At 46.8% G+C, this 144,179-nt stretch overlaps 1 protein-coding gene across 2 annotated transcripts; it reads right to left on the bottom strand.

Annotated features, from left to right (window-relative positions):
- Nucleotides 1-55,511: 55,511 nt before the first annotated feature.
- On the bottom strand, nt 55,512-120,082 carry LOC135056156 (ketosamine-3-kinase-like). 2 transcript variants are annotated; one of them, XM_063960996.1, is made up of 7 exons: nt 119,706-119,795; nt 118,903-118,995; nt 117,686-117,837; nt 90,507-90,598; nt 66,207-66,289; nt 57,377-57,499; nt 55,512-56,313 (listed from the first exon to the last, which is right to left on the bottom strand). In XM_063960996.1, the coding sequence occupies exons 2-7, from the start codon at nt 118,903-118,905 to the stop codon at nt 55,975-55,977; spliced, it is 792 nt and encodes a 263-aa protein (XP_063817066.1). In that variant the 5' UTR covers nt 118,906-118,995; nt 119,706-119,795; the 3' UTR covers nt 55,512-55,974. The 2 variants fall into 2 exon arrangements, with proteins under 2 accessions (XP_063817066.1, XP_063817065.1); XM_063960995.1 differs by lacking the exon at nt 118,903-118,995 and having other exon boundaries at nt 119,706-120,082.
- Between the last annotated feature and the right edge of the window lie 24,097 nt (nt 120,083-144,179).

Genomic DNA, 144,179 nt, shown 5'->3' with positions numbered 1-144,179 from the left:
CTTGCATGTAGACTGGTGCTAGAGGTATCCGTGTTCTGTAGTGTCCTACTAGGCCCAGGAATGATCATCTGACTTGCTTGACACTAGTTGGCATCTTAGCTTGCAGTATGAATCTTTTCCTTCTCACTTTTGTTAGATGTCGGGTACCTTGGGTGTCCTAGGAAGATTACCTCTTGCTTGACTAGCTGCAATTTCTCCTTCTGAGGCTCTGCAGTCTTGTTCTTCCAGAAACTTCACTAAGGACACTGCCCCTTCTTGATACTTCTTTTAGTAGTGGTGGCAATCAGCAGTTCATTCACATCCTGTATTTAGCTGTGTGTTTTGTTGATAAATTACTTTGTGATATAGCCCCTCCCCAGGGTATCCTGGTCCAGTAGTATTACTTACTTTCTTCTACAACTGGTACTGCGGGAATGAGCCAATACTGAACTTCTGTTCTAACTTGCTTCTTAATGGCTTTTTGTTCTATCCTTTGATAAGTTGCTGGAAAGTTCAACTTCTGCTGGTGTGTACTATATTCTCCTCATTGGATAAGCTTCAGTACATTGTGCTCCAGCAAAGTCACTGGACATGTACTCCGAGGTCAAGAACTGGGCTGGTATTGGTGACTGTAGTTCTTGCATCTCCTGTCCTTTTAAGTATTTCTGATATCATCAGTTCTTGTGGTATCTCCCTCTGCTGTCTTCTGCGTGTGCTGGCTTCAGTATTCATTAGACACAAACGTATTTCTCCGGTGAGCAGGGTGACTGTAATCATACCTTCTGCTGTTTCCTCTGGAGACATTATGTTCACTGGGGAGTACCTGAAGAAGCTTGTACTTCACATTGGCAGAAGGAGCATCATTCATTTGTCTTCTGGAACTTTTTCTGTCTTGTTCCTTATTATTTGCTTTAAACCCCGGAGCTTCTGTTGATTTAAATCATGGCATTATCTCTGTAATCTTGCCATGTAGTACTGACCACTTGTCAGATGTCTTTCTTTGTCCTTCTTAAAGCAGACTTCCTTTAGTCTCCAAACTTTCATGCGACCTTCATATTGCTTCTCAACTTTTCTTTTTCCAATCACCTCTCTTAATGATTCATCCATTATTCTTCATACTTTGTCCTTTCTTTACTTGCATATTCTCTCCCACTGCTGCTGGCATGTCATCTTCTTAGTCCAAGTCCACCCAGGCTGGTGTTCAACATAATGGTGTTTATGCTGGGAGTTGTTGTTACTCTTTGTCTTACTTTTCCTGTGAGAGGTAGACTTGTATAGCAGCTTGTATGTCGGGTAACATCTTTGCTTTCTTGCAGGGGTAGGGCTTAACCTCCCAATCCAGTCGTTGCAATGGCCTGATCTGTAAGCAAACATGGAGGAATCTGGTAGTGCATAAAAACAGCTCTTGAAACCCTTGTGTCCCCTGTGGGTAAAGTCACTTTTGTCAAACTGCCAGTGGCAACTGAGTACACTGTTGCCGACACAGGAGTTGCACACCCTCATATTCTATCATCTTGTGTGTGCTGCCTATCATATGGCTGATAAGAAACCTGTTGCCGTGCTTTTAAAACCTGTTCTAAATTTACTTAACAGGGTCTATATATATATACATACACACACACACACATACATATCATACATCATACACGTATTTACTAAAAGAATGCAGAAGGATTCTATTCCCTCATATCTGGCAACTTGTTTACAATTCCCAACACATTTGACTGACACCATGGTATGTAATGTTCTCAATCAATATGTTTGGAGCTGCCATGTCTAATTCGTTTTTCCACCTGTATCAAAAACTGCATCACAAAACTTTTAGTATTTTAAATAATATTAAAGTACTGTAATAATGAGCACTATGCTTACTATCCTTCAGCTACCTGACAGCTGAGAATTATTCTCTAACCCAAAACTAAAATACACATTGCATACGTGAAAAAATGACTTTATGGAAAAATATATATAAATCTGCATAATTATGCATAGTCACCCATTAATATACTTTACAGTAGCATGTTCTATAAAACTTACTGCTTTCTAATTATCTTTAAAACATTATAAGACCTTAAGGAATAAAAATGACAATTGTTTTTCTAATGCAATTTTTCTTTACTTCTTATGATATATATACATTATATTATATTATCTTATCCATATTCCGTAGTCATAAATATTTGTACATCCGCATGTCATTAGTCACATAGAACTAACATGTGAATTGTTACCTTATTTCCCATCCCCAGTCTGTATATTTACAGAGCACATAGAACAACAGATTATACTTGATAATGTTACTATCTTACTACTACGATAAAACTTTGATATATCAATTATCTATTGTTCAGATTTTGTAATATTTTGGATTTACACAGTACTTTGGTCATATAGAATCAGCATTTGTGGTTTCCCTGAGGGATTTACAACACAGACGGGCTGTAACGGTTACTTTCTCTTTGCTATTGCAATCTAGACGATGTATTGCTATGCGAGTCTGGGACTGAGGGTCGACAGCACAAAGGTCGACACACCTTAGGTCGACGCCAATTGTCGACACACCTTAGGTCGACATGGACAAAAGGTCGACATGGACAAAAGGTCGACAGGAACAAGGTCGACATGGGAAAAGGTCGACATGAGTTTTTTATGTTTTTTTGGTGTCGTTTTCTTCGTAGAGTGACCGGGAACCCCAATTAGTGCACCGCGTCCCCTCGCATGGCTCGCTTCGCTCGCCATGCTTTGGGCATGGTGCCTTCGCTCCGCTACCGCTTCGCTTGGCACACTTTACCGTTCCAATCGTAGTCCACGTGGATCGTTAAGTATGAAAAGGTTAAAAAAAAGAAAAAAATCGTGAAAAACTCATGTCGACCTTTTTCCATGTCGACCTTGTTCCTGTCGACCCTTTGTCCATGTCGACATAAGGCGTGTCGACCAATTGGCGTCAACCTGTGTGTCAACCTTTGTGCTGTCGACCTGGAGTCCGGATACCTTGCTATGCATAACTTGGTCTGAGAACATTCACATCTCCAGGAACCTTGCTTATAGGGAGTAACCCTTAACTCTCCCTCATTACCGCTTCTAGCAGTACGTGCTGTGGGCAGTATGCCAGACTTATCAGGTCTGCATTTTTCAGACCTAGGGAATATTACAATTTTGACAATCTCTATTTGTACATTTCCATCCTGATACTTTTGTATAAACCAGGGAACAATTTGGATCCACTGTTCTTGTGGATGACATAATAATTCTGGAGGTTGGATACAACCAAACCATTAAGTATTTTAACATTTAACACTAAGGTACTTTTCCAAGTATCAATATCCAGGATCTAAAGGATCGTAGGATATGCAGCTATGTGCTCAATTTCCTGAACTAGCAAGGAAACTCAGCCACTCTCTACCGATATCACTTGGTTTTGGAATAAAGTGACACCCCATCAATATATAAACACTTTCTATTGAGTCCGTAGTGTTCCTCCACACTCCTGTTTCCGCACAGAACGAAATGGCTCTCAATATGAAAGCACCTTGCCCTTTCTTTTCTATAAATGCCACACACAAACATTCTGAGCATACGTCTTCTGTCGACATGTGTATACGCTTTTAACTACTTATTCATACAGGTGATGTATCAAACCTTATGCCCCTGAAACAGTTTGTCAAATTCTTAACAGTGTCAGTAAAACCTTGTTTATCGATCCAGTGTTTGTTGTTTGCTTCAAATCTCCCTCATTAGTAAACACTTTCCTTCCTCTAGGAAGTTTGCCCCTTACACAAATTGTGCTTATTTTTCCTTCCCTAGTACTGACAGGGGCTCATTGTGCGGTCCCTTCGCGTGATTGATCAATTCACTTTGTGAAATCCTTTCGGGACTGCACCTTGTACTGCGCAGTATCAAAAACAACAAAAGTCAGTATATACCTCAGCTTAAAAGATTTTATTCTTTCAAGCATCACACTTAATAAGTAATAAGTGTTTTCTAGGGAACTCTCAGTTTAGAAAACTTATTCTAAACATCACACTTAGTTCAATTAAGTGTTTTCTTAGGAAAATACCTCAGTTTAAGAGACTTGCCTGCTCTTAAACATCACACTTCCTATTTAAGTGTTTTATATATTCATCAGCAATGCAGGACCAAAATGAAGCAAACCACTTGGATCTTTAATCCTCTGACACAACAAACCCAAAATTATTTATCTAGTTTACAAAGACTTCTCAAATCACTGAGTCATATGCATAAGTTATCTTTGTCAATAATGGCTTTAACCTCTACTTCTAATAATGTTAAACTCTTTGAACAGACAAATAAATTCTGGTGACAAGTGATTAATAGATGGACAAGCGTAGACAATATACTGCAATATATCTGCTAGTGCACTTTTCTATGAAAAACGGATACCACTATTACCACATCTTGTATGTTAAATCTTGACTGCAGATTCCTTACATTAAAAGACACACACACTCTGGCTGTACTGGATTGCAAAGACTGAGTATGTTTTTAAATGCCTTAAGCTAAGTCTATGCCATCTGGTTAAACGTTGTTTATAGTCAGAAGGATTTCCTTCCCCAACTATAGCTCTGGAACCAAGGAGTATATAATTAACAGGTAATTAATTTATCAAGACAATACAGAAATTTATCACCAATACATTTTTCTATCACCACCTTATCAACATGACACCCCACAACTGTTGCAAAACCTGTTTTTTTTTTGGTTTTTTTTAAGAAGAATTTTATTGGGCGATCCACAGTAATACACATAAACGGTGTGTTTCATAAAGATAGCAAACATTTTAGTACTAAGATGTACACCACTAGGAAATAACAGTAATCAAGTGAGTAAATCTTTTTTTCTTTTTTTAAAGTGAGATAACAGAGATAGTACAAGAAAGGAGAGAGTCCTCTAGGTCCATGGTGTGGCCAACCAACCCAGGGGAGTGAGAGAACAGGAAGAATAGGGATCGGAAAAGGAAGAAATAAGATTGTAGGCAAAAGGGAAGATAGAAAGAGGAGGGGAGGTCCGAATGGCGGAATCCGGGCAGCCAACATAAAAATAAGGGTGGGCAGCTTAATCAGTTACCGAATGGGGAGGGGGCATTTTGAGAAGTGAGCCAGGGTGCCCAGATTTTATCGAACGCCCTGGCAGATTGTCTAATAAGACTGATCATATATTCCATCTTATAAACGTACCAAATGTAAGTGACAATGGATTGTAGGGACGGTGGGGAGGGCGATCTCCAGGCCTTCGCTATTTGACATGTCGTGGCAGTAGCCACATGACGTAATAACTTGTTTTGATGGGTAGTCAAAGCCGGAAGGTCCAGAGGCAGTAGAAAGTATTTAGGGTCCAGGGGGATTGGGGTGGAAAATAGGGAAGTCAGAAGTCGGACAACCTTCTTCCATAAAGGTATCAATTTCGGGCAGGTCCACCAGATATGCATATATGTTCCCTCAGAAGCACAGCCCCTCCAACAGGCGTCCGTAGCATCAGGGAACATCGCCTTCAATCGCGAAGGTACATAGTACCAACGGTACACCAGTTTATACACATTTTCCTTTATCCTGACACAGATAGAGCTAGAGGACGCATTACTCCAAATTTCATCCCATTCCTCCTCATCCAAAGTAACACCCAAGTCTCTCTCCCAGGCCAATTCTCTGTGATCTCTGGGGGTAGCAGAGCCCTGCAATAGCAAAGTATAGAGATCCGATATAAGGCCTTTCGTAGAAGAGCGTCGCCAACATATATTCTCTAGAGTAGTGAGAGGCCTAGAAGAGAGAGTGTTATGAACCCCGGAGTGAAAGTGTCTAAGTTGGAGGTAGCGGAAAAATTCACTATGAGGGAGAGAGTATTGTGTCTGAATCTGGGTAAACGCAGGAAAGGGTGTAGTAGAGGTAATGTCGTTAAGAAAGGCAACGTTTCCCTGTTTCCAGAGTGAGAAAGCGGATTTAACCATTCCAGGAGGAAAGGCAGGGTTGTGGAACAGAGGTATGAGGGGGGATGGGTTAGGGGCCAATTGATGTTTCCTCACAACAAAATCCCAAATATATAAAGAACGAGCCACCACTGGGTGAGATGAGGTGGCACGAGGGCGGGCGGTTCTGGGAAGCCACAAGAGGGAAGAGAGCGTGGAGAGTCCCAGCTCGCCGGCTTCAATAGCTATCCACACCTTGTCCGCCCCCGGGCCACGCCACTGAACACAGGATGCCACCTGGGCTGCGTGATAATAGTATTTGAAGTTGGGTATGCCTAAACCTCCGCCCGGGGAAGGCCGTTGTAGCAGCGAAAGTTTAATTCTAGGATGTTTATTGGCCCAGATAAAACGGGAAACTTGATATTGCAAGAATTTAAAAACGTAGGGGGGGATATAGATCGGGAGCGTTTGAAAAAGATAAATGAGTCTGGGAAGAACGTTCATCTTTACAGAGTTGGCACGTCCAATCCATGAAATAAAATAGGAGGACCATGTTTGGAGGTCAGAACGAATTCGGTCCAAAAGACGTGGGAAATTCGCCTGAAAGAGTTGATGATGTCTGTGGGTTAGATAAATACCTAGATATTTGAGTTTTCGATTATGCCAGGAGAATGGAAATGTTGATTCTAGTTGCGACCTAGACTCAGGGGTGATGTAAAAATCAAGAACTTCTGTTTTAGTAGCGTTAATCTTATAACCCGGGTATTGCGAGTATAGGTCAATCTCAGAGAGGAGAGGAGAAAGTGACGATGTCGGGTTTGAAAGAGAAACCAGTACATCATCGGCATAAAGTGCAATTTTGTGTTCCATGCGGCCAATTCGAATCCCTGTAATATTTGGATTGAGACGAACCCTGGCCGCTAAAGTCTCCATGACAAGGGCGAAAATCAAGGGCGAGAGCGGGCATCCCTGTCTGGTACCGTTAGATATCTGAAAGCATGAAGAAGTAACCCCATTGACAGAGACCTGCGCTGAGGAGTTGCGATACAGTGCAGAGACACCATCATAAAACTTACCAGAAAAGCCCATGCGTTGGAGAACCGAGAAGGCGAAGGGCCACGAAATGCGATCAAACGCCTTCTCCGCATCCAGGGCTAGCAACAGGGAAGAGGACTTTTGTTGGTGGATAGAATGGATAGTATCAATGGCCCTCCTGGTGTTATCAGAAGCCTGTCGGCCTGGAATAAATCCAACCTGATCGGGATGTACCAGTGCAGGGAGAAGGGGGGCCAGTCTCAGGGCTAGGATTTTTGCATAAATTTTCAGATCGACATTGAGCAATGAGATGGGCCTATAATTACCGCACTGAGTGGGGTCTCTGTCAGGCTTGGGGATCACGACTATATCAGCTTGAGTAGTCGCCGGAGCAAAGGACGCGCCCCCCAATATCTGATTAAAGAGGGCGGTAAGGTGAGGGGCTAGTGTTTTAGCGAAGTGTTTATAATATTGTGCCGTGAAACCGTCAGGACCAGGAGCGGCTGAGGACCGCATGGATTTCACAGCTGTCAACGTCTCCTCTACTGAGATATCTTGGTTTAGTGTGTGTCTAGTTGAGCCGTGGATATGCCCGGCAGAGGGGTTGAGGACAGGTAGGAACGTAACCCCTCCGGGTCGAGAGAAGGGGAATGCGTCGGAGTCGTCAAGTTATAAAGAGAGCTATAGTAATCCCTAAACTCATCAACCATTTGTTTCGGATTATAAGTAGGCCCACCCAGAGTTCGGGAATACAATTTGTCGATTGCGCCAGTCGCCTGTTTGTGTCGCAATTTATTCGCCAGCAGGGAATCTAATTTGTCCGCCTTGTCATAGAATTTCTGATTTAATTTCCGCAGAATGAGAGCCGCACGACGGGACAAAAGCGCATTCAGTTGGCCTTGTAACTAAGTGATCTGTGTAAGTAAAGCAGTACAGGAAGTTAGTGTATGTTGGGCGGTTAAGTTGGCTATTTGGGATTCTAACGAGTGTATCTCCTGCGTCGCTTTCTTGCGCAGCGAGGAGGTCCGCGCCATGAGGAGACCTCTCAAGGTGGCCTTATGAGCCTCCCAAATTATACCTGAAGAGACATCAGGCGTGGTATTCTCAGTAAAGTATTGTTCTATCGCCAGTTGTATTTCCGAGGAGAATGACGAGTTAAGCAGCAGGGATTCATCGAATCGCCATTTGCGAACAGTGTGTGCGGAATGATACAAATCCAGGAGAACATAAACACCAGAGTGGTCAGTCCAAGTGAAAGGGGTTATTCCTGCGTCAGTGATTCTAGAGGCAATGGATGACGAAATGTGTAACATATCAATCCGGGAGTAGTGTTGGTGCGGGGCCGAGTAGTGGGTATAGTCTCTGGCTCCCGAGTGGCAGAGGCGCCATGAGTCCCGCAGGTCGTGAAATTTAAGGGAGGCTGCAAGTGTGCCTGAAGCTCTAGAGGCAAGGGGGGGATCAGTCCTATCTAAACTGGGGTCAAGAATGGTGTTAAAATCCCCACCCAACACAATATGGCCCTGTGCAACCTTGCTAATGTGTCGGAAAAGAGAGTGGAAAAACTGAGGCTGATCCTGGTTAGGAGCATATACGGAAATAAGTGTCAAGACTTCAGAACGGAGGACACCAATAACCATCAGGTACCGACCGTTTGGATCTGCCACAGTTTTGCTGTGTGTAAAGGGAACGTGGCGATTAATTAAAATTGCAACCCCACGTTTCTTACAATCTGCTGAAGCAAAATAAGTCTGCGTAAATTGCCTACCGCGAAGTTGTGTATGGGAGCCCGCAAGGTGAGTCTCCTGAAGAAAGACTACATCAGCCTTCTCACGTCTACAGGCGCTTTTTGGGGGAATTGAGGCCATTTACATTAACGGATAGTATCTTTAGGGGCATAGCGGCTTGAGGAACAACATCTCATTGAGAGCCATAAAAAGAGGGGCACGAAAACAAAGACTTCCCAGGATCCAACAATCCATAAAGGAAGAGCAAGTAGAATGGCTACCCAGATTCCACCACAAGGACAAGAGGAGAAAAGGGATGAAAGAAAAGAAGGCCACAGAAGAAAGGTAAAAAATAGCCAGAAGAAAGGAGAAAAAGCCCGTCCGGGCAAAAACCCTGTAGCAATGGGGCCCGTAACAGGGCCGCCACACTAAAGAAAAACATAGTCAAAAAAGCAATCAAGGCAGGGAGCGTGGGAGTAGTGGCACAAACCACCATACCAGGCTGAGCGGCCTGACCGAGAACAGAATGGCCGAGGCCAAAAAACTATAACATACGAAGACAAAACCTGTGTCAGGAGAGGAAGGAAGGGGAGGGAGGGAGAAGGGGAGAAGAAGGAAAAAGGGAGAGGAGGGGGGGGGGAGAAGAACCGGGGAGGAAGGAGCGGGAAGGAGGGTATCAAGGAGAATAATATGGCAACTACATGTGATCTACATGGTAGGGTAGGCATCATAGGGTCAAACCACCAAAACAACCGGTCATCCTGTGAACATAAACCAGAAATCAAAACGTACACTAGCAGACATGACAGGTGAAACGTTCAAAGAACCTTCATATATAGTGCCTGCAATAAACTAGGAGGGTCCATGAAGCAGGGACCAGGTCAACCCGCTCCGTGGAGGGCCCCCAGTAAAAAAACAAAAAAAAACAAGCAAAACACCATGTAAACAGCAAATGTCAAATGTCATTGGATATAGAACCTTAAGGGCAAGACATCCCGCAACTTAAATATAAAAAAAAAAAAAAAACCCAAAGGAGGTCCAAAGACCCGGGGATGGTCAATCCAGTCCAGGGGAACCTCCAGCAAACGGAAACAGTGGCATAATGAAACCAGTAGTAGGAAAGAAGGCAGACAAACAAGGGGGAGCATCATCTTCACCTCTATGACGAGATACTCTCGTCCAGTCTGGTTGAGGCGGACGGGGTCGTTGTGATTTCGGTGAGGCAGACGGGTCGAGAGACGAGGACGACGAATCTGGGAGCAGATCAAGCTTACGAAGCAGTTCCTGCCCTTGAGCCAGGGTCTTAAATGTATAGTTGATGCCATTAAAAGAAAACTGCAACTGAAAGGGGAATCCCCATCGATATCGGATTTGGTGGTGGCGTAGAAGCTTAGTAATCGGTTGTAGGTCCCGTATTTTCTGGATGGTCGAGGGCGCCAGGTCCTGATAAATCTGCAGTTGCATGCCCCGGAAGGCTATATCAGAGGAATCCCGGACTGAGGCAATAATTTTCTCCTTCGAGCGGTAATAATGAAGACGGGCTATAATGTCCAGCGAGGGTTGTGATGTCGAAGGTTTGGCCCGCAGGGCCCTGTGTGCCCTGTCAAAGAGGCAATCCTCGTCAGAGAAGTCCGGGACTAAATGCTGAAAGAGGTCCTTCAAGAAGGAAGGCAACGTAGAGCTCTGAACCGATTCCGCCACATTACGTATGCGCAAGTTATTGCGACGGGATCGATTCTCTTGGTCCTCTTGGCGCTCCTTCAGGGTCTCAACCTCAGCATGGAGCCTTGAGAGTTCGTGGTCTAGACGCTGTTGCGAGCGACATAAGTCGTCGGTCTTCGTCTCCAAGGCATCCGTACGATTTCCAAGCGAGGCGATCTCCGTTTTGAAGTCCAAGACAGCTTTGGATAATTCCTGCTTAAAGGCTGCAGGAGGCCAGACATCACAGCTTGTATCTGAAGATCGATACCCGATTCTGAAGAGCGTGGCGACGAAGGAGACTCTGGGGAGGGCGCCATAGTCTGGGGACCCTTAGCCTTGTTCCCGAAGAAGTTTGCGGAGGCCTGGGGAGCCTTCTTGTTCCTTTGTGACATAATGGATGCCAGCCGAGGGGAGAACTATCTTGTTCAGTAAAGTTGCAATAGAGAGGGGAGAGGATAGGAATTGACACAGGTGGGTTATGAGGCGGTCAGGCCGACTATGGGGTGTTATTCATCTAGAGACCATCGCAGCCGCGAGGAACACCAGGGCCAGACTGTTTAGGCAAGAGCAGGAGTCTCATAGCCGTGAGCAACAGCGACCACAGGGGGGGGTCAGTATATCAAAAATGAGTCTGTAGAATCCAAACAGGGGCAGTATATCAGGGTACGCTGTGAAGAGATAGAAATATAACTGTCGTGCCCCCTAATAAAGGGTAGCGGCTGGTCGCGGACCCTCAGCAGGCGAGAGCGTAACAGCTCGCGGGTAGCGGAGGACCGTTTATGGACGGCAAATAGGAGGCGTGGGGGGAGAGAATGAGGTGTCCCATGCAGTAGATCCCCGAGCTTGGTCAGATCCCAGAACACTCAGGTTACAGCATCCAGTGGGTACTTGTGGGGGGGTACAGCAGGTCCATGAGTGCTGCAGGGCAGTTGCTGCGGGAGAAGCTCAGAGTCAGGAGTAAGGAGGGGGGACTATACCAGCAGGGGGGTAGCAATATGACTATTGGTGCAAGAACAGCACCACCCAAACACACCAGCCTGCTTTGGATGTTTGGATTAATTAGATAGACATAAGTATATGGGGGCCACGGAGCTTCAGCCCCTCCACAATAACATGCACCGGGTGAGAAAGGCAGATGGTTGGGATCGCTTACACCCCGCAATCTCCACAGGGGGCTCCAGCACTCCCACACCCCACAGAGACCAGTAGGTGCAGGGAGCAGTGCGTCTCCCCTGCAGCGCGTTACGAGCCACCCGCAGCCGCAGGCTGGCTTCTGCTTGTACGCGCCGCAAGGCCAACGGGGGGGGGGGGTGACTCACCGGCCGCCGCTTCTCCTGCCACACGATCCGGGTCTCAGCCGCCGGGCCGCAGAGGGAGCAGTCTCTGGTCCTCGTCTACTCACAGTGGCATCCGTGTCTCTCCCCGGCCTATCCGCCGAGCGGCCCGCACTGCCGCACTTCCGGTCGGAAGGAGAGCTCACTGCAGTCCCCGGCTTCAGGTGGAGGGAAAGGCCGCAACCCGCAGGTACCCTGAAAAGGGCTCCCCAGCTCCGCAACCTAAACCCTCCAATACCCAGCAATATCAAGAGGAATCAGCTGGGGATATAGGAAGCTAGGCACCGCTAGGCTGGGTATTAAAGCTGAGCTAGCAGGAGCACACTAAAATCCCTTCCACTCAGCTCATAGGCTAGGCCACGCCCCCCTGCTAAACCTGTCTTAGGTTCCTCACAACATAACGGAAATCACTATTTTGCAAATATACCTTTAAAATCACAATATTCTGACTCAATAGCAGGATTCCACCACAAAAATTCTGAACATTTGCAGTTATGACACGTTATCTAAAAGTAAAACCACAATTTTTTCCCCCTTTCAAAAGTGAAACTGAAACTTAGAACTTTAAAATAAAACAACATTTTTCCCTTGCAACAGTGAGGCTAAAACTTATAATCTTTATCAGCGCACACAGACAAATAATGAATGTTTATCAAACAGACAATTGGGTCCAAATAAACGAGTATTTGCTTACCTAATCAGATGAACAGACCAGATGAATGTATATACAAGTACTGACAAAGTAATCCGGTTGATATATACAATGATCAAACTTCAGATTACTTACCCGGGTATGACAGCTATTGCACACACATCCAACAGCCGCATCGTTATCTGATATTGATAAGCTCATCGATCCCGGACGAGCCCCCATGTAACTGTTGGAGATAAGCCTCCTCTTATCAATTTCCTTCAATTGTCTGTTGTTACCCTTTGTTTACCAATCGATTGGGAATCCCAGGAAGCCGACACCACACGTCAGTTATGTCCAGCAAAATGAGACTGCCTTCACTTTATTTAGCATGACATTATATAGAGAAAAAGCTACTTGCATGAACACTTGATACACGTCATATTTCAAAACAATAATGCATCTCTTCTCATAACTCCTCTCAGGCTGACATCCCCCTATGTGTCCTTCAGAGAAGTCTAAACACACAGAGACTGTCTAATAACATGTTTTCAAGAATTATAGCTACGACCTTGCTTCGCACAGAATGTACTAACTATGAAATGTCAGCATTATTATGATTAACTCAGCAAAGCATACTTCTACTTCACTACATCATGGCTGCTACTTAACAAAATGGCTGACATACTTAAGCTATCTATCATCTATCTAGCATCAATCTTCCTCACATGACTTGTGATGAAATGCGTCAGGACCCTGCCTTCCTGCACACCTTGATTCTGCTGATCATACAGGTAGCAAGCTGCTCACTGAGCTACCGATATCCCGGTTCTACACCTCGGCTCCTTTCATTGCCGCCGGCCACTTGTACCAGCACGCCGCTGACACCTTCACTCACTGCCTGATACAGCACGCTCCTCCGCTGCATGGTGACAGCACGTCTGCTTCTCCGCCGCAAAGACGAACACTGGGCACCGCAGGACCGCTTGACCGAGGACGCTCGGTACGGACCAGCCCTAGGAGAGGTATTCCATTGCGTGTAAAAATGACAGCATTCACCTGCCTTTGAGGCTGCTAATTACAGCACTTTACATCAGTCTCACATTGTTCGGCTGCTCATTGGAACTGTGGATATCTATTCTAAAACAGTAACTGGACTTTCTGTCTTACCTTAACAAAGGATACCACTCTTCAGCTTTTAGATCATTATGATCAAGGTGTTTTGCATTAATTATCTGTACAAATTATCCTTGGAATATTAATTCTAATTTTTAAAGTGTTACTATTGATGTTATTAATATATTAAATTACCTTTTTTTACACGTCAGCTCTCATTTTAATTGCTCTTACACATTGCGCAGCCGTTCTTCCTCCCAATACAATTGTTCCTTTACCAAACACACACACAGTTTTTTACGGTAGCGCAGGTGATAGAGCAATTTCATATCACAATTAATATTTATTTGAGGCGCTATTTAGCAGGTGGTAGTTGTTCTTTGTTCTTACGGTGAGCATCTTACCAGCTCACACCTCAGTATGCCGCAGGACGTAAATAGAACACCCGCCGATGGCATGAAGAAAATGCAGCAAAACGCTGACATAAAGCGTAACACAACCTGTGTGTGTAAACACAACCAATAACAGCATAACGCATGCCATGGCATGAACGTCATCAGCAACAGGCTGACTTAAACACAACACACCATGTGTGTAAACATACCCAATAACTGCAGATACAGTACGCACTGGGACGGGCACCCAGCATCCTCTACGGACTAAGAGAAAATAAGATTTTACTTACCGGTAAATCTATTTCTCGTAGTCCGTAGTGGATGCTGGGGACTCCGTAAGGACCATGGGGAATAGACGGGCTCCACAGGAGACATTGGGGGTCATTCAGAGTTGTTCGTGGTTATGTAAAATACATCAAGGTATCTTTGTTCTTCTAAACACGCAATCTAGATATTCACAGTATCAAATATCTCAGACGTAAACCTGGGTGTCGTACCCCAACTCACACAGCTATGGGAATATGGACTCCTATCAAGGTTTCTTTTCCCTCTTATTCCAAGGTCTGGTTCCTGATGTGCGCTTCTGTCTCAGGATCACCTCGTATGCAAGGGAAAATAACAACAAACAATGTGTAGTATCTTCTACACCTAGTTGGAATTTTTTATCTGTGATATTGTTCTCATATGGACACACACCCAAATCGATCCACACATGTATTAGGTCATTAATTGTGCACCATTGCATAAAGAACCCTCCACCGATCTTTAAAATCGATTTGCGTACCCCAACTCACACAGTAATCAGTGGGGTGACTTCTATAAAGGTATCTTTATGGTGTTTCAGAAAATCTTGTGGGCGTACCCCAACTCACAGGTAAGTAGACAACGTCTTTCCCATCAAGGTATCTTTACTGTAAAATTTTTTAAAGACTTTATGGAATTGTTCCACCATCATATTTAATGTTGTTGGGATTGCTTTATATGTTCCCTTGAGGAAATAAATTGTTAAACTTTTTTGGAGACTACAAGCCTCTTGGTTTCTACTGTCGAACCTGCTGTATGTGAGGACACAGTAAAGATACCTTGATGGGAAAGACGTTGTCTACTTACCTGTGAGTTGGGGTACGCCCACAAGATTTTCTGAAACACCATAAAGATACCTTTATAGAAGTCACCCCACTGATTACTGTGTGAGTTGGGGTACGCAAATCGATTTTAAAGATCGGTGGAGGGTTCTTTATGCAATGGTGCACAATTAATGACCTAATACATGTGTGGATCGATTTGGGTGTGTGTCCATATGAGAACAATATCACAGATAAAAAATTCCAACTAGGTGTAGAAGATACTACACATTGTTTGTTGTTATTTTCCCTTGCATACGAGGTGATCCTGAGACAGAAGCGCACATCAGGAACCAGACCTTGGAATAAGAGGGAAAAGAAACCTTGATAGGAGTCCATATTCCCATAGCTGTGTGAGTTGGGGTACGACACCCAGGTTTACGTCTGAGATATTTGATACTGTGAATATCTAGATTGCGTGTTTAGAAGAACAAAGATACCTTGATGTATTTTACATACCCACGAACAGCGTGAGTGGGGGTACGCTAAATATAAAAACCTTCACCCATCTTTGAATAGGAAAGTGACTCAATATTGTTAATATCTGTTTTCACTCTATGCGCTTAATGAAATTATCGATCCTATTCCAATTTTTTATCTTCTACTTACAATAATTTGGATTAGGGGTGATATCCATTTGGATTGATATTTTCTATAAGCAGCATTTCTCCAGCGCCAAAGTGTGTGACCTACAATAAAACAATTTTTCAAATTTAGTCATTCAGAGTTGTTCGCTCGTTATTTTTTTCTCGCAACGGAGCAATTAGTCGCTAATGCGCATGCGCAATGTCCGCAGTGCGACTGCGCCAAGTAAATTTGCTATGCAGTTAGGTATTTTACTCACGGCATTACGAGGCTTTTTCTTCGTTCTGGTGATCGGAGTGTTTTTGACAGGAAGTGGGTGTTTCTGGGCGGAAACTGGCCGTTTTATGGGTGTGTGCGAAAAAACGCTACCGTTTCTGGGAAAAACGCGGGAGTGGCTGGAGAAACGGAGGAGTGTCTGGGCGAACGCTGGGTGTGTTTGTGACGTCAAACCAGGAACGAAACTGACTGAACTGATCGCAGATGCCGAGTAAGTGTGGAGCTACTCAGAAACTGCTAAGAAGTGTCTATTCGCAATTCTGCTAATCTTTCGTTCGCAATTTTGATAAGCTAAGATTCACTCCCAGTAGGCGGCGGCTTAGCGTGTGCAAAGCTGCTAAAAGCAGCTTGCGAGCGAACAACTTGGAATTACCCCCATGGGCACTTTAAGAAAGAATTTAGATTCTGGTGTGCTCTGGCTCCTCCCTCTATGTCCCTCCTCCAGACATCAGTTAGAGAAACTGTGCCCGGAAGAGCTGACAGTACAAGGAAAGGATTTTGGGAATCCAGGGTAAGACTCATACCAGCCACACCAATCACACCGTATAACTTGTGATAACTTTACCCAGTTAACAGTATGAACAATCACAGAGCATCAGATAAACCCTGATGCAACTATAACATAACCCTTATTTAAGCAATAACTATATACAAGCATTGCAGAAGAAGTCCGCACTTGGGACGGGCGCCCAGCATCCACTACGGACTACGAGAAATAGATTTACTGGTAAGTAAAAATACGATTTTACTCACCGGTAAATCTATTTCTCGTAGTCCGTAGTGGATGCTGGGGACTCCGTAAGGACCATGGGGATTAGCGGCTCCGCAGGAGACTGGGCACAACTAAAGAAAGCTTTAGGACTACCTGGAGTGCACTGGCTCCTCCCACTAAGACCCTCCTCTAGACCTCAGTTAGGATACTGTGCCCGGAAGAGCTGACTCAAATAGGAAGGATTTTGAATCCTGGGTAAGACTCATACCAGCCACACCGTATAACTCGTGATACAATACCCAGTTAACAGTATGATAACAACTGAGCCTCTCAACAGATGGCTCAACAATAACCCTTTAGTTAGGCAATAACTATATACAAGTATTGCAGACAATCCGCACTTGGGATGGGCGCCCAGCATCCACTACGGACTACGAGAAATAGATTTACCGGTGAGTAAAATCTTATTTTCTCTAACGTCCTAAGTGGATGCTGGGGACTCCGTAAGGACCATGGGGATTATACCAAAGCTCCCAAACGGGCGGGAGAGTGCGGTTGACCCTGCAGCACCGAATGAGCAAACTCTAGGTCCTCCTCAGCCAGGGTATCAAACTTGTAGACTCTTGCAAGAGTGTTTGACCCCGATCAAGTAACAGCTCGGCAAATTTGTAAAGCCGAGACCCCTCGGGCAGCCGCCCAAGAAGAGCCCACTTTCCTCGTGGAATGGGCTTTTACAGATTTAGGGTGCGGCAGTCCAGCCGCAGAATGTGCAAGTTAAATCGTGCTACAGATCCAGCGAGCAATAGTCTGCTTAGAAGCAGGAGCACCCAGCTTGTTGGGTGCATACAGGATAAATAGCGAGTCAGTCTTTCTGACTCCAGCCGTCCTGGAAACATATATTTTTCAGGGCCCTGACTACGTCCAGAAAACTTGGAATCCTCCAAGTCCCAAGTAGCCGCAGGCACCACAATAGGTTGGTTCACATGAAAACTGATACCACCTTAGGAAGGAATTGGGAACGAGTCCTCAATTCCGCCTTATCCATATAAAATACAGATAAGGGCTTTTGCATGACAAAGCCGTCAATTCTGATACACGCCTGGCCGACGCCAAGGCCCACAGCATGACCACTTTCCACGTGAGGTATTGTAGCTCCACTGATTTAAGTGGCTCAACTCAATGCGACTTCAGGAAATCCAACACTACGTTGAGATCCCACGGTGCCACTGGAGGCACAAACGGGGGATGACTATGCAGCACTCCCTTAACAAAAGTCCGAACTTCAGGCAGTGAAGCCAGTTCTATTTTGGGAGAAAATCGATAGAGCCGAAATCTGGACCTTCATGGAACCCAATTTTAGGCCCATAGTCACCTCTGACTGTAGGAAGTGCAGAAATCGACCTAGCTGACATTTCTCCTTTGGGGCCTTCCTGGCCTCACAGCACGCAACATATTTCCACCATATGCGGTGATAATGGTTTGCGTTCACTTCTTTCCTAGCTTTAAATAGCGTAGGGATAACTTCCTCCGGAATGCCCTTTTCCTTCAGGATCCGGCGTTCAACCGCCATGCCGTCAAACGCAGCCGCGGTACGTCTTGGAACAGACAGGCCCCCTGCTGCAGCAGGTCCTGTCTGAGCGGCAGAGGCCATGGGTCCTCTGAGATCATTTCTTGGAGTTCTGGTTACCAAGCTCTTCTTGGCCAACCCGGAACAATGAGTATAGTTCTTACTCCTCTCCTTCTTATTATTCTCATTACCCTGGGTAAGAGAGGCAGAGAAGGGAACACATACACCGACTGGTACACCCACGGTGTTACCAGAGCGTCCACAGCTATCGCCTGAGGGTCCCTTGACCTGGCGCAATATCTTTGTAGCTTTTTGTTGAGGCGGGACGCCATCATGTCCACCTGTGGCCTTTCCCAATGGTGTACAATCATTTGGAAAACTTCTGGATGAAGTCCCCACTCTCCCGGGTGGAGGTCGTGTCTTCTGAGAAAATCTGCTTCTCAGTTGTCCACTCCGGGAATGAACACTGCTGACAGTGCTAACACATGATTTTCCGCCCATCGGAGAATCCTTGTGGCTTCTGCCATCGCCATCCTGCTTCTTGTGCCGCCCTGTCGGTTTACATGAGCGACCGCCGTGATGTTGTCTGACTGGATCAGCACCGGCCGGTGTTGAAGCAGGGGTCTAGCCTGACTTAGGGCATTGTAAATGGCCCTTAGTTCCAGAATATTTATGTGTAGGGAAGTCTCCTGACTTTTCCATAGCCTTGGAAGTTTCTTCCCTGTGTGACTGCCCCCCAGCCTTGAAGGCTGGCATCCGTGGTCACCAGGACCCAGTCCTGTATGCCGAATCTGCGGCCCCCTAGAAGATGAGCACTCTGCAGCCACCACAACAGCGACACCCTGGCCCTTGGAGACAGGGTTATCCGCCGATGCATCTGAAGATGCGACCCGGACCACTTGTCCAACAGATCCCACTGGAAAATCCTTGCATGGGACCTGGCGAATGGAATTTCTTCGTAAGAAGCTACCATCCTTCCCAGGGCTCGCGTGCATTGATGCACCGACACCTGTATACGTATTAGGAGGTCTCTGTCTAGAGACGACAACTCCTTGGACTTCTCCTCCGGGAGAAACCCTTTTTATCCTGTTCTGTGTCCAGAACCATACCCAGGAACAGTAGACGCGTCGTAGGAACCAGCTGCGACTTTGGAATATTCAGAATCCAGCCGTGCTGTTGTAGCACTTCCCGAGATAGTGCTACTCAGCCGAACAACTGCTCCCTGGACCTCGCCTTTATAAGGAGATCGTCCAAGTACGGGATAATTATTTCGGCCATTACCTTGGTAAATACCTCTGTGCCGGGGACCGACCAACGGCAACGTCTGGAATTGGTAATGACAATCCTGTACCACAATTTTGAGGTACTCCTGGTGAAGAGGGTAAATAGGGACATGCTGGTAAGCATCCTTGATGTCCAGTGATACCATGAAATTCTCCAGGCTTGCAATAATCGCCCTGAGCGATTCCATTTTGAACTTGAACCTTCGTATATAAGTGTTCAAGGCATTCAATTTTAGAATGGGTCTCACCGAACCGTCTGGTTTCGGTACCACAACATTTTGGAATAGTAACCCCGGCCTTGTTGAAGGAGGGGTACCTTGATTTCACCTGCTGGAAGTACAGCTTGTGAATTGCCGCCAGTACTACCTTTCTCCGAGGGCAGCAGGCAAGGCTGATGTGAGGTAGCGGCGAGGGGGAGTCGCTTCGAACTCCAGCCTGTATCCCTGTGATACTATTTGCAGAACCTAGGGATCCACCTGTGGGCAAGCCCACTGGTCCCTGAAGTTCCCGAGACGCGCCCCTACCGCACCTGTCTCCACCTGTGGAGCCCCAACGTCATGCGGTGGACTCAGAGGAAGCGGGGGAAGATTTTTGATCCTGGGAACTGGCTGCTGGTGCAGCTTTTTCCTTCTTCCCTTGTCTCTGTGCAGAAAGGAAGCGCCTTTGACCCGCTTGCTTTTCTGAAGCCGAAAGGACTGTACCTGAAAATACAGTGCTTTCTTAGGCTGTGAGGAAACCTGAGGTAAAAATTTTTCTTCCCAGCTGTTGCTGTGGATACGAGGTCCCAGAGACCATCCCCAAACAATTCCTCACCCTTATAAGGCAAAATCTCCATGTGCCTTTTATAGGCAGCATCACCTGTCCACTGCCAGGTTTCTAATACCCTCCTGGCAGAATGGACATTGCATTAATTCTGGATGCCAGCCGGCAAATATCCCTCTGTGCATCCTTTATATCTAAGACGACGTCTTTAATATGCTCTATGTTAGCAAACTATTATCCCTGTCTTAGAGTTTTAATATTATCTGACTGGGTATCAGACCACGCTGCAGCAGCACTATTTATGCTGAGGCAATTGCAGGTCTCAGTATATAACCTGAGTGTGTATTTACAGACTTCAGGATAGCCTCCTGCTTTTTATCAGCAGGCTCCTTCAAGGTGGCCGTATCCTAAGACGGCAGTGCCACCTTTTTTGACAAACGTGTGAGCGCCTTATCCACCCTAAGGGATATCTCCCAACGTGACCTATCCTCTGGCGGGAAAGGGTACGCCATCAGTAACTTTTTAGAAATTACCAGTTTCTTATCGGGGGAACCCACGCTACTTTACACACTTCATTCATTCATCTGATGGGGGAACAAAACACTGGCTGCTTTTTCTCCCCAAAAATAAAACCCCTTTTATGTGGTACTTGGGTTCATGTCAGAAATGCGTAACACATTTTTCATTGCCGAGATCATGTAACGGATGTTCCTAGTGGATTGTGTATATGTCTCAACCTCGTCGACACTGGAGTCAGACTCCGTGTCGACATCTGTGTCTGCCATCTGAGGTAACGGGCGCTTTTTTTGAGCCCCTGATGGCCTTTGAGACGCTTGGGCAGGCGCGGGCTGAGAAGCCGGCTGTCCCACCGCTGTTTTACGTCATCCAGCCTTCTATGTAAGGAGTTGACATTGTCGGTTAATACCTTCCACCTATCCATCCACTCTGGTGTCGGCCCCACAGGGGGCGACATCCCATTTATCGGCCTCTGCTCCACCTCCACGTAACCTTCCTCATCCCACATGTCGACACAGCCGTACCGACACACAGCACACACACAGGGAATGCTCTGACTGAGGACAGGACCCCATAAAGTCCTTTGGGGAGACAGAGAGAGACAGTATGCCAGCACACACCAGAGCGCTATATAATGCAGGGATTAACACTATAACTGAGTGATTTTTCCCCCAATAGCTGCTTGTATAAACAATATTGTGCCTAAATTTAGTGCCCCCCCTCTCTTTTTAACCCTTTGAGCCTGAAAACTACAGGGGAGAGCCTGGGGAGCTGTCTTCCAGCTGCACTGTGAAGAGAAAATGGCGCCAGTGTGCTGAGGGAGATAGCTCCGACCCTTTTTCGCAGACTTTTCTCCCGCTTTTTTATGGATTCTGGCAGGGGTATTTATCACATATATAGCCTCTGGGGCTATATATTGTGATATATTTGCCAGCCAAGGTGTTTTTATTGCTGCTAAGGGCGCCCCCCCCCCCAGCGCCCTGCACCCTCAGTGACCGGAGTGTGAAGTGTGTATGAGGAGCAATGGCGCACAGCTGCAGTGCTGTGCGCTACCTTGGTGAAGACTGATGTCTTCTGCCGCCGATTTTCCGGACTATTCTTGCTTCTGGCTCTGTAAGGGGGCCGGCGGCGCGGCTCCGGGACCGAACATCAATGGCCGGTTCCATGCGGTCGATCCCTCTGGAGCTAATGGTGTCCAGTAGCCTAAGAAGCCCAAGCTACCACCAGTTAGGTAGGTTCGCTTCTTCTCCCCTTAGTCCCTCGCTGCAGTGAGTCTGTTGCCAGCAGATCTCACTGTAAAATAAAAAACCTAAAATATACTTTCTTTCTAGGAGCTCAGGAGAGCCCCTAGTGTGCATCCAGCTCAGCCGGGCACAAGAATCTAACTGAGGTCTAGAGGAGGGTCTTAGTGGGAGGAGCCAGTGCACACCAGGTAGTCCTAAAGCTTTCTTTAGTTGTGCCCAGTCTCCTGCGGAGCCGCTAATCCCCATGGTCCTTACGGAGTCCCCAGCATCCACTTAGGACGTTAGAGAAATCTTATTTTCTCTAACGTCCTAGGGGATGCTGGGGACTCCGTAAGGACCATGGAGATTATACCAAAGCTCCCAAACGGGCGGGAGAGTGCGGATGACTCTGCAGCACCGAATGAGCAAACACAAGGTCCTCCTCAGCCAGGGTATCAAACTTGTAGAACTTTTCAAAGGTGTTTGAACCTGACCAAGTAGCCGCTCGGCAAAGCTGTAATGCCGAGACCCCTCGGGCAGCCTCCCCAGAAGAGCCCACTTTCCTTGTGGAATGGGCCTTAACTGATTTAGGCAGCGGCAACCCAGCCGCAGAATGAGCCTGCTGAATCGTGTTACAGATCCAGCGAGCAATAGTTTGCTTTGAAGCAGGCGCCCCAAGCTTGTTGGAAGCATACAGGATAAACACAGATTCTGTTTTCCTGACCTTAGCCGTTCTGACTACATAAACCTTCAAAGCCCTGACCACATCCAGTGACTCGGAATCCTCCAAGTCAGTAGTAGCCACAGGCACCACAAGAGGTTGGTTTATATGAAAGGATGAAACCACTTTCGGCAGAAATTGTGGGCGGGTCCGCAATTCTGCTCTATCCGCATGGAAAACCAGATAAGGGCTTCTATGTGACAAAGCCGCCAATTCTGACACACGCCTAGCCGAAGCCAAGGCTAATAGCATGACCACCTTCCACGTGAGATATTTTACTTCCACCATTCTGAGTGGTTCAAACCAGTGTGATTTCAGGAAACTCAACACCACGTTAAGATCCCCAAGGTGCCACTGGAGGCACAAAAGGGGGCTGAATATGCAGCACTCCCTTTACAAACGTCTGAACTTCAGGCAGAGAAGCCAGTTCTTTTTGAAAGAAAATGGATAAGGCCGAAATCTGAACCTTAATGGAACCCAATTGAAGGCCCAAAGTCACTCCCGACTGTAGGAAGTGAAGGAAACAGCCCAGCTGGAATTCCTCCGTAGGGGCATTCCTGGCCTCACACCAAGCCACATATTTTCGCCATATACGGTGATAATGTTGAGCCGTCACATCCTTCCTAGCCTCTATCAGCGTAGGAATGACCTCATCCGGAATGCCTTTTTCTGCTAGGATCCAGCATTCAACCGCCCTGCCGTCAAACGCAGCCGAGGTAAGTCTTGGAACAGACAGGGCCCCTGTTGCACAAGTCCTGTCTTAGAGGCAGAGGCTACGGGTCCTCTGTGAGCATTTCTTGCAGATCTGGATGCCAAGTCCTTCTTGGCCAATCCGGAACAATGAGTATTGTTCTCACTCCTCTTTTTCTTATGATTCTTAGCACCTTGGGTATGAGAGGAAGAGGAGGAAATACATAGACCGACTGGAACACCCACGGTGTCACCAGTCTGTCCACAGCTATCGTCTGAGGGTCCCTTGACATGGCGCAATATCTCTGCTGCTTTTTGTTGAGGCGGGATGCCATCATGTCCACCTGTGGCAGTTCCCACCGACTTGCAATCTGCGTGAAGACTTCTTGATGAAGTCCCCACTCTCCCGGGTGGAGGTCGTGCCTGCTGAGGAAGTCTTCTTCCCAGTTGTCCATTCCCGGAATGAACACTGCTGACAGTGTGCTTACGTGATTCTCTGCCCAGCGAAGAATTCTGGTGGCTTCTACCATCGCCACCCTGCTCCTTGTGCCGCCTTGGCGGTTTACATGAGCCACTGGGGGATGTTGTCTGACTGAATCAGAACCGGTTGGTCGCAAAGCCGGGACTCCGCTTGACTTAGGGCGTTGTATATGGCCCTTAGTTCCAGGATGTTTATGTGAAGGCAAGTCTCCTGACTTGACCACAGCCCTTGGAAATTTCTTCCCTGTGTGACTGCCCCCCCACCCTCGGAGGCTTGCATCCGTGGTCACCAGGACCCAGTCCTGAATGCCGAATCTGCGACCTTCGAGAAGGTGAGCACTCTGCAGCCACCACAGGAGAGACACCCTGGCCCTGGGGGATAGGGTGATTAACCGATGCATCTGAAGATGTGATCCGGACCACTTGTCCAGTAAGTCCCATTGGAAGGTCCTCGCATGGAACCTGCCGAAGGGAATGGCCTCGTATGATGCCACCATCCTTCCCAGGATTCGAGTGCAGTGATGCACTGACACCTGTTTTGGTTTTAATAGATTCCTGACCAGTGTCATGAGCTCCTGAGCTCTCTCTATCGGGAGATAAACCCTTTTCTGGTCTGTGTCTAGGATCATGCCTAGGAGAGGCAGATGAGCTGTAGGAACCAACTGCGACTTTGGAATATATAGAATCCAGCCGTGTTGCCGTTACACTTCCAGAGAAAGTGATACGCTGTTCAGCAACTGCTATCTTGATCTCGCTTTTATGAGGAGATCGTCCAAGTACGGGATAATAGTGACACCTTGCTTCCGCAGGAGCACCATCATTTCCGCCATAACCTTGATGAATATTCACGGGGCCGTGGAGAGACCAAACGGCAACGTCTGAAATTGGAAATGACAATCCCGTACCGCAATTCTGAGGTACGCCTGATGAGGTGGATAAATGGGGACATGAAGGTATGCATCCTTTATGTCCAGAGTCACCATAAAATCTCCCCCTTTCAGGCTTGCAATGACCGCTCTGAGCGATTCCATCTTGAACTTGATCCTTTTCAGGTATATGTTCAGGGATTTTAAATTCAATATGGGTCTGACCGAACCGTCCGGTTTCGGGACTACAACATGGTCGAATAATAACCCCCTCCTTGTTGAAGGAGGGGAACCTTGACCACCACCTGTTGGAAGATACAATTTGTGAATTGCAGTTAACACTGTTTCCCTCTCGTGGGGGGAAGCCGGCAGGGCCGTCGGTGAGGGGGCATCTCCTCAAAGTCCAGCTTGTATCCCTGAGACACAATATCTATTGCCCAGGGATCTAGCAGGTAGTGAACCCACTTGTGGCTGAACTTACGAAGGTGTGCCCCCACCGGGCCTAGCTCCGCCTGTGGAGCCCCAGCGACATGCGGTTGATTTTGTAGAGGCCAGGGAGGACTTCTGTTCCTGGGAACTAGCTGTGTTGTGCAGCTTCTTTCCTCTGCCCCTGCCTCTGGCAAGAAAGGACGCACCTCGGACTTTCTTGTTTCTTTGTTCGAAAGGCTGCATTTGATAATGTCGTGCTTTCCTATGCTGTGCAGGAATATAAGGCAAAATATCAGAATTACCAGCTATAGCTGTGGAGACCAGGTCCGAGAACCCTTCTCCACACAATCCTTAGCCTTCCATATGCCTCTTAAGTCGGCATCATCTGTCCATTGCATATTCTACAGGACACGTCAAGCAGAAATCGACATAGCTTTGACTCTAGGACCCAGTAGACTCATGTCTCTTTGGGCATGTTTTTTATATATATATATCTCTTAAGACAGCATCTTTTCTCTCTCTCTCTCTCTATATATATATATATATATATATATATATATATACATACATACTAGGGTCTCAATCCCTGCTGATAAGGTACCTGTCCACGCTGCCACAGCGCTATAAACCCATGCCGACACAATCGCCGGTCTGAGTAGTGTACCAGAATGTGCACGCTATCTGCAGGATCCCTGAGGATAGCTGTTACGTCAGGGCTACCTTTTGGGCAAACGTGACACCCTAGGGGAAGATTCCCATCGTATCCTGGCCCTAGTAGGGAAGGATACTCCCTGAGAATTCTTTGTGGGAAACTGCAGTCTCTTGTCTGGAGATTCCCGCTCTTTTTCATCATAAGAGGAGGGAAATTTACCTCAGCTTTCCTCCCCTTAAACATGTGTACCCTTGTGTCAGGGACAGATGAGTCATCAGTGATATGCAAATCATCTTTTATTACAATAATCATATATTGAATACTTCTCTGCCATTTTGGCTGTAACTTTGCATTATCGTAGTCGACACTGGAGTCAGACTCCGTGTCGATATCAGTGTCTATTATTTTGGATAGTGATCATTGAGAGACTCTGAAGGTCTCTGCGACATAGGGACAGACATGGGTAGATTCCCTGTCTGTTCTCTAATCTTTTGTGCAATAAATTCCCCTTAGCACTTAATTACACATATCCAAACAGGTGTCAGCGTTGTCGACGGAGACACCCTCTCACACACATATTTGCTCCATCTCCTCCTTAGGGGAGCCTTTTACCTCAGACATGTCGACACACACGTACCGACACACCACACACTCAGGGAATGCTCATCTGAAGACAATTCCCCCATAAGGCCCTTTGGAGAGACAGAGAGAGAGTATGCCAGCACACACCCCAGCGCTATTAACCCAGGAATAACACAGTAACTTAATGTTAACCCAGTAGCTGCTGTTTGTATTGATTTTTGCGCCTAATTATGTGCCCCCCCCTCTCTTTTTACCCTCTTCTATGTAACTGCAGGGGAGAGGCTGGGGAGCTTCCTCTCAGCGGTGCTGTGGAGAAAAAACATGGCGCTGGTGAGTGCTGAGGAAGAAGCCCCGTCCCCTCGACGGCGGGCTTCTGTCCCGCTTTCATGTACAATTTTGGCGGGGGCTCATACATATATACAGTGCCCAACTGTATATATGCAAACTTTTGCCAAAGAGGTCTCTAATTGCTGCCCAGGGCACCCCCCCCCCTGCGCCCTGCACCCTTACAGTGACCGGAGTATGTGGGTGTAGTGTGGGAGCAATGGCGCACAGCTGCAGTGCTGTGCGCTACCTCAGTGAAGACTGGAGTCTTCTGCCGCCGATTTCGAAGTCTTCTTGCTTCTTTCACCCGGCTTCTGTCTTCCGGCTCTGCGAGGGGGGCGGCAGCGCGGCTCCGGGATCGGACGACGAGGGTGAGATCCTGTGTACGATCCCTCTGGAGCTAATGGTGTCCAGTAGCCTAAAAAGTAGGACCTAGCTTCAGAGAGTAGGGCTGCTTCTCTCCCCTCAGTCCCACGATGCAGGGAGTCTGTTGCCAGCAGAGCTCCCTGAAAATAAAAAAACCTAACAAAATACTTTCTTATAGCAAGTTCAGGAGAGCTCACTAAACAGCACCCAGCTCGTCCGGGCACAGATTCAAACTGAGGTCTGGAGGAGGGATATAGAGGGAGGAGCCAGAGCACACCAGAATCTAAATTCTTTCTTAAAGTGCCCATGTCTCCTGCGGAGCCCGTCTATTCCCCATGGTCCTTACGGAGTCCCCAGCATCCACTAGGACGTTAGAGAAAAGGATTTACCAGTAGGTATTAAAATCCTATTTTCTCATATGTCCTAGAGGATGCCGGGGATGCTTCAAGAATAATGGGGTTTATACCAAAGCTCTAGAACGGGCGGGAGAGTGCGGACGACTCTGCAGCACCGAATGACCAAACAAGAGGTCCTCATCAGCCAGGGTATCAAACTTGTAAAACTTCGTAAAGGTGTTTGATCCCGGCCAAGTAGTAGCTTGGGCAAGCTGTAATGCCAAGACCCCTTCGCCAGCCGCCCAGGATGATCCCACCTTTCTAGTAGAATGGGCCTTCACCGATTTCAGTAACGGCAATCCTGCCGCAGAATGAGCCTGCTGAAACGTAGTACAGATCCAGCGCGCAGTAGTTTGCTTGGAAGGAGTAGCCCCAATCTTGTTGGGAGCCCATAGAACAAACAGAGCCTCTGATTTCCTAACATGAGCCATTCTGGCGACATAGATTTTTAAAGCTCTGACCACATCGAGAGACTTCGATTCCGCCAAGGTGTCAGTAGTCACTGGCACCACAATAGGCTGGTTTACGTGAAACCACTTTTGGCAGAAATTGCTGACGAGTTCTCAACTCCGCTCTATCAGCATGGAAGATTAAAATAGGGGCTTTTGTGAGACAAAGCCGCCAATACAGATACCCGCCTTACGGATGCTAAGGCAAACATCATGACTACCTTCCAAGTAAGAAATTTTAATAGAACCTTACGTAAAGGTTCAAACCAATGAGATTGCAGGAACTGCAACACCACATTAAGATCTCATGGAGCCACAGGGGGCACAAAGGGAGGTTGGATGTGCAACACGTCTTCAAGAAGGTCTGTATTCCTGGAAGGGAGGCCAATTCTTTCTGAAAGAAAATTGATAAGGCCGAAATATGTACTTTAATGGAGCCTAAGTTTAGGCCCGCATCCACACCTGCTTGTAAAATATGGAGCAACCGCCCCCGCGGAAAATCCTCCGTAGGAGCTTTCTTGGATTCACACCAAGACCCATATTTTCCCCAAATATGGTGGTAACGCTTTGCCGTTACTTCTTTTCTAGCCTGAAGAAGTGTGGGAATAACTTCACTGGGAATACCCATCCGGGCTAGGATTTGGCGTTCAACCGCCATCCCGTCAAACGCAGCTGCGGTAAGTCTTGATACACTCACGGCCCCTGTTGTAACAGGACCTCTCGAAGAGGAAGAGGCCAGGGATCTTCTATGAACAATTCCTGAAGATCTGGATACCAGGCCCTCCTTGGCCAGTTTGGAACAAGGAGTATCGCCTGAACCCTTGTTCCTCTTATGCTCTTTAACACCTTGGAACGAGTGGAAGTGGAGAAAATACCTAGACTGACTGAAACACCCACGGTGTCACCAGGGCGACCACCTCTATTACTTGAGGGTCCCTCAACCTGGAACAATATCTTTGAAGTTTCTTGTTGAGGCGAAACGTCACCATGTCTATTTGAGGAATTCCCCAACAACTTGACCCTTCTGCAAAGACCTCTTGATGAAGACCCCACTCTCCTGAATGGAGGGTGTCTGTTGAGGAAGTCTGTTTCCCAGTTGTCTACACCCGAAATGAAGATCGCTGACAGAGCGTTTACATTCCCTTTCCGCCCAGCAGAAAACTTTTGTGGCTTCTGCCATCTCCGCTCTGATCTCCGATCCGTCCTGGCGGTTTACGTACGCCACTGCTGTATGTTGTCCGACTGAGTTAAGACGGGCAAACCACGAACAAGATGTTCCAGAATGTTTATGTACCGACAAGCTTCCTGGCTTGACCATTTTCCCTGGAAATTCGTTCCCCCCTGAATGACTGCTCCCCAGTCCTGGAGACTTGCATCCATGGACACCAGGATCCCATCCTGGATCCCGAGCCTTCGGCCCTCTAGGAGGTAAGAACTGAGCAGCCACCACAGGAGAGAAATTCTGGTCCTGGAAGATAAGATTATTTGCCGGTGCATGTGCAGGTGAGACCCGGACCACATGTCCAATTGGTCCCGCTAAAAACTCTCTTGCATTTAACCTGCTCACTGAATGGCCTCGTAGGCCGCAACGCTTTTTCATCAATGGAACGTATTGATGGATTGACACTGTTGTAGATCTGACCCGACTCTGGATCTTCAAAGCTCTTTCCATTGGAAGAAACTAACTCTCAACAGTTCTGTATCTAACATCTTTTTCAACGCTGACAACCGCGTCGTTGGGATCAACCGTGATTCTGGTAAGTTCAGGAGCCAACCACTTTGTTGAAGCTCCGTCAGGGATAAAGCAACATTTTGCACCACTTGTTTCTTACCCTCCCCGTACGCTGGAGAGCTTCCCAGTACAGAGTAATAATGACTCTTTTACTATTGAAGAAAACCATCATACTCCAGTGAATTGGCACTGACAATCCTGAATAGCAAAACCCGGTAAGCCTAATGCGGAAGAACCGTATTTAGACCCTCTTTCTCCTTAACAGATTGGAGATCCCTGCCCAGAGAGATTTCATCTTGTAGTTCAACTTCTTAAGTAGAAATTGTTTGGAATTGTTCTGACCTAGCCTTCCGGCCTCAGAAGCACGGAAAAGCTTGAATCACAGCTTTTATCCTCTTTTTTTTTTTGTGTCCGGGACAACAGGACAATGACCTGATCCTGACCCAACTCTTGTATGGCGTTGCATACTACCTCCCCGTCCAGAGGAGAATTGGAAAGGTTTATTTGAAAATCAGTGAGGGGAATCGTCTGGAAACTCCAGTATGTCCCCCTTGGGACTCTATTCATTAAACTCACTGGTCCATGTCCGTTCCAGGACTGACTGAAGAGTATTAGACGTGGTCCCACCGCTGTGGGCTCCCGCAAGATAGACCCAGCGACATGCGGTGGATGTGGTAGAAAGAGAGGATGATTCCTGTTTCTGCGAACTTGAAAAGGCTGCTGACCTCTTATCTTTTCACCTTCCTCTACCTGCAAAGTAAGGGAAAACCGTATCCATTCGGTCGAAATGACTGCATTCTAGAAAAATGCGTCACCAACCGTTGTGAGGAAACATAGGTCAAGAAGGTAGACTTACCAGTGGTATCTGCCGAGATCAACTTACCAAAGCCATCCCCAAACCAGGTTTCACCTTCATAGGGAAGATACTCCAGTTCTTCTCGGAGTCAGCCTCTGCATTTCATTGGTGAATCCACAACGCCCTCCTAGTCGAGACCGCCATGGAAGTGGCACGCAAAAACAAGAGTCCAATATCCCTTGTAGTCGCATGGCAGTATGCTGCAATGATATAGACATAACTCAACTTAAGTTGCATACAACTATTCCCCCATGCGCATGTAATGCAAGCATAAACAACGTACATGCGGACACATAATTAGAGTATCACATATCTTCCTACATACGATCCTTTGTGACAGGGCCCCGTGCAGACCAGGGGGTGACTCTCACTTTCTATCCATTGAGAAGGACAAAACTTAACTCAGCATTCATTATAAATATCTTTATATACATACATACCTTCCAATGCACCTATACACACACATATATCTATCTATATCTATCTATCTATCTATCTATCTATATATATATATACATACACACACACATATACATACACATATATATTTTTCTTGTCAGGAACAGCAAGGTCCCTAGTGACGTTAATACGTTCTAGTGTGTATGAACAGGTACTAAATGCCAATTTTTGAGGATCTGATCAGGAAACATTATGGTCGACCTAAGAAAGATTTTCGAGTCGATCTCAGGTAGTAGTAACTGGGCAAAATAAATTTTTTGCGCCCCTGAGGGGTCTGAGAGAAATCTATTCTACGAATATGACTCCCTCCATAATATTATTATGTCTGTGATTGTGCCACAGACCTATATAATCATACTATACATACATATTACATATAGGTATAGATCTGATATGCATCATAATATCATGTCCATATCCACCCAGTCAGATATTGTTGGTGCCGACAGGGACACCCCCCACGTCTGTGTCTCCCATATAGTTTTCTCTTGGGAAAAATATACCTCTACTGACATGTTGACATATTCACATGTACACAGTACCATTAGGAGTCGACAGCACCGACATAGTCATTCCCTTTGTGGCAGAGCCCTCAGCCTCAAATATGCCGACATTACACTGGCTATAAGGGATAGACCCCAGTACATTCTGTCATGGAAACACAGAAGGAGTTTACCAGCTCATTTTCCCCAGCGCACATGATGTAGTGTTTTTATTTCACTTTATATTATACCAAACCACTGTTCCCCCCCCCACCCCTCGTTTTCCACTCTGATCCATGCAGCAGTGTTTAGGAAGGACCAGCGTCTCTGTGAGGAGAAAATGGCGCTGGATAGAGCTGTAAGGGCTAAGCCACGCCCCCTCATCGGCGCGCTTCAGTCCCGCTCTACACATTATACTGGCAGGGGTCCTATATTTAGTGCCTAGGCACTTTTAATACACATTTTTGCCAGTTTATAACTTCAGTGTTCATGCTGCCCAGGGCGCCCCCCCCTGCGCCCTGTCAGTGCCGCTGTGTGTGCGGGAGCATGGCGCGCAGCGCGACCGCTGCGGTACCTCAACACTGAAGTCTGATGCCGTCACTGAAGTCCTCTTTTCTTCTTTTACTCACCCGGCTTCTTTCTTCTGGCTCTGTGAGGGGGGTGACGGCGCGGCTCCGGGAACAAGCAGCTAGGCGTACCAAGTAATCGAACCCTCTGGAGCTAATGGTGTCCAGTAGCCTAAGAAGCAGAGCCCTTGAACTCAGAAGAAGTAGGTCTGCTTCTCTCCCCTCAGTCCCACGAAGCCAGCAGGTCTCCCTGAAAATAATAAACCTAACAAAGTCTTTTCAGAGAAACTCAGTAGAGCTCCCCTGTGTGTGACCAGTCTCGCTGGGCACAGAATCTAAACTGGAGTCTGGAGGAGGGGCATAGAGGGAGGAGCCAGTTCACACCCAAAGTCTTAAAGTGTGCCGATGTCTCCTGCGGATCCCGTCTATACCCCATGGTTCTTGAAGCATCCCCAGCATCCTCTAGGACGTATGAGAAAATAGGATTTTAATTACCTACCGGTAAATCCTTTTCTCGTAGTCCGTAGAGGATGCTGGGCGCCCGCCCAGTGCTCATTTTTCCTGCAGAATTACGTTTTATCTTTTTACACAGGTTCTCATGTGTTAAGATGTTCACAGCTGTTGCTGTTGTGTTATGCATGCACGTTAGCATGGGTTATGTTGAAAGTCATGTTAGGCGGCATGTTTTGTATGGTATGAATCTCGCCACTAGTTTTATGTAAATTCTTCTCTCGAAGTTGTCCGTCTCCTCGGGCACAGTTCCTATACTAAGGTCTGGAGGAGGGGCATAGAGGGAGGAGCCAGTTCACACTGTTGAAAAGTCTTACAGTGCCGAAGGCTCCTGCGGAACCGTCTATACCCCATGGTACTAAAATGGATCCCAGCATCCTCTACGGACTACGAGAAAAGGATTTACCGGTAGGTAATTAAAATTCTATTTTTATTTCCCCAGTGTGGGGCACCCCAAGAAGGAGTATTGTCTTTTAGTGACCAAAACGTTAGCTACACCTAGATCCTGGAGCACCACCAAGCTTTCTTATGATCAAAGTTGGTGCTAATTCTAATATAGCTGGGTAGAAACCAGGAGTAGGTGGAATGCTGCAGTCCTTTTAAGCAGCACCTTGAAATAAACTTGCGAGGTGGAGATTAACTGCATTAGCAGTATCTGGAAGAAAGCTGCAGTCTAAGTGGAACTGGAGGATACTAACAGAGTAGCAAAATCAAGAGGAGCTTTCGTCAACAGTTTGCAGAGTGAGACACAATGCTTCAGAGACCATGAAGGGTTTAAATAGGCTGTCCAATCATAGGCGAAATCTGACTGGTCAGTGATGCTCGTGTGATGAGAAATCCTGGATCTACATTTGCAAACCAAAGATGGAGAGAGAGCCAAGATGGCAGCGCTCATAGGTGAAACGCTGCCTAAGCTCTGCCCAGGCACAGTACAGTGAACTCTGCAGGACAGAACAGAGAAGCCAAACATCTTTAAAACCTTGTGAGGACAGCAGTCTGTCAGATCGTAATACCATACAGGGGACCTTAATCCCTTATGCACATCAAACTTCCTGCACATTTTTTATTTTTCTTTATTAAACCTTTAGGGATTTCATTGTAGGATTAGGTGTCTTCCAGAACAGCCAATCTCCAATGAGACACTTGGGAAAAGACTTTTATAGAGATTGCTACTTTCATTAGTATTCTCAACAAGTACGTATATAGCGCAGCATATACGATTGTGCTTTACAATTAGATCATAAATCATCATAACACACTGGTTATGTAACCTAGACCATATCTCCGCCAAAGGCACAATGTTCAAACTTAAAATATATTGTTTTAAAAGACAGTTAAAAAAGCTACTTATTTATAGTGCGTGTGTGTGTATTTATATATATATATATATATATATATATTTATTGACTGATCAGTAATTCTCTTACTTCCCGATATGTTAGGAAGCTGAAATTAACATAGGCATTCTTCAGGTGGGAAATAGAAAACCTACGTAATTAAAATTTTAATAAACCTCCCCTAAGGTGATGAAAAGGGGTTGACATAATGACGTCGTTACTGATGCGCGGCTTGCATTGTGTGAACGATAACGCCCAAACGGACAATTGGATAAAAATTTGGATTGCACCTCCAGTGTGTAGAATTTACTAAACTACATAAATAGTCCTGTCACTTTTTACCATATCTACTATGGATGCTCCTCGGGTAACGGCAAGAAAAATGGATTAATATTTACTGTACTTACATTAAGACGTCTCAAAAACTGTGAAAATCAGAAACTCCCGTGCGAAGAACGGGTAGAACACCTAGGGGTAAATTTACTAAGAATCGTATTTTCCCGTTTGAGGTCAAAGTTCAATCACGAATGACATCGAAAGTGTAAATATGCAACTTTTTGAATTGATTACGACTAATTTACTAAGCTGCCGTATTCTGCATTTTCGGTTTTTCCGATGTCGATGTCATTCGTTTTTTTAGGCAGTGTTTTACGTGAGTGACTTGTAAAACACTGCCGACTTTAATACAATGAATCTCGGCCGGATCTGAGAGATCCGTGCAGGGCTTCATTGTGCACCTTGTAAAAAAAAAAAAAAAAAAATGTTTAAACTTAAAAAAAAAAATTGCGTGGGGTCCCCCCTCCTAAGCCAAACCAGCCTCGGGCTCTTTGAGCCGGCCCTGGTTGCAAAAATATGTGAAAAAAAATTGACAGGGGTTCCCCCATATTTAAGCAACCAGCACCGGGCTCTGCGCCTGGTCCTGGTTCCAAAAATACGGGGGACAAAAAGCGTAGGGGTCCCCCGTATTTTTTAAACCAGCACCGGGCTCCACTAGCTGGACAGATAATGCCACAGCCGGGGGTCACTTTTATACAGTGCCTTGCGGCCGTGGCATCAAATATCCAACTACTCACCCCTGGCCGGGGTACCCTGGGGGAGTGGGGACCCCTTCAATCAAGGGGTCCCCCCCCCAGCCACCCAAGGGCCAGGGGTGAAGCCCGAGGCTGTCCCCCCCCATCCAATGGGCTGCGGATGGGGGGCTGATAGCCTTTGTTGAAAGTAATGAATATTGTTTTTAGTAGCAGTACTACAAGTCCCAGCAAGCCTCCCCCGCAAGCTGGTACTTGGAGAACCACAAGTACCAGCATGCGGCGGAAAACCGGGCCCGCTGGTACCTGTAGTACTACTACTAAAAAAATACCCCAATAAAGACATTACACACACACCTTGAAAGTATAACTTTAATGCATACATACACACCACCATATACACATACTTACCTTATGTTCACACGAGGGTCTGTCCTCTTCTCCAGTAGAATCCATGGTGTACCTGTTGAAAAAATCCTACTCACCAAATCCAGTGTAGAGGGCTCCTCGGGTAATCCATTTGTAATCCACGTACTTGTAAAAATAAAAAACCGGGACACCCGACCACGAACTGAAAGGGGCCCCATGTTTTCACATGGGACCCCTTTCCCCGAATGCCAGAAACCCCCTCTGACTGATGTCTAAGTGGGTTTCTCCAGCCAATCAGGGAGCGCCACGTTGTGGCACCCTCCTGATCGGCTGTGTGCTCCTGTACTGTATGACAGGCGGCACACGGCAGTGTTACAATGTAGCGCCTATGCGCTCCATTGTAACCAATGGTGGGAACTTTGAGGTCAGCGGTGAGGTCACTTTCGGTCAACCGCTGACCTCAAAGTTCCCACCATTGGTTACAATGGAGCGCATAGGCGCTACATTGTAACACTGCCGTGTGCCGCCTGTCATACAGTAAAGGAGCACACAGCCGATCAGGAGGGTGCCACAACGTGGCGCTCCCTGATTGGCTGAAGAAACCCACTTAGACATCAGTCAGAGGGGGTTTCTGGCATTCGGGGAAAGGGGTCCCATGTGAAAACATGGGGCCCCTTTCAGTTCGTGGTCGGGTGTCCCGTTTTTTTATTTTTACAAGTACGTGGATTACAAATGGATTACCCGAGGAGCCCTCTACACTGGATTTGGTGAGTAGGATTTTTTCAACAGGTACACCATGGATTCTACTGGAGAAGAGGACCGACCCTCGTGTGAACATAAGGTAAGTATGTGTATATGGTGGTGTGTATGTATGCATTAAAGTTATACTTTCAAGGTGTGTGTGTAATGTCTTTATTGGGGTATTTTTTTAGTAGTAGTACTACTACAGGTACCAGCGGGCCCGGTTTTCCGCCGCATGCTGGTACTTGTGGTTCTCCAAGTACCAGCTTGCGGGGGAGGCTTGCTGGGACTTGTAGTACTGCTACTAAAAACAATATTCATTACTTTCAACAAAGGCTATCAGCCCCCCATCCGCAGCCCATTGGATGGGGGGGGGGGGGGGGACGGACAGCCTCGGGCTTCACCCCTGGCCCTTGGGTGGCTGGGGGGGGGACCCCTTGATTGAAGGGGTCCCCACTCCCCCAGGGTACCCCGGCCAGGGGTGACTAGTTGGATATTTGATGCCACGGCCGCAAGGCACTGTATAAAAGTGACCCCCGGCTGTGGCATTATCTGTCCAGCTAGTGGAGCCCGGTGCTGGTTTCAAAAATACGGAGGACCCCTACGCTTTTTGTCCCCCGTATTTTTGGAACCAGGACCAGGCGCAGAGCCCGGTGCTGGTTGCTTAAATATGGGGGAACCCCTGTCAATTTTTTTCCCATATTTTTGCAACCAGGGCCGGCTCAAAGAGCCCAAGGCTGGTTTGGTTTAGGAGGGGGGACCCCACGCATTTTTTTTTGGAAAAATTATAACATTTCCCACCCCTTCCCACTGAAAAACATGCCTATACAAACACGGGATAAAAAAGCAGGTCTGTTTTTTTTTAGCACTTTTTCACGATTTGTATTTCATCACGGCAGTGTTTGGCTATTGTCGGCAGTGTTTGTGTTTTGCACTTTTTAGTAAATTCCCGATTTCTACCAAATTGCAGGCGTATTTGACCGATGGTGTATTGATTCGTGATTTTTTCCTTGGACTTCCAAAATATTACGAATGCCCTCATCACTGCCGTGATTTTTGCTTAGTAAATTACCGAGATGACACTTTGAAGAAAAAACGGCATCTCGGTCAAAATCGGGACCTTAGTAAATATACCCCCTAGTGTTTATATAAGATTAATTGGATGTTTTGAATAATGCAATAGCTGCTTGTATGGGTTCATTATATTCATTGCTCTGCTACTAATTTTCTGTATTCCATCATCATTGGAAAACTTATAGTCACTGACTAAACCAATCGATAGACAGTAACACCAAGATATTAAAAGGTGGAGGCAAAATAATAAAATAAAAACTTACATTTTATAACTAAATTCATGAAATACAATATTTTATTTTGAACCGAATAAAAAAAAAAAAAAAAAAAAAAGAGGAAAAAAAAAAAAAAAGGATGTTTATTTTATTAACAGTTTCTCATATAGCGCAGCAAATTCCGTTGTGATTTGTTTAAGATGTAAGACCAAGGAAAATCCATCCTATTTATGAAAAAGAGAACACCAACATTCCTGGAAATTAATATTTCAAAAGTCATACATAAACATGTAAACATTTTCTGAAGCTATGTAGGTATAGATTACAGAATCATAAAATTTACTTTGCTAATAATTCAGTTTTTATTAACAGACTAACCCGTGTCATAATCTAGTCCTGTAAAAGCATTTTCTCATTGGCAAAAGGTCTAGAAGAGCATAGTAGGTATGACCATGAATTAATTGGCTAGGGAACAGGAGCATGGTTATTTTTAATTAAACTATGAATGTTAGGAGATGCCTTAAAAACAAACAAAAAAATAGGATTTTAATTACCTACCGATAAATCCTTTTCTTGTAGTCCGTAGAGGATACTGGGGTCCACATTAGTACTATGGGCTATAGATGGGTCCACTAGGAGCCTTGGGTACTTTAAGAAATCAATAGTGTGCACTGGCTCCTCCCTCTATGCCCCTCCTACCAGACTCAGTCTAGAATCTGTGGCCAGAGGAGACGGACATATCCTGAGGAAGGCTGTAACAGAACAGTGGTGAGATTCGAACCAGCACACACAAACAAGAAGGAATGCCATGCTAACCAAACTGAACAGCAACAGCTGAACCAACAACATTACTTTAACTAAGTAACAGGACAGGAAACATGAAGCACTGGATGGGCACCCAGTATCCTCTACAGACTACGAGAAAAGGATTTACCGGTAGGTAATTAAAATCCTATTTTCTCTTACGTCCTAGAGGATACTGGGGTCCACATTAGTACCATGGGGGTGTACCAAAGCTCCAAAACTGGGTGGGAGAGTGCTGAGGTTCCTGCAGAACAGATTGACCAAACTGAAGGGCCTCCGAGGCCAAGGTGTCGAACTTGTAGAACTTTGCAAACGTGTTTGATCCAGACCAAGTAGCTGCTCGGCAGAGCTGTAAAGCCGAGACACCCCAGGCAGCCACCCAGGAAGAACCCACTGACCTAGTAGAGTGGGCCTGTACTTTAGGAACCGGCAATCCTGCTGATGAATAAGCATGCTGGATAGTAAGCCTGATCCAGCGAGCAATAGACTGCTTTGAAGCAGGACACCAAATTTTCTTGGGATCACAGAGAACAAACAGCGAGTCAGATTTTCTGGACGAGCTGTCCTCTTCACGTAGATCTTTAAAGCCCTCACAACATCCAGGGACTTTGAGGTAGCAGAGGTGTCAGTAAGCACCGGAACCACAATAGGTTGGTTGATATGAAATGCAGACACCACCTTAGGAAGAAATTGCTGACGAGTTCTGAGTTCAGCTCTATCCTCATGAAAAATCAAATATGGGCTTTTGTGAGACAACGCCCCTAGTTCGGGGACACGCCTTGAGAAGCCAAGGCCAACAGTGTAACAGTCTTCCACGTAAGAAACTTAACGTCAAGCTCCTGTAAAGGTTCAAACCAGTCAGACAGCAGAAACTGCAACACCACGTTAAGATCCCAAGGTGCCGTGGGAGGCAAAAAGGGCAGCTGGATGTGCATAACACCCTTCAAGAACGTCTGAACCTCAGGGAGGGAAGCCAATTCTTTCTGGAAGAAAATGGACAAGGCTGAAATCTGGACTTTTAAAGGAGCCCAAACGTAGGCCCACATCCACACCTGACTGTAGAAAAAGGAGAAAACATCCCAGTTGAAATTCCACTGCAGGAAATTTCCTGTTTTCACACCATGAGACATTTTTTCCATATACGGTGGTAATGTTTAGACGTTACCCCCTTCCTAGCTTGGATCAGGGTTGGAATAACTTTGTTCGGAATGCCTTTCCGGGCTAACATCTGACGCTCAACTTCCATGCCGTCAAACGTAGCCGTGGTAAGTCTTGATAGACGAACGGCCACTGTCGCAGAAGATCCTCTCGCAGAGGCAGATGCCACGGGTCCTTAAGGAGCAACTCCAGTAGATCCGCGTACCAGGCCCTTCTCGGCCAACCTGGAGCAATGAGAATTGCTTGAACCTTTTCCCTTTCTCTCTTGAAAATTCTTGGGATCAGTGGAAGAGGTGGGAACACGTAAACCATCTCATAGGCCGATGGAGTCACCAGAGCATCCACTGCCACTGCTTGTGGGTCCCTCGACCTGGAACAATAGCGCTTAAGCTTCTTGTTGAGACGAGAAGCCATCATGCCTATCTGTGGAATTCCCCACGGACTTGTTAAGGACTCGAACACCTGCGGGTGAAGGCCCCACTCTCCTGGGTGGTGGTCGTGTCTGCTGAGAAAGTCCGCTTCCCAGTTGTCTACTCCCGGAATAAAGATTGCCGACAGCGCCACCGCATTTCTTTCTGCCCTGAGGAGAATTTTTGTTACCTCTGACATTGCTGCTCTGTTCTTCGTTCCGCCCTGTCAGTTTATGTACGTTACTGCCGTTACATTGTCCGACTGAACCTGAATGGCTTGATCTTGAAGAGGATGCGATGCCTGTAGAAGGGCGTTGTATATGGCCCTTAGTTCCAGAATGTTGATCGGAAGAATGGCTTCCTGACTTGACCATTTTCCTTGGAACTGTTCCACTTGGGTGACTGCTCCCCAACCTCTGAAGCTTGCGTCCGTGGTTAGCAGAATCCAATTTTGAATCCCGAACTGTCGACCCTCGGTCAGGTGAGAAGTCTGGAGCCACCACAGAAGAGAAATACTGGCTTTTGGCGACAGATGTATCCTCTGGTGCATTTGAAGATGCGATCCGGACCATTTGTCCAACAGATCCAGCTGGAATGGCCTGGCATAAAACCTTTCTTACTGCAGAGCCTCATAAGAGGCTACCATCTTCCCCAGAAGGCGAATGCACAGATGCATTCGCGGGTTGGTTTTAGGACATCCTGCACCATGGACTGGATTACCAACGCCTTTTCCAACGGAAGGAACACCTTTTGTTTCTCCGTATCCAGGATCATTCCTAGAAATGGAAGCCTCCGTGTTGGTTCCAGGTGGGATTTTGGTAGGTTCAGAATCCACCCGTGATCCTGGAGAAGTCGGGTTGAGAGGGCAATGCTGTCCATCAACCTCTTCCTAGAAGGTGCTTTTAGCAGCAGATCATCCAGGTATGGAATTATGTTCACTCTCTGTTTGTGGAGGAGAAACATCATATCCGCCATTACCTTGGTGAATACCTTCGGTGCCGTGGAGAGGCCACATGGCAGGGCCTGAAACGGATTGTGACAGTTCTGCAGTGCAAACCTTAGATACGCCTGATGAGGTGCCCAAATCAGAATGTGAAGGTACAAATCCTTGATGTCCAGAGACACCAGGAATTCCCCTTCCTCCAGACCTGAGATCATCGCTCTCAGAGACTCCATCTTGAATTTGAACACCCTTAAATACGGGTTCAGAGATTTGAGGTTGAGAATGGGTCTCACCGAACTGTCCGGTTTCGGTACCACAAACAGGTTGGAGTAATAACCCTTGTTTTGTAGTTGAAGTGGAACTGGGACAATGACCAGCACCAGTTTTTGAATTGCAACCTGTAAAGTCACACTTGCTTCCGGAGAAGCTGGTAAGCCTGATTTGAAGAATCTGTGGTGGGAGTTCCTGAAACTCCTCTCTGTATCCCTGGGCAATAAGGCCTGTGACCCAGGGGTCTGGCAAGACATTGCCCAAACGTGACTGAAATAACGTAACCGTGCTCCCACCTGCTTGTCTTCCTGGCAGTGCGGTCCACCGTCATGCTGAAGGCTTTGAGGAAGCAGACCCCGAGATCTGTTCCTGAAAACCTGCAGCTGCTGATTTCCTGGTTTTACCTCTATTACCTTTGAAGGTAGAAGAGGAACCCTTGGACTTGCCTTTGTACTTTGCTGTCCGAAAGGACTGCAGAGTTGGAGCAGTGTAGGTTTTCCTAGCTGGGGGTGTAGCGGAAGGAAGGTACGTACGTACGTAGACTTACCCAGCGTAGCATTGGAAATTAGCTTATGCAGTTCAATCCTGAACAGGACATCTACTGTGAAAGGCAGATTTTCCACTCCTTTCCTGGAGTCCGCATCCGCAGTCCACTGGGGCAGCCACAATCCCCTGCGTGCTTACACTGCCGTGGCAGTGGTGCGTGCGTTGAGCAAACCAATTTCCTTTAAGGCCTTCACCATAAAATTAGCAGAATCTTGGATATGCTGCAGGAGTAAAAAAATGCCCCCCCCTGGGTAAGGTATCCAAACTGTCAATTAGGTTACCTGACCATTTTGCGATGGCTCTAGTGATCCATGCGCAAGCAATAATGGGCCTCAGGGCCACCCCCGCCGACATCTACAGTGAATTGAGAGTGTTCTCAATTTTGCGGTCAGCTGTGTCCTTTAAGGCTGCTGCCCCAGGCACCGGCAAGACAATCTTATGTGACAACCTAGATACCGATGCGTCGACAATCGGCGGGTTTACCCAATTCTTTCTATCATCCAGGGGAAAGGGAAAGGATGTAATAAACCTTTTAGGGATCTGAAATTTATTGTCAGGGTTAGCCCAAGTTTCTTCAAACAGGCATTCAATTCTTTTGATGCAGGAAAAGTAGCCGAGATATTTTTTTTTTTTACATTAAAAAAGGATTCCTCCTCCACCTCTGCCATCTTGTCAGGATTGTGCAGGACATTTCTGATAGCCTCTATCAGGGCCTGTATGCCCTGTGATAAAACAGCATCCCCCCCGCCCGCATCCACCTCACCCTCCTCTGGATCTGATGTATCGTCATCAGTGTCATCATGCATGAGCTGGGCCAGAGAACGCTTTTGTGGGCAAATGGCGGGGGTTTGAGACACTGGTATGGGAACTGAATCTCTATTTATCAGGTCATCCATAGACTGTCTTAAAATGTGTGTCTCTTTCTCATTATTGGATAATTTAGTTGAAATATTTGATATTTCAACTTAATTAACCATGGGGGTTCTGCCCCACTAGCCTGAGAATGAGCGCTATCCTGGGTACAGGGTAGTGAGTCTCCAGGGGAAGAAAGGCACTCAGCCGTGCAGGAAACACAGTCCCTGGACATGGTAATGTGAAGGGACACATACCCACACACAGAAGGGGAAAAACACAGTTTAACCCAGAGAGAGCCCCCAGGGAGACACAGAAATTGGAGCCAGTCACATACAGTGCCACTGTAGCCAAGAAATTATCAGCTGGGTTGCCACACTAAGTCCCTTAAGAGGGCTTAGTATTTAAACACTGCTCCCCCCTTCTAAGACCCCCTGGTACTGCTGAGGAGACTTGGAGTCTTTGTGGAGGAGCTGCGCTTCCCTGTGATTCCTGTCAGAGCATGCTGCAGAGGGAAAATGGTGCTGGTGAGCTGCTGGATCCGCTCTCAGTGAAGCCCCGCCCCCTTAATGGTGCTCGGCTTCCCACTTTTATTTATACTGGCCTGAGGTAATTTTCAGACTAACAGAGGGTTAAAACCCTTGTCAGCCACAGGTGCCAGTGTGGGTATCATTGGTGGCTCAGCGCGCCCCTCACAGTGGGACAGACGCAGCTGCATGCCCTTCTGAGACCCCTGGAGCGCAGCCTGTACTCAGTGCTACGCTCCTACCCTTCTGCCGCCATTCCCATCGGCGACCCGCTAACCGGGACGCCTAGCTGTACTCACCACTCTTCTCTCTTTTGGCTCTGTTAGGGGTGGTGGCGTGCTGCGGGAGGGTACGCTGCACCGTGGTGTGGCTTGCGAATAACGCCCTCAGGAGCCGAGTGTCCTGTCAGCAGAGAAGCAGGACCATTAACTCTCCAGGAAGTTGGGCCGTTCTCCCCCCTAAGTCCCATGAAGCAGGCAGGCTGGTGCAAGTAAGCCCTGCCTGAAAACAACAAAATAGAAAATAAATGCAGAAAACTCTTCAGGAGCTTCCCTAAGCGTGACCGGCTCCTCTGGGCACATTTTCTAAACTGAGTCTGATAGGAGGGGCATAGAGGGAGGAGCCAGTGCACACTATTGATTTCTTAAAGTGTCTAAGGCTCCTGGGGGACGTGGCTTGGCACGGTGTGGAGTAGGCAGTATAGTGCTGTAGCTCCCATTTAAAACTCATTTTCCCCATCCCTTGTACCCGGTGATTAGGCTGCCCCTGCAGCTGTATGTGCCCCCTGTGCATACCCCGAGACATGCTGGGCTGGTGTGCGCTGTTCTGCTGAAGGAGTTTAGCCGTGACAGTCGGGTGCGGCCTCTCCCCGCTCCGGTCACGTGGATCCGTGGCGGTATCTCACCGCTCGCTGTGTCCTGCTGGCTCTCTGCTGCGGCGGTGCCTGGGATCCTGCCTGTTTCCGGGACCGCTGCTGGACGCTGCTGACCGTGCACTCTGCCTTGGTGGAGCCCTGCACCCGATCCATCTGCGAGCATCTCGCCCTGTATTGCTCCTCTACCACCTGGAGGTACTGTGGTTGAGGAGGGGGGGGGGCATATTGTGATCTGCTGCTGGTGGCTTGGAGGCTCAGATATTCCATAATACCTGCCTACTGTGTCTGCAGGGAGCGCTGTTACACTGAGGTGAGGAACCCCTGTGTGCATCTCCTGGATTTCACTCCCTTTGACTTTCCCTGCACTACTGTGATTATTATACATACTGTCTCTGTCCTGCATACTTTGTTTGTTGCCTGGATATGCACATTGAGTACAACATGTTATATGCCATCTGCTAGCACTTTGGAGTGCTTGGTATAATATACTCGTGATATTCTTCCTGTTGGAGGTGCGGTCTTATATCTACAACTTTATACCTTCGGTGTTATCCTATACTGAGCTTCCCGCCGGTCCTGTGGTTCCTGCCGGTACTGTTATGGAGAAAACAGGCAATGCAGCTAGTGCTGCAGCACGTTTGGAAAGATTTGCTAGAAATAATAAGATTTTACTCACCGGTAAATCTATTTCTCGTAGTCCGTAGTGGATGCTGGGGACTCCGTAAGGACCATGGGGAATAGACGGGCTCCGCAGGAGACTGGGCACTCTAAAGAAAGATTTAGTACTACCTGGTGTGCACTGGCTCCTCCCTCTATGCCCCTCCTCCAGACCTCAGTTAAGGAAACTGTGCCCGGAAGAGCTGACATTACAAGGAAAGGATTTTGGAATCCAGGGTAAGACTCATACCAGCCACACCAATCACACCATATAAAACTCGTGATAACATACCCAGTTTACAGTATGAACAACAACAGAGCATCAAACAACAGATGCCAACATAACATAACCCCTTTATTAAGCAATAACTATATACACGTATTGCAGAAAGTCCGCACTTGGGACGTGCGCCCAGCATCCACTACGGACTACGAGAAATAGATTTACCGGTGAGTAAAATCTTATTTTCTCTAATGTCCTAGTGGATGCTGAGGACTCCGTAAGGACCATGGGGATTATACCAAAGCTCCCAAACGGGCGGGAGAGTGCGGATGACTCTGCAGCACCGAATGGGCAAACAGAAGGTCCTCCTCAGCCAGGGTATCAAACTTATAGAACTTTGCAAAGGTGTTTGAACCCGACCAAGTAGCTGCTCGGCAAAGTTGTAATGCCGAGACCCCTCGGGCAGCCGCCCAAGAAGAGCCCACTTTCCTTGTGGAATGGGCTTTCACTGATTTTGGATGCGGCAAACCAGCCGCAGAATGAGCCTGCTGAATCGTGTTACAGATCCAGCGAGCAATAGTCTGCTTTGAAGCAGGAGCACCCAGCTTGTTGGATGCATACAGGATAAACAGCGAGTCAGTTTTCCTGACTCCAGCCGTCCTGGCTACATAAATCTTCAAAGCCCTGACTACATCAAGCAACTTGGAGTCCTCCAAGTCACGAGTAGCCGCAGGCACCACAATAGGTTGGTTCAAATGAAAAGATGACACCACCTTCGGCAGAAATTGCGGACGAGTCCGTAATTCTGCCCTGTCCATATGGAAAACCAGATAGGGGCTTTTACATGACAAAGCCGCCAATTCTGACACACGCCTAGCCGAAGCTAAGGCCAATAGCATGACCACTTTCCACGTGAGATACTTTAGCTCCACGGTCTTAAGTGGCTCAAACCAGTGAGATTTCAGGAAACTCAACACCACGTTAAGATCCCAAGGTGCCACTGGTGGCACAAAAGGGGGCTGAATATGCAGCACTCCCTTTACAAACGTCTGAACTTCAGGAAGCGAAGCCAGTTCCTTTTGAAAGAAAACGGATAGGGCCGAAATCTGGACCTTTATGGACCCTAATTTTAAGCCCATAGTCACTCCTGACTGTAGGAAGTGCAGGAACCGGCCCAGCTGGAATTCCTCTGTAGGGGCCTTCCTGGCCTCACACCAAGCAACATATTTTCGCCATATACGGTGATAATGTTTTGCTGTCACGTCCTTCCTAGCCTTTATCAGCGTAGGGATAACTTCATCCGGAATGCCTTTCTCCGCTAGGATCCGGCGTTCAACCGCCATGCCGTCAAACGCAGCCGCGGTAAGTCTTGGAACAGACAGGGCCCCTGTTGCAACAGATCCTGTCTGAGAGGCAGAGGCCATGGGTCCTCTGTGAGCATTTCTTGCAGTTCCGGGTACCAAGTCCTTCTTGGCCAATCCGGAACAATGAGTATTGTTCTCACTCCTCTTTTTCTTACGATTCTCAGCACCTTGGGTATGAGAGGAAGAGGAGGAAACACATAGACCGACTGGAACACCCACGGTGTTACTAGTGCGTCCACAGCTATCGCCTGAGGGTCTCTTGACCTGGCGCAATACCTTTGTAACTTTTTGTTGAGGCGGGATGCCATCATGTCCACCTGTGGCAGTTCCCATCGATTTGTAATCTGTGTGAAGACTTCTTGATGAAGTCCCCACTCTCCCGGGTGGAGGTCTTGCCTGCTGAGGAAGTCTGCTTCCCAGTTGTCCACTCCCGGAATGAACACTGCTGACAGTGCTTGCACGCGATTCTCCGCCCAACGAAGAATCCTGGTGGCTTCCGCCATCGCTACCCTGCTTCTTGTGCCGCCCTGGCGGTTTACATGAGCCACTGCGGTGATGTTGTCTGACTGAATCAGCACCGGTTGGTTGCGAAGCAGAGGCTCCGCTTGACTCAGGGCGTTGTATATGGCCCTTAGTTCCAGGATATTGATGTGCAGACAAGCCTCCTGACTTGACCACAGCCCTTAGAAGTTTCTTCCCTGAGTGACTGCTCCCCATCTTCGGAGTCTTGCATCCGTGGTCACCAGGACCCAGTCCTGTATGCCGAACCTGCGGCCCTCGAGAAGGTGAGCACTCTGCAGCCACCACAGAAGAGACACCCTGGCCCTGGGGGATAGGGTGATCAGCCGATGCATCTGAAGATGCGATCCGGACCACTTGTCCAACAGATCCCACTGAAAGATCCTCGCATGGAACCTGCCGAAGGGAATGGCTTCGTATGACGCCACCATCTTTCCCAGGACTCGCGTGCAGTGATGCACCGACACCTGTTTTGGTTTTAAGAGTTCTCTGACCAGAGTCACGAGCTCCTGAGCCTTCTCCGCCGGGAGAAACACCTTTTTCTGGTCCGTGTCCAGAATCATGCCAAGGAAGGGCAGACGAGTCGTAGGGATCAGCTGCGACTTTGGAATATTCAAAATCCAGCCGTGCTGTTGCAACACTTCCTGAGAGTGTGCTACGCTGATCAGCAACTGCTCTGTGGACCTCGCCTTTATGAGGAGATCGTCCAAGTATGGGATAACTGTGACACCCTGCTTTCGAAGGAGCACCATCATTTCCGCCATTACCTTGGTAAATATTCTCGGTGCCGTGGAGAGACCAAACGGCAACGTCTGGAATTGGTAATGACAGTCCTGTACCACAAATCTGAGGTACTTCTGATGAGGTGGATAAATGGGGACATGCAGGTAAGCATCCTTTATGTCCAGACACACCATAAAATCCCCCTCTTCCAGGCTTGCAATGACCGCTCTGAGCGATTCCATCTTGAACTTGAACCTTTTCAGGTAAATGTTCAGGGATTTTAAATTCAATATGGGTCTGACCGAACCGTCCGGTTTCGGAACCACAAACATTCTGAATAGTAACCCCTTCCCTGTTGAGGGAGGGGAACCTGTATCACCACCTGCTGGAGATATAATTTGTGAATTGCCGCTAACACTACTTCCCTTTCTATGGGGGAAGCAGGCAGGGCTGATTTTAGGTAACGGTGAGGGGGCCTCACTTCGAATCTTGTATCCCTGAGACACAATCTGTATAGCCCAGGGATCCACCTGTGAGCGAACCCACTGGTGCTTGAATTTTCGGAGACGCGCCCCCACCGCTCCCGGCTCCACCTGTGGAGCCCAAGCATCATGCGGTGGATTTAGTGGAAGCCAGGAGGACTTCTGTTCCTGGGAACTAGCTGTATGGTGCAGCTTCTTTCCTCTACCCCTGCCCCTGGCAAGAAAGGACGCACCTCTGACTTTCTTGCCTTTTTGTGATCGAAAGGACTGCATTTGGTAATACGGTGCTTTCTTAGGCTGTGAGGGAATATATGGCAAAAAATTTGACTTCCCAGCTGTAGCTGTGGAAACTAGGTCCGAGAGACCGTCCCCAAACAATTCCTCACCCTTGTAGGGTAAAACCTCCATGTGCTTTTTAGAGTCGGCATCGCCTGTCCATTGCCGAGTCCACAGGACCCTTCTGGCAGAAATCGACATTGCATTTATTCTAGAGCCCAGTAGGCAAATGTCCCTCTGGGCATCCCTCATATATAGGACAGCGTCTTTTATATGCCCCAGAGTCAGTAAAATAGTATCCTTGTCCAAGGTATCCAGTTCCTCAGACAGAGTATCTGTCCATGCTGCTACAGCACTACACATCCAGGCCGACACAATTGCCGGCCGCAGTATGGTACCTGAATGTGTATAAACAGACTTCAGGATACCTTTCTGCTTCCTTTCCGCAGGATCCTTTAGGGAGGCCGTATCCTGTGACGGCAGGGCCACCTTCTTAGATAAGCGTGTCAGAGCTTTGTCTACCCTAGGGGAGGATTCCCAGCGCATCCTGTCCGTTGGCGGGAAGGGGTACGCCATAAGTAACCTTTTGAAAATCAGCACTTTCCTATCAGGAGAATCCCAAGCTTTTTCACATAACTCATTTAACTCATGTGAAGGGGGAAAAGTCACCTCTTGCTTTTTCTCCCCAAACATATAAACCCTCTTGTCAGGGACAGGGTTTACCTCTGATATGTGCAATACATCCTTCATAGCTACAATCATGTAGCGGATGGCTTTAGCCATTTTAGGCTGCAATTTTGCATCATCGCCATCGACACTGGAGTCAGAACCCGTGTCGATATCTGTGTCAACAATATGGGATAGTGGGCGCTTCTGAGACCCTGACGGCCTCTGCGCTGTAGGATCAGGCATGGGCTGAGACCCCGACTGTCCCAAGGCTTCAGCTTTATCCAACCTTTTATGCAAGGAGTTTACATTATCATTTAACACCTTCCACATATCCATCCAATCAGGTGTCGGCGCCGTCGGCGAGGACACCTCATTCATCTGCACCTGCTCTGCCTCCACATAGCCCTCCTCGTCAAACATGTCGACACAAGCGTACCGACACACCACACACACAGGGAATGCTCTATATGAGGACAGGACCCCCACAAGGCCTTTTGGAGACAGAGAGAGAGTATGCCAGCACACACCCCAGCGCTATATGACCCAGGAATCACACAGAAACTTAGTGTTTACCCAGTAGCTGCTGTATATATGATTATTGCGCTAACTTTATGTGCCCCCCCCTCTCTTTTTACCCTCTTTCTACCGTGAGTCTGCAGGGGAGAGCCTGGGGAGCTTCCTCTCAGCGGAGCTGTGGAGAGAAAATGGCGCTGGTGAGTGCTGAGGAAGAAGCCCCGCCCCCTCAGCGGCGGGCTTCTGTCCCGCGATTTGGTGTAAAAAATGGCGGGGGCTCATGCATGTATACAGTGCCCAGCTGTATATATGCTGCTTTTTTGCCAGGAGGTACTCAATTGCTGCCCAGGGCGCCCCCCCCTGCGCCCTGCACCCTACAGTGACCGGAGTGTGTGGGTTAGTGTGGGCGCAATGGCACACAGCTGCAGTGCTGTGCGCTACCTCATGTGAAGACAGGAGTCTTCTGCCGCCGATTTTGACGTCTTCTTCTTCTGGCTCTGCGAGGGGGACGGCGGCGCGGCTCCGGGAACGGACGACCAAGGTTAAGTTCCTCTGTTTGAACCCTCTGGAGCTAATGGTGTCCAGTAGCCTAAGAAGCGCAACCTAGCCGCAGTTAGTAGGTTTGCTTCTCTCCCCTCAGTCCCACGTAGCAGAGAGTCTGTTGCCAGCAGAAGCTCTCTGAAAATAAAAAAACCTAACTAAAATACTTTCTTAATAGCAAGCTCAGGAGAGCTCACTCAAATGCACCCAGCTCCTTCCGGGCACAGATTCTAACTGAGGTCTGGAGGAGGGGCATAGAGGGAGGAGCCAGTGCACACCAGTAGTACTAATTCTTTCTTAGAGTGCCCAGTCTCCTGCGGAGCCCATCTATTCCCCATGGTCCTTACGGAGTCCCCAGCATCCACTAGGACGTTAGAGAAAATCAATTGCTGGCACTCCCACCTGTTCAGGGGGCATTCCCTCCCTCTCTTCAGATCACTTCGGAGGAACCCTCTGTTGCTGATGTTATGCAATCTACTCAGCAGATCCTACAAGCTATCACTATTTCTGAGCACAGGGTGACTGACAAGATCGGTCAAGTTCAAGCTGATATTTCACTCATCCGCCATGACATGCAGAAACTCTGAACAACTGGGAGGAGTGGAACAATGTGTGTCTGATCTTGAGGATGTCACCACCCTGCTCAAAGACAGTGTCGCTGATTTATCCACCCAGATGGCGGCTGTCAAGACGAAGTTGTCAGATATGAAAGGTCGCTTAGGAAGAAATAACATACGATTCGTTGGCCTGTCTGAGAGGGCTGAGGGTTCACACCCCAAAAAATTTCTAGAAGACTGACTCCTAAACATCTTTAAAAAGGAAGACTTTAGTGCGCACTTTGCTGTGGAACGCACGCACAGTCTACCTTTTCAAGCTTCTCCTCCTGGTGCTCCAGCACGCACCATCATTGCTCGCATGCTTCACTATAAAGATCGAGATGCTGTTCTTCGCCTAGCGCGAGTACATAGTTCGCTGAAGTTCGAGAACCACTCTGTGGCAGTTTTTCCTGACTCTGCACTGGATGTACAAAGATCCAGATCCCAATTTCTACAGATAAAAAGGAAACTGAAAGATAGGCAAATCCAATACTCTGTCATAGGTCTGCAAACTCGGTCCTCATTACTCCACACAGTGCATGTTTTGCAGGTAACCCAGCAGTTGCACAGGTGTATTAATTACTCACATTTTAAAAGGTCCGCAGGTGGAGTTAATAATTTCACTTGTGATTCTGTGAGACCTGCAAAACAAGCACTGTGTGGGGTAATGAGGACAGAGTTTGCAGACCTATGCTGTATGTTGTTCCCAGCTTGGCTGCGTGTTGTGCACGAGGGTTCTACGCACTTCTTCAATTCTCCGAGAGAAGCTGAGGCGTGGTTGGAGCAGAGGCCCTGTGCTCCTCGTTAAAATCTGCAGATATCATTGTCCCCTGTTTTAACATTTAACCATTTTCTTACAGGTTTTTTTTCTTGTGTATATGCTTCTATGGTTAATTCTATGGGGGAATGTTTTTTTTCTTTTCTGAATCCCAATTGGAGGTTTGTTTGTATGCCTTCTCATTGGGGACCACCCCTTTTTTTTATGGGAGTCCTTCGTAAGATATAGCGTTTAGGAGTGTTTTGTTCCTAATAGTCCCTCTTTTTCTATTTTGGTGTTTAAGTGATGGGAGTTTTCTAGTTGGGATATAGGTATATCTCGGTTCCTAATGGATATACAGGGTGGGGGGCGGTTGGGTTTCTGTTTTGTTTTTTCATTGATTTTGATTTACTCTATGGTATAGTCATGTATTGTTTATACATTGTTCTTGAAGAGTACTTGTAATGTTTTATTGAGGAAGGTTTGGTGCCAATACTTGATGGATATTCGGTCTTCTCCAGTCGTGCGGCTGTTTGGACTCCGGTTCATGCACTATGATGTGCCTCTCCCTGTTACTGTGTTTCCTCCTCTGCTCCCTTCTCTTGTCTCTTTTTCTCCTGTTTCTCTTTTCAGTCTCCCCCAATGACGGCGATACCTGAGGAGCTCCACCTACTCGCCTGGAACGTACGGGGTCTCAATAACAAAATTAAGAGAGCGCTGGTATTATCGCAAGTAAAGTATAAAGCAGATATTGTTTGCTTCTCACTCATCTTACTGGTAGTAAGACGTTAGCCTTGAAAAAAACCCGTAGGTGGGGTGGTTATTCCATTCTACTTTCTCACAAAATGCCAAGGGAGTCTCAGTGTTAGTTAAGAAATCGGTAAACTTCCATTTAGAACATAGCCAAATAGATCAGTATGGCCGCTTTGTCTTTCTTAGGGCTTTTGTTAACTCTACTCTTTTTTGAATATTCTCGCGGTATATGTCCCCCCTCCCTATAATAATGAAGTTTTGAGACAGGCTGTGTCTTTTATTGCGTTGTCGCCTTCCACTCCCACTATTTGTATTGGGGACTATTATAATGTAATGGATCTAATTTTAGACAGATGGATAGAGAATCCCTGCGATGATCTCTCTTCTTCTTCCCCAACCCCTTTTTCTAAATTAGTGTCAGAGCTTGGACTGGTTGATGTTTGGAGAGGTAGGTTCCCCCAGGAAAGCCATTACTCTTGCTACTCGGCTACTTTCAACACTTTTTCACGCACAGACTTGGCTCTTTTAGCCCCGGATTTGGTCCCTAAGGTAGTTCAGGTTAGTTACTTGCCCAGGTGGATCTCTGATCACTCACTGTTTTGTTAATATTAGATAAATTGGTTCCTCAGGGTATTACGTTTTGGAAACTTAACTCATTCAGGTTGTCGTTAATGGGAGATGGGGCTAATATACTTGCTGAATGGCAAGATTTCCAAGACCACAATGCTTCTTACGCCACCCCCACTATTAAACATGATGCATTTAAAACTTCTATTCGTGGTTCCCTCAACAAAAGAGTGGCAGCTATTAAACAGTTCAGTAGGGCGGAGGAGTGCAGTCTTGAACAAACCTGTTGTCAACAGGAGGCTGAATATCTTCTGCTTAGATCACCCTCTGTACATGACCATCGGGATTTGGCGAGGAAGGAATGGGCACAGTTTTTATTAGATAATTTCAAGCGCAGGTTGATATTTTCCAAACACACAATGTACTCATTCATTGCAATACGTCAGTATATATATGGTAACTAATAATTGTCATTTAACTCCTTACTGGAATTGTTGCCTTTAATAACTATATGAAACGGAACTTTTATTAGTCTTCCCTGCTTTCATCATACCCCAGCACCTACACCTTTGGTTGGTCCAGGGTTAACAGATTCACAAAAACACTCGGCCCTGACAGCTCTCTTGGTGTGGCGTATGACGCACACCGTTTTCGACTGGCATGACCTTGATGAGTCACCCCTGTGTTTTAATGCTTCATATAAGGAATTTCTTCCTTTGTCTCAAGATAATTTATGGTTGAGGGTGGAAATTGCAACAGTTAATCAACTGTATGGTGCTGGTAGTTTTAAGTCCTTTGAACAGATAAACAGGATTAGGTTATCCCTAATTCTGCCTTTTTCCGCTACCTTTAGTTGCGCCATGTGTCGCAAGCACAGTTTGGTAAAGCATCTCTGGCCATTTCAATGTCTCCAATCAAAAAAATGCTTATTAACCTGCGCCCCAAAGGCCAAATCTCTACCGTATATGCTGCACTGAATGAGCGTGTCAATTTCCATTTATTTGACCCTTTGAAATCTAAGTGGGAACATAATTTAGGTGTGCTTTCTGATGAACAATGGACGCAAGTGCTGGGCTCCATTAAGTACACTACCACATGCATCAGATACCAGATTTATTTCTATATACTGCACAGAGTATATCGCACTCCAGTAATACTTTATAGGGCACACCTTCTTTCTGATACCTGTTGTCCAAAGTGTGGTGTGATGGAGGGCTGATTTCTGGAATCTCTTGTGGTCCTGTTCAAGGGTACTACCCTTTTGGAGCGCAGTTTGGGGTGATATTATTCTTACAGAACCATCCCTGCCTATGCTGGACCCTAAACTGTGCATATTTGGGTTAGATATAGAAGAGACACACTCATTGGTCCTATACCACTAGGGGGTGTAGAGTATCTTGATCCGAGGCACCAACAGGCTCAAAGCTTTGACTGTTCCCAGAATGCACAGCGCCGCCTCCTCTATAACCCCGCCTCGCAGCACAGGAGCTCAGTTTAGTTAACCAGCCCAATGCAGTAGCAGGAAAAGAGACTACAACGGTTAGTAGCCACATACACCACACTCTCACGACAAGAGAAGTGTCAGCGGCTAATGCCATATCAACCCAAAGAAGCTAAGTGCGTCAGGGTGGGCGCCTTGTGGAGAATGGGGATGTCCTAAAGCAGTTCCTTAGGGGAGGGGACGCACTGTAGCGGGCACAAGAACCCGGCGTCCAAAGGAAGCATCCTGGGAAGCGTCAGTATCCAAGGCATAGAACCTTATGAACGTGTTCACAGAGGACCACGTAGCCGCCTTGCACAATTGTCAAGGGTCGCACCACGTTGGGTCACCCAAGAAGGTCCAACAGACCGAGTAGAATGGGCCGTAATGTGAACAGGAGCTGACAGACCAGCCTTCACATAAGCATGCGCAATCACCATTCTAATCCACCTGGCCAGGGTCTGCTTGTGAGCAGGCCAGCCACGTTTGTGAAATCCAAACAAAACAAAGCGAGAATTAGACTTTCGAATAAAAGCACTATTGGTTTAACCACTATGGCTAAGGTACTAATAGCAAGGAAGTGGCTTTCACCTGAAACACCCAATATCTCTCACTGGAGAGCTTTAGTCAATGATGTCTCTGGGCACGAGAGGTTGATGTTTAGATCTAGAGGTGCGATGTCTCAATATTATGGTAAATGGGACAGATGGAATACATCGGTTTTTGGGGCAGGGTTCACGGGATAGAGCGTGAGCTGTGTGTGATTTGGTAATGGAGCCCAGTGTTCTGTCACACATTTTGCACTCTGTATTTTCACCAGACCGTGTTATTCACTTATGCTTTATATTTATATTTTCTATGTTATGCACCGTTTTCCTCTTGGACATAATTGTATTCTGCTTTCACACTCTATTTCCCTTGGTAATTGGCGCTACGTAATTACCTCGTTATTTCAATGCCAGAACTTTGATAATGTGTACGTTGCGATTGTACTAATGTGGACCCCAGTATCCTCTAGGACATAAGAGAAAAATACATATATGTGATAACCTCTGCAAGACATAAAAATCTGTAAAACATTGTGTGCTATTTTTGTGGACTATACAAGTATCAATTTCTATAAATTACTGAACTTACTGCTTGCCATTTCTATAAAATAAAGGTTGGTACACACTGATAGCTATATCTGCAGCTATATTTATAACCATATTGGGGGCAGTGTGTTGTGCATACACAGTGCCCGATCCGTCATGACTGACGTCACGAACGGGGCAGGCATTTACATGCGCCCGTCCAGTTGAGCCATCAATCACCGCCGGCTGCTGCAGGAAGTTTACGGGTGGTCAGCTGATTGCCCGTACACACATAATGATGCCGATCTGTAAACCTATTGATCATCGTGTGTGCTGCCAGGCCGACGCGATATGTCTGTGAACAACAGTGTTAACAGACATACCATTGGTACACACTGGCCGACGGGCCCGCGATTGATCGGCTGTTTAACAGAACAGCCGATATATCGGCCAGTGTGTACGCACCTTAAGTTAAGACTACAAAATGGCTACTGTGTGTATGACTGGAAGTTGTGTCTTCATGTAAAAGTGAATCACATTGAAACTGAACAAGGAGATAGTCGTCAGCTGAAAAATACCTAGATTTATGTGTATCGCCTATTCAACTGGATTCTACTATTACAGTGAAAATAATTGTAAAAAGCCTGAACTTCTAGGACCCTGTCTGAATTAGTACACAACATTGCAGCTACAATGCATGGGACTATTGAAAACATCAAGGGAAAAAAATAGTTTTAAAATGCGAATTTAATAAGAAGAACTCCTTGAAGGTGTCCTACAATTCAATTAATTACAATCCGTATAGTTAAATCAAACTTTGGAAACAGGATCACCTCATAAAATTAACTTCTTAAATGTACGCTTACAGCAAGTATTCTGTTGTCATGGAAACAGCATAGCTCTAACAATAACGTAGAGGGAAGAATACTTCCTTATTGGTTTACATTTCTTACAAGAACTAAAGGATGTGTAAATGTTTGACTGTTAAAGTTATTAATTAATATTACTTTTTCAACACTTGAAATATCATTTAACAAGGTATATGTTTTAGAGTCTGAGACACAAACTGAACTACACTAAAGTTAATGTCACTCACCAGGAATCACTGTGGGAATCAGCAACTCTAATGGATTAAATTATTTCTAATTAAGCTCTGGACCCAATGTCTCCTGCCAGACACCCGCACAATCTACTACTTCAGTAGGCCTCTCATGATGCTCAGCGATGACCCTCTATAGCCACTTCCAAAATGGTTCCAGTGGTTCAGATAGTGAAACAGCTGGTAGAACTTCAGCCGTTTGTCAAAGCCAGAAACTTTTGGCAACTTTGCATGGTAAGCAGAGTAAAAGGATGATCCGAAACCTCCAAACATACCGGCAATTGCCAGCTCAAAGTCGGAGTGGCCGTAGAAACATGCAGGATCGAATATCACAGGTCCAGTGTCCAGCTCAGCCACATTCCCTCCCCACAGATCTCCATGGAGAAGTGAAGGTACGATTTCAAGTCCAGCAAACAGCTGAGGGATCTTCAACTGGAGGCATAAAAGCAGAAGTATTAGCAGAAATCCAATAGATGTTATACAATTATTGGAAAGGCTACATTTCACATTACAGGAATGTGAGCCTAAACACATCACAACCAATAGATTCATCTTTTACTTGCATTTTTGCTCTTATTTTCTAAGCGTATATATTAATGTTTGTACTTCCGTTAATAAAGAATTGGGTCTATTTTATGAACAGAAGCAATTTGGAGAGGACAGATGAAGCACACACATATTTGATAGCCTAGGCACGTTCTGCTTTTACTACTTTAGCTAGCTTTAAAAATAGGTCTTTATTTTCCTTTTACTTTGCTACCTGGCAGATTAGTGGAGGAGGAACTTGTTACTTGGGCTTATGGGGGAATTTAATAGCAGACGAAGGGGGCGAGGTATCTCTCCTCGCACCCCTCACCGCCTGTCTGAATTTGCACAAAAGTGCTTGCTACTGGGGCGAGCAGTTTTGAAAAAAGGGGACAGTGCTGTGCATACGACAACGTCAGCGGCTGGAACGGTCAGTGGCACATCGGCACACTATCCTGAATATAGGAGCGCTGAGCCCAGTCATTTTGCACACTTCACTACATTAATAGCGGTAACTGCAGTACATAACATGCGCAGTTACTGGTAAACCCCTTAATTCCCGATCATACATCTACCCCTCTGTGCACAAAAGAACAAAATAAATTTATGTTCCGTAAAATACCACACAGCTATATCCATTGTTAGTGAATAAAATACTCCAGAGGGAACTATAATTCAACAGTGGACTATTCTGGGTGATCACATGATATTACCTAGGCTATGTCAAATCTCTAGGACATAAAAGAAGATCTCATTTATCAATTCTGAGATGACCTCAGAAAATGGTCTAATTAGCATATTAATATGATGGGAGGAACCACCTGCAGCTGGTCACACTTCATTTACGCTACAGAAGCAATACTATATATATATAGCTGAATTTGATGAGTTTTCATATTACATGTGGAAGTGTAAAGTTGATAATAAGATGGACACCTCCACACCTATACAGTGTCTACAAATCACCTACTTGTAACTGTGCCCAAAGCTCCATGGCTTCTCTGTCCCCAGAGGATTTCTCAAGCAAGTTCATTTGGTGCTGGATACGCTGGCGGGTGTAGAAAATGACCCAGTCGTCCTGCCAATCATTCACCTAATAAAGAGACATTTGCAGTGGTCAGAACAGCTCTCTAATACAGATTCAGTATGATTCACCGACGGGCGGGATGCCGACTGTCCATATCCCGACAGCTGCAGCCCGCCCACGAGAATGCCGGTAGCGGGGCAAGCTCAAAGAGTCCCCTTGCAGGCTAGCTGCTCTCGCCACAGGATCTATTCCCACTCTATGGGTGTTATGGACACCCACGAGTGGGACTAGTCCTGTTTTGCCGGGATTCCCGCTGGCGGCATGCGTCGGTATCCTGACTGCCGGGATCTCGATAGCCGGCAATTGAACGTATCCCCTCTAATACATATAATACATCTGTACTTATAAATCTGTAATGAAATATATGATGCAGGTAGCGGCACATGGCTTGCCCACAAGATAAGTCTGTGGGGTTAGATTATAGCACGTAGTTTTGTCACATCATTTTTAGGGCCATATGCAATTGCGGTCGAATTGCAGCAAATGTCGAAAAACGGGGCATTTTTGACACAAAAAAATGATTCGACAATGCAATACAGTATTTTTCGACAAAAAAACGGCCGTTTCAGATTCGACTTTTTGCAATTCGACAATTTTATTTACAGGTAACTCGTGGATTCTACTGGTGAAGAGGACCTACTGCTTCGTGTCAACATAGGTAAGTATGTGTGTGTCGGTGTGCATGTATGTAATAAAGTTTTACTATCACGGTGTGTGTGTACTGTTTTTATTTGGGTATTTTTTTTTGCAGTAGAACTACAGGTACCAGCGGGCCCGTTTCCCCCCCGCATGCTGATACTTGTGGTTCTCCAAGTACCAGCTTGCGGGTGAGGCTTGCTGGGACTTGTAGTTCTGCTACAAAAAACGCGTTTTATGGTAAGAACTTACCTTTGTTAAAACTCTTTCTGCGAGGTACACTGGGCTACACAAGGAATGGACAATGGTGTAGAGTAGGATCTTGATCCGAGGCACCAACAAGCTCAAAGCTTTGACCTTCTTCCCAGAATGCATAGCGCCGCCTCCTATATCACCCCGCCTCCCTGCACAGGATCTCAGTTTTTAGTTAACCAGTCCAATGCAGTAGCAGGAAAAGAGACGACAACGGTTAGTAGCCACAACACCGCATTCTCACGACAGGAGGCGTGTCAGCGGCTAATGCCATACCAACCCAAAGAAGCTAAGTGCGTCAGGGTGGGCGCCTTGTGGAGCCAAGTGTACCTCGCAGAAAGAGTTTTAACAAAGGTAAGTTCTTACCATAAAACTCGTTTTCTGCTGTGGGGTACACTGGGCTCCACAAGGAATGAACAATGGGGATGTCCTAAAGCAGTTCCTTATGGGAGGGGACGCACTGTAGCGGGCACAAGAACCTGGCATACTAAGGAAGCATCCTGGGAAGCGGCAGTATCTAAGGTATAGAACCTTATGAACGTGTTCACAGAGGACCACGTAGCCGCCTTGCACAATAGTTCAAGGGTCGCACCACGTTGGGCCGCCCAAGAAGGTCCAACAGACCGAGTAGAATGGGCCTTAATGTGATCAGGAGCAGAGACCAGTCTTCACATAAGCATGTGCAATCACCATTCTAATCCATCTGGCCAGAGTTTGCTTGTGAGCAGGCCAGCCACGTTTGTGAAACCCAAACACAACAAAAAGAGAATCAGATTTCCTAATAGGAGCAGTTCTTTTCACATAGATACGGAGAGCCCGTACCACATCCAAAGACCGCTCTTTGGAAAACAGATCAGGAGAAACAAGTGCCGGAACTTCAATCTCCTGATTAAGGTGGAACGAAGAAACCACCTTAGGTAGATAGCCGGGACGAGTCCTAAGAACCGCCCGGTCACGGTGAAATATCAGATATTGGGAACTACAGTACAAGGAACCCAAATCCGACACTCTTCTAGCTGAAGCAATAGCCAGCAGAAACACCACCTTAAGGGAAAGCCACTTAAGGTCAGCTGAACCAAGAGGTTCAAACGGAGACTCTTGTAACGCCTCCAAAACCACCGACAAGTCCCAAGGAGCCACAGGCGGGACATAGGGAGGTTGGATACGTAACACGCCCTGAGTAAAGGTATGCACATCAGGTAAGGTCACAACTTGGCTATACTAAACTTGGAAGCGTCATAATCGTTAGATGCGCACCAAACAAAGTAAGAATGCCAGACCCTATAGTAAATCCGAGCCGAAGCCGGTTTCCGGGCCCGCAACATAGTTTGAATGACCGCCTCAGAAAACCCTTTAGCCCTTAAGACAGAAGCTTCAAGAGCCACGCCGTCAAAGACAGCCGGGCTAGGTCCTGGTAGACACAGGGGCCCTGAACGAGGAGGTCTGGGTGTTGTGGAAGTAGAATTGGACGCTCTGACGATAGGCCTTGCAGGTCTGAGAACCAGTGCCGTCTGGGCCACGCTGGAGCTATGAGAAGCAGAATTCCTTTTTCTTGCTTGTACTTCCGAATTACCCTGGGCAGGAGTGACACCGGAGGGAACACGTACGGCAGCCGAAACCTCCACGGTACCGCCAGCACATCCACGAATGCTGCTTGAGGATCCCTTGTCCTTGCTCCGAAGACCGGAACCTTGTGATTGTGTCGAGACGCCATCAGATCTACGTCTGGAAGGCCCCACCTTTCCACTAGGAGTTGAAACACTTCTGGATGGAGGCCCCACTCGCCAGCATGCACGTCCTGACGACTGAGAAAGTCCGCTTCCCAATTCAGGACTCCCGGAATGAATATTGCCGACATGGCCGGTAGATGGCGTTCTGCCCACTGTAGAATCCGTGAGACTTCCTTCATTGCTAGGCGGCTTCAAGTGCTGCCTTGATGATTTATGTAAGCCACTGTGGTGGCGTTGTCCGACTGTACTTGAACAGGACGGTTCTGAATTAAATGCTGGGCGAGGTTCAAGGCATTGAAGACCGCCTGCAACTCCAGAATATTGATCGGGAGGAGGGACTCCTCCTTGGTCCACCGCCCCTGAAGGGAGTGTTGCTCCAGCACCGAGCCCCAACCTCTTCTGGCATCTGTCGTCAACAGGACCCAGTCGGATATCCAGAACGGACGGCCCCTGCACAGTTGTTGGTCCCGGAGCCACCAGAGCAGTGACAGATGGACCTCCGGAGTCAATGAGATCATTTGAGACCTGATCCAGTGAGGCAGGCCGTCCCATTTGGCTAGAATCAGCCTCTGGAGAGGGCGAGAGTGAAATTAAGCGTACTCCACAAAGTCGAATGCTGACACTATGAGGCCCAGCACCTGCATCGCCGAATGTATCGACACTTGCGGACGAGATAGGAAGCAATGAATCCTGTCCTGAAGTTTCAGGACTTTCTCCTGAGACAGGAACTCAGCTGGTTGTGAGTGTCCAATAGTGCTCCCAGATGCACCATGCTCTGAGCAGGGATCAGGGATGTCTTCCTCCAGTTGATGAGCCACCCGTGGGCTTGTAGAAACCGGACCGTCACATCTAGATGACGCAGGACAAGTTATGGGGATTTTGCCAGGATTAACAAGTCGTCCAAATACGGCAGTATCCTGACCCCTTGACGGAGGAGTACCACCGTCATCACCGCCATGACTTTTGTAAAGACTCGCGAAGCCGTTGTTAAACCAAAAGGTAACGCCCGAAACTGGTAATGGCAGTTGCCAATCGCAAATCTAAGGTATTGCTGATGAGACACTGCTATAGGAATATGCAGGTAAGCATCCTGTATATCCAGGGAGACCATGAAGTCCCCAGGTTCCAAGGCCAGAACTATAGAGCGAAGGGTTTCCATCCAGAACTTGGAAACCTTCACAAACCTGTTCAATACCTTGAGGTTGAGAATGGGCCGGGAGGACCCATTCGGTTTCGGGACTAGAAACAGCGGAGAATAGTAACCCCGGCCCCTCTGCGCAAGAGGCACCTGTACTACGACTCCTGTATCCAGGAGGGTCTGTACCACCGAATGTAGAGTGTTTGCCTTTGTCTTGTCCAACGGGACATCTGTCTGGCAAAATCGATGAGGGGGTCGGTTTTTGAAGGCTATGGCGTAACCGTACCCAGGCATCTGAAGTGGTCTTCAACCATTCCTGGGTATACCCTAGAAGCCGGCCCCCCACCCTGGGATCCCCCAGAGGGAGGCCCGCCCTGTCATGCGGCAGGCTTATCTGTCTTGGAAGCTGGCTGACGGGCCGCCCAGGCTCTTTTGGGCTTAGGCTCACCAGGTTTGGAAGTGCGGGCCTGCTTGTTGTACGCCTGACCTTTTGCTTTACCTGAAGGACGAAAGGAAGTACCTTTAGCCTTCGACACAGAAGGAGCAGTACTTGGTAGACAGGCAGTTTTGGCAGTAGCCAAGTCAGCCACAATCTTATTTAAATCCTCCCGAAACAGATTATCTCCCTTAAAAGGGAGTACCTCCAGGGTTTTTCTAGAGTCCAGATCCACAGACCAGGATCTCAGCCACAATATCCGGCGAGCCAGGACTGACGTAGTGGAGGCCTTGGCTGCCACGATGCAGGCATCAGAAGCCGCCTCTTTAATATAAGGATAAGCTGTGACAATATAAGACAAGCATTGTCTAGCATGGTCAGAGGAGATTTCAGCATCTAACTCCAAGGCCCATGCTTCAATGGCCTCTGCAGCCCAAGTAGCTGCAATAGTGGGCCTTTGTGCAGCACCCGTGAGGGTGTAAATCGCTTTCAGACAACCCTCCACACGTTTATCCGTAGGCTCTTTTAGAGACGCAACGGTGGTGACCGGTAGAGCTGAGGAAACCACCATCCTAGCCACATGTGAGTCCACTGGAGGAGGCGTTTCCCAATTCTTAGACAGCTCTGGCGCGAGGGGATAGCGAGCCAGCATTTTCTTTTGAGGCACAAACTTCATACCCGAGTTTTCCCAGGGTTCCTGACGTATATCAATTAGGTGGTCAGAGTGAGGTAAAACTTGTTTAATCACCTTCTGATGCTTGAACCTATCTGGAGGAGGAACGGATGGCTCGGGATCATCCGTAATCTGTAAAATTAACTTAATAGCCTCCAAAAGATCAGGAACATCCACATGTGAATCACCCTCCCCATCAGCCGTATCGGAGTCAGAACCTGTGGGGTCAGTGTAAGTGCCGTCTTCATCCGACGAGGTGTCAGTGACAGCAGTGGATTGTGAGGAGACAAGCGCTCGCTTAGAGGACCCCTTGGACGTAGGCGAGTGCCGGTCAGACTTTTTAGCAGTCAGGGACGGGTTCAACTTCTTTATTTGGGTGTTAGTTTATGAACTAGCGTATGCAGAAGCGTGGAAAAAGCGCCCCACGGCGGGTCATTATTTGCCCCCGTTGCCACCGTCCCACTGGGGGGCAAGGAGCCCCCAGAACCAGAGCCCAAAGCTGCTATATTCTCCTCATAGGTATCTGCGGCTTCAGCAACACCGACAGTGTGTTCAGCCCCAGAACAGTTACCCTCAGAAGCAGACATGATATAACTTGCAGTATTCAGGTAACACAGTACAATTTGTCAGCAGCACAATACCTGTAGCCCAAACCCCTGCGCAGTGTAGTCAGCACCAGCAGAGATAAAGGAGAGATATGGTGACTAAATCACAGAGAAAAATACGTAATACAGTATATCTTTGTGAAAATCCTATATTAGATAAAACCTGACGCACCAAGCCCCCTCAGGTTATAGAATATAGGTATAGCAGGTTGAGTGAAAGACACGAAATGGACACCACTCAGCTATCAAATGCACACACAAATAGTCACAGTCTGTACAATGCAGAGGTTATTACTAACAATAATACTGCAATGGACTAGCTTACACAGCTATATAACAATAGATATAACAGTACACAGTAAGAACTGGATGTATATCACAGGGTAATTGTACTAGGAAACCCTGACTAAGTGCACTCTTTCTTAACGAACACTGACTAAAAAAGGCAGGTAGAATACTTAAGTGTCTTGTAAAGTCACAGCACTGACAACCAGGCGGCTTTACATAGGAGGATTTGCCCAAGCATTCCCAGGAACAGTGAGCTGAGGGATAATGGCGCCGCAGACACTGCCAGGGATTGAGGGAGAGACAGATATGCAGCTCCAGGGCGGGAACATTTGCAGAAAATGGCGCGCTAGGGGAGGGGCTTCAGGTCCAAGCTCTATCCCCCTGCTGGCAAAACCACCGGGTACTGCGGGCTCTAATAAAACGGTTTATAGAGAAAACCTGACCTGTCCCATGCCCTGGTGATCTAGTGGTATCGCCTGTACTGCCACAGTGTCCACCACGAGCGCGCGCGACCCGCCTCCCACTGACCGCGCCGGATCGCGATAAAGACCGGGTTCCGCAAGCGGGACCCACTTACCACCTCCCGGAGCGCAGCCATGCGATCCCTGAGAGCCCCCGTCGTGTGTGCCTGACAAGAAGAAAACCGGAGCCTCCTGCTGTAGTTACCCGGCAACCAGGGCTCGGGAGTGTACAGCGCCGCTGGGGAGAGCCGGAGCTGCAGCCGTGAATGTCCACTGACATGTAACACTGCTGCTGCCCTTGAAGTCTTCACTTTTTTCCTCAGAAAAAAAGCTCTTCTTAGGGCTGCCTGGAGCAGCCCCTCTGTTAAGTGCCTGCTACTGCAGCACCAACTACAAAACGGAGATCCTGTGCAGGGGGGCTGGGTGATATAGGAGGCGGCGCTATGCATTCTGGGAAGAAGGTCAAAGCTTTGAGCCTGTTGGTGCCTCGGATCAAGATCCTACTCTACACCATTGTCCATTCCTTGTGGAGCCCAGTGTACCCCACAGCAGAAAACAATATTTTTTATTTTGTCACTTGGCTATCAGCCTCCCATCCGCCGCCCTTGGATTGGGGGACGGACAGCCTCGGGCTTCACCCCTGGCCCTTGGGTGGCTGGAGGGGGGACCCCTTGATTTAAGGGGTCCCCACTCCCCCACGGTACCCCGGCCAGGGGTGACTAGTTGGGAATTTAATGCCACGGCCGCAGGGACCGGTATAAAAGTGTCCCCCGGCTGTGGCATTATCTCTCCAGCTAGTGGAGCCCGGTGCTGGTGTGAAAAATACGGGGGACCCCTACGTCTTTTGTCCCCCGTATTTTTTGCACCAGGACCGGACGCAGAGCCTGGTGCTGGTTGTTAAAATACGGGGGATCCCCTGTCATTCCCCCCCCCCCGTATTTTTACAACCAGGACCGGCTCAAAGAGCCCGAGGCTGGTTATGCTTAGGAGGGGGGACCCCACGCATTTTTTTTCTTGATTTTTTAAACAATTTTGTGCCGTCCATGAAGTCGAATCCAGGGCGCACACTATTGTCAATTGGTCCGTTTTTCGACAGCGGGACTGTCGAATCCGTTTTTTATTGAATATGTCGAATTCGGGTCCCGGCGGGAGGGTGTCTGACTGTCGAATTGTGTCTAATTTAAAAACGGTCGAATTCCAGCCGGAATTCAACCGCAATTGCATATACCCCTTAGACTCTTTTTTTGTTATTTTACATATTCAATTAACAAAAAACTTCCCTCTCCAATGTGTGAAACGCACATTTATTATGTAAAGCCTTATTCTGTACAGTTTAAGAAAAGTAGTTCTATGGATCAAAAGTAAGAAAGCCACAGATAAAAGCCATACACTGTACACTGTGGTTGTATTTAACACTCCAGCTGCTAGACAAAAATGGACAAATTGTTGCACCAGTTCTATCAAATAGAAAATTCCACCTGAAACTAGAGATAATGGGGCCCACACACGGTGTTATTTGTGCTAGGTGCGAATTGAGCCTATACAATCTGTGCTATGCGATTTGGACTAAGGGGGTAATTCAGAGTTTATCGTAGCAGCAAATTTGTTAGCAGTTGGGCAAAACCATGTGCACTGCAGGTAGAGAGATAGATTTGGGTGGGTTATTTGGTTTCTGTGCAGGGTAAATACTGGCTGCTTTATTTTTACACTGCAATTTAGATTTTAGTTTGAAAACACCCCACCCAAATCTAACTCTCTCTGCACGTTATATCTGCCCCCCCCTCTTAATCCTCACCCCCCCCCCCCCCCCTGCAGTTCACATGGTTTTGCCCACCTGCTAACATATTTGCTGCTGTGATCAACTCTGAATTAGGCCCATAGTGAGGTATGCTATTTGAACTACATCCGATTATGAATAACTACAATGTACTATTTGTGCTGTAGTACAAAAATACCTGCCTGCACATACTATTTTGCCTTGAGATATGGACTAGACGGGAGCGCGTATCGCAAAGGACAATACACACGGTGCTATATGAACTAGATGCAATGCTATTTGAACTAAAAAGATCAACTAGCATGCGAGAATTGCACCGTGTGTGGGCACCATGACATTTTGGACATAATTCTTAAAAAAAACAAAAAAAACAAAACAAAAAGAGGGGTTCCCATTCTGTACTTGTATTATGCTTCCCACAGCATTAACTAAACACATTTTCTACTTTTTTTTTGTCCTACATATTTTATTTAATCAGAGGGAGTTTTATGTAAAATTCCATAGTTATACCCCCGTCCTGTGTTTTCTGCATCGAATGTTTGTGTATTCAGGAACCAGTTTAATGTCATTTCTATTTATATTGCTGTCAGCTAGATGAGAAATTATAGCCCAGAGAGGAGCTTTTAAATTCATAACCATAATTATCGTGATGCAGCCAGTTTGTCGCCATGTACACTGTGCAAAATATGGTATCTCAAACGTGACTAGTGATCTTACCAGGGGCAGATATCCGCAGCAGGTCACAGTATGGAAGCCAAACTTGTCTATGTATTGAACATCAGACTGTCCAGGTCCTTTGCCTTAAACAATACAAACCAAATAATCAAATGTAGGCTATAAGATCCTGGGAAAATACAAAAATACTTTCATGTGGCTGGGTGGTAAAAAAAAAAAAAAAAAAGTGGAAAAGTCAGTCTGAAATTAGAAGAGTGAAGAACAGTGCTCAGGTGTTCAGTGCCCTCCTGCAAACTATAAATGTTCGTCCTCCTACAAATATGTCCTCGACAGGTCTCGTTACAATGTTTCATATTTTGAAATGTAACGTGCACTATGTTGTAAAATAAGTTATAAGGAGCACAGCAGTGTGTGCAAAGCTAGGGGGTAAGCGTACAGCAGTATGTGCAGGGTGAGGGGGTAAGGGTACAGCAGTGTGTGCAGGGTGAGGGGGTAAGGGTACAGCAGTGTGTGCAGGGTGAGGGGGTAAGGGTACAGCAGTGTGTGCAGGGTGAGGGGGTAAGGGTACAGCAGTATGTGCAGGGTGAGGGGGTAAAGGTACAGCAGTGTGTGCAAAGCTAGGGGGTAAGCGTACAGCAGTATGTGCAGGGTGAGGGGGTAAGGGTACAGCAGTGTGTGCAGGGTGAGGGGGTAAGGGTACAGCAGTATGTGCAGGGTGAGGGGGTAAGGGTACAGCAGTATGTGCAGGGTGAGGGGGTAAGGGTACAGCAGTATGTGCAGGGTGAGGGGGTAAGGGTACAGCAGTGTGTGCAAAGCTAGGGGGTAAGGGTACAGCAGTGTGTGCAGGGCGAGGGGGTAAGGGTACAGCAGTGTGCAGGGTGAGGGGGTAAGGGTACAGCAGTGTGTGCAGGGTGAGGGGGTAAGGGTACAGCAGTATGTGCAGGGTGAGGGGGTAAGGGCACAGCAGTGTGTGCAGGGTGAGGGGGTAAGGGTACAGCAGTATGTGCAGGGTGAGGGGGTAAGGGTACAGCAGTATGTGCAGGGTGAGGGGGTAAGGGTACAGCAGTGTGTGCAAAGCTAGGGGGTAAGCATACAGCAGTATGTGCAGGGTGAGGGGGTAAGGGTACAGCAGTGTGTGCAGGACTAGGGGGTAAGGGCACAGCAGTGTGTGCAGGACTAGGGGGTAAGGGTACAGCAGTGTGTGCAGGACTAGGGGGTAAGGGTACAGCAGTGTGTGCAGGACTAGGGGGTAAGGGTACAGCAGTGTGTGCAGGACTAGGGGGTAAGGGTAAAGCAGTGTGTGCAAGGTTAGGGGGTAAGGGTAAAGCAGTGTGTGCAAGGTTAGGGAGTAAGGGAAAAGCAGTGTGTGCAGGGTTAGGGGGCAAGGGTACATCAGTGTGTGCAGGACTAGGAGGCAAGGATACAGCAGTGTGTGCAGGACTAGGGAGCAAGGATACAGTAGTGTGTGCAGGATTAGGTGACAAACACATAGTTTTGGGTGCAGGGTTAGGGGGTGAGGGTACAGTATTGGTGGCAGGGTAAGGGGATAAGAGTGGAGTGTTGGCTATATTGTTGGGGGATAAGGACACACTATTGGGTGCAGGGTTAGAGGGATAAGGTCATAGTATGGTGGTTAGGGAGGTAAGCATACAGCAGTGGGTTCAGGGTTAGGGGGTAAGGGTACAGTACAGAGTACAGGATTTGGGGTAAGGACAAAGTAGTAGGTAGAGGGTTAGTGGGGTAAGGACACACACATATTTAAAGTAGTGATAGAGGGGATTGTGCTGAAACAAACAGTGGTGTGTTATGTGTGGGGGTGGGTATAACAGACACCCGCCCCTTGTGCACTGAATCCCCCACGCCTCGATAACCTGTAGCCCCTATAATGTGCCCCCCACTCTACCATTGCAGATCTTCAGTCTTGTCAGGCAGTACGGGAGGGAGGTGCTTGGAGAGTCCCTCAGCCTCTGAGCCCATATCCAGCAAATACAGGGCACACTCCAACCGTGTGTCCATGTCTCCCAGCAGCCTGTATGTGAGGATTTGCAGGATATGGCGGAGCAGCCGGCTTCCTGCTGTACAGTCACACAGCAACGCCCACCCCCAACATTTCCCTTTAAAATCACAAAGGAGGAACGGGGAAATGTCTCCTCCCCAGGAGAGGCACACAGACATTGACTGTGAATTATCTCATAGTGTATGGCCACGATTTCTGATGGTTTCAGCTTGTCATATAAAATATATGTCAGTCTGACAGACCTTTTATCTCAGTGTATGCTCAGTATAAGCTGAAATGAAAAGATTGATTTACTATTTTGGTTTTTTTTTTTTTTAAGTCCATAAAAAAACATACCTCCCAAAATGAAAGCCAAAGTAAGTCTAAAATTACAACCGCATACTGTAACTCATCTTCACATAATTCAACCCCCCCTCCCCACGATCCAAACATGTCTACACTCGAAGACCATGAAATCCTGACTATTCCACTAATTTCGGGACAGTAGTGAAGTATGATACGACAGGTGTAGCGTACCATCTCTTTTGTTACATATTATGGATTGTACTCGAGACACTGGGCTGTGAAGTTAATCACATATGAAATACTTTTAAACACATGCAAAGTTGCAGAAGACTCAGAACGGAACTTGGCGTGAGATAAAGCGCTGCATTGTGGCACTTCGTATACAGTTCAAACTGTTTGCACTATTTGAGCCCAGAACCTGGGGTGCAGAGAGGGGGTGTTTTCCATGACTAACGCCACATGTGTATGAGGACATATCTGTAAACTAAATCTTAGGGGGTTACTTACGAAATATCGTTTTTCAAATGGATGAAAAACGATCTAAATCGATGTTGGGTTACCGGGGATGAAACACACACTAACATCTAAAAATTAATATAAAAAATCATGTTAGTAAACGTGATTTAGCCCTGGAGACCCAACATTGATTGAGATTGTTTTTCATTGATTTGTAATTGATGAAAATTAAACCTTATGCTGGCCATACATCAGGACGATATCTTTCCAACCAGCCAACTAGTTGGCTGGTTGGAAAGATAATCTGGCAGTGTGTGGGAGCAAACGATTATCAGACGTTTTCTCCCACACGCTGATAAACGGCCAGAAACGGTTGGTCCAACTAGTTGGGAAAATCAAACCTGTTTGATTTTCCCAACTAATCGTTCAGGTGTAGGGGAAACTTTCCCCCCAACTGAACGATAAGTAGGCGGACACTGCCTGCTAGTGTCCGCCTACTTTTGTCTTTCGGACTGCAGGTGACCCTCTCTGCTTCATCCCCCTCCGGCTACTTCGTCCTCACCGCCCGCATCTTTCCTGCACGGGCCGCAGGGACCGGCCACTGCACAGCCGCCAGCCCCACCGCACCGTCCATCTCTCTCCACACCGGCTGCCAGCCTGAATCCCCCTTAGGCCACCAGCTTCTGTCCCACGACGGGACCACGTCACCGCCGTCTCAACCATCCCGCCGCTGCCTTCAGTGCCGCCAGGCTCTATCCCCCTCCGGCCACCTCACCGCCCAGCATCTTTCCTGCACAGCCACCAGCCTCCCTCCACGCACCGGCCGCCAGCCTCCCGCACAGTTCATTTATCCCCCTCCGGTCACCAGCCTCTGTCCTGCGCCTAGATCTCCTCACCGCCACCTCGTCCATCCCGCCGCTGCCTTCAGTTGCAGGGACCGGCTCCAGCTATAGGCACAGGGCACCTCAGCGCAGCCAGACTCCATCAGGAACCAGTCACCCCTTCCTCTCTGCCACCTGCCTCCATCCTCCACCGGCCGCAGAGAGGGCACAGCCTCCATCCTCCTGTGATATACACACACACACACACACTGATACACACACATATATACACTGACACACACACATACACTGTGACACACACATATATACTGTCACATACATATACACTGTGATATACACACATATACTGACACACACACATATATATGACCCACATGTACACTGTGATACAAACATACACTGTGATAGACACACATATATACACTGTGATAGATACATATATACACACACGGTGATAGACACACACTGTGACATGCACGCACACTGGCATGCACGCACACACACACTGTGACATGCACGCACACACTGTGACACGCACGCACACACACACACACACTGACATGCACGCACACTGTGACAAGCACACACACTGTGACACGCACACACTGACACGCACGTGCACACACATACTGTGACACGCACACACACACTGACGCACGCAAACACACTGACGCACGTAAACACATTGTGACACGCACACACACTGTGACACGCACGCACACACACATTGTGACATGCACGCACACTGTGACAAGCACACGCACACTGACACGCACACACTGACACGCACGTGCACACACATACTGTGACACGCACGCACACACACTGTGACACGCACGCAAACACACTGTGACACGCACAAACACTGTGACATGCACGCACACGGTGACAAGCACACACACACTGAGACGCACGCACATACTGACAGGCACATGCACACACATACTGTGACACGCACGCGCACACACTGTGACACGCACACACACTGTGACACGCACGTAAAAATACACACTGACTCACGCACACACACACACACACACACATGCACACTGTGATGCACACACACTGTGACACAAACATGTTTACACACTGACACGCATACACACTGACACACATATATACACTGACACACATATATATATACACACACTGACACACATATGTACACTGATATACACACATATATATACACACTGACACATATGTACACTGATACACATATTTACAGTGTGATAGACACACATATATACACTGTGATAGACACACATATATACACTGTGATAGACATGTACTGTATAGACACTGTGACACACTCATACACTGTGATATACACACACATACTGACATATACATATATACACACTGACACACACACACACACACACACACACACACACACTGAGACACACCTATATACACTGACACACACATATACTGTCACACATATACACTGATACACACATATGTAATCTGTGATACACACATATACACTTTGATACACATGTATGTACACTGTGACACACTCATATACACTGGTATACACACATACTGTCACACCCACATACACTGACACACACACACACACACACACACACACACTGTGACACACAAGTATATACACTGTGACACACACACATACTGTCACACACACACACATATATATATATATATATATATATATATACACACTGTGACACACACACATATTGTCACACACATTTGTAAGGCTGTAATTGTGTGCGTGTAGAGGGGGCATGAAAATATATTTAACCAAAATACAGATACCTAGTAGCGTGAATGGATGTTTCAGATATGTGGATTAAGTGGATGTGAAATTAATCAATAAATTGGTTCAGTTGCGACGGACCCCAGAGACTTTTCTGCACAGGTTTCAATTAATAGGGAAAGCTAAAACAAATCTAAAGGGCCGTGCTAGAGAGCCAATAATTATATTCAGAAATGCTGGTGGTTCCAAATTAATACACATTTATTTTACGCACAATAAGACATTAAGGGCAGCATTCAATTCTTTTCACCCCCTTCCACACCCGTTCTGTTGCTGCTGATGGGCGTGGTATAATAATTTCAGTAGCGAGGGCACCCAATCCATTACGCAGCTAAACCTGATTACTATGGGTGCGATATGCTCAATAACGGGGATCACTTTAGAAAGGAGATTAGGCGTGATATATCATTTGAATACCGCCCTAAAAGTACTCATTACGGGAGAGCAAATAAGACCAATTGTAGATACATGTAACAATATGAAAAGTAGCAATAAAATATATAGTAGCTGATTCTGCTACATATGTTGCAACTCAGTCTGTGCATGTATCCTTTTTCCTCATTCAAATGCAGTCCAGATAAGCAGCTGAAGGAATATAAATTATTATCTAATATTTAGCAGAGCTGTTTAACCGCTGAAGTCCATATAAGCCACTATAATTATTGGGATATATGTATGTATGTGTATATAGAGATATATATATCACAAACGATAGGCGGCACTCTAGGACTTTACAAAAATCAAGAACAGACGTGACCCTGTTCTGACAGCTTAACGACGGTTACATTAAACCGAAACGTTAAGCTGTCAGAACAGGGTCACGTATGTTCTTGATTTTTGAAAAGTCCTAGAGTGCCGCCTATCGTTAGTGATATGTTTGCTTTTTGAAGCTCAGGAGGGCACCAGGCAAGCTGTACATTTTACTACATTGGGAGTGCCGAATATCTACATCTGGTATATATATATATATATATATATGTATTTTTTTGCCTTGGCAGCCCAACCATGCTGGTATCCATAGTTCACTATAAAAATAAGTAAATTTAATAAATGTATGGTGGTGAAAAAAAAGCCCAGTTTCACTGAAATAAAGACACTTCTGCATGTTTTGAAATGAAAAAAACAAAATAAAACTGAAGAACTGTAGGCAGGCACTGTCCGCCTACTTCGGTGACATCACAAGTTGGACAGAAGTTGGAAAGTTGGTTGGTCTGATGAAAAGTTGGTTAGATGTGTGGAGCACTGGTAAAAAGTTGGTTAGATGTGTGGGGCACTGTTTTAGTTGAACAGACAAGTTGGATGGTTGGAAGTTGCTTTTTGAAGCTCAGGAGGGCACCAGGCAAGCTGTACATTTTACTACATTGGGAGTGCCGAATATCTACATCTGGTATATATATATATATATATATATATATATATATATATGTATTTTTTTGCCTTGGCAGCCCAACCATGCTGGTATCCATAGTTCACTATAAAAATAAGTAAATTTAATAAATGTATGGTGGTGAAAAAAAAGCCCAGTTTCACTGAAATAAAGACACTTCTGCATGTTTTGAAATGAAAAAAACAAAATAAAACTGAAGAACTGTAGGCAGGCACTGTCCGCCTACTTCGGTGACATCACAAGTTGGACAGAAGTTGGAAAGTTGGTTGGTCTGATGAAAAGTTGGTTAGATGTGTGGAGCACTGGTAAAAAGTTGGTTAGATGTGTGGGGCACTGTTTTAGTTGAACAGACAAGTTGGATGGTTGGAAGTTTGGAGTGTTGGAGAAAAGTTGGTCTGATGTATGGGCTAGCATTAGTAATTAAACCCTTAGAGAGGAATAAAAAAAATAAGATTTTAAACCTACCGGTAAATCTTTTTCTCGTAGTCCGTAGAGGATGCTGGGGACTCCGTAAGGACCATGGGATAGACGGGCTCCGCAGGAGACATGGGCACTTTAAGAAAGGCTTTAGTTCTGGGTGTGCACTGGCTCCTCCCTCTATGCCCCTCCTCCAGACCTCAGTTAGAGAAACTGTGCCCAGAGGAGACGGACAGTACCAGGAAAGGATTTTGTTAATCCAGGGCAAGATCCATACCAGCCACACCAATCACACCGTATAACTTGTGATAAACTACCCAGTTAACAGTATGAAAACAACATATCATCAGTTCATGACCGATGCAACTATAACATAACCCTTATTGAAGCAATAACTATATACAAGTATTGCAGAAGTAGTCCGCACTTGGGACGGGCGCCCAGCATCCTCTACGGACTACGAGAAAAAGATTTACCGGTAGGTTTAAAATCTTATTTTCTCTAACGTCCTAGAGGATGCTGGGGACTCCGTAAGGACCATGGGGATTATACCAAAGCTCCCAAACGAGCAGGAGAGTGCGGATGACTCTGCAGCACTGATTGAGCAAACATGAGGTCCTCCTCAGCCAGGGTATCAAACTTATAGAACTTTGCAAAGGTGTTTGAACCCAACCAAGTAGCAGCTCGACACAGCTGTAGTGCCGAGACCCCTCGGGCAGCCGCCCAAGAAGGGCCCACTTTCCTGGTGGAATGGGCCTTGACCGATTTCGGTAACGGCAATCCAGCCGTAGAATGCGCTTGCTGAATCGTGTTACAAATCCAGCGAGTAATAGTCTGCTTTGAAGCAGGGCCACCAATCTTGTTGGTTGCATACAGGACAAACAGCGCTTCAGTTTTCCTGACTCTAGCCGTCCTGGCCACGTAAATTTTCAAAGCCCTGACCACATCAAGTAACTCGGAATCCTCCAAGTTACGCGTAGCCACAGGCACCACAATAGGTTGGTTCACATGAAAGGATGAGACCACCTTAGGTAGGAATTGAGGACGGGTCCGCAACTCCGCTCTATCCATATGGAAAACCAGATATGGGCTTTTATGTGATAAAGCCGCCAATTCCGAAACTCGCCTAGCCGAAGCCAAGGCTAACAACATGACCACCTTCCACGTGAGATATTTCAACTCCACCATTTTAAGTGGTTCAAACCAGTGTGATTTTAGAAAACTTAACACCACGTTAAGGTCCCAAGGTGCCACCGGAGGCACAAAAGGAGGCTGAATATGCAGCACTCCTTTTACAAAAGTCTGAACTTCTGGAAGAGAAGCCAATTCTTTTTGAAAGAAAATAGATAAGGCCGAAATCTGGACCTTAATAGAGCCTAATTTTAGGCCCAAATTCACTCCAGTTTGTAGGGAGTGAAGGAAATGGCCCAGATGAAATTCTTCCGTAAGAGCATTCCTGGCCTCACACCAAGAAACATATTTTCGCCATATACGGTGATAATGTTTTGACGTTACATCCTTCCTAGCCTTTATCAGCGTAGGGATGACCTCAACCAGAATGCCTTTCTCTGCTAGGATCCGGCGTTCAACCGCCATGCCGTCAAACGCAGCCGCGGTAAGTCTTGGAACAGACATGGCCCCTGCTGCAACAGGTCCTGTCTTAGAGGAAGAGGCCACGGATCTTCTGTGAGCATTTCCTGCAGATCCGGATACCAGGTCCTCCGTGGCCAATCTGGAACAAAGAGGATTGTTCTCACTCCTCTTTGTCTTATTATCCTCAACACCTTGGGTATGAGAGGAAGAGGAGGAAATACAGAGACCGACCGGAACACCCACGGTGTCACTAGGGCGTCTACAGCTACTGCCTGAGAATCTCTTGACCTTGCGCAATACCTCTGTAGCTTTTTGTTGAGGCGGGACGCCATCATGTCTATCTGTGGCAGTTCCCACCGACTTGTAATCTGTGCGAAGACTTCCTGATGAAGTCCCCACTCTCCCGGATGTAAGTCGTGTCTGCTGAGGAAGTCTGCATCCCAGTTGTCCACTCCCGGAATGAACACTGCTGACAGTGCGCTTACGTGATTCTCCGCCCAGCGAAGAATTCTGGTGGCTTCTGCCATCGCTACTCTGCTCCTTGTGCCGCCTTGGCGGTTTACATGAGCCACTGCGGTGACGTTGTCTGACTGGATCAGAACCGGTTGGTCGCGAAGTAAGGTCTCCGCTTGACGTAGGGCGTTGTATATGGCCCTTAGTTCCAGGATGTTGAAGTGAAGACAAGTCTCTTGACTTGACCAAAGACCTTGGAAATCTCTTCCCTGTGTGACTGCTCCCCAACCTCGGAGGCTTTCGTCTGTGGTCACCAGGATCCAGCCCTGAATGCCGAATCTGCGGCCCTCTAGAAGGTGAGCTCTCTGCAGCCACCACAGGAGTGATACCCTGGCCCTGGGGGACAGGGTGATCAACCGATGCATCTGTAAATGTGACCCGGACCACTTGTCCAGTAGGTCCCATTGTAAAGTCCTCGCATGGAACCTGCCGAAGGGAATGGCCTCGTATGATGCCACCATCTTTCCCAGGACTCGAGTGCAGTGATGCACTGACACCTGTTTTGGTTTCAATAGGTTCCTGACAAGAGTCATGAGTTCCTGGGCCTTTTCTATCGGGAGACAAACCCCTCTTCTGGTCCGTGTCCAGAATCATGCCCAAGAAAGACAGACGAGTCGTAGGAACCAACTGCGACTTCGGGATATTGAGAATCCAGCCGTGTTGCTGTAACACTTTCAGTGAAAGTGATACGCTGTTCAGCAACTGCTCTCTTGATCTCGCTTTTATGAGGAGATCGTCCAAGTACGGGATAATTGTGACACCTTGCTTGCGCAGGAGCACCATCATTTCCGCCATTACCTTGGTGAAAATTCTCGGGCCGTGGAGAGACCAAACGGCAACGTCTGAAATTGGTAATGACAGTCCTGTACCGCAAATCTGAGGTACGCCTGATGAGGCGGATAAATGGGGACATGAAGGTATGTATCCTTTATGTCCAGGGACACCATAAAATCCCCCCCTTCCAGGCTTGCGATGACCGCTCTTAGCGATTTCATCTTGAACTTGAACCTTTTCAAGTATAGGTTCAGGGATTTCAAATTTAATATGGGTCTGACCGAACCGTCCGGTTTCGGGACAACAAACATGGTCGAGTAATATCCCTTTCCTTGTTGGAGGAGGGGAACCTTGACCACCACCTGTTGAAGATACAATTTTTGTATTGCATATATCACTATCTCCCTTTCCTGGGGAGAAGTTGGTAGGGCCGATTTGAAAAATCGGCGAGGAGGCACTTCTTCGAATTCCAGCTTGTAACCCTGAGAAACAATTTCTATTGCCCAGGGATCCACCTGGGAGTGAACCCAGATGTGGCTGAAACTCCGAAGACGTGCCCCCACTGGGCCGGACTCCGCCAGTGGAGCCCCAGCGTCATGCTGTAGATTTTGTAGAGGCCGGGGAGGACTTCTGTTCCTGGGAACTAGCTGTGTTGTGCAGCTTTTTTCCTCTGCCCCTACCTCTGGCAAGAAAGGACGCACCTCGCACTTTCTTGTTTCTTTGTGACCGAAAGGACTGCATTTGATAATGCGGAGCTTTCTTATGCTGTGGGGGAACATAAGGTAAAAAATTTGATTTTCCAGCTGTAGCTGTGGAGACTAGGTCCGAGAGACTTTCCCCAAACAATTCCTCACCCCTGTAAGGTAAAACCTCCATATGCCTTTTTGAGTCGGCATCACCTGTCCATTGCCGTGTCCATAGGACTCTTCTGGCAGAAATCGACATAGCGTTTATTCTAGAACCCAGTAGACTAATGTCTCTTTGAGCATCTCTCATATATAGGACAGCATCTCTTATATGCCCCAAGGGTCAATAAAATAGTATGCTTATCTAGGGTATCCATCCCCTCAGATAAGGTATCCGTCCATGCCGCTGCAGCACTACACACCCAGGCCGACGCAATTGCCGGTCTGAGTAAGGTACCTGAATGTGTATAAATGGACTTCAGGGTAATCTCCTGTTTGCGGTCAGCAGAATCTTTGAGGGTAGCCGTATCCTGGGACGGGAGGGCTACCTTCTTGGATAAGCGTGTTAATGCTTTGTCCACCCTAGGGGAGGATTCCCATCGTAACCTATCCGTTGACGGGAAAGGATACGCCATAAGAATCCTTTTGGAAATCTGCAGTCTTTTATCTGGAGATTCCCAAGCTTTTTCACATAACTCGTTCAGCTCGTGTGAGGGGGGAAAGGTTACCTCAGGCTTCTTACCCTTGTACATATGTACCCTCTTGTCAGGGACAGGGGGTTCCTCTGTGAAGTGCAAAACATCTTTTATTGCCATAATCATATATTGAATGGATTTTGCCAATTTTGGCTGTAACTTTGCATCATCGTAATCGACACTGGAGTCAGAATCCATGTCGGTATCTGTGTCAACAATCTGGGATAGTGGGCGCTTTTATGAGACCCTGACGGTCCCTGCAACATAGGATCAGGCATGGGTTGAGACCATGACTGTCCCAAAGCTTCAGCCTTGTCTAATCTTTTGTGCAATGAGTTTACACTAGCATTTAAAACATTCCACATATCCATCCAGTCAGGTGTCGGCGGAGTCACCACATTCATTTGCTCCCGCTCCTCTCTAACATAGCCTTCTTCCTCAGACATGTCGACACACGCGTACCGACACACCACACACACAAGGAATGCTCTTTCTGAAGACAGTTCCCCACAAGGCCCTTTGGAGAGACAGAGAGAGAGTATGCCAGCACACACCCCAGCGCTATATAACCCAGGAACAACACAGTAACTTAATGTTTACCCAGTAGCGCTGCTGTATGTAATTTGCGCCGAATTATGTGCCCCCCCTCTCTTTTCAACCCTCTTGTCTACCGTGGTATAAGCAGGGGATAGTCCGGGGAGCTTCCTCTCAGCAGTGCTGTGGAGAAAAAATGGCGCTGGTGAGTGCTGAGGGAGAAGCCCCGCCCCCTCGGCGGCGGGCTTCTGTCCCGCTTAAACTGTAAAATTGGCGGGGGCTCATACATATATACAGTGCCCAGCTGTATATATGTTATATTTTTGCCAAAAAGAGGTTTATATTGCTGCCCAGGGAGCCCCCCCCCCTGCACCCTTACAGTGACCGGAGTATGTGAGGTGTATGGGAGCAATGGCGCACAGCTGCGGTGCTGTGCATTACCTCAGTGAAGGACATGAAGTCTTCTGCCGCTTCTGAAGTCTTCTTTTCTTCTCATACTCACCCGGTTTCTATCTTCCGGCTCTGCGAGGGGGACGGCGGCGCAGCTCTGGGACGGGCGGCGAGGGTGAGATCCTGCGTACCAATCCCTCTGGAGCTAATGGTGTCCAGTAGCCTAAGAAGTAGGACCTTGCAACTCAGAGAGTAGGGCTGCTTCTCTCCCCTTAGTCCCTCGATGCAGGGAGTCTGTTGCCAGCAGTGCTCCCTGAAAATAAAAAACCTAACAAAATACTTTCTGTCAGAAAGCTCAGGAGAGCTCCTGAAAAGCACCCAGTCTCCACTGGGCACAGTATCAAACTGAGGTCTGGAGGAGGGGCATAGAGGGAGGAGCCAGTGCACACCCAGAACTAAAGTCTTTCTTAAAGTGCCCATGTCTCCTGCGGAGCCCGTCTATCCCATGGTCCTTACGGAGTCCCCAGCATCCTCTAGGACGTTAGAGAAAATAAGATTTTACTCACCGGTAAATCTATTTCTCGTAGTCCGTAGTGGATACTGGGACTCCGTAAGGACCATGGGGAATAGCGGCTCCGCAGGAGACTGGGCACAACTAAAAGAAAGCTTTTGGTCTAACTGGTGTGCACTGGCTCCTCCCCCTATGACCCTCCTCCAGACCTCAGTTAGGATACTGTGCCCGGAAGAGCTGACACAATAAGGAAGGATTTTGAATCCCGGGTAAGACTCATACCAGCCACACCAATCACACCGTATAACTCGTGATACAATACCCAGTTAACAGTATGAACAATAACTGAGCCTCTCAACAGATGGCTCAACAATAACCCTTTAGTTAAACAATAACTATATACAAGTATTGCAGACAATCCGCACGTGGGATGGGCGCCCAGCATCCACTACGGACTACGAGAAATAGATTTACCGGTGAGTAAAATCTTATTTTCTCTGACGTCCTAAGTGGATGCTGGGACTCCGTAAGGACCATGGGGATTATACCAAAGCTCCCAAACGGGCGGGAGAGTGCGGATGACTCTGCAGCACCGAATGGGCAAACTCTAGGTCCTCCTCAGCCAGGGTGTCAAACTTGTAGAATTTAGCAAATGTGTTTGACCCCGACCAAGTAGCTGCTCGGCAAAGCTGTAAAGCCGAGCCCCCTCGGGCAGCCGCCCAAGAAGAGCCCACCTTCCTCGTGGAATGGGCTTTCAATGATTTAGGATGCGGCAGTCCAGCCGCAGAATGTGCAAGCTGAATCGTACTACAGATCCAGCGAGCAATAGTCTGCTTTGAAGCAGGTGCACCCAACTTGTTGGGCGCATGCAGGATAAATAGTGAGACAGTCTTTCTGACTCCAGCTGTCATGGAAACATAAATTTTCAGGGCCCTGACTACGTCCAACAACTTGGAAGCCTCCAAGTCTTTAGTAGCCGCAGGCACCACGATAGGTTGGTTCAAATGAAAGGCTGATACCACCTTAGGGAGAAACTGGGGACGAGTCCTCAATTCTGCCCTATCCATATGAAAAATCAGATAAGGGCTTTTACATGACAAAGCCGCCAATTCTGATACACGCCTGGCCGAAGCCAAGGCCAACAACATGACCACTTTCCACGTGAGATATTTCAATTCCACGGTTTTAAGTGGCTCAAACCAATGTGACTTTAGGAAATCCAACACCACGTTGAGATCCAAGGTGCCACTGGAGGCACAAAAGGGGGCTAAATATGCAGCACTCCCTTAACAAAAGTCTGAACTTCAGGCAGTGAAGCCAGTTCTCTCTGGAAGAAAATCGATAGAGCCGAAATCTGGACCTTAATGGAACCCAATTTTAGGCCCATAGTCACCCCTGACTGTAGGAAGTGCAGGAAACGGCCCAGCTGAAATTCCTCCGTTGGGGCCTTCCTGGCCTCACACCACTCAACATATTTTCGCCAAATGCGGTGATAATGGTTCGCGGTCACTTCTTTCCTAGCTTTAATCAGCGTAGGAATGACTTCCTCCGGAATGCCCTTTTCCGTCAGGATCCGGTGTTCAATCGCCATGCCGTCAAACGCAGCCGCGGTAAGTCTTGGAACAGACAGGGCCTCTGCTGCAGCAGGTCCCGTCTGAGCGGCAGAGGCCATGGGTCCTCTGAGATAATTTCTTGAAGTTCCGGGTACCAAGATCTTCTTGGCCAATCCGGAACAATGAGTATAGTTCTTACTCCTCTTCTCCTTATTATCCTCAGTACCTTTGGTATGAGAGGAAGAGGAGGGAACACATAAACCGACCGGTACACCCACGGTGCCACTAGAGCGTCCACAGCTATCGCCTGAGGGTCTCTTGACCTGGCGCAATATCTTTCTAGCTTTTTGTTTAGGCGGGATGCCATCATGTCCACCTGTGGCCTTTCCCAACGGTTTACAATCAGTTGGAAGACTTCTGGATGAAGTCCCCACTCTCCCGGGTGGAGGTCGTGCCTGCTGAGGAAGTCTGCTTCCCAGTTGTCCACTCCCGGAATGAACACTGCTGACAGTGCTAACACGTGATTTTCCGCCCATCGGAGAATCCTTGTGGCTTCTGCCATCGCCGTCCTGCTTCTTGTGCCGCCCTGTCGGTTTACATGGGCGACTGCCGTGATGTTGTCTGACTGGATCAGTACCGGCTGGTTTTGAAGCAGGGGTTTTGCCTGACTTAGGGCATTGAAAATGGCCCTCAGTTCCAGAATATTTATGTGTAGGGAAGTCTCCTGACTTGACCATAGTTTCTTCCCTGTGTGACTGCCCCCCAGCCTCGAAGGCTGGCATCCGTGGTCACCAGGACCCAGTCCTGTATGCCGAATCTGCGGCCCTCTTGAAGATGAGCACTTTGCAGCCACCACAGCAGAGACACCCTGGTCCTTGGAGACAGGGTTATCAGCCGATGCATCTGAAGATGCGATCCGGACCACTTGTCCAACAGGTCCCACTGAAAGGTTCTTGCATGGAACCTGCCGAATGGAATTGCTTCGTAGGAAGCAACCATTTTTCCCAGGACTCGCGTGCAGTGATGCACCGACACCCGTTTTGGTTTTAGGAGACCTCTGACTAGAGATGACAGCTCCTTGGCCTTCTCCTCCCGGAGAAACACTTTTTTCTGTTCTGTGTCCAGAACCATCCCCAGGAACAGTAGACGTGTCGTAGGGACCAGCTGTGACTTTGGAATATTTAGAATCCAGCCGTGCTGTTGTAGCACCTCCCGAGATAGTGCTACCCCGACCAACAACTGCTCCCTGGACCTCGCCTTCATCAGGAGATCGTCCAAGTACGGGATAATTAAAACTCCCTTTTTTCGCAGGAGTATCATCATTTCGGCCATTACCTTGGTAAATACCCTCGGAGCCGTGGATAGACCGAACGGCAACGTCTGGAATTGGTAATGACAATCCTGTACCACAAATCTGAGGCACTCCTGGTGAGGATGGTAAATGGGGACATGCAGGTAAGCATCCTTGATGTCCAGTGATACCATGTAATCCCCCTCGTCCAGGCTTGCAATAACCGCTCTGAGCGATTCCATCTTGAACTTGAATTTTTTTATATATGTGTTCAAGGATTTCAAATTTAAAATGGGTCTCACCGAACCGTCCGGTTTCGGTACCACAAACATTGTGGAATAGTAACCCCGTCCTTGTTGAAGTAGGGGCACCTTGACTATCACCTGCTGGGAATACAGCTTGTGAATTGCCTCTAGCACTGCCTCCCTGCCTGAGGGAGTTGTTGGCAAGGCAGATTTGAGGAAACGGCGGGGGGGAGACATCTCGAATTCCAGCTTGTACCCCTGAGATACTACTTGAAGGATCCAGGGATCCACCCGTGAGCGAGCCCACTGATTGCTGAAGTATTTGAGACGGGCCCCCACCGTACCTGGCTCCGCCTGTGGAGCCCCAGCGTAATGCGGTGGACTTGGAGGAAGCGGGGGAGGACTTTTGCTCCTGGGAACTGGCTGTATGCTGCAGCTTTTTCCCTCTACCTCTGCCTCTGGGCAGAAAGGACGCGCCTTTAACCCGCTTGCCCTTATGGGGCCGAAAGGACTGTACCTGATAATACGGTGCTTTCTTTGGCTGTGAGGGAACATGGGGTAAAAATGCTGACTTCCCAGCTGTTGCTGTGGAAACGAGGTCCGAGAGACCATCCCCGAACAATTCCTCACCCTTATAAGGCAAAACTTCCATGTGCCTTTTAGAATCTGCATCACCTGTCCACTGCCGAGTCCATAACCCTCTCCTGGCAGAAATGGACATTGCACTTATTTTAGATGCCAGCCGGCAAATATCCCTCTGTGCATCTCTCATGTATAAGACTGCGTCTTTAATATGCTCTACGGTTAGCAATATAGTGTCCCTGTCTAGGGTATCAATATTTTCCGACAGGGAATCTGACCACGCAGCTGCAGCACTGCACATCCATGCTGAAGCAATAGCTGGTCTCAGTATAATACCTGTGTGTGTATATACAGACTTCAGGATAGCCTCCTGCTTTCTATCAGCAGGCTCCTTTAGGGCGGCCGTATCCGGAGACGGTAGTGCCACCTTCTTTGACAAGCGTGTGAGCGCTTTATCCACCCTAGGGGATGTTTCCCAACGTGACCTATCCTCTGGCGGGAAAGGGTACGTCATTAGTAACCTTTTAGAAATTACCAGTTTCTTATCGGGGGAAGCCCACGCTTCTTCACACACTTCATTTAATTCCTCAGATGGAGGAAAAACTACTGGTAGTTTTTTCTCTCCAAACATAATACCCTTTTTTGTGGTACCTGGGGTAACATCAGAAATGTGCAACACATTTTTCATAGCCTCAATCATGTAACGTGTGGCCCTATTGGAAGTTACATTAGTCTCATCGTCGTCGACACTGGAGTCAGTATCCGTGTCGACATCTGTGTCTGCCATCTGAGGTAGCGGGCGTTTTAGAGCCCCTGATGGCTTTTGAGACGCCTGGGCAGGCACAGGCTGAGAAGCCGGCTGTCCCATATTTGGTATGTCGTCAAACCTTTTATGTAAGGAGTCGACACTGTCACGTAATTCCTTCCACATAACCATCCACTCAGGTGTCGGCCCCGCAGGGGGTGACATCACATTTATAGGCATCTGCTCCGCCTCCACATAAGCCTCCTCATCAAACATGTCGACACAGCCGTACCGACACACCGCACACACACAGGGAATGCTCTGACAGAGGACAGGACCCCACAAAGCCCTTTGGGGAGACAGAGAGAGAGTATGCCAGCACACACCAGAGCGCTATATAACACAGGGATTAACACTATAACTGAGTGATTTTCCCTTATAGCTGCTTATATATATACTGCTGCGCCTAAATTTAGTGCCCCCCCTCTCTTTTTTACCCTTTTGTAGCTTGAAACTGCAGGGGAGAGCCAGGGAGCGATCCTTCCAGCGGAGCTGTGAGGGAAAAATGGCGCCAGTGTGCTGAGGGAGATAGCCCCGCCCCTTTTTCGGCGGACTTTCTCCCGCTTTTTTTTTTATTCTGGCAGGGGTATTTTTCACATATATAGCCTCTGGGACTATATATTGTGATTTTTTGCCAGCCAAGGTATTAAATATTGCTGCTCAGGGCGCCCCCCCCCAGCGCCCTGCACCCATCAGTGACCGGAGTGTGAGGTGTGCATGAGGAGCAATGGCGCACAGCTGCAGTGCTGTGCGCTACCTTGTTGAAGACTGAAGTCTTCTGCCGCCGATTTTCCGGACCATCTTCATGCTTCTGGCTCTGTAAGGGGGGACGGTGGAGCGGCTTCGGGACCGGACGATCGAGGTCGGGCCCTGTGTTCGATCCCTCTGGAGCTAATAGTGTCCAGTAGCCTAAGAAGCCCAAGCTAGCTGCAAGCAGGTAGGTTCGCTTCTTCTCCCCTTAGTCCCTCGTAGCAGTGAGTCTGTTGCCAGCAGATCTCACTGAAAATAAAAAACCTAAAATATACTTTCTTTTCTAGGAGCTCAGGAGAGCCCCTAGTGTGCATCCAGCTCAGCCGGGCACAAGATTCTAACTGAGGTCTGGAGGAGGGTCATAGGGGGAGGAGCCAGTGCACACCAGTTAGACCAAAAGCTTTCTTTTAGTTGTGCCCAGTCTCCTGCGGAGCCGCTATTCCCCATGGTCCTTACGGAGTCCCAGCATCCACTTAGGACGTCAGAGAAAATAAGATTTTACTCACCGGTAAATCTATTTCTCGTAGTCCGTACTGGATGCTGGGGACTCCGTAAGGACCATGGGGAATAGACGGGCTCCGCAGGAGACTGGGCACTCTAAAGAAAGATTTAGTACTACTGGTGTGCACTGGCTCCTCCCTCTATGCCCCTCCTCCAGACCTCAGTTAAGGAAACTGTGCCCGGAAGAGCTGACATTATTAGGAAAGGATTTTGGAATCCAGGGTAAGACTCATACCAGCCACACCAATCACACCGTACAACTCGTGATAAACTTACCCAGTTAACAGTATGAACAACAACTGAGCATCAACCAATGGATGCCAACATAACATAACCCTTTATGAAGCAATAACTATATACACGTATTGCAGAAAGTCCGCACTTGGGACGGGCGCCCAGCATCCACTACGGACTACGAGAAATAGATTTACCGGTGAGTAAAATCTTATTTTCTCTAACGTCCTAGTGGATGCTGGGACTCCGTAAGGACCATGGGGATTATACCAAAGCTCCCAAACGGGCGGGAGAGTGCGGATGACTCTGCAGCACCGAATGGGCAAACACAAGGTCCTCCTCAGCCAGGGTATCAAACTTGTAGAATTTTGCAAACGTGTTTGAACCCGACCAAGTAGCAGCTCGGCAAAGCTGTAATGCCGAGACCCCTCGGGCAGCCGCCCAAGAAGAACCCACCTTCCTTGTGGAGTGGGCTTTCACTGATTTTGGATGCGGCAATCCTGCCGCAGAATGAGCCTGCTGAATCGTGTTACAGATCCAGCGCGCAATAGTTTGCTTCGAAGCAGGAGCACCCAGCTTATTGGATGCATACAGGATAAACAGCGAGTCAGCCGTTCTGTTAACATAAATCTTCAAAGCCCTGACCACGTCCAGCAACTTGGAATCCTCCAAGTCACGAGTAGCCGCAGGCACCACAATAGGTTGGTTTAAATGAAACGAAGACACAACCTTTGGAAGAAATTGCGGACGAGTCTGCAATTCTGCCCTGTCCATATGGAAAACCAGATAGGGGCTTTTACATGACAAAGCCGCCAATTCTGACACTCGCCTAGCCGAAGCCAAGGCCAACAGCATGACCACTTTCCACGTGAGATACTTTAGCTCCACGGTCTTAAGTGGCTCAAACCAGTGGGATTTCAGGAAACCCAACACCACGTTGAGATCCCAAGGTGCCACTGGTGGCACAAAAGGGGGCTGAATATGCAGCACTCCCTTAACAAAAGTCTGAACCTCAGGCAGTGAAGCCAGTTCCTTCTGAAAGAAAATAGATAGGGCCGAAATCTGGACCTTTATGGATCCTAATTTTAGGCCCATAGTCACTCCCGACTGTAGAAAGTGCAGGAATCGACCCAGCTGGAATTCCTCTGTAGGGGCCCTCCTGGCCTCATACCAAGCAACATATTTTCGCCATATACGGTGATAATGCTTTGCCGTCACGTCTTTCCTAGCCTTTATCAGCGTAGGAATAACTTCATCCGGAATGCCCTTTTCCGCTAGGATCCGGCGTTCAACCGCCATGCCGTCAAACGCAGCCGCGGTAAGTCTTGGAACAGACAGGGTCCTTGTTGTAATAGGTCCTGTCTAAGAGGCAGAGGCCATGGATCCTCTGTGAGCATTTCTTGCAATTCCGGGTACCAAGTCCTTCTTGGCCAATCCGGAGCGATGAATATCGTTCTCACTCTTCTTTTTCTTACAATTCTCAGCACCTTTGGTATGAGAGGAAGAGGAGGAAACACATAGACCGACTGGAACACCCACGGTGTTACTAGTGCGTCCACAGCTATCGCCTGAGGGTCCCTTGACCTGGCGCAATACCTGTTTAGCTTTTTGTTGAGGCGTGACGCCATCATGTCCACCTGTGGGAGTTCCCATCGATTTGCCAGCAGCGTGAAGACTTCTTGATGAAGTCCCCACTCTCCCGGGTGGAGGTCGTGTCTGCTGAGGAAGTCTGCTTCCCAGTTGTCGACCCCCGGAATGAACACTGCTGACAGTGCTTGCACGTGATTCTCCGCCCACCGAAGAATCCTGGTGGCTTCTGCCATCGCCACCCTGCTTCTTGTGCCGCCCTGTCGGTTGACATGGGCCACTGCAGTGATGTTGTCTGACTGAATCAGCACTGGTTGGTCTCGAAGCAGAGGCTCCGCTTGGCTTAGGGCGTTGTATATGGCCCTTAGTTCTAGGATATTTATGTGCAGACAAGTCTCCTGACTTGACCACAACCCTTGGAAGTTTCTTCCCTGAGTGACTGCTCCCCATCCGCGGAGGCTTGCATCCGTGGTCACCAGGACCCAGTCCTGTATGCCGAACCTGCGGCCCTCGTGGAGGTGAGCACTCTGCAGCCACCACAGAAGAGACACCCTGGCCCTGGGGGACAGGGTGATCAGCCGATGCATCTGAAGATGCGATCCGGACCACTTGTCCAACAGATCCCACTGAAAGATCCTGGCATGGAACCTGCCGAAGGGAATGGCTTCGTATGACGCCACCATCTTTCCCAGGACTCGTGTGCAGTGATGCACCGACACCTGTTTTGGTTTCAGGAGGCCCCTGACTAAAGTCACAAGCTCCTGAGCCTTCTCCTCCGGGAGAAATACCTTCCTCTGGTCTGTATCCAGAATCATGCCCAGGAAGGGTAGACGCGTCGTAGGGATCAGCTGCGACTTTGGAATATTCAGAATCCAGCCGTGCTGCCGCAACACTTCCTGAGAGTGTACTACGCTGATCAGTAACTGCTCCTTGGACCTCGCCTTTATGAGGAGATGGTCCAAGTATGGGATAATTGTAACTCCTTGCTTCCGAAGGAGCACCATCATCTCCGCCATCACCTTGGTAAATATTATCGGTGCCGTGGACAGGCCAAACGGCAGCGTCTGGAATTGGTAATGACAGTCCTGTACCACAAACCTGAGGTACTCTTGATGAGGCGGATAAATGGGGACATGCAAGTAAGCATCCTTGATGTCCAGCGACACCATGAAATCCCCCTCTTCCAGGCTTGCAATGACCGCTCTGAGCGATTCCATTTTGAACTTGAATTTCTTCAGATAAATGTTTAGGGATTTTAAATTCAAAATGGGCCTGACCGAACCGTCCGGTTTCGGTACCACAAACATAGTGGAATAGTAACCCCTTCCCTGTTGACTGAGGGGAACCTTTACCACCACTTGCTGGAGATATAGTTTGTGAATGGCCGCCAATACTACCTCCCTTTCCATGGGGGAAACTGGCAATGCCGATTTTAGGAAACGGTGAGGGGGCGTCACCTCGAATTCCAGCTTGTATCCCTGAGACACAATTTGTATAGCCCAAGGATCCACCCGTGAGAAAACCCACTGGTGGCTGAAATTTCGGAGACGCGCCCCTACCGCACCTGGCTCCGCCTGTGGAGCCCCAGCGTCATGCGGTGGATTTAGTGGAAGCCGGGGAGGACTTTGGTTCCTGGGAACTAGCTGTATGGTGTAGCTTTTTCCCTCTACCCCTGCCTCTGGCAAGAAAGGATGCACCTCTGACTCTCTTGCTTTTTTGTGAACGAAAGGACTGCATTTGGTAATACGGTGCTTTCTTCGGTTGAGAAGGAATATATGGCAAGAAATTTGACTTCCCAGCTGTAGCTGTGGAAACTAGGTCCGAGAGACCGTCCCCAAATAATTTCTCACCCTTATAAGGCAAAACCTCCATTTTTTGTTTTTTCGAGTCGGCATCCCCTGTCCATAAGACCCTTCTGGCAGAAATGGACATTGCGTTTATTCTAGAGCCCAGCAGGCAAATGTCCCTCTGGGCATCCCGCATATATAGGACAGCGTCTTTGATATGCCCCAGGGTCAGTAGAACAGTGTCCCTGTCCAGAGTAACTATCTCCTCCGAGAGATTATCAGTCCAAGCTGCTACCGCACTACACATCCAGGCCGAAGCAATTGCTGGCCTCAGTAGAGTACCAGAATTTGTATATACAGACTTCAGGATAGCTTCCTGCTTTCTATCCGCAGGATCCTTCAGGGCGGCCGTATCCTGAGACGGCAGAGCCACCCTCTTAGATAAGCGTGTCAACGCCTTGTCTACCCTAGGGGAGGATTCCCAGCGTAACCTATCCGTTGGCGGGAAAGGATACGCCATCAGTAATCTCTAGGAAATTACTACTTTCCTATCAGGGGAATCCCACGCTTTTTCACATAATTCATTTAATTCATGTGAAGGGGGAAAAGTCACTTCTTGCTTTTTCTCCCCATACATATAAACCCTCTTGTCAGGGACAGGGTTTTCCTCTGATATGTGCAATACATCCTTCATTGCTATAATCATGTAGCGGATGGCTTTAGTCATTTTAGGCTGCAACTTTGCATCATCGTCATCGACACTGGAGTCAGACTCCGTGTCGGCATCTGTGTCCACCATCTGGGACAGTGGGCGCTTATGAGACCCTGACGGCCTCTGAGCTGTGGGATCCGACATGGGTTGAGACCCTGACTACATCAGCTTTATCCAACCTTTTATGCAAGGAGCTTACATTATCATTTAACACCTTCCACATATCCATCCAATCAGGTGTCGGCACCGTCGGCTGCGACACCACATTCATCTGCACTTGTTCTGCCTCCACGTATCCTTCCTCATCAAACATGTCGACACTGACGTACCGACACACCGCACACACACAGGGAATGCTCTGACTGAGGACAGGACCCCACAAAGGCTTTTGGGGAGACAGAGAGAGAGTATGCCAGCACACACCCCAGCGCTATATAACCCAGGGATTACACAGTACCTTAGTGTTTACCCAGTAGCTGCTGTTTTATATAAAATGCGCCTAAATTTATGTGCCCCCCCTCTCTTTTTCACCCTTTTTCTACCTTGATACTGCAGGGGAGAGCCTGGGGAGCCTCTTTCCAGCGGAGCTGTGGAGAGAAAATGGCGCTGGTGTGCTGAGGAAGAAGGCCCCGCCCCCTCAGCAGCGGGCTTCTGTCCCGCTTCTATGTGTAAAAAATGGCGGGGGCTCGCACATATATACAGTGCCTGGCTGTATATATGTGTTATTTTGCCAAAGGTACTCTAATTGCTGCCCAGGGCGCCCCCCCCCTGCGCCCTGCACCCTACAGTGACCGGAGTGTGTGGGTGTGCTGTGGGAGCAATGGCGCACAGCTGCAGTGCTGTGCGCTACCTTAAGTGAAGACAGGAGTCTTCTGCCGCCGATTTCGATGTCTTCTTGCTTCTGCCGGCTTCTGTTCTTCTGGCTCTGCGAGGGGGACGGCGGCGCGGCTCCGGAAACGGACGATCAAGGTTAGGTACCTGTGTTCGATCCCTCTGGAGCTAATGGTGTCCAGTAGCCTAAGAAGCGCAACCTAGCCGCAGTTAGTAGGTTTGCTTCTCTCCCCTCAGTCCCTCGTAGCAGAGAGTCTGTTGCCAGCTCTCTGAAAATAAAAAACCTAACTAAAATACTTTCTTCTTAGCAAGCTCAGGAGAGCCCACTAAAAGCACCCAGCTCTGGCCGGGCATAGATTCTAACTGAGGTCTGGAGGAGGGGCATAGAGGGAGGAGCCAGTGCACACCAGTAGTACTAAATCTTTCTTTAGAGTGCCCAGTCTCCTGCGGAGCCCGTCTATTCCCCATGGTCCTTACGGAGTCCCCAGCATCCACTAGGACGTTAGAGAAAAAAAGAATACTCTGCCACAGAAAGATCTCTCGTTACTTTTGGGAATGTGATCCCAATCTGTAATTACCCACAATTCCGCTTTCCTTGTTCATCTTCTCCTGTAGCCTCTGGTTATGGAGATGAAGATCTGCCAGCTGCTCTCCAAGCTTTGCAGAGCATCTGAAAAATAACAACTTATTAAACTCCAGCAACAATAAACACACAGCTGCCTTTTTTTAATTAAAAAGATTAATGTGGCTCTTCTAAAAACCCATATACTTTCAATCCTCAAGGGAGTGGGGGGTAATGGCGTGACTGGACACTAGAATATGTATGTAGCACAAAAGTAACGGACATAAATGATGGAGATAAATTAAAAGTATATGAATGTGGACGGTGTCCCAACTTAGCTATGGTCCATTCAATTAGCAGATTGCAGATGAGAAAGGACATTAAAAGGGACCACTGTTCCATTTGAGGATGGCAGAGACTATTCTTATATATAGGGACTGAAACACAGAAAGGGCTACATTCTGCTTCATTCAACACTAGTTGGAGAGAACAAATTAGTCCATGGGCCAAAACCAGATTTTTTACTAATCGGTACCAGTAAAGGGGGCAAAACTTTGTTGTATTTCTTTTGTAGAACTATGATAGTAGAGTTGTTTTTTAGTATGATAACTAGTGATGTGCACCGGAAATTTTTCGGGTTTTGTGTTTTGGATTTGGTTCCGCGGCCGTGTTTTGGATTCGGACGCGTTTTGGCAAAACCTCCCTGAAATTTTTTTGTCGGATTCGGGTGTGTTTTGGATTTGGGTGTTTTTTTAAAAACCCTCAAAAACAGCTTAAATCATAGAATTTGGGGGTCATTTTGATCCCATAGTATTATTAACCTCAATAACCATAATTTCCACTCATTTTCAGTCTATTATGAACACCTCACAATATTATTTTTAGTCCTAAAATTTGCACCGAGGTCGCTGGATGACTAAGCTAAGCGACCCAAGTGGCCGTCACAAACACCTGGCCCATCTAGGAGTTGCACTGCAGTGTCAGACAGGATGGCAGATTTAAAAAATAGTCCCCAAACAGCACATGATGCAAAGAAGAAAAAAAATAAGAATTTACTCACCGGTAATTCTATTTCTCGTAGTCCGTAGTGGATGCTGGGAACTCCGTAAGGACCATGGGGAATAGCGGGCTCCGAAGGAGGCTGGGCACTCTAGAAAGATCTTAGACTACCTGGTGTGCACTGGCTCCTCCCACTATGACCCTCCTCCAAGCCTCAGTTAGGTACTGTGCCCGGACGAGCGTACACAATAAGGAAGGATTTTGAATCCCGGGTAAGACTCATACCAGCCACACCAATCACACCGTACAACTCGTGATATGAAACACAGTTAACAGTATGAAACAATAGAGCTTCTCAACAGATGGCTCAACAATAACCCGATTTAGTTAACAATAACTATGTACAAGTATTGCAGATAAACCGCACTTGGGATGGGCGCCCAGCATCCACTACGGACTACGAGAAATAGAATTACCGGTGAGTAAATTCTTATTTTCTCTAACGTCCTAGTGGATGCTGGGAACTCCGTAAGGACCATGGGGATTATACCAAAGCTCCCAAACGGGCGGGAGAGTGCGGATGACTCTGCAGCACTGAATGAGAGAACTCCAGGTCCTCCTCAGCCAGGGTATCAAATTTGTAGAATTTTGCAAACGTGTTTGCCCCTGACCAAGTAGCTGCTCGGCAAAGTTGTAAAGCCGAGACCCCTCGGGCAGCCGCCCAAGATGAGCCCACCTTCCTTGTGGAATGGGCATTGACAGATTTTGGCTGTGGCAGGCCTGCCACAGTATGTGCAAGCTGAATTGTACTACAAATCCAACGAGCAATAGTCTGCTTAGAAGCAGGAGCACCCAGCTTGTTAGGTGCATATAGGATAAACAGCGAGTCAGATTTTCTGACTCTAGCCGTTCTGGAAACATATATTTTCAGTGCCCTGACAACGTCTAGCAACTTGGAGTCCTCCAAGTCCCTAGTAGCCTAGGCACCACAATAGGCTGGTTCAGGTGAAACGCTGACACCACCTTTGGGAGAAACTGGGGACGAGTCCTCAATTCTGCCCTATCCATATGGAAAATCAAATAAGGGCTTTTACAAGACAAAGCCGCCAACTTTGATACTCGCCTGGCAGAAGCCAAGGCCAATAACATAACCACCTTCCACGTGAGATATTTCAGATCCACGGTTTTTAGTGGTTCAAACCAATGTGATTTTAAGAAACTCAACACCACGTTGAGATCCCAAGGTGCCACAGGAGGCACAAACGGGGGCTGACTCTGCAGCACTCCTTTTATAAATGTCTGAACTTCAGGTACTGAAGCTAGTTCTTTTTGAAAGAAAATCGACAGAGCCGAGATCTGTACCTTAATGGAACCCAATTTAAGGCCCATAGTCACTCCTGCTTGCAGGAAATGCAGAAATCGACCTAGTTGAAATTCCTCTGTTGGGGCCCTTTCGGCCTCACACCATGCAACATATTTTCGCCATATGCGGTGATAATGAGTTGCTGTAACCTCTTTCCTGGCTTTAGTAAGCGTAGGAATGACTTCCTCCGGAATGCCCTTTTCCTTCAGGATCCGGCGTTCAACCGCCATGCCGACAAACGCAGCCGCGGTAAGTCTTGGAACAGACAGGGCCCCTGCTGCCGCAGGTCCTGTCTGAGTGGCAGAGGCCATGGGTCCTCTGATATAAATTCTTGAAGTTCTGGGTACCAAGCTCTTCTTGGCCATCCACGAGTATCGTTCTTACTCCTCGCCTTCTTATTATTCTCAGTACCTTTGGTATGAGAGGCAGAGGGGAGAACACATAACCCGACTGGTACACCCACGGTGTTACCAGAGCGTCCATAGCTATCGCCTGAGGGTCCCTTGACCCGGTGCAATATCTTTTATAGCTTTTTGTTGAGGCGGGACGCCATCATGTCCACCTGTGGCCTTTCCCAATGGTGTACAATCCTATTGGAAGACTTCTGGAGGAAATCCCCATTCTCCCGGGTGGAGGTCGTGTCTGTTGAGAAGATCTGCTTCCCAGTTGTCCACTCCGGGAATGAACACTGCTGACAGTGCTAACACATGATTTTCCGCCTATCGGAGAATCCTTGTGGCTTCTGCCATCGCCATCCTGCTTCTTGTGCCGCCCTGTTGGTTTACATGGGCGACTGCCGTGATGTTGTCTGATTGGATCAGTACCGGCTGGTTTTGAAGCAGAGGCCTTGCCGGCCTCAGGGCATTGTAAATGGCCCTCAGGTCCAGAATATTTATGTGTAGGGAAATAACCTGACTTGACCAAAGTCCCTGGAAATTTCTTCCCTGTGTGACTGCCTCCCAGCCTCAAAGGCTGGAATCCATGGTCACTAGGACCTAGTCCTGTATGCCGAAACTGCGGCCCTCTTGAAGATGGGCACTCTGCAGCCATCACAGTAGAGATACCCTGGTCCTTGGAGACAGGGTTATCAGCCTATGCATCGGAAAATGCGATCCGGACCACTTGTCCAACAGGTCCCTCTGAAAAGTTCTTGTATGGAACCTGCCTAATGGGATTGCTTCGTAGGAAGCTACCATTTTTCCCAGGACTCGCGTGCAATGATGCACTGCTACCTATTTTGGCTTCAGGAGGTCTCTGACTAGAGAGGACTACTCCTTGGCTTTCTCCTCCGGGAGAAACACTATTTCTGATTTATGTCCAGAACCATCCCCAGGAACAGTAGACGTGTCATAGGAACCAGCTGTGACTTTGGACTGTTTAGAATCCAACCATGCTGTTGTAGCACTTTCCAAAATAGTGCTACCCCGACTACCAACTGCTCCTTGGACCTCGCCCTTATAACGAGATTGTCCAAGTACGGGATAATTACAACTCCCTTTTTTTGAAGGAGTATCAACATCTCGGCCATTACCTTGATAAAACACCCTCGGTGCCATGTACAGTCCAAACGGCAGTGTCTGGACTTGGTAATGGTAATCCTGTACCACAAATCTGAGGTACTCCTGGCGAGGATGGTAAATGGGGACATGCAGGTAAGCATCCTTGATGTCCCAGGATACCATGTAATCCCCCTCGTCCAGGCTTGGAATAACCGCCCTGAGCGATTCCATCTTGAACTTGAATTTTTGTGTTCAAGGATTTTAAATATAAAATGGGTCACACCGAACCATGCAGTTTCGGTACCCCAACCCGTGTGGAATAGTAACCCCGTCCTTGTTGAAGTAGGGGCACCTTGAGTATTACCTGCTGGGAATACCGCTTATTAATTGCCTCTAGCACAGCCTCCCTGCCTGAGGGAGTTGTCAGCAAGGCATATTTTAGGAAACGGCTGGGGGGAGACATCTCGAATTCCAGCTTGTACCCCTGAAATACTACTTGAAAGAAACAGGGATCCACCTGTGAGCGAGCCCACTAATTGCTGAAATTTTTTAGACGGCCCCCCACCGTACCTAGCTACACCTGTGGAGCACCCGCGTCATGGTGTGGCCTCACAGGAGGCGGGGGAAGAATCTTGATTCTGGGAACAGGCTGACTGGTGCAGCTTTTTTCCCCTTGTCTCTGTACAGAAAGGAAGCGCCATTTGACCCGCTTGCTTTTCTGAAGCCGAAAGGACTGTACCTTTGTCTGTGAGGAAACCTGAGGTAAAATTATTTCTTCCCAGCAGTTGCTGTGGATACGAGGTCCCAGAGACCATCCCCAAATAATTCCTCACCCTTATAAGGCTCTCTATGCGCTTTTTAAGTCAGCATCACCTGTCCAGTGACAGGTCTCTAATACCCTCCTGACAGAATGGACATTACATTTATTTTGGATGCCAGCCGGCAAAATATCCCTCTGTGCATCCCCCATATATAAGACGACGTCTTTAATATGTTTTTATGTTTGCCAACTAGTATCCCTGTTTGACAGGGTCACCGACCACGCTGCAGCAGCACTATCTGCAGGTCTCAGTCTAGTACCTGAGTGTGTAAATACAGACTTCAGGATAGCCTCCTGTTTTTTTATCAACAGGCACCTATTAAAGTGGCCGTATCCTAAGACGGCAGTGCCACCTTTTTTGACAAACGTGTGAGCGCCTTATCCACCCTAGGGGATATCTCCCAGCGTAACTTATCCACCTGGCGGGAAAGGGTACGCCATCAGTAACTTTTTATAAATTACCAGTTTCTTAACGGGGGAACCCACGCTTTCACACACTTCATTTATTCATCTGATGGGGGAACAAAACACTGCCTGTTTTTTCTCCCCAAACCTAAAACCCATTTTTAGAGGTGCTTGGGTTAAAGTCAGAAATGTATAACACATTTTTTATTGCCGGATCACGTCATGGATGTTCCTAGTGGATTGTGTATATGTCTCCACCTTGTCGACACTGGAGTCAGACTCCGTGTCGACATCTGTGTCTGCCATCTGAGAGAGCGGGCGTTTTTGAGCCCCTGATGGCCTTTGAGACGCCTGGGCAGGCGCGGGTTGCGAAGCCGGCTGTCCCACAGCTGTTACGTCATCCACCCTTTTATGTAAGGAGTTGACACTGTCGGTTAATACCTTTCACCTATCCATCCACTCTGGTGTCGGCCCCACAGGGGGCGACATCACATATATCGGCCTCTGTTCTGTCACCATATAAGCCTCCTCATTCAACATGTCGACACAGCCGTACCGACACACCGCAGACACACAGGGAATGCTCTAAACGAGGACAGGACCCACAAAAGCCCTTTGGGGGGACAGAGTAAGAGTATGCCAGCACACACCAGAGCGCTATATATATATACAGGGACTAACTGAGTTATGTCCCTAATAGCTGCTTTTTATATAATATACTGTATACAGTGCCAATTTTAATGCCCCCCCTCTCTTTTCCCTCTTACTGTACTGTAGAATTGCAGGGAAGAGCCAGGGAGCTTCCTTCCAGCCGAGCTGTGAGGGAAAAATGGCGCCAGTGTGCTGAGGAGATAGGCTCCGCCCCTTTTTCGCGGCCTATTCTCCCGTTTTTTATGCAATTCTGGCAGGGGTATTTACCTCATATATAGCCCCTGGGGCCATATATTGAGGTATTTTAGCCAGCCAAGGTGTTTTTATTGCTGCCTCAGGGCGCCCCCCCCAGCGCCCTGCACCCTCAGTGACCGGAGTGTGAAGTGTGTGAGAGGAGCAATGGCGCACAGCTGCAGTGCTGTGCGCTACCTTGGTGAAGACAGAGTCTTCATGCCGCCGATTTTCCGGACCATCTTCTTGCTTCTGGCTCTGTAAGGGGGACGGCGGTGCGGCTCCGGGACCGAACATCAAGGCTGGGCCTGCGGTCGATCCCTCTGGAGCTAATGGTGTCCAGTAGCCTAAGAAGCCCAATCCGGCTGCAAGCAGGCGAGTTCGCTTCTTCTCCCCTTAGTCCCTCGCTGCAGTGAGCCTGTTGCCAGCAGGTCTCACTGAAAATAACAAATTCTAAGACTATAACTTTCTAAGAGCTCAGGAGAGCCCCTAGTGTGCATCCAACCTCGGCCGGGCACGAAATCTAACTGAGGCTTGGAGGAGGGTCATAGTGGGAGGAGCCAGTGCACACCAGGTAGTCTAAGATCTTTCTAGAGTGCCCAGCCTCCTTCGGAGCCCGCTATTCCCCATGGTCCTTACGGAGTTCCCAGCATCCACTAGGACGTTAGAGAAAGAGGTGCACCAAGGTCGTGGGATGGCTAAGCTAAGCGACCAAAGTGGCCGACACAAACACCTGGCCCATCTAGGAGTGGCACTGCAGTGTCAGACAGGATGGCAGATTTAAAAAATAGTCCCCAAACAGCACATGATGCAAAGAAAAAAAAGAGGCGCAATGAGGTCGCTGGATGATTAAGTTAAGCGACCCAAGTGGCCGACACAAACACCTGGCCCATCTAGGAGTGGCACTGCAGTGTCAGACAGAATGGCACTTCCAAAAATAGTCCCCAAAAAGCACATGATGCAAAGAAAAATGAAAGAAAAAGAGGTGCAGGCATCGCAACCGACACAATTGGACTCTCCTTGGGGATTTGTGATTTAGAAGAACGCAGTTCTTTGCTGTGCTTTTGCCATCTTAACTCTTTTAAGTTTTCTAGCAGGAGGATGAGTGCTTCCATCCTTATGTGAAGCTGAACCACTAGCCTTGAACATAGGCCAGGCCCTCAGCCGTTCCTTGCCACTCCGTGTCCAAATGGCACATTGGCAAGTTTACGCTTCTCCTCAGACGATTTTGATTTATATTTTTGGGTCATTTTACGGAGCTTTATTTTTTTGTATTTTACATGCTCTCTACTATGACATAGGGCATCGGCCTTGGCAGACGACGTTGATGGCATTTCATTGTCTCGGCCATGACTAGTGGCAGCAGCTTCAGCACGAGGTGGAAGTGGATCTTGATCTTTCCCTATTTTACCCTCCACATTTTTGTTCTCCATTTTTTAATGTGTGGAATTATATGCCAGTAATATATCAATAGCAATGGCCTACTACTATATATACTGCGCACAACTGAAATGCACCACAGGTATGGATGGATAGTATACTTGACGACACAGAGGTAGGTAGAGCAGTGGCCTACTGTACCGTACTGCTATATAGTATATACTGATGGTCAGCAAACTGTGCAAAACTGAAATGCACCACAGGTATGGATGGATAGTATACTTGACGACACAGAGGTAGGTAGAGCAGTGGCCTACTGTACCGTACTGCCATATAGTATATACTGGTGGTCAGCAAACTGTGCAAAACTGAAATGCACCACAGGTATGGATGGATAGTATACTTGACGACACAGAGGTAGGTAGAGCAGTGGCCTACTGTACCGTACTGCTATATATTATATACTGGTGGTCAGCAAACTGTGCAAAACTGAAATGCACCACAGGTATGGATGGATAGTATACTTGACGACACAGAGGTAGGTAGAGCAGTGGACTACTGTACCGTACTGCTATATATATATATATAGTTATACTGGTGGTCAGCAAACTGTGCAAAACTGAAATGCACCACAGGTATGGATGGATAGTATACTTGACGACACAGAGGTAGGTAGAGCAGTGGACTACTGTACCGTACTGCTATATATATATATATATATATATATATATATATATATATATATATATATATATATATAGTTATACTGGTGGTCAGCAAAATTCTGCACTGTCCTCCTACTATATACTACAATGCAGCACAGATATGGAGCGTTTTTCAGGCAGAGAACGTATAATACTGGTGGTCACTGGTCACCAAAACTCTGCACTGTCCTCCTACTATATAATACTGCTGGTCCCCAGTCCCCACAATAAAGCAATTAGCACACTGAGCACAGATATGTGCCGCACAGTGAGAACAGTCAGATATGGAGCGTTTTTCAGGCAGAGAACGTAGATATTTGCACTTGCAGCACACTGAGCACAGATATTTGCAGCACACTGAGCACAGATATTTGCAGCACAATTTGCAGCCCACTGAACATAGAAACTGAGAGGACGCCAGCCACGTCCTCTAACGATCATCTCCAATGCACGAGTGAAAAATGGCGGCGACGCGCGGCTCCTTATATAGTATACGAATCTCGCGAGAATCCGACCGCGGGATGATGACGTTCGGGCGCGCTCGGGTTAACCGAGCAAGGCAGGAGGATCCGAGTCTGCCTCGGACCCGTGTAAAATGGGTGAAGTTCGGGGGGGGGGGGGGGGGGTAGTTTCTGTTATAACAAAAGAACCACTTTGATGCAATTTTTTTATAGTTTGCATTGTATTTAAATTATTAATCAAAATATGTATGCGTAAAGTTGTAACCCAAACAATTTAAGAGATATGAATAATAATTATTACTGAATAAAATTTAAGTATCTCGAAGTGAAATGTCTATAGAGTCAAAAAATAAGATTTTAAACCTACCGGTAGATCTTTTTCTCCTAGTCCGTAGAGGATGCTGGGGACTCCGTAAGGACCATGGGGTATAGACTGGCTCCGCAGGAGACATGGGCACTATAAAGACTTTAGATGGGTGTGCACTGGCTCCTCCCTCTATGCCCCTCCTCCAGACCTCAGTTAGAGAACTGTGCCCAGAGGAGACGGACAGTACGAGGAAAGGATTTTTGTTAATCTAAGGGCAAGATACATACCAGCCCACACCATCCACACCGTACAACTTGGAACATACGAACCAGTTAACTGTATGAAACAAAACAGCATCAGCCCGAGACTGATCAAAACTGTAACATAACCCTTATGTAAGCAATAACTATATACAAGTCTTGCAGAATTTAGTCTGCACTGGGACGGGCGCCCAGCATCCTCTACGGACTAGTAGAAAAAGATTTACCGGTAGGTTTAAAATATTTTCCTAGAGGATGCTGGGGACTCCGTAAGGACCATGGGGATTATACCAAAGCTCCAGACCGGGCGGGAGAGTGCGGCTGACTCTGCAGCACCGATTGAGCAAACATGAGGTCCTCCTCAGCCAAGGTATCAAACTTGTAGAATTTAGCAAAAGAGTTTGAACCCGACCAAGTAGCCGCTTGGCAAAGTTGCAATGCAGAGACACCTCGGGCAGCCGCCCAAGAAGAGCCCACCTTCCTAGTGGAATGGGCCTTTACCGAATTTGGTAACGGCAATCCAGCCGTAGAATGAGCCTACTGAATCGTGTTACAGATCCAGCGAGCAATAGTCTGTTTAGAAGCAGGAGCGCCAAGCTTGTTGGCTGCATACAGGACAAACAGTGCCTCTGTTTTCCTAACCCGAGCCGTCCTGGCTACATACATTTTTAAGGCCCTGACTACATCAAGGGACTTGGAATCCTCCAAGTCACCCGTAGCCACCGGCACCACGATAGGTTGGTTCATATGAAAAGATGAAACCACCTTAGGCAAAAATTGAGGACGAGTCCTTAATTCTGCTCTATCCACATGGAAAATCAGATAGGGGCTCTTGTGAGACAAAGCCGCCAATTCGGACACCCGCCGTGCAGATGCCAAGGCCAACAACATGACCACCTTCCAAGTGAGAAATTTTAAATCCACCGTTTGAAGAGGCTCAAACCAGTGAGATTTTTGGAACTGTAACACCACGTTAAGGTCCCATGGTGCCACTGGGGGCACAAAAGGAGGCTGGATGTGCAGCACTCCCTTTACAAAAGTCTGGACCTCTTGGACAGAACCCAATTCCTTCTGAAAGAAAATTGATAGGGCCGAAATCTGTACCTTAATGGAGCCTAACTTTAGGACCATATCCACTCCTGTCTGTAGAAAGTGGAGAAAACGGCCCAGATGGAAATCTTCAGTAGGAGCATTCTTGGCTTCACACCAAGATACATACTTCCTCCAGATGCGGTGATAATGTTTCGCCGTCACCTCCTTCCTAGCCTTAATCAGAGTAGGGATGACTTCCCCTGGAATACCTTTCCCCGCTAGGATTTGGTGTTCAGTCACCATGCCGTCAAACGTAACCGCAATAAATCTTGGAACACGCAGGGCCCCTGCTGCAATAGGTCTTCCCTGAGAGGAAGAGGCCACGGATCTTCTGTGAGCATTTCCTGAAGATCTGAATACCAGGCCCTTCGAGGCCAATCCGGAACAATGAGTACTGTCTGCACTCTTTTTCGTCTTATGATTCTCAGTATTTTTGAGATGAGTGGAAGAGGAGTGAACACATAGACCGACTGAAACACCCATGGTGTCACTAGGGCGTCCACCGCTACTGCCTGAGGGTCCCTTGACCTGGCACAATACCTCTGAAGCTTCTTGTTGAGGGGTGATGCCATCATGTCTATTTGTGGAAGTCCCCACTGACTTGTTATCTCTGCAAAAACTTCTTGATGAAGTCCCCACTCTCCTGGATGGAGATCGTGTCTGCTGAGGAAGTCTGCTTCCCAGTTGTCCACTCCCGGAATGAAGACTGCTGACAGAGCGCTTGCGTGATTTTCCGCCCAGCGAAGAATACTGGTGGCTTCCGCCATTGCCACTCTGCTCCTTGTCCCGCCTTGGCGATTTACATGAGCCACAACTGTGACGTTGTCTGATTGAATCAGAACCGGTAGGTCGCGAAGAAGATTCTTCGCTTGTCGTAGGCCGTTTTATATGGCCCTCAATTCCAGTACGTTGATGTGTAGACAAGCCTCCTGGCTTGACCATAGTCCCTGAAAATGTCTTCCTTGTGTGAATGCTCCCCATCCTCGTAGGCTCGCGTCCGTGGTCACCATAACCCAGAACCCAATCTTGAATGCCGAACCTGCGACCTTCGAGAAGGTGAGCAGCCACAGGAGAGACACCCTGGCCCTGGGGGACAGGCTTATTTTCTGATATATTTGTAGATGGGACCCCGACCACTTGTCCAGAAGGTCCCACTGAAACGTCCTCGCATGGAACCTGCCGAAGGGGATGGCCTCGTAGGTCGCCACCATTTTTCCAAGTACTCGAGTGCATTGATGGACTGACACTTTTTTCGGTTTTAACAGGTCTCTGACCATGTTCTGGAGTTCCTGGGCTTTTTCCATCGGGAGAAAAACCCTCTTTTGTTCCGTGTCCAGAATCATGCCTAAGAAAGGATAGCCGAGTCGTTAGAATCAACTGTGACTTTGGCAGATTTAGAATCCAGCCATGCTGCTGCAGCACTCTCAGGGAGAGCGACACGCTTTTCTGCAATTGATCTCTCGATCTCGCTTTTATCAGGAGATCGTCCAAGTACGGGATAATTGTGACTCACTGCCTGCGCAGGAGCACCATCATTCCGCCATTACCTTGGTGAAAATCCTCGGGGCCGTGGAAAGCCCAAACGGCAACGTCTGAAACTGGTAATGACAGTCCTGTACAGCGAATCTCAGGTATGCCTGATGAGGGGGATATATGGGGACATGAAGGTATGCATCCTTTATGTCTAGTGACACCATAAAATCCCCCCCTTCCAGGCTGGAGATAACTGCCCGGAGCGATTCCATCTTGAATTTGAACTTTTTCAAGTACAGGGTTAGGGATTTTAGATTTAGAATGGGTCTGACCGAGCCATCCGGTTTCGGGACCACAAACAGGGTTGAATAGTACCCCTTCCCCTGTTGCACTAGGGGAACCTTGACAATCACTTGTTGTTGACACAGTTTTTGAATTGCAGCTAAAACTATCTCCATTTCTGGGGGAGAAGCTGGTAAAGACGATTTGAAAATTCGTCGAGGAGGCACGTCTTCGAATTCCAGCTTGTAGCCTTGGGATACAATTTCCATCGGCCAAGGATCCACGTCTGACTGAACCCAGACGTGGCTGAAGAGTCGAAGACGTGCCCCCACCGGCGCGGACTCCTTCAGAGGAGCCCCAGCGTCATGCGGTGGATTTAGTAGAAGCCGGGGAGGACTTCTGCTCCTGGGAACTAGCCGTAGCAGGCATTCTTTTCCCTCTACCCTTACCTCTGGCGAGGAAGGAAGAGCCCCGACCTCTTCTGGACTTATGCGACCGAAAGGACTGCATCTGATATTGTGGTGTTTTCTTTTGCTGTGGGGGAACATAAGGTAAAAAAGTAGATTTACCCGCGGTAGCTGTGGAAACCAGGTCCGCGAGACCTTCCCCAAATAAAACCTCACCCTTGTAAGGCAAAACTTCCATATGTCTCTTTGAGTCGGCATCACCCGTCCATTGGCGGGTCCACAGGGCTCGCCTAGCAGAAATCGCCATGGCGTTGGCTCTCGAACCTAACAGCCCAACGTCTCTCGAAGCGTCTCTCATATATAAGACTGCGTCTTTAATGTGACCTAAGGTCAATAAAATGCTATCCCTATCTAGGGTATCAATGTCAGATGACAAGGTATCTGCCCAAGCTGCTACAGCGCTACAAACCCAAGCCGACGCTATTGCCGGTCTGAGCAAGGCACCCGTATGTGCATAAATTGATTTTAAGGTAGTTTCCTGTCTGCGATCAGCAGGATCCTTGAGGGCTGCCGTGTCTGGAGACGGTAACGCCACCTTTTTGGACAAGCGCGTTAAAGCCTTGTCCACCCTGGGCGAGGATTCTCACCGTAACCTGTCCTGTGCAGGGAAAGGATACGCCATAAGAATTCTCTTGGGAATCTGCAGTTTCTTGTCTGGAGTTTCCCAAGCCTTTTCAAATAACGCGTTCAGCTCATGGGATGGGGGAAAAGGTTACCTCAGGTTTCTTTTCCTTAAACATGCATACCCTCGTGTCAGGGAACGAGGGGTCATCTGTGATATGCAAAACATCTTTTATTGCAATAATCATATAATGAATACTTTTGGCCCGTGGATGTAACCTTGCATCATCGTAGTCGACACTGGAGTCAGAATTAGTGTCGGTATCAGTGTCTGCTACTTGGGACAGGGGACGTTTCTGAGACCCTGGAGGGCCCTGTGATACAGCCAAAGCCATGGATTGACTCCCTGTCTTTTCTCTGGACTCTGCTTTGTCCATTCTCTTATGTAATAAAGACACATTTGCATTTAAAACATTCCACATATCCAGCCAATCAGGTGTCAGCATTGCCGACGGAGACACCACAATCATCTGCTCCACCTCCTCCTTAGAAGAGCCTTCCGCATCAGACATGCGACACACACGTACCGACACCCCCACACACTCAGGGAGATATATATATATATATATATATATATATATATATATATATATATATATATATATATATATATATACACACATATACACACACACAAACACACACAAACACACACACACATATATACAGTCCCCCAATAAGGCCCTTTGGAGTGAGAGAGAGTATGCCAGCACACACCCAGCGCCACCGGACACTGGAATAAAATCCCAGTCAGTTCAGCGCTTTTATAAATATACTCACTGTGCCAATTAAATTTGCCCCCCCCCCCCTTTTTTTTGCCGTGTATACTAGTGTTCAGCAGGGGAGAGTCCGGGGAGCAAGCTTCTCTGCAGCGTGCTGTGGAGAAAATGGCGCTGGTTAGTGCTGAGGAATCAAGCTCTGCCCCCTTACCGGCAGGCTTCGATCCCAGTCAAATCTTTATACTGGCGGGGGTTTTTGCAATATACTGCCTCCGCAGTATATATCTATGCCAGTGTCCCCAGAGGGTTAATAGTTGCTGCCCAGGGCGCCCCCCCCCTGCGCCCTGCACCCATACAGTGCCACGTGTGTGTGTGTGTGTGTGTGTGTGTGTGTGTGTGTGTGTGTGTTGGGAGCAATGGCGCTGCGCGTTGCCTCATAGAAGATCAGAAGTCTTCTATCTTCTCATACTCACCCGGCTTCTATCTTCCGGCTCTGTGAGGAGGACGGCGGCGCGGCTCCGGGACGAATGGCGAGGGTGAGACCTGCGTTCCAACCCTCTGGAGCTAATGGTGTCCAGTAGCCTAAGAAGCAGAGCCTATCATTTAAGTAGGTCTGCTTCTCTCCCCTCAGTCCCACGATGCAGGGAGCCTGTTGCCAGCTCAGTAGAGCTCCCCTGCAGTGCACCCAGTCTCCTCTGGGCACAGGATCTAACTGAGGTCTGGAGGAAGGGCATAGAGGGAGGAGCCAGTGCACACCCATCTAAAGTCTTTAGAGTGCCCATGTCTCCTGCGGAGCCCGTCTATACCCCATGGTCCTTACGGAGTCCCCAGCATCCTCTAGGACGTAAGAGAAATCTTAATTTTCCTCCTCTACAGCCTCATCATCATCCTCAGAGTCTCCCAGCTCTACTTCTCTCTCAACATGCTTTGATTTTTTGTTGCTACAGTTGTTCAGTGTGCACATCTCAGTACAGGCCAGGCTGTTACTTAGGCATGTACAACCTGGTAAGGTACAAGAGCGAGAACATGAACAAAACAGTAAGTTCAATACTGATTCGGGAGCTGGTGATATGCGCATCCACTCAATTGTAAGATTTCCATCGCCATCTGTTGTCCATCCATAAAGTGTTGGATTAGGAATTGATGGTTGGCCTTCAAGACATCGTCTCCATATAGCTGCCTGGTAGTTTGCCTGAAGAGTGTGCATAAAGAGACAGTCTTTACAAGGAGGCAGCTGACTTGACTCTAACTCCCCGCGTTTGGTACAAAATAGTTGTTCAGTCAATGAATTGCGCTACCATGTTTTGATAGAAGGCGAATACATGTGGCATGTAAACTGCTGTATGCTGTCAAAGATTTCGTCAGTAATTTCCCACTCTTTGCCAAGTTCACTGAAGATCTGCTGGATGGTCTTGTCCTTTTTGAGCTGATTCAATGCCTTAATCTTTCCTCGACCTGCAAATGCACTCACAGTGTCACATCCGGTGAAAGCATGCAATCCAACAAGCGAATCACAGACATTGCTTCCCAATAAGTTGGCCATTTGATTAATGTCCACGAACCGAGTTCTATTCTGCGTTCCGCACTTGATATACATTGAACAGTGAATGTTGCGTGCACATCCAAGGCACAGTACAAGTACATCAGTATCTTCAGCTGATATAACTATTGCCCCTGTTTCGGCTGCATGCAATGCAAGTATCAACATCCTAGTATCTGCCTCCTCTTGTGTAGACTTTAATTCAGTAACTTCTTCCCAGTCATCTTTTGTGATTTTGTAGCACATTTCAACGCACGTTACATAGAATATTTTGTCTTGTAGTTTGCTCATATTCTTTCGCAACTTCCACTGTTCAACCAAGAACTGAATAAGAGCGGACTTGTTTGAGGAGTTGCACCAAAATTTTCTCCATTGCTGAATATGGTGCGCTGGTGCAATGTTTTTGAATTGCTTGATCCACGATTGCATCTTTCTGCATCTTTAATTGAAGCGTCATGGTACACGTCAAAAACAACATCAATTCGTGGACTCTTTGCACCCTCATGTAATATACGGAAAAGAATGGAATCGGAAAGCTCTGCGAAAGTCTTTTCACTGCCCATCATTTTCTGTACTAAGCATATTCCGTCAATTATGCAGGCGGAGTTGGAAGGGATGTCTTCTGCTGGGGAAACATTATTTTCCAGCTCTCGTGCAAGTGCAGCCTTGTTTGTCTTCCTTAACGACCCATCACCATTAGCGAGTGACCAAGGCAGAGGTCCTAGCGGGTGAGACAGAACGTCTCTCATGTCAAGCTGTCGACTTTGGGCAATCAGAACCATGTGACCAAATTATAGATGAGCGGGTTCGGTTCCTCGGGATCCGAACCCCCCCGAACTTCACCCATTTTACACGGTTCTGAGGCAGCCTCGGATCTTCCCGCCTTGCTCGGTTAACCAGAACACGCCCGAACGTCATCATCCCGCTGTCGTATTCTCGCGAGATTCGTATTCTATATAAGGAGCTGCGCGTCACCGCCATTTTCAATCGTGCTTTGGAGATTGAACGGAGAGGACGTGGCAGCGTTCTCTCCCTGAAAAGCTCCGTAATCTGTGCTCAGTGTGCTGAAAATATCTACGTTCTCTGCCTGAAAACGCTCCATATCTGTGCTCAGTGTGCTGCAAATATCTGATCAGTGTGCTGCATTGTGGGAACTGGGGAACACCAGTATATAATATATATACTTTTCTATAGCTTCTATACTGCTTGTCAGGACACATGGTCACAGTTACACCGCTCTGTACTGATATATACAATAATATATATACTTGTCTATAGTCTCTATACTGCTTGTCAGGACACATGGTCACAGTTACACTGCACTGTACTGATATATACAGCAATATATATACTTTTCTATAGCTTCTATACTGCTTGTCAGGACACATGGTCACAGATACACCGCTCTGTACTGATATATACAATAATATATATACTTTTCTATAGCTTCTATACTGCTTGTCAGGACACATGTGTCACAGTTACACCGCTCTGTACTGATATATACAATAATATATATACTTTTCTATAGCTTCTATACTGCTTTTCAGGACACACGGTCACAGTTACACCGCTCTGTACTGAATTATATACAATAATTTTAAATAATTTTCTATAGCTTCTATACTGCTTGTCAGGACACACATGTGTCACAGTTACACCGCTCTGTACTGAATTATATACAATCATTTTAAATAATTTTCTATAGCTTCTATACTGCTTGTCAGGACACACATGTGTCACAGTTACACTGCTCTGTACTGATATATATACAATAATATATATACTTTTCTATAGCTTCTAGTATTACAGTGCAGCATTTTGGTGACCAACAGTATACATATATAGTACAGTACAGTAGGCTATTGATATATTACTGGCATATAATTCCACACATTAAAAAATGGAGAACAAAAATGTGGAGGGTAAAATAGAGAAAGATCAAGGTCCACTTCCACCTCGTGCTGAAGCTGCTGCCACTAGTCATGGCAGAGACGATGAAATGCCATCAACGTCGTCTGCCAAGGCCGATGCCCAATGTCATAGTAGAGAGCATATAAAATCCAAAAAACAAAAGTTCAGTAAAATGACCCAAAAATCAAAATTAAAAGCGTCTGATGAGAAGCGTAAACTTGCCAATATGCCATTTACGACATGGAGTGGCAAGGAACAGCTGAGGCCCTGTCCTATGTTCATGCCTAGTGGTTCAGCTTCACATGAGGATGGAAGCACTCATCCTCCCGCTAGAAAAATGAAAAGACTTAAGCTGGCAAAAGCACACCAAAGAACTGTACGTTCTTCTAAATCACAAATCCGCAAGGAGAGTCCAATTGTGTCGGTTGTGATGCCTGACCTTCCAAACACTGGACGGGAAGAGGTGGCGCCTTCCACCATTTGCACGCCCCCTGCAAGTGCTGGAAGGAGCACCCGCAGTCCAGTTCCTGATAGTCAAATTGAAGATGTCACTGTTGAAGTACACCAGGATGAGGATATGGGTGTTGCTGGCGCTGAGGAGGAAATTGACAAGGAGGATTCCGATGGTGAGGTGGTTTGTTTAAGTCAGGCACCCAGGGAGACACCTGTTGTCCGTGGGATGAATATGACCATTGACATGCCTGGTCAAATTACAAAAAAAAAAAATCACCTCTTCGGTGTGGAATTATTTCAACAGAAATGCGGACAACAGGTGTCAAGCCGTGTGTTGCCTTTGTCAAGCTGTAATAAGTAGGGGTAAGGACTTTAACCACCTAGGAACATCCTCCCTTATACGTCACCTGGAGCACATTCATCAGAAGTCATTGACAAGTTCAAAAACTTTGGGTGACAGCGGAAGCAGTCCACTGACAACTAAATCCCTTCCTCTTGTACCCAAGCTCCTGCAAACCACACCACCAACTCCCTCAGTGTCAGTTTCCTCCTTACACAGGAACGCCAATAGTCCTGCAGGCCATGTCACTGGCAAGTCTGACGAGTCCTCTCCTAACTGGGATTCCTCCGATGGATCCTTGAGTGTAACGCCTACTGCTGCTGGCGCTGCTGTTGTTGCTGCTGGGAGTCGACTGTCATCCCAGAGGGGAGGTCGGAAGACCACTTGTACTACTTCCAGTAAGCAATTGACTGTCCAACAGTCCTTTGCGAGGAAGATGAAATATCACAGCAGTCATCCTGCTGCAAAGCGGATAACTCAGGCCTTGGCAGCTGCGGTGGTGTTAAACGTGTGTCCGGTATCCACCGTTAATTCACAGGGAATTAGAGAATTGATTGAGGTACTGTGTCCCGGTACCAAATACCATCTAGGTTTCTTTTCTCTAGGCAGTCGATACCGAGAATGTACACAGAAGTCAGAAAAAGAGTCACCAGTGTCCTAAAAAATGCAGTTGTACCCAATGTCCACTTAACCACGGACATGTGGACAAGTGGAGCAGGGCAGACTCAGGACTATATGACTGTGACAGCCCACTGGGTAGATGTATTGCCTCCCGCAGCAAGAACAGCGGCGGCGGCACCAGTAGCAGCATCTCGCAAACGCCAACTCGTTCCTAGGCAGGCTACGCTTTGTATCACCGATTTCCATAAGAGGCACACAGCTGACAACCTCTTACGGAAACTGAGGAACATCATCGCAGAATGGCTTACCCCAATTGGACTCTCCTGGGGATTTGTGACATCGGACAACGCCACCAATATTGTGCGTGCATTACATATGGGCAAATTCCAGCACGTACCATGTTTTGCACATACATTGAATTTGGTGGTGCAGAATTTTTTTAAAAACGACAGGGGCTTGCAAGAGATGCTGTCGGTGACCCGAAGAATTGCGGGCCACTTTGGGCATTCAGCCACCGCGTGCCGAAGACTGGAGCACCAGCAAACACTCCTGAACCTGCCCCGCCATCATCTGAAGCAAGAGATGGTAACGAGGTGGAATTCAACCCTCTATATGCTTCAGAGGATGGAGGAGCAGCAAAAGGCCATTCAAGCCTATACATCTGCCTACGATATAGGCAAAGGAGGGGGAATGCACCTGACTCAAGCGCAGTGGAGAATGATTTCAACATTGTGCAAGGTTCTGCAACCCTTTGAACTTGCCACATGTGAAGTCAGTTCAGACACTGCCAGCCTGAGTCAGGTCATTCCGCTCATCAGGCTTTTGCAGAAGAAGCTGTTGAGATTGAAGGAGGAGCTAAAATGGAGCGATTCCGCTAGGCATGTGGGACTTGTGGATGGGGCCCTTAATTCGCTTAACCAGGATTCACGGGTGGTCAATCTGTTGAAATCAGAGCACTACATTTTGGCCACCGTGCTCGATCCTAGGTTTAAAGCCTACGTTGTATCTCTCTTTCCGGCAGACACACGTCTGCAGAGGTGCAAAGACCTGCTGGTGAGACACTTGTCAAGTCAAGCGGAACGTGACCCGTCAACAGCTCCTCCTTCACAATCTCCCGCAACTGGGGCTGTGAGGAAAAGGCTAAGAATTCCGAGCACACCCACTGGCGGTGATGCAGGGCAGTCTGGAGCGAGTGCTGACATCTGGTCCGGACTGAAGGACCTGCCGACGATTACTGACATGTCGTCTGCTGTCACTGCATATGATTCTGTCACCATTGAAAGAATGGTGGAGGATTATATGAGTGACCGCATCCAAGTAGGCACGTCAGACAGTCCGTACGTATACTGGCAGGAAAAAGAGGCAATTTGGAGGCCCTTGCACAAAATGGCTTTATTTTACCTAAGTTGCCCCCCTTCAGTGTGTACTCCGAAAGAGTGTTTAGTGCAGCCGGTCACCTTGTCAGCAATCGGCATACGAGGTTACTTCCAGAAAATGTGGAGAAGATGATGTTCATCAAAATGAATTATAATCAATTCCTCCGTGGAGACACTCAACAGCAATTGCCTCCAGAAAGTACACAGGGACCTGAGATGGTGGATTCCAGTGGGGACGAATTAATAATCTGTGAGGAGGGGGATGTACACAGTGAAAGGGGTGAGGAATCGGACGATGAGGAGGAGGTGGACATCTTGCCTCTGTAGAGCAAGTTTGTGCAAGGAGAGATTGATTGCTTCTTTTTTGGTGGGGGCCCAAACCAACCAGTCATTTCAGCCACATTCGTGTGGCAGACCCTGTCACTGAAATGATGGGTTTGTTAAAGTGTGCATGTCCTGTTTATACAACATAAGGGTGGGTGGGAGGGCCCAAGGACAATTCCATCTTGCACCTCTTTTTTTTTTATTTATCTCTGCATCATGTGATGTTTGGGGCTAACTTTTTTAAGTGCCATCCTGTCTGACACTGCAGTGCCACTCCTAGATGGGCCAGGTGTTTGTGCCGGCCACTTGGGTCGCTTAGCTTAGCCATCCAGCGACCTTGGTGCACCTCTTTTTTTCTTTGCATCATGTGCTGTTTGGGGCCAATATTTTTAAGTGCCATCCTGTCTGACACTGCAGTGCCACTCCTAGATGGGCCAGGTGTTTGTGCCGCCCACTTAGGTCGCTTAGCTTAGTCATCCAGTGACCTCGGTGCAAATTTTAGGACTAAAAATAATATTGTGAGGTACGAGGTGTTCAGAATAGACTGAAAATGAGTGGAAATTATGGTTATTGAGGTTAATAATACTATGGGATCAACATTACCTCCAAATTCTATGATTTAAGCTGTTTTTGAAAAAAAAACACCCGAATCCAAAACACACCCGAATCCGATAAAAAATTTTCAGGGAGGTTTTGCCCAAACACTTCCGAATCCAAAACACGGCTGTGGAACCGAATCCAAAACCAAAACACAAAACCCGAAAAAATGTCCGGTGCACATCTCTAGACCAAATAGGTTTCGGTCTGCCTTAAGAATAATTTGCTTTACCCCACCAGTTCCAATTATCTTCTTTGGTTTGAGATTAGAGAATGTTTTTAAGCTTTGTTTAGTGATCTTATCATGAAAAGATGTACTAGGGGAGCTTTCTTTAAGGCGGTTTTTCTTGAAGTTCTTGTATGCATCTTCTCCGACTTGGTGAGCCTTTAGAATATCATCCACAACTTCTGCTGGCGCGATGACACCAGTCGATAGACTTACTAATTCAGAACTCTCATGGTGCATCGGATTGATCCAACTGTTCTCCATGAGGTCAACCAGTGATTTGACATCTTCTTCGTCTTTATTAATTCTAGGTTGTTGGAGATCAGGATGTGATAGTCGGGTGCTATTCCGGCCTAACATGTCTCTCTACTGCCTGAGATACATGCTCCTGTACTCGGATGTTATGTTGTACTTACTCACTGCACCTGGATTTAGACTAAATCCTTTTGTGCCACCTGGAGTTTGAGTGTCTTTGTTTGCGTCTCTTCTATGGCTTGATCAACAGGTATACGCCCAAATGGATTGTGTGGACCAAGTTGTGTCGAGAAGCCACCTTGCATAAAATGGTCATACACATCCGAGTGTTCAGTTGACAGGTTGGTCATCTGGGCATAGTAGTAGGGGAGATAGCGAGCATAATTTGTTCTATCGTATGCAAAGCACCATGGAATGATTTTACGGATGGATGCCAAATGCAATTTCCAATCTCCTTCTCGTGATGCTCGTATCAAGGCCAAAACAAGCTCGACCATATTCAAATAAGACATCCAAAATGCAGATAAACTTCCATTCTTGCATCTTAGATATTCCAGATAACTCTCAAAGAGTGTCATAATATGGATACAGGCTTCATTGCAAAGCACCTCCGATAATGTGGCATTGCAGATGTTTTGGCATAAGATATTGACACCATTAAGCATTTCATCCAAATAGGCTTTGTCATTTTTATGAGTGTCTTCCAACCACGCGAGAAATCCCTTCCATGCAAGCCTCATAATAGCTTCATACACCAGCTTGTGAAGACGCACCGCACGGTTGTACTTACGACCTTCCATTATGCTCATCACAGAAACTTCTGCAATAACACCAGACTCAATGCACAAATCACGCAAGCCAGCATCTTCAAAGCGTTTTCCAATGGTTGCTAAAAATGTGCATGCAGTATGAAATACACTAATTTTTTTTTATCACAAAGCTGTGGCTATAAGGCGGTTATCATACATATTATATATCTATATATATATCTATATATCTCTATATCTCTATCTCTATCTCTCTATCTATATATATATCTCTATCTCTATATCTCTATCTCTCTATATATATATCTCTATCTCTCTATCTATATATATATCTCTATATCTCTATCTCTATCTCTCTATCTATATATATATCTCTATCTCTATATCTCTATCTCTCTATCTATATATATATCTCTATCTCTATATCTCTATCTCTCTATCTATATATATATCTCTATCTCTATATCTCTATCTCTATCTCTCTATCTATATATATATATCTCTATCTCTATATCTCTATCTCTATCTCTCTATCTATATATATATCTATATCTCTATCTCTCTATCTATATATATATCTCTATCTCTATATCTCTATCTCTCTATCTATCTCTATCTCTCTATCTATATATCTCTATCTCTATCTCTCTATCTATATATATATATCTCTATCTCTATATCTCTATCTCTCTATCTATATATATATCTCTCTATCTATATATATATATCTCTATCTCTATATCTCTATCTCTCTATCTATATATATATCTCTATCTCTCTATCTCTATCTCTATCTCTCTATCTATATATATATCTCTATCTCTATATCTCTATCTCTATCTCTCTATCTATATATATATATCTCTATCTCTATATCTCTATCTCTATCTCTCTATCTATATATATATATCTCTATCTCTATATCTATATATATATCTCTATCTCTATATCTCTCTATCTCTATCTCTATCTCTCTATCTATATATATATCTCTATCTCTATATCTCTATCTCTATCTCTCTATCTCTATATATATCTCTATCTCTATATCTCTATCTCTATCTCTCTATATATATATATCTCTATCTCTATATATATATCTCTATATCTCTATCTCTATCTCTCTATCTATATATATATCTCTATCTCTATATATATATATCTCTCTATCTCTATCTCTATCTCTCTATCTCTATCTCTATCTCTATCTCTCTATCTATATATATATATCTCTATATCTCTATCTCTCTATCTATATATATATCTCTATCTCTATCTCTATATATATATCTCTATATCTCTATCTCTATCTCTATATCTCTATCTCTATCTCTCTATCTATATATATATCTCTATCTCTATATCTCTATCTCTATCTCTCTATCTATATATATATCTCTATCTCTATATCTCTATCTCTCTATCTATATATATATCTCTATCTCTATCTCTATATATATATATCTATATCTCTCTATCTCTATCTCTATCTCTATCTCTATATATATATATATATATATATATATATAACCTCCTCAAACAGGCGGCACTCAGAGGCTGTATAAATGGTGAAAACTTCCAGTGCTTTATTTCAAATAAAATAAAGCACTGGAAGTTTTCACCATTTATACAGCCTCTGAGTGCCGCCTGTTTGAGGAGGTTATAGAAGAGTACCCATTCCCTGAGGAGGGCACCGGAGCCAGGACCCAGTGGGAGAGGAGAGTGCCGGATCATATATTATAATATATATATATATATATATATATATATATATATACACACAGTGGGGATCGAAAGTTTGGGCACCCCAGGCAAAAATTCCTTTTAATGTGCACAAAGAAGCCAAGGAAAAATGGAAAAATCTCCAAAAGGCATCAAATTACAGATTAGACATTCTTATAACATGTCAAAAAAAGTTTGATTTTATTTCCATCATTTACACTATCAAGAGAACAGAAGAAAAAAAAATGGCATCTGCAAAAGTTTGGGCACCCTGCAGGGTTAATACCTTGTACTGCCCCCTTTGGACAGCTGAGACCTGGCAGTGTCATGGATTGTTCTCAATCATTGTCTGGAAAGACCAGGTCATGTCAATCTCAAAGGTTTTAAAAGCCCAGACTCATCTGACCTTGCTCCAACAATCAGCACCATGGGTTCCTCTAAGCAGTCGTGTAAAACACTGAAACTGAGAATAGTTGACGATCACAAAGCAGGAGAAGGCTATAAGAAGACAGCAAAGCGTTATCAGATGCCCATATCCTCTGTTCGGAATGTAATTAAGAAATGGCAGTCATCAGGAACAGTGGAAGTTAAAGCAAGATCTGGAAGACCAAGAAAAATATCAGACAGAACAGCTCGCAAGATTGTGAGAAAAGCAAGTCAAAATCCATGTTTGACTGCACAATCCCTCCAGGAAGATCTGGAAGACACTGGAGTTGTGGTACACTATTCCACTATAAAGAGATACTTGTACAAATATGGTCTTCATGGAAGAGTCATCAGAAGAAAACCTCTTCTACGTCCTCACCACAAAAATCAGCGTTTGAAGTTTGCAAATGAACATATAGACAAGCCTGATGCATTTTGGAATAAAGTTCTGTGGACCGATGAGGTTAAAATAGAACTTTTTGGCCGGAATGAGCAAAGGTACGTTTAGAGAAGGAAGGGCACAGAATTTAATGAAAAGAACCTCTGTCCAACTGTTAAGCATGGGGGTGGATCAATCATGCTTTGGGGTTGTATTGCAGCCAGTGGCACAGGGAACATTTCACAAGTAGAAAGAAAAATGGATTCAATAAGATTCCAGCAAATTTTGGATGCTAACTTGATGCCATCTGTGAAAAAGCTGAATTAGAGAGAGGCTGGCTTCTACAAATGTATAATGATCCTAAACACTCCTCAAAATCAACGGTGGATTACATCAAGAGGCGTAAACTGAAGGTTATGACATGGCCTTCACAATCTTCTGACCTCAGCATAATTGAAAATCTATGGATAGACCTTAAAAGAGCAGTGCGTCACAAACAGCCCAGGAATGTCAAAGAACTGGAAGACTTTTGTAAGGAAGAATGGGCGAAGATACCTCAAACAAGAATTGAAAGACTCTTGGCTGGCTACAAAAAGCGTTTACAAGCTGTGATACTTGCCAAAGGGGGTAGTACAAGGTATTAACTCTGCAGGGTGCCCAAAATTTTGCAGATGCCATTTTTTGTTTTCTGTTCTTTTGAAAGTGTAAATGATGGAAATAAAATCAAACTTTTTTTGACAAGTTATAAGATTGTCTAATCTGTAATTTGATGCCTTTTGGAGATTTTTCCATCTTTCCTTGGCTTCTTTTTGCACATTAAAATGAATTTTTGCCTGGGGTGCCCAAACTTTCGATCCCCACTGTATATATATATATATCTTTAAGAAAAGGGCACTCAAGTTTTGCCCCTCTTGGTGTTACCGACATTTGGTCTGGCCCACGGACTAAACAGGCTGTAAGTATAAAACAGGGATGGGGAATCTTTGGCCCTCCAGCTGTTGCTGATCAACACATACCAGCATGCCTGCAACAGTTTTGCAATTTGGCCATGCAAATAAGGCTTTGCACAAATTGGAGTTTTCTGCATTTGTAAAAACAGCAAATTAGTGGAGATGGAGCAGTACACTGATCAACAATGTTCTTACTTTTCTCTCGCACCCCACAGTAGCTTGCAGGAAATGTAGCAATGTTCAGCTCAAGCAATAGATAGATGTGTGCTTAACGGAACATGGCGGTGATTTTCAATTTAACACTGCCTGGATTTAAATTTCAAATGTTTTTCTGCGCAGCCGCCACAAGAGGACGCCCAATGTCAGCAATTCAATTGTTCTGTTTGGAGTTTCTGTTTCAAAGCAGGGAGTTCAGAAAGGTTTAGCCATTTTAGGCAGCTAAACCCGGTCTGTTTGGGCGTGACATGACCGATGTGAATGGGCGTCCAAACACAATTGAATTGTGACAATTGTTTGGGCGTCTAAACAGTCCCGTTTAGACGGGAATTTTAGACGTCCAAAACAATTGATTCGGCCCCATTATGTGAACACACATTATAATAATCTTCAACATACAATTACATTTAGTTGATTCTTGTCAGATGTCTCTTTAAATATAATACAATGGTCTCCTATGTTATTTAGCATTGTATGGATTAATTTACCATCTAATTTAGTGGGTGAAGGCTCCATAACTGCTAGACCGCTTGTCCCCATTATACAATCCTGTGGGATTTGCAGGTACCACAAAGAAATGAGTCAAGTAAAACCTCAGCATTTTCACCTCACCAGTAATAATAGTGAGCACTACACCATCTAGTGTTTAGCAAACTCAAACGTCACTCTACTAGATTAGTGATCATGGGACTTAAGAGAACAGACCAAGGGACTGATGAGAACTGGAACTCTACTAGCTGCTCTTTAGCTGGAGCTATGGGGTTAAACGTAATAGCCCGCAATTCACAGAGGCCAATGCGATTCCAGTGATATAGTTATTCGATTTAAAGTGACAATTAGTTTAAAGGTAAAACCAACATAAAAACAGAACAAACTAAATAGGTAGGATAATGGGGGAAAATTGGCAAGCGCTCATTCTCCTTACAATGATAGCATAATTGTGCTTAAGGAGCCACCTTAATGACCAGATTCGTGGATAGGTCACCAACCAGCAACGTTTGCTGGCATATGCAGCAAGAGGATGAACATATGGATGGGGAATCAGCACTATCGGATAGTGACATTTTCTAGACATGTTAACAGAAGTAGAATACCCCACTGAGTCCTTAAATGTCAGCCAGTATATCCAAGTGGAGATTAAGAGTATCTGTCCATCGCTGAAAGAGTTATTACCTCCATTTCCATACGTGGGTCAATACTATTCAACCAAGGTGGAATGGAAGGAGGGATTTTTCCAGAATACTAGTCTAGAATAGTCGCCCTTGTGACTATTCTGGGCATATCAAATAGGTTAAAGAGACAAATGACTTACAGGCATAATTATGACACTAAAAATAAATATCATCCCGATCTACCTGTTGAGGCTTTTCATGTCTAGGTGTTCCATAACTAGCACAGCGCCAGATGCTGGCTGCTCTATGACCTTCATGGGTTTGGGAACCCTGATGGTTTCCGTTTGGTCAATTGCTTCCAGGCTAGCCATCTCTCCCTCAAACATCTTCCTTGCCTAAGAAGAGACAGAGAAATATTTGTTGGCTATATTGAACAATCCTTTATGGTCTTTGTCCAACACATACAGGCTGTTTATTGTCATGATTAACAATACCTAATCCACATCTATTCTCCAGATCACCATCATATAGGAGCAGGGCTAGTTCTAGTGTGTTCGGAGCCCCTCTGCAAAATGGAAATTTGCTCCTTCCCTCCCATACTTTACAAAGGGACAGTGCGCCACGAAGGCACGCATCACAAAAAAGGGCTGTGGTCTCACAAGGAAGGGGCATGGCTACAAAACAGTACCCATATTTCAAACTACGCCGCACAGTAGCACAATCTTATTCACATTACACTGCACGTATTGCCCGATTCATATTACACCACATAGTAGTGCTCCTTATGCACATCGCCCACAGTAGTAATGCCCCTTATAAACAATGCCCACAGTAACAGTGTTCTTACACACAATGCCCACAGCAGTAACGCCTCTTATACACATAATGCCCACAGTAATAATGCTGTTTACACATAGTAACAGTTTCTGAGGTTGAAAAAAAGACAACTTGTTCAACCTGTTAGTGATCCCCTACACTGTAATATTTTTTGTACTTATTTTAACTGTTGTGAATGTTTAGCCGTTATGTCTATTGCTTTTTTTGTAGTAGTAGTAGTAGTAGTGCCGCTTAAACAAATAATACACACAGTAGTAGTGCCCCTTATACATACATAATGCCCACAGTAGTAGTGCCCCTTACACATAATGCCCGCAATAGTGCTGCTTATACACATAATGCAGTAATGCATAATGCAGTAGGGTCGCTTATACACATAATGCCTGCAGTAGGACCGCTTATACACATAATTCCCATGGGTGTGGATTATTAGATCTACACTAAAAAGGTCTACAGTCAATAGGCCGACCACTAATGTTTGACATGCATTAGATTAACAGGATCAGAGGTTGACATGGAAAAGGTAGATACTATCAAACTTAGGTCGACTACTATTGGTCGACATGGCAAAAGGTCGATATGAGTTTTTCTCATTTTTTGTTGTTGATCTTTTCATACTTTACCATCCACGTGGACTACGATTGGGAACGGTAACCTGCGAGGCACATTGCCAGAAGCGAGGGGACATGGTGCACTAAATGGGGTTCCTGGTCACTCTACAAAGAAAAACGACACCAAACAAATTAAGAAAACTGATGTCGACCTTGCTTATGTTGACCTATTTTAGGTGTCGACTTACTGTCGACCAATAGTGGTCGACCTAGACACGGTCGACCTAAGTGTGGTCGACTCTATGAAGCACACCCTATCAAACATCTAGTAATTAACTGCGAAATAATAACATAGTTTAACAATGTCATCTATACACCACATCCGGGTCCTCCAGGCATACTCATTTATAGATGCTATTATATACTAATTGTACAGTAATCGTATTATTTAAGCATTAAATAAATCATCTCAGCACAACAAAAACGACATACTGAACCCAGTCTAGAGTAGACTAGTGGGGAGAGGAATATTTCATTAAATTTACACATTTCAATGCGCCACAAACACAGAAATGACAAACACATGTTTACGTGCGTTAAAAATGGTTATTGCAATGTCATTACATATTCCCATAGTTATAGAATTATTAGTTCACAACAGAAGTTCATTGCCATCCTAGCCCACAGATGTTTCTTAACTACAACTATCATGCCAGGCAGAGGCCGTCAGGAAAGGCTGGGACGTGTAGTTCCACAACTTTTGGAGCTTTATATATTGACTAAAACCGACACAATCAGACATTTATATAGACATAAAAACTATTGATACATAAATTAACTTATGTTATTAATAATTATTATTAACGTAATGAAACCTCAGACTTGTGGTTGATCTTGACATAGACGCGGCCCTTGTCAGTGTCATAGCTCTGGCCCTGGCTGATGCAGCCTCCACCTGAGTGTCCAGACAGCTTCACCTGGGAGCAGTTCATCTCCTTCTTCAGTAAAGCTTCCATGCTGCTGCAGCCGCTGCAGCCGCTGCCGCCGGCGTCAGAGGTATCTGCGCCTGCGCACTGATGCGTTCCACATGCGTTTCACGCATCCTTGCAAGTTACTAGCCCACGGTGTGCCGCACAGCACACTGCGCTCTAGTGTACTGCCTGGGAACTGATTTGCAAAAGAAAAACGAAAGATGTTAAAATGTGTTTACGCATGTGTCAGTCAACATGTTGTAAATTGATTACACCAGCGACGGACTGTGCACGTCTTTCCAGTTCTTCGGCTGAGAAGGCAGCAAGCGGGCGACGCCAGAGGGATGGCATGCGCACACGTGCCAGAATATTGTTGGCATGCGCACACGTGCCAGAATATTGTTGGCATGCGCACACGTGCCAGAATATTGTATAACCTACAGTACTACTGTAAATCAGAAACAGCTGTAGCGCTTCCATATTTAGCAATTCACAGAAACTTCGTAAACAGGGCAATGAGGCGGCCTGATGCTGAGTCTGATGCCATGTTTGTTTATGTCACACGCAGTTGAGTGATTTGCATAGGTGTGCGCAGGGGGGGTGCCTGGTGCGCACAGGCACCCCCTAATGTCTGGCACCCCGATCTCACATGCCTGATGCAGCGATTGCCGAGCAGGCTGATTACTGTCCCCTCTGCGCTGCACCCTGCAGGACTGCATTACTGACCGGACGCCTGGGTTAATCAAGGGTGCCACTGCCACCGGCTTTCAAATTCCCAGCTCCACCTCCATGTACAAAACCAGTGTGATGTGATGTGATTACGTCATGCTGCTCGCACGCCCATCCGTCACACGCCCACCTCTCTCCTTCTATGCTATGCCAACGCCAGCCACTGATGAGGAGCAGCATGCAGCCAGCGTTCCTCTTAGGAAGACAAATTCAATACTGGAAGACGGCCGGCAGCAGCATTGACAGGTCACTTGTTTTTCCAGCAGCAGCAGTAACTAGTCTGTGACTGTCAGTGTCAGTGAGTGACTGACTTGTAAGTAAGCTGCTGCAGCTTGCAGGGAAAAGAGAGGGGGAGCCAGACCAGGCTGAGGAGGAGCAGTGTAATTGCATGAGTGCCATCAGGGGTGTTTGGTGCACATCACAACATCTGACAATGTATCTGCTTTATTAGGATTGGTACAAAGGTGGATATTTTATATGCGTTGACCATCAATAGATGGTGCTAGACACGCCCAAAAGGCGGTGCTAGACACACCCCTCCGACGGTGCACCCCCTAATAAAATGTACTGCGCACGCCAGTGGTGATTTGCACTGCACATGCCTCCAGAATCCGTGCGCGCAGTTGTGATTAAGGCCCAGTCTCAGAATTGTCTTGAAAATATATGTGGTAATAGTGATAATGTGTGTCACGAGTGTAGATCATAATCTGTACTGATGTTGATAAAACACTAGTATCAGTTTGATTGTACCAATTAAACTTTTATTTCGGGAGTCACAGTGCTCCTAGACACTCAGTAGATATAAGGGTTAACTATATAACTAATTGGGTTTAATTCAGTCCATGCAATTGCGTGAAATTTCTCCTGAAAAAGAGTTATCAGGAGTATCTGACCCTTGTCACAGGTCCAAATTGATGTGTCCGAATTAGCTAGCCGAAAAAAGTATGAAATAACCATAAAAATGAGATTAGAAATAATGAATACCAATATAAATAAAATAAAAATGGAAATAAAAAGGATTCAATTGCTGATCGTAAAAGTCAATATACAGACAGTATTTCTGATTGGCTGCAATTAATTGAATAATTGTGAGTTGATCTGGAACGCATGCTGAGTTGCAATTGATCTTGTCTGTTGGATTTAAACGTTACTATGTATTACATTTTATGCAGTATTTCAGTTGCAGCTTTGACAATGCATATGAGCCTCCTTATTAGTCATTCAGATAGTATAGGACTTCTGATGTTTCAGTGAAACATACCATGTTTGGTGAAATATAAAACATCGACAATGCCAACCTTTCAGTTTCGTGGAATAAATTCAGGTTGACAACCCTTATAAGTGTCAGTTTAGTATGTTCAGTGACCCTGATATTCGTAGTCCTTGATGGGCTTATATGTGTGCATCCCTCATGGTAACCTTACTGTTATGGAATGAAGAGATCATCACTATGGGAACCCGTCAATGAATAAAGTGTTTGTCTAACGTTTTTACATACCGTATCTGATTTGTGTTTTATTTTTTGAGTATAATGATTCACTTTTTATGTTGTGTTGGCAGAGCCGGACGCTTACATTGTGGGTAGGAATAATTGGTTACGCGGATCATGTAGGAGCGGGGGGGGGGAGGGGGGGGGAGGGGAGGAGGGGGATGGTAAGGGAGTGGAAGGGAGGGAACTATGTTGAACTCAAAGGGGATGGAGGAGAAAAAGGGAGGGTATGTAGGTAGATGCCGATTAGAGAAGGATGGTAGGTATGTTACGATAAAGTATTGGGATAATCAATATGTGTATCTGACTGAATCTTTGTTAACCTATGTCTAAAATGCCCATGTGTCCCTGATATTATTATTGTGTACTAATCCCTCGTATATTGGGTCTATGTTCATCCCACGATGATTGGGACTCTTGTCGAGTTTCTCTTGTGTGTTACTCTGTTTTCCTTCTCACGGATTCAGCTATGGCTATGATTAACTGTCCCCTATTCAGATTCTAGTTCTTCTTACATATGATGGATCTGACTTCATTGTCTAGATTTAGTCCCCGGGGTGTGAATGTTTTTAATTCATACATCCATTTAAGTTCTGTCCTGTTGATTTTGTTCATAAAGTTTCCTCCTCTCCAGTTTGGTGTAACCTCTTCTATGCCAATGAATCTCAGAGAGCTTGGATCGCTGTCATGGAATTCTCTGAAATGCCTTGATAAGTTGTGCTCTTCTGATCCTTTTTTGATATTTCTAATGTGTTCACTTATTCGTGTTTTAAGTGTCCTTATTGTTCTGCCCACATATTGTTTGTGACAGTCACATTCTATTAGGTATATGACACCTTTGCTGTTGCATGTTATCCTGTTCCTCACTTCATATTCTTTTTTGGTGGTGTTTGATGTAAACTGTGTTGTTGGTTTTGTGCTTCTATTTCTTGCATTGGTGCAGCCTAAACATGTGCCACAGTAGTAGAAACCTTTTTTGGGGTCTACACCTGTTAGTGTCATCTGCTTCTGCCGTTTAGGGGGAATATGGTTGTGTACCAATGTCTTCTTGATATCTGGGGCCTTTCTGAAGACTAGTCTGGGTTGAGTTGGAAGTTTATCTGCTAATATCTCATCCTCCATTAGAAGGCTAAGGCGACAAGAGGACGAAGGGTAAGTATATGCACCTGAGGGTTACGGGACGCCGCACCCCCAGAACATATATCCCCCAACTTACATCTGCATTGATAATTATACCAGAAAATATACTGCGATCAGCAGAACTATAAGACGACCCTATTTAGGGCAGTGCAAACACATTGAATATTGACTTTTACGATCAGCAATTGAATCCTTTTTATTTCCATTTTTATTTTATTTATATTGGTATTCATTATTTCTAATCTCATTTTTATGGTTATTTCATACTTTTTTCGGCTAGCTAATTCGGACACATCAATTTGGACCTGTGACAAGGGTCAGATACTCCTGATAACTCTTTTTCAGGAGAAAATTCACGCAATTGCATGGACTGAATTAAACCCAATTAGTTATATAGTTAACCCTTATATCTACTGAGTGTCTAGGAGGAGTACTGTGACTCCCGAAATAAAAGTTTAATTGGTACAATCAAACTGATACTAGTGTTTTATCAACATCAGTACAGATTATGATCTACACTCGTGACACATTATCACTATTACCATAAATAAGAGCACACAGATAAAGTGAACACTGACACCGCATAAGTTCATATCAGGGGTTGAGCGCTGTGTTATTTATACTCTGCAAACTTTTCTAGTAGGATAGATCACCTACAAACATCAGCAGCTCGCCACACCCAATAGGGGGTTGACATTACCTCAGTGCGCAGGTGGTAACCCTCCAAAATTGAAAATATATGTGGTGTTCCTGGGAGGTGGCTAACGCAGTGAGCAGGGTTGTCACCTGTCCTGTATTCTACAAGTTTGTCTGTAATTGAAACATTTGAAAGGGACATGCTATGTCCCGTATTGAATGAATACCCGTATTGAATGAATACGGGACGCACTTTTCCCTGTTTTCTCTTACGTCCTAGAGAATACTGGGAATCCAATTAGTACCATGGCTATAGATGGGTCCACTTGGAGCCATGAGCACAATAGAAGTTTTATCATGTGTGCTAGCTCCTCCCTCTATGCCCCTCCTACCAGACTCAGTTTAGAAAATGTGTCCGGAGGAGCCGGTCACTTCTCTGGAAGCTCCTGAGGAGTTTTCTACATTTATTTTTTAAAGTTTGTTATTTTCAGGCAGGACTGGATGGCACCAGCTGGCCTGCTTTGTGGGACTTACGGGGAGGAACGGCCCAATCCCACTTAGGGTTAATGGTCCCATTCCCTGCTGACAGTACGCTAGCTCCTGAGGGAACTATTCGCAAGCCCCACCATGGCGAGCGTACATTCCTGCAGCACGCCGCCACCGCTAACAGAGCCAGAAGAATGAAGAGTTGCGAGTACTAAACCGGGTGTCACGGTTAGCGGGTCGCTGGCCATTATGGCGGCATGAGGGTACGTAGATGCACGGCTACTACACAGGGCGGACTGAGTCTCCTGACTAATTACACTGTAGTGTACACAGTACCCAGACTGGCACTACAGCCATAAAAGGGGAATTTCTCCATTCTATGCACACAGACACATAAAGCCAGTATAAAGAAGAGAGGGAAGACCGCGCCATTGAAGGGGTGGGGCTTCACTATGAGCGGATCCAGCAGCTCACAAGCGCCATTTTCCCTACTGCAGCTGGCACAGACGCTGACTGACAGGAACGCGCAGCTCCTCCGGAAAGCCTCCAGTTTACCTCAGCGGTACCAGGGGGTTATAGCAGGGGGGAGCGGTTTACTAGTGTACTAAGTCCCTAATCTAGGCATTTAGTCTGCGACCCGGCTAAGCGAAAAGGGCGCCGTATGCTGTTTCCATACTCTCTCTGTGTCTCTTTGTGGGTTAATTTTGCTTTTAACCTTTTCCTGTGTGTGTGCTATCACTACTGCAGTATGTCAGGCAAAGAGTGTGTTTCATATAAGGCACAGTGTTACTCTTCTCCAGGGGGCTCACTAGTGTGTACTCAGTGTAGTATTCCTTCCCAGGCTAGCGGGGCAGAGCGAGTGTGACTTGATGATTTCCACCATTTCTACAAAATTATCTCGGAATGAGAAGGAGACGCAATACTTAAGGCAGTCTATGGCTGAGTTTATGAAAAAGGACTCAGTACCCAGACCAGCGTCTCAGTCCTCTACCATTTGTCCGCAAAAACGTACTTTGGCCCATATCATGTAGTGTTCACTCTAGGATCTGGGCAGGGCACAAGCGTGTGCGCGCCAAAAAAGGGGTGTGACCATGCAAAATAGGGTGTGTGGTCAATACATGTACTAAAAGTGGGCGGTTCAGCCCACAGACTGGGGGCGTGGGCGGCCGGCGGATTCACTGTTGGGGGCGTGCCTAGCATCTACGGAGGTGCTGTCCTTCCCCAAAGCTCTCTCACAGCATGAATGGATGGATGCCGCGCGCATGCGCACGGCATCTTTACACGCTGGGAGGGCAGAAAGGGCAGGGCGGATTTTGCCCTTAAAAAATCAGGCAGCGCGCGGCGCCCTGCTAAAACAGCCTAGCGTGAACACTATCCTGCATTCTGACTAATAATGAAGGGTCAAAAATGGAGGAAGGTGAGGTGGACATAGAGGTAGTGGAGGGTACTCTGTCACAGGGTGTAGAGGCTCTCATAGATGCTATCAGAAAAATTCTAAATATCCCTGATAAGGTAACAGAGGAGAGTGAGGAACCTTACTTTAATATTAAGAAAAAATCCTCAGCCATTTTTCCTGTGTCAAATGAACTAAATACCCTGTTTGAAGAATCTTGGGTTAATCCAGATAAGAAATTTCAAATTCCTAGGCCGTTGTTATCACTTCATTCCGGGAGTAAACAGCTGGGAAGCAGACTTCCTCCGCAGACACGACCTGCACCCGGGTGAGTAGGGCCTTCACCCAGAGGTGTTCCGGTGGTTAACATGTCGGTGGGGGTATCCACAAATCGACATGGTGGCCTCTTGACTCAACAAGAAGCTCAAGCGGTATTGTTCCAGGTTGAGGGACCCACAGGCAGTACCGGTAGATGCCTTGATAACTCCGTGGGTTTACCAGCTGGTGTACTTGTTTCCTCCCATTCCTCTGATCCCAAGAATTCTAAAAAGAATAAAAAGGGAAAAGGTTCAAGCAATCCTCATTGCTCCGGACTGGCCACGAAGGGCCTGTTATGTAGATCTTCTCAAGATGCTGGTCGAAGATCCGTGGCCTCTACCTCTTTGAGAGGATCTTCTGTAGCAGGGCCTGTTCGTCTATCAAGACTAACCATGGCTACGTTTAACGGCATGGAAGTTGAATGGCTGATTCTAGCCAGCAGAGGTATTCCTGACAAGGTCACCCCGACTATGATCCAAGCCAGAAAGGGGGTAACATCTACACATTATCATCGCATCTGGAAATATGTCTCTTGGTGTGAGAGCAGATAATATTCTTCGGTGGATTTTCATCTGGGATGTATCCTGCTTTTTCTGTAGTCGGGAGTGGATGTGGGCCTACGCCTAGCCTCCATTAAGCTCAGATTTCAGCCTTGTCTGTTTTCTTTCAGAAACAATTGGATTCTCTCCGAGGTCCAGACATTATTGAAAGGTGTTCTGCACTTACAACCTCCCTTTGTGCCTCCTACGGCACCTTGGGATCTCAATTTGGTACTGCGGTTCCTTCAATCGGACTGGTTTGAACCGTTACAGGAGGTAGACGTAAAATACTTTATGTGGAAGACCGTAACACTTTTGGCCTTGGCTTCAGCAAGATGTGTATCCGAGATTGGGGCTTTGTCTTACAAAAGCCCCTACCTTACTTTTCCATGAGGACAGAGCTGAACTCGGAACTCGTCAGCACTTTCTTCCTAAGGTGGTGTCTACATTTGATATCAATCAACCTATTGTGGTTCTGGTGCTTACTGACACCTCTGCTACCTCAAAGTTCTTGGATGTTGTGAGGGCTTTGAAGATCTACGTGAAGAGGACAGCTCGTCACAGGAAATCTGACTCGTTTGTTCTCTATGATCCCAAGAAAACTGGGTGTCCTGCTTCAAAGCAGTCTATTGCTCACTGGATCAGCCTTACTATCCAGCATGCTTATTCTACAGCAGGATTGCCGGTTCCTAGAGTACAGGCTCACTCTACTAGGTCGGTGGGTTCTTCCTGGGCGGCTGCTTGGTCAGGATCGAACACGTATGCTAAGTTCCACAAGTTCGATACTTTGACCTCTGAGGACCTTCAGTTTGGTCAATCAGTTCTGCAGGGCCCTCAGCACTCTCCCACCCGGTTTGGGAGCTTTGGTACATTCCCATGGTACTAATTGGACCCCAGTATCCTCTAGGACGTAAGAGAAATATAGGATTTTAATTACCTACCGCTAAATCCTTTTCTCGTAGTCCGTAGAGGATACTGGGCGCCCGCCCAGTGCTTCGTGTTTCCTGCACTGTTCCTTCGTTAAGTAATGTTGTTAGTTCAGCTATTGCTGTTCCTGTTCACGTTTGGTTAGCATGGCTTTCCTCTTGTTTGTGTGTGCTGGTTCGAATCTCACCACTGTTGTTACATCCTTCCTCAGGATATGTCCGTCTCCTTGGGCACAGTTTCTAGACTGAGTCTGGTAGGAGAGACATAGAGGGAGGAGCCAGTGTTCACTATTGATTTCTTAAAGTGCCCAAGGCTCCTAGTGGACCCTTCTATACCCCATGGTACTAAATGGACCCCAGAATCCTCTATGGACTATGAGAAAAGGATTTACCGGTAGGTAATTAAAATCCTATTTTTTTTATTTGCAATACACAAGGTTATGTACACACCTCCCAACTGTAGCAATTTTCGCGGAACAGTCCCATTTTTGGGGGGCCTGTCCCTCCCATGGACCGCAATGACCCGCGGTGGAGGGGGGGGGGGCAGTTGGGAGACTCCTGTCACTCGCTGCTCTGCTTAGAGCAGAGCAGCAATAAATAGATGCTGTGCGCATATGCGCACAGCGTCTATTCCCGGGAGACAGAGGGACTGGGGGCGCTGGCCATGCCCCCACTGTGACTACCCCCTTTTTGCAGGCGCGCATACCCCCTTTTTGCAGGCGCCCAACTTCGCTGCACAGGGGTTTCTGTTTTCAGTTCCGTGGATGTTGGGAGGTATGTTATGTTACTTTTAGATAAATGTAGTGTAAAATGTACCTCTATAGTCAAGATTTTGCAGTTATGTATCAATTGACTTTCTTCAGCGGGGTACACTGGTATTCCACAGGGAATAACATCGGGGTGTAGAGTTGGATCTTGATCCGAGGCACCAAAAGGCTAAAGCTCTCACTGTTCCCAGGATGCACTGCACCGCCTCCTCTACAGCCCCGCCTCTAGGCACTGGAGCTCAGTTTGTAAATTGGTGCCTGCAGTGTAGGTCACTAACAGGTGGGGCTGCGCTAGAGTATAATCTGCAATCTAAATTGCAGTGTAAAAATAAAGCAGCCAGTATTTACCCTGCACAGAAACAATATAGCCCACCCAAATCTAACTCTCTCTGCAAATGTTATATCCGCCCCCCCCCCCCCCCCTGCAGTGCACATGGTTTTGCCCAACTGCTAAAAATTTTCCTGCTGCGATCAACTTGGAATTACCCCCTATGTTCTGTACCTTGGGGCTAGGTGCGTCAGGGTCTCATGTAATATATAGTACTACACAGGGTATACTGTTTTGTATTTCTCACTGTGTTTCTCAGTCACCCCACACCACTTAAATCCTCTGTTTGTGCTCTGTGTTTACTGTCACATAACACAGGGGATTATTTGCTGGTTTTCTCTTTGGCTATATTGTACTGTTACGCCCCAAGGCTACATCCCATACAATGTCTGCTACACAGGGCAGGCCATCCGCAGACGCTCCTGCATCATGCAGTGCTGTCGTCACGGATTCACCAGTGGGGGAAGTGTTAGCTGCTGGTTCAGGCGCTGGGTGTCATACATCTCCCAGTCAGCCTGTGGCCAATCAGGACCCACCTTGGGCAGCATTTTCAGATATGCTGACTACGCTTGTAACATGTCTTACACCCCCTGTGGGACCTCCTGTGCCATTACAGCCACATATTGTCCCTGTAGTTAATCCACCATGGGCGGATACTCTGTCTACCCAGTTACAGCTATTAAATCTTTCTTTGGTTAGACAAAAGTCCACCCTGAGCCTCTCTGGGGCCAAGGCTCATCTGAGTGGGCCATTTCTTCCTCACAATCCACTAATATTTTGGACAATTCTTCCGATGAGGATGGGGAATATACTGACCCATCAGACACTGATATAGTTGCTTCTGATGAGGAATCGATGTTCCTGGCCTTGTGGAGGCTATCAAGCTGTTTCTCCAAATTGATGATGACATTGAGCCCACTGCTACGTCTAAGAAACCCGGTAAGTTTAAACATCAGGAGGTTGCTTAAGTAGTTTTACCACATTCTGACCTTTTAATTGACATACGTCAGGAATCCTGATCAGATGCTAAAAAGATGCTAGCTCGTTATCCTATCCCTGCAGAGTTGAGTAACAAGTGGGAAACTCCACCGCCGGTGTACTCTCATGTCGCTCGTCTTGTGGAGTCATCTACTCTGCCTGTCACCACTGTCACCTCACTGAAGGAACCGACAGATAAGCGTGTGGAGGGATGCCTGAAGTCTATTTACACTCTTACTGGTGCTGTACATAGACCCACTATGGCTGCCTCTTGGGTGGCAAAGAAATTGAAGCAAGGGTTCAGGCAATTGAGCTGCCTCAGGTTTTTTTCTGACACTGCCAGACGATATCTGTTGTATATTACCACAGCCTCTCACTATATTCAGGAGGCGGCCTCTGATGCAGGGGTCATGGCGACCAAGGCATCTACTACATCTATCCTGGCTCGCCGGATTCTGTGGTTGAGGTACTGGAAAGTGGACCTGGACTCTAAAAAGACATTGGAGGTGCTTCCTTTCAAGGGAGACATACTATTTGTGGAGGATCTGAACAAGATTGTGACTGACTTGGCGATGGCCAAGACTGCGTTTCTCTTACTTCTGCATTACTAATCCTTCTGCTCTGAAGGCCAAGAGTACAATTTTTCGTTCCTTTTGACCTCCAGGTAAAGCAAAAGGTCAGGAGTACCTGAGACAGGCTCGTACTTCCAAAACCACTAAGCCCAAATCTAAACAATCTTGGCCCGCCCATCAGCCTGCTTCCAAACAAGACAAGCCTGCTGCATGATGGGGCGGGCCTCCCCCTGGGGAACCCCAGGGTGGGAGGCCGACTTCTACAGTTCACCCAGGCCTAGTTAAAGACCACTTTAGATACCTGGGTGCGGAAGTTGTCTCTCATGGGTATGCAATCTCTTTCAAAGATACATCCCCCCTCGCCAGTTCTATTCAACGGTTATCCCCTTGGATCCGTTGAAAGCACAAGCTCTACACCTGGTTGTCCAATCCCTCCTGGAAACAGGAGTGGTAGTGCCGGTACCTCTGTCCAGAGAGGCAGGGGATACTATTCGACCCTGTTTCTAGTTCCGAAACCAAATGGGTCTTTCCGGCCTATCCTCAACCTCAAATCATTGAACAAGTTTGTAAGAGTGTCCAAATTCCGTATGGAAACCCTGTGCTCTATTGTGCTGGCCATGGAACCAGAGGACTATATGGTATCCCTGGACATACAGGATGCTTACCTACACATACCTATTGCCATTTTGCATCAGCAATATCTTCGGTTTGCTATTGGCAACCTTCATTTTCAATTCCAGGCTCTGCCATTTGGACTGGCCACGGCACCTCGGATTTTCATCAAGGTTATGGCCGTGATGACGGCTTTCCTCCATTGTCAGGGAATCAGTATCCTGCCATACCTGGACGGCTTGCTGATTCTGATGAACTCCCAAGATGTCCTCATCAGTCAATTGAAGATGTCAGTCCAATTCATACAAGCCCACGGGTGGCTCATGAATTAGAAGAAGTCCTCGCTGGTCCCTGCTCGGAGCATGGTGCACCTGGGGGCGCTGCTGGACACACACAGCCAAAGACTGCTTCTGTCTCCGGAGAAGGTCATGAAACTTCAGGACAAGATCAGATACTTCCTCTCTCACCAAATAGTGTCGATACACTCTGCGATACAAGTACTAGGCCTCATGGTGTCGGCTTTCGACATGGTAGAGTACGCTCGATTTCATTCCCGCCCTCTGCAGAGGTTAATCCTTTCCAAATGGGATGGCCTGCCTCATCGGATCAGGTCTCAAATGATCTCCTTGACTCCGGAGGTTCGTCTGTGACTAAGCTGGTGGCTACAGGACCAACAGTTAAGCAGGGGCCGGCCCTTCTGGATCTCCAACTGGGTCCTCCTGACAACGGATGCCAGTCTGAGAGGTTGGGGCACGGTGTTGGAGCAACACGCTCTCCAGGGTCGGTGGACCAGGGAGGTATCTCTCCTCCTGATAAACATTATTGAATTGCGGGCAGTGTTCAATGCATTGACACTGGCCATGCCTTTCATACAGAAAAGGCCTGTTCAGGTACAATCAGACAACGCCACTACGGTGGCGTACATAATTCATCAAGGCGACACTCGAAGCCGCATGGCAATGATGGAAGTGTCAAAAATCCTCCAATGTCAAAAATCCTCTGAGGCGGTCATTCAAACTATGTTGAAAGCCCGTAAACCAGTTTCGGCTCGGATTTATTACAGGCTTCCAGACATTTGGCTTTTCTACAACAAGGCCTAGACTAAGGCTTTCACCTGGCCTCCTTCAAGGTTCATATATCTGCCTTGTCGGTGTGGTTTCAAAGAAAAATTGTGTCTCTTCCTGACGTTCACACTTTCACTCAGGGTGTTTTATGGATTCAGACTCCCTATGTCCCTCCTGTGGCTCCGTGGGATCTGTCTGTCGTTCTGAATGCCCTACAATAGTCTCCATTTGAACCTCTTCAGTCTGTGGACCTTAAATGTCTTACGCTTAAGGTCGTATTTCTGTTGGCTATTGCCTCTGCTAGGAGGGTGTCGGAATTAAGCACTTTGTCCTGTCGTCCACCTTTTCTGATTTTTCACCGTGACCGGGCAGTTCTTCGAACTCGCCCATGTTATTTGCCTAAGGTGGTATCATCTTTTCACCTAAACCAGGAGATTGTGGTTCCGGCCTTAATCTCTTCTGGTTTGTCCTCCAAAAAAGATCTTTGGATGTGGTACGGGCTCTCCGTATTTATGTAGAAAGGACTGCCTCTCTCAGGAGGTCAGATTCCATTTTTGTACTTTGTGTTTTTCACAAACATGGCTGGCTATGCACAGGCTGGGCTTCCAGCTCCCACTGCTATAAAGCCCATTCTACTTGGTCTGTTGGACCTTCTTGGGCGGCCCGCCGTGGCGCGTCCGGAGAACAATTGTGCAAGGCGGCTACGTGGCCCTCAGTGAACACATTCATCAGGTCCTATTGGGTATATGCAATTGCGGTCGAATTGCCGCGAGTCGAAAAACGGGGCATTTTCGACAAAAAAAAACATGTCGAATTGGATTCGACAATGCAATACAGTGCTTTTCGTCAAAATACCTGCCGTTTCAGATTCGACTTTTTGTAAATCGACATTTTCAAAATTCGACATGTCTGCAATGGTCAAAAGGCGGCTTTTCGACAAAAGTATATTCAATTGTAGATTCTCGATTCGACAACAGTGGTTTTCGACAGTAATTTCGTCAATTTCATTCCGCCTCACTTTGCTGGCGGAATCTAATAAAAAAAATGTAAAAACGTTTTTTTTTGTGGTTTTTTTTATTGCTAATAGCATATCTATTTTTATTAGAAGGGATTATGTACTTGGATTGTCTATCTTTGACTCAAGTATTTTTTTATATATTTTTAAAAAGAATATTTTTTTCTTTACTCTGCTGAGGGGAATGTACCCATGCTTCAACAGTTTTACTCAGGATACACTTCTGCAAAACCACTCAAGTATTGGACCAATTTACCCCACTCCACCATGGATGTCCTACTTGTGATGTGGACCTGAACCACCGCCATGTTAGAGTCACTCTTTCAGGTGAGATGTATTGGCCAAAACTCCATCTTGTCTGAGTAACCATTGTGTACATGCGCAGTGTTGCTGGGACCTTTTGTTCTTTCCCAGGGTGGAGGAAACACTCTCAAATTACCTCCTTATTCTCTTCCGCAGGTCTTGTGGAGTATCCTTCCCGATTTGCAGGAACCAGCGTGGATGAAGGGACTGGACAGTTCCCCTGCTGTACCATGGGTGACCTACTTGGGATGTGGACCTGAAAACCTCCCCCATGTTGCAGACCCCCCCCCCCCCCCCTCCTCAGGTGAGATGTATTGCCCAAAACTCCCTCTTGTCTAAAAGTAACCCAGGCATATCCCAACTGCGGCCCTCCGGCATTTGCAAAACTGCATATCCAATCATGCTCTGACACAGCAATGCTTACGCTGTGTCAGGGCATGCTTGGATGTGTAGTTTCTCAAGTGCCGGAGGGTTGCATTTGGGACAAAGGCCAATGTAACCTGCTTGTGTTAAGTGTTGCTTGTACAGGTCTTGCGGAGTATCCTTCCCAAGGTTCAGGAACCAGCGTGGATGTCAAGGGACAAGACAGTTCCCCTGCTGTACCATGGGCAACCTACCACAATACCACTGCATCTCTGAAATGCCCTATTTTACATTTTATTAACTAATAATTTAAAGAAAAACCATACAAAACTTCTAATTTTAAAGATTTATTGAAGAATTAAAATTATTTTTTTTTAATTAAAAAAATAAAATGTAATAAAAGCAAAAAAAGTAGTGTGTTCTTCTTTACATTCTTTTCTTGTGTAGAGATCTGTGAAATAAAAAAAAATAATCCATATTAAGTAAAGACACTATTGATGTCATGTTCATTTCTTTCCCAAGAACATTTGTGGAACCACACAGCCCAGCATGACCCATTGCTGGACTGTGTTGTTCCCCAAGTGCAGGCGGTCCAAAGTGGCAGAGTGGTGTCAGTGGTCAGCACTTTGACACGCCTGCACTTGGGGAACCATACAGCCCAGCATGACCCATTGCTGGACTGTGTTGTTCCCCAAGTACAGGCGGTCCAAAGTTTCTTGAATATATACATTGAACATGGCTTTACTCAACTTGGTACGCACAACACAAAATACGCCGTCCACTTCAATTTTCCACCCAATCCTAGGAAGAAGCCAAAAATAAACACTAGTGAATAGTAAATTCACACAACAGTGAAAACCTATTTTACACCAATACAAAAAGAATTTCTCTAACGTCCTAAGTGGATGCTGGGGACTCCGTAAGGACCATGGGGAATAGCGGCTCCGCAGGAGACTGGGCACAAAAGTAAAGCTTTAGAACTACCTGGTGTGCACTGGCTCCTCCCCCTATGACCCTCCTCCAGGCCTCAGTTAGATTTTTGTGCCCGAACGAGAAGGGTGCACACTAGGTGGCTCTCCTGAGCTGCTTAGTGAAAAGTTTAGTTTTAGGTTTTTTATTTTCAGTGAGACCTGCTGGCAACAGGCTCACTGCATCGAGGGACTAAGGGGAGAAGAAGCGAACTCACCTGCGTGCAGAGTGGATTGGGCTTCTTAGGCTACTGGACATTAGCTCCAGAGGGACGATCACAGGCCCAGCCATGGATGGGTCCCAGAGCCGCGCCGCCGGCCCCCTTACAGAGCCAGAAGACAGAAGAGGTCCGGAAAATCGGCGGCAGAAGACGTCCTGTCTTCACCAAGGTAGCGCACAGCACTGCAGCTGTGCGCCATTGCTCCTCAGCACACTTCACACTTCGGTCACTGAGGGTGCAGGGCGCTAGGGGGGGGCGCCCTGAGCAGCAATAAAAACACCTTGGCTGGCGAAAATACATCACATATAGCCCCCAGGGCTATATGGATGAATTTTAACCCCTGCCAGAATCCATAAAAAAGCAGGAGAAAAGTCCGCGAAAAAGGGGCGGAGCCTATATCCTCAGCACACTGGCGCCATTTTCCCTCACAGCTCAGTTGGAGAGAAGCTCCCCTGGCTCTCCCCTGCAGTCACTACACTACAGAAAGGGTTAAAAAAGAGAGGGGGGCACTAATTAGGCGCAGTATTAACAATACAGCAGCTATAAGGGGAAAAACACTTATATAAGGTTATCCCTGTATATATATAGCGCTCTGGTGTGTGCTGGCAAACTCTCCCTCTGTCTCCCCAAAGGGCTAGTGGGGTCCTGTCCTCTATCAGAGCATTCCCTGTGTGTGTGCTGTGTGTCGGTACATTTGTGTCGACATGTATGAGGAGAAAAATGATGTGGAGACGGAGCAGATTGCCTGTAATAGTGATGTCACCCCCTAGGGGGTCGACACCTGAGTGGATGAACTGTTGGAAGGAATTACGTGACAGTGTCAGCTCTGTATAAAAGACAGTGGTTGACATGAGACAGCCGGCTACTCAGCTTGTGCCTGTCCAGACGTCTCATAGGCCGTCAGGGGCTCTAAAGCGCCCGTTACCTCAGATGGCAGATATAGACGCCGACACGGATACTGACTCCAGTGTCGACGGTGAAGAGACAAATGTGACTTCCAGTAGGGCCACACGTTACATGATTGAGGCAATGAAAAATGTTTTACACATTTCTGATAATACGAGTACCACCAAAAAGGGGTATTATGTTCGGTGAGGAAAAACTACCTGTAGTTTTCCTGAATCTGAGAAATTAAATGAGGTGTGTGATGATGCGTGGGTTTCCCCCGATAACAACTGATAATTTCTAAAATGTTATTGGCATTATATCCTTTCCCGCCAGAGGTTAGGGTGCGTTGGGAAACACCCCCTAGGGTGGATAAAGCGCTCACACGCTTGTAAGAACAAGGGCTCTACCCTCTCCTGAGATGGCCGCCCTTAAGGATCCTGCTGATAGAAAGCAGGAGGGTATCCTAAAATGTATTTACACACATACTGGTGTTATACTGCGACCAGCAATCGCCTCAGCCTGGATGTGCAGTGCTGGGTTGGCGTGGTCGGATTCCCTGACTGAAAATATTGATACCCTAGATAGGGACAGTATATTATTGCCTATAGAGCATTTGAAAGATGCCTATATATGCGTGATGCACAGCGGAATATTTGCCGACTGGCATCAAGTCTAAGTGCGTTGTCCATTTCTACCAGTAGAGGGCTATGGACACGACAGTGGTCAGGTGATGCGGATTCCAAACGGCATTTGGAAGTATTGCCTTATTAAGGGGAGGAGTTATTTGGGGTCGGTCTTTCAGACCTGGTGGCCACGGCAACAGCTGGGAAATCCACGTTTGTACCCCAGGTCGCCTCTCAACATGAGAAGACGCCGTATTATCAGGCGCAGTCTTTTCGTGGACAAGCGGGCAAAAGGTTCCTCATTTCTGCCCCGTGACAGAGGGAGAGGAAAAAGGCTGCAGAAATCAGCCAGTTCCCAGGAACAGAAACCCTCTCCCGCCTCTGCCAAGCCCTCAGTATGACGCTGGGGCTTTACAAGCAGAATCAGGCACGGTGGGGGGCCCGTCTCAATGAATTTCAGCGCGCAGTGGGCTCACTCGCAAGTAGACCCCTGGATCCTTCAGGTGATATCTCAGGGGTACAAATTGGAATTCGAGACGTCTCCCCCTCGCCGTTTCCTAAAGTCGGCTTTACCGATGTCTCCTTCTGACAGGGAGGCAGTTTTGGAAGCCATTCACAAGCTGTATTCCCAGCAGGTGATAATCAAGGTACCCCTCCTGCAACAGGGAACGGGGTATTATTCCACACTGTTGTTGTACCGAAGCTGGACGGCTCGGTGAGACCGATTCTAAATCTAAAATCTTTGAACACTTACATACAGAGGTTCAAATTCAAGATTGAGTCACTCAGAGCAGTGATTGCGAACCTGGAAGAAGGGGACTTAATGATGTCTCGGGACATCAAGGATGCTTACCTTCATGTCCCAATTTACCCTTCTCACCAAGGGTACCTCAGGTTTATGGTACAGAACTGTCACTATCAGTTCAGACGCTGCCGTATGGATGGTCCACGGCACCCCGGGTCTTTACCAAGGTAATGGCCGAAATGATGATATTCCTTCGAAGGAAGGGAATTTTAGTTATCCCTTACTTGGACGATTCCCTGATAAGGGTAAGATCCAGGGAACAGTTGGAGGTCGGTGTAGCACTATCTCAGGTAGTGTTGCGGCAGCACGATTGGATTCTCAATATTCCAAAATCGCAGCTGGTTCCGACGACTCGTCTTCTGTTCCTAGGGATGATCCTGGACACAGTCCAGAAAAAGGTGTTTCTCCCGGAGGAGAAAGCCAGGGAGTTATCCGAGCTAGTCAGGAACCTCCTAAAACCGAGCCAACTCTCAGTGCATCAATGCACAAGGGTTCTGGGTAAAATGGTGGCTTCCTACGAAGCAATCCCATTCGGCAGATTCCACGCAAGAACTTTCCAGTGGGACCTGCTGGACAAATGGTCCGGGTCGCATCTTCAGGTGCATCAGCGGATAACCCTGTCACCAAGGACAAGGGTGTCCCTCCTGTGGTGGTTGCAGAGTGCTCATCTTCTAGAGGGCCGCAGATTCGGCATTCAGGACTGGGTCCTGGTGACCACAGATGCCAGCCTGCGAGGCTGGGGAGCAGTCACACAGGGAAGGAATTTCCAGGGCTTATGGTCAAGCCTGGAGACATCACTTCACATAAATATCCTGAAGCTAAGGGCCATTTACAATGCTCTAAGCTTAGCAAGACCTCTGCTTCAAGGTCAGCCGGTGTTGATCCAGTCGGACAACATCACGGCAGTCACCCACGTAAACAGACAGGGTGGCACAAGAAGCAGGAGGGCAATGGCAGAAGCTGCAAGGATTCTTCGCTGGGCGGAAAATCATGTGATAGCACTGTCAGCAGTATTCATTCCGGGAGTGGACAACTGGGAAGCAGACTTCCTCAGCAGACACGACCTCCACCCGGGAGAGTGGAGACTTCACCCAGAAGTCTTCCACATGATTATAAACCGTTGGGAAAAACTCGACAGGTACTGCGCCAGGTCAAGGGACCCTCAGGCAATAGCTGTAGACGCTCTGGTAACACCGTGGGTGTACCAGTCAGTGTATGTGTTCCCTCCTCTGCCTCTCATACCCAAGGTACTGAGATTGATAAGATGGAGAGGAGTAAGCACTGTCAAAGTCAGAAAAATATCACGATGCACACTGCCATATTTGCACCTCACACAGGTCTGCGCTGCGCATGCGTGCGCTCTCCCGTGCGTGCGCATACTCGCTGTTGCGGGCACCCGCGGGCGCGCGGTATGTGCATTTACGGTAGAGTTCATGTGTTCGTAGCGTGCGACTCAATCGTTACATATTTTCACTATATAATGTATTTTGTAGATCATGGTCCCTTTGATAGATTCTGAAAGTTTGGTTAATGTAGAATGTTCATGAACAGAGAAATCCCCCTTTGTTTGATACGAAGGGTCAGACAGGAGTAATACAGTGGTGTTTAGTATCCATCGGAAGAGTATTTAATTAGCAATATTCCGGTGTTGGTTTGAAGCGGATTAATCGCTCGTGCGAATAATTATGGACATAAGAAGTTTATGTCCATTTACTATTATTTGCACTTAATTATCCATGCGGCGGGAAACCCAGTTTCCCTCCCACCTGAGCAGTTGGAAATCGTCACAGCCCACCTGTATGAATCAACCTATGACCTTTTGTTATAATGCGAGGAGGAATTCCTGTGTCCAATGAACAATGAGATTGTAGGGACCATTGAATTGTATTGTGTGTGGGGCATAAATAGACAAGCCGATCACATCCAGCTCTCACTCTTCAACGGTTATCATTGCTGAAAATCGGGAGCTGGATGTCCAGAGGCGCATGCGATCGTTTCCTTTGTGCGTAAGTTTTCTCCGCAATCATATTGTCTTTCTTGTTGTTATGGGCCATATCTCTCTCTCTCTCTCTCTTCTCCTCTTTCTCTCGTAATCCCTTAAACGTAATTGTATTGTATTGTATTGTATTTCATGTGTAGTTATCTGGTTAGGTAGTCTATGCTATATTGTAGTGTATGACTTGTATTGTATTAATTCTTTTGCAAGTATAACATTCATAATATATATATACTAGGCGTTGGACCCTAAGCACGGTATCTGTGTATTTCTTATAGTGTTAAGTATTCTCAGAGCGTCGGTGACGCTCAAACAGCTTTTAAGTTAATAAGGTTACACAGTGTTGCATCTACACCCTATCTCTACACTAAGGTTTTACAGCATATTACATTGTTTATGGTTTAGATATAAAGGTTTAACATTGTGAGCGTCAGCGCCGCTGGTGATCTCCTCGTGGTCTCGAGCGTCCGCTACGCTATAGCGAATCATTACGTTAGACGGCAGCCAATAGCGTGCCTGCCTGTGATCTCTTAGCCGTGAGCGAACGTGACGCTTGAGCGTCTCGACCACAGCTAAGCGATCATTACGCAACGAGCGTACCCTTACGGTACTCTATACGTAAATAGCGTACAGTGTTCTTAGACCTCACAAAGGGTTTTATATAAGATAAATATTTAGCTTTATCAATTGGCCGCTCGTCCTGTCCTTCACATATCTCTGCTAGGTAATTTCAGCAGACATTATCCATCAGCAAAGGGTGGGAGATCATATTCTTCGCAGTGCTGACGGGATAAGCGTCTGCTTCGCTTAGTAAAGGGTGCTGAAGGAATCCGGGAACCGGAGGTAAGAACAACACGCTAGTATCTTTTAAAACTGTTTTATTTCTGTCTTGCGTACACACGCACATATCTGCATTTCTTTTTCATTCGTGTATTTTCATATATCACTCTCCTGTTTGCCATTTTATAATTGATAAAACGTGCTAAGAGAGATTTGTCGCTATTTCATAGTTAAAGTGTAAAACCCACACGCAACTCTACCTAAGGTAAAAGGAGAGATTGGTGTGTTGCGCGGTAGACGATCGAGGATCATCTACATTGATAAAAGTGTTAGTTGTGTTACGGTGGACATTGGTTTTGTGTACACGTGTCTCTAACAAAGGGCTGAGACTCGCATACGCCAAGGCCGACGCACACAGCGTAAATTACGCAACGGAGCGTCTGGGTACGCCCACGTAACTCAAGTCACACGACAGTGTTGATTTTTAAGTAGCGCAACAGGCGATAAATAGCGCAACAGGCGATAAGTAGCGCATCAGGCGATAAATAGCGCAAATCTATTTTAGTGTCCGAAATTTAGATTAACAGATCCTTCTCCAAATTCACAACACATCTGGTCTAAAGAAAATTTCTGCGCAGAAATAGAAATAGAAGCAAAAGTGTACGTGGGGTGAGTGAGTGTTTTGTATATATAAGTTTATACAATTTTCCAGGTTGAACCACAAGAAGTCGAGTTCTCGCAGAGGTACATACATGTAAGTGACGTGCATGGTGGCTAGGGAGGCATCTCTGGTTAAACATAAAATTTGAGCAGTAGAGTATAGTAGACCAGGAGGTCATACTACAGACCGGGAGGTCCAGGTACAGCAGACTAAGAAGTCTGCCATAAAAGAGAAAAAGGGCACAACCCAGGGGGTTGGTGCAAAACCCATATAGGCCAATAAAGCTCTGGCTGAAGGAATTCACAGCCGAAATTTTCGATTCCACTGGTCGCTCAGCACATAAGATTAGTTGCTTATGTGCTGAACGATTGTACCGCACGTAATTGTGTACATTAGTTAATCTGACCAGTACCATTTGTGTACAAACCCGGTCGTAAAACTATTTGTACACTCTGATGTGATTTGTGTAATTTTTTATTTTCTGAAGGGAAGTTCGCTGGTCACTCAGGAATTGTCCAACAACCAATAGTTACTGGAAAGAGTAAGTGTTCTGCGGATATCCCTCGCATGTTCCAGTAAATAGAGGTTCATAGGGGCCCTGGGTCGAGTACGCCAGCACTAAGGCAGTGTGTGGGTCGTATTGGTCGGCGTGGGCGAGTGAGTGGGGTACTCGGTAAACCGCCACCGTCAGCCTATCGTGAACATTTTGGTTTTTGTAAGGGTTCGCTGAAGACCCTGAAATAAGGTCAGAGGTGGTGAAAGCAACGCCTGCAAGTTATGGGGGCCAATTGTTCAGGAAGGGGGCGATCAACCTCGGTTCGGGTTGATTCAGTAAACCGACCAGTCGGGTCGGCAAGGTACGTAATGTGTGAAAAATATGGTTCACATACAGAGGTTTTATGTGATGAATGGGAGAGAATGACAGTGCATGACGGGGAGAAATTCCCAAGAGTAGGTAGCTTTAGCCCAGAAGTGTTGCAAAATTTAAGGAGGAAGATATGTCTCATTAAATCAACAAAGAGACAAATCCAACATTATGATTATCTGCAGTTATGGCAACAGGAAGGTGAAATACAGAGAGGATTGGCTTTGGCGGCAGGATCTAATCCTATCAAGAAATTGATAGCGACGGCCCCGCCGCCACCATACATATCAGGAGAGAAATTGGTTGCGGAGAATGACGCATTAGGGTGTAACAAACAAACACTTAGCAACTGTGTAAATGTTAATAAGTTAACCAATGCAAGTATTAACCCGTGCAAGTTGTACCCTGTTTTGAACTTTCCCCAGGAGTGTGATCAAGAAGACGAATCGGCAACAATATCGGCGCTCTCTCTAGCAGCCACCATAGCAGAGACAACAGTAGGCACGGCTCCACCCACGAGATTAGTAACAAAAGCCCCTAGCGGAGGGATAGGTGAGGTCGTATCTACAGGTAAGTACGGCACCATACACTATGCTGAAACCATTTCACCACAGGCTGTAGAACCTACACAGAGTGATGTTAGTAAACTTAATCCTGTTAGGGTAATAGCAGTGCCAAATGGGAAAACTGACACGACAGGAATCACTCCTGTTAGGAACATTGCCATGTACAGCCCATTTTCCCGAATGGAATTAAGAACCATAGTGTCTGAGTTCCCTGACCCTAGGAAAGACTTAGTTGCCAGCCAGAAATACATCAGAGACCTAGGGAACACTTTAGAGCCCAATAACAAAGACTGGCAGGTATTGCTGAGGGCATGTTTACCCTCAAATGTCGACGCAGCTCAATTTTTGGCTGACTGTGGATTAGATCAGGATGTACCTCTTACAGATGTGTACAACAAAGATAACGTAAAAAGAATAAGTTTACAGTTAAAGGAGAATTTCCCAGCGGTAGTTAAGTGGAACAAGATTTTCTCCATTAGACAGAAAGAGTCAGAAATTGCTGCAGAATATTTTCACAGGGCATTACTAGAAATGGCAAAGTACACAGGTATAGAGGACATTAAAACAAACATAAACCATCGAGAAGTAGCAGTATCTGTACTAATGGATGGTTTAAAAGAGACATTAAAGACAAGAGTGCAGACCACGCAACCATGTTGGGTCTGTCGGTGGCTACTTTGAGAGAGGCTGCTATTGATCACGACCGGAATATCACCCGACACAGGGAATCACAAGGTGATAAGTTAATGGCCGTAAGTATACAGGCCCTGACCACAAGGCAGCCTTTGTATAAAGCACCAAACCCTGTGGGTAAGTCAAATGTGGTAACTTGTTTTTCTTGTCATAGACAGGGACACATGGCACGAGATTGTAGAGTGAAAAATTCACAAAACTCATATCAACCCCCTAGACAACGACACGACACACGACATTGGGAGCAGGGTCCGCAGAGACGGAGTTATGAGCCACATACAGGGGAAACAAAAAGATACCCCCCGAACAGAGACTGGCAAGCCACTGGTAGTTCCCATTTAACCCCTTCACAAGCAGTTGCTGCCAGCGGAATTCAGGGAGGTCACCATACCAAATAGGGGTGTGGCCATACCTGTAATCTGCAGCCAGTAAAATTGATTGCAAGTCTTGGGAGTGAACCTGAAATTGCAATCAATGTAGCTGGTAAATCATTAAACTTTCTTGTAGACACAGGGGCGGCCAAATCAGTGATAAATTCGACAGTGGGCATGAGAACCACTGGTAAGACAATTCCAGCCATAGGAGTAACAGGAGTAGTCCAGCACTACCCTGTTAGCAAACCAGCCGAGATTACAGTAGGGCCGTTACATACCAAGCATTCCTTTTTGCTGGCTGCATCGGCACCGACTAATCTCCTGGGAAGAGACTTATTGTGCAAAATGGGGTGCGTCATTTATTGTACTCCCGAAGGTGTATTCTTGGACATACCTGAGAATCACGCTCAGGAAGTGCGAGACATGTTAGACTCCCCGTCAAAATTAATGTCACATACCATTATGACAAATAGGACTCCATCCCAAGTAGAGGAAATGACATCCCAGATACCAGAGTCACTTTGGACTAAAGATGGACAGGACACTGGATTAATGGCAAACGTAGCTCCGGTAGTTGTACAAGTAAAAGAAGGTAGGATAGCTCCAAAAATCCCACAGTACCCTCTGAAGCCAGAGGTGGAGTTAGGAGTGTATCCCGTAATAGAGCGCTTGCTACAACAGGGCATTCTGGTAAGAACGTCCAGCACTGCCAATAGTCCCATCTTCCCTGTGAAAAAGAGTGGGGGGAGGGGTTACCGGCTAGTGCAGGATCTAAGGGGGATTAACAAAATAGTTGAGAGTCAGTTCCCCGTAGTGCCAAATCCAGCTGTCATCCTTATGCAAATCCCTCCCACTGCGAAATTTTTCACTGTTATTGACCTCTGCTCCGCTTTCTTTTCGGTACCTCTACACCCTGACAGTCAATATTTGTTTGCATTCACATACAGAGGAGTCCAATACACATGGACTCGATTACCACAAGGTTTCATAGACAGTCCAAGTATCTTTTCCCAGGCTTTGCATGATTGTTTACAGTCTTTCCAACCAGAGAGTGGATCAGTATTAATACAGTACGTGGATGATCTACTACTGTGTTCTGATTCATTGGAAGCATCCCTGAAGGATACGAAACAGCTCCTGTTTCATCTTTCAGACACAGGACACAAGGTTTCCAAAGACAATTTGCAATTATGCCAAACTAAGGTAAAATATTTGGGACACTGTCTAACACAAGGACTGAGACACCTGACCGCTGATAGAATTCAAGCAATTAGAGACAT

This window comes from Pseudophryne corroboree, chromosome 3 (genome assembly GCF_028390025.1).
Source record: "Pseudophryne corroboree isolate aPseCor3 chromosome 3, aPseCor3.hap2, whole genome shotgun sequence".
NCBI lineage: Eukaryota > Metazoa > Chordata > Amphibia > Anura > Myobatrachidae > Pseudophryne > Pseudophryne corroboree.
The sequence above is the reverse complement of the archived record's forward strand: the minus strand, read 5'-3'. Positions and strand labels throughout refer to the sequence as shown.

Bases quoted from the DNA above. Each gene is read 5' to 3' on its own strand.
- LOC135056156 (XM_063960995.1), bottom strand. From the start codon at position 119,846: ATGGAAGCTTTACTGAAGAAGGAGATGAACTGCTCCCAGGTGAAGCTG. The intron at 90,599-117,685 runs GTAGATCGGGAT...GTTATTTTTCAG, and splicing joins GACATGAAAAGCCTCAACAG to ATGCTCTGCAAAGCTTGGAG. The intron at 57,500-66,206 runs GTAAGATCACTA...TCTCTTTATTAG, and splicing joins GCTGCGGATATCTGCCCCTG to GTGAATGATTGGCAGGACGA.